Source organism: Rhinoderma darwinii, chromosome 12, assembly GCF_050947455.1.
Source record: "Rhinoderma darwinii isolate aRhiDar2 chromosome 12, aRhiDar2.hap1, whole genome shotgun sequence".
NCBI lineage: Eukaryota > Metazoa > Chordata > Amphibia > Anura > Rhinodermatidae > Rhinoderma > Rhinoderma darwinii.
In genome coordinates, this window is record NC_134698.1 from 11582263 (window position 1) to 11690609 (window position 108347).

Sequence of the window (108347 nt, forward strand, 5' to 3'; positions counted from 1 at the left end):
AGGGGTAAATAATAACATCCCTGGTGTCCTAGAGCAGTGAAGGGGTAAATAATAACATCCCTGGTGTCCTAGAGCAGTGAAGGGGTAAATAATAACATCCTTGTGTCCTAGAGCAGTGAAGGGGTAAATAATAACATCCCTGGTCGATCACAGTAAAGGTGTTAATGGTAACATCCCTGGTGGTCTAGGGCAGTGAAGTGGTAAATAATAACATCCCTGGTGGTCTAGGGCAGTGAAGTGGTAAATAATAACATCCCTGGTGGTCTAGGGCAGTGAAGCGGTAAATAATAACATCCCTGGTGGTCTAGGGCAGTGAAGCGGTAAATAATAACATCCCTAGTGGTCTAGGGCAGTGAAGTGGTAAATAATAACATCCCTAGTGGTCTAGGGCAGTAATGTGTTAACACCCTTGAGAAGAGGTTAACTACCTGTACTGTAGAATTCGGGACTTTCCTTCCATCTTAGCTCCAATACGACTAAGACCTGAGTAATTTCAGACAAACTGGTTGCTATGGATGAACTTCATAACAACGCTATATAAAAGGCTGTGGTTGTTAGGCAGCGTATTCTTAGCAACCAGTGAATATAGACATTTTGCGAATATAGAAATTGTTCATATAAGTGGAAAGGTGTAATTATCGTTTGCTATATTTGGATTGACTGGACTTAATTTAATTTGTTTTCTGATCGCTGCCTGCCCTGACGCTTATCTGTGTACCCCTATTGATTGAACTCTGACCTGGGATTTGCACGACTGATTTAGTTTTACAACTTAGTAAGTTGCATTGGAATTCCACCTGCAAGCCGTCCGCAGTTAATGTTGGAGACTACTCTGCGGACACAATCAGGGGATTCCCTAAACAATGTCCATACCCCCGTGAGGGACTTTTAAAGTGAAAAATGCAAAATCCCTTAGACTCTGCCCCACTACAGAAAAAAATATTATATATAAGGCTACAAAAACCATAGTGTACAACAGATATAGAGACAATGATGTGGATGCAATGACTTTATTCTCATAATAAAATATAAACTGTCAGAAAATGTAACATTATATAATAATTATTATCATTATTAATTATTATTATTTATAAATTGATGTTTCGTTAATTTATTGATTACATTTGCATATCATTTCAGTTGTTTTATTTCAAGGGCATTTCCAAACACTTCATAGAAAAAAAACATACAGTTACTCTATAGCATAGGCTGTCAACTATATATTCATTTTTGTTTAAAAATCAATAGGAGGAGAAGCTAGCTACTTCCTCTCTAAATGATGTCACTATTGATACAGTCAGTCCTTATTTTGTAACTTTTTAATAAAAAAATTCCAGTGGCAGCATGATATGTGTATTATATATTGAAACTGATTACTTTTTCTATAATGGACTTCTTGCTAATTTTTTCTGACCCTAAAACCCAGCTACCATCCACTATTTTGCTCAGTGAAATCTGTTTTCTATCAAGAAAGGGGGGGACGGGACTGTTCTCGCAGGCTCCAATTCTGTAATCCTGAAAGCTCTTCCATTCAGCAGAAATGGGTACGTTGCTGATGATTTGCTGATGACTATAAAGCAATACGAAACCGTATTTACGGTCAGTATTTGCGGATGAGGCCTTACTGAAGGGCATGATGAAATAAGGTAAGTTAAAGTAGATCTGTCAGCATTATATTATGACCTATTTAATGGAATCATATTATAAATCCACATCTGAAGACAGGGCTGTTCATAGCGGAGAGGGGCCCCATAGCAAAGATTAACATAGGTATTTCTAGTGCTGGATGACATCACCACACCCCTAACCACCAGGAACAGGAGGATTTGGTGGTAACCCTGTGTAATGTCTACGGCCGAGGGCCGTCATTCAGACTTACCCTCTGAGGGCCCCGGCCATGGACATCTGTGTTCTCGGCGGCATCTCCCTCCAGGGCGATGCCGGCACTCACTTCCGGGTTCTGGAACCGTTTCCTGCAGGGCACGCGCGCCCGCGCGTGCACGACCTTTAAGGGCTAGTACGCGCATCCAGTTGTTATTAATCAGTGATTAGCCCAGAATGCTGCTGGACTATAAAAGGTCTCTGCCCACTTGATCCTTGCCTGAGCGTTGTTGTATACCTAAGTTTGTCTTGCAAATGGTCTCCTAGTTTTTTCCAGTTACAAGTGTTACCCGTTCCTGCTGCCTGTACCCTGTATCCCGTGCAACCGTGCCTCTGTGCCATCTACAGTGACAGTCAAGTCGTGTCTTCTGCTGCATCTACTGTGCCATCTACAGTGAAAGTCAAGTTGTGTCCCCGCTACCGTCAACATTGCCCCAGGTACCCGTTCTGGACTATAGACATTGTTTTCTACCTAGTTGGCCAGCTGCTATCCCGCTACTCAGTACGGCCCAGTGGGTCCACACCCCGCGTCGTGACACCCTGCCTCTCTCCATCTCCTCCTGCCCTTCATATCAGTGACGGCATGTTTAGAGGCAACTTTGCCCAACAGTGTAAATGGCAGGAGGATGTGGGTGGAGGTTGGGTGACTGCCCTCCTCATGAATACAACCAACACAATATTTTTTGTGTCATTTGTCCTTCAGATCTGGAGATATATTATGCTTCCTATAACTACACCGCATTCCAAATTATTATGCAAATGTTATTTTTCGCTGATTTTCCTAAATAGTCGATGCAAATGACAGTCAGTATAATCTTCAAGCCATCAACCGTTGGAGTATAATGTGAATTTTATTGAACAAATCTCCTAATGATAACAGATTTTTTTTAGAAGTAAAAAACTCAAAATGCTTCACATTATTATGCACAACAGAGATCAAAACATTTTAAAGGTTGTAAAGAGAAGTAAAATGGTAATTTGTTGAATTTGCAGCATCAGGAGGTCATATTTACAGAAATCAAAAGCTCTTTCAATCAAAAAAAACTTAACAGGCCAAGTTACATGTTAACATAGGACCCCTTCCTTGATATCACCTTCACAATTCTTGCATCCATTGAATTTGTGAGTATTTGGACAGTTTCTGCTTGAATATCTTTGCAGGATGTCAGAATAGCCTCCCAGAGCTTCTGTTTTGATGTGAACTGCCTCCCACCCTCATAGATATTTTTCTTGAGGATGCTCCAAAGGTTCTCAATAGGGTTGAGGTCAGGGGAACATGGGGGCCACACCATGAGTTTCTCTCATTTTATGCCCATAGCAGCCAATGACACAGAGGTACTCTTTGCAGCATGAGATGGTGCTTTGTCATGCATGAAGATAATTTTGCTACGGAAGGCACGGTTCTTCTTTTTGTACCACGGAAGAAAGTGGTCAGTCATAAACTCTACGTACTTTGCAGAGGTCATTTTCACACCGTCAGGGACCCTAAAGGGGCCTACCAGCTCTCTCCCCATGATTCCAGCCCAAAACATGACTCCGCCACCTCCTTGCTGACGTCGTAGCCTCGTTAGGACATGATGGCCATTCACCAACCATCCACTACTCCATCCATCTGGACCATCCAGGGTTGCACGGCACTCATCAGTAAACACGTTTAATTGAAAAACTAATAATTAAATGTTTATGACACTTAAATCCAATGTGCATAATAATTTGGAACACGGTGTATAGCAAAATATACTGACAGATCTAAGAGTACACTTATGTAGAACATTTTTTTGTAGAGTTTCCCTTTAAGAAAAGCTAAGCTAACCTTATAGACTAGAGCTAATATGGCTGACAATGGTAATTTTCAGATAGCTACTTCCTGTCCGAGAAAGAAAATGACAATGACAGGAAGTACTTTTTATTCCTCATTTTTTTTAAATAATATTTATGTGTCTTTTGTGATTGAGCTCTGGCTTTAGAAGTATAATATAGCATTTTGGGGTAAAAATACACATCAGTAATCCAGCGGTTGAGATCAGGATGGCAAAGATTTCTACCGCTAACGTATACTTGCCCTTAGTACTCAGGTAAGTGGGTATAAAGGACAGCCACACACTACAAAACACGATCATACTAAATGTAATATACTGAGCCTCATTGAAGTTGTCGGGAAGTTGCCGTGCTGAGTAGGCGACGATGAAGCTTAATAAAGCCAATAAACCTATATATGAGATTGCAAGATAAAAATAAAACGTTGATATATCCATACACTGCAAGATCAGCTTATCATGTGCTATCTTACTATCAAATTCCACAACTGGGGGGGCACATATTATCCAGGTAACACAGATAAGAAATTCTCCTAAAGAACATATAGTGGTTAAACCAATGGAGACCCTTGAACCCATCCATTTTTTTAACTTGCACCCCGGTTTGGCTGCATTAAAGGCAATGATAACTGTAATGGTTTTACCCAACAGAGAGGAAATAGCGACTGAAAATACAAAGAGAAAAAGTGAATGTCTCAAAAGGCAGGTGAGGTCCATGGGATGACCAATGAATAAAAGCGAGCACATGAAACACAGGGTAAGTGCTATGAGGAGGACGTAGCTGAGGTGCTGGTTATTGGCTCTTACTATGGGGGTGTTCCTGTGCTTCACGAAGATGATCATTACTGAAGTAGAGGTTACAGCAAAGGTTATGGCTATACCAGCCAATAATAAACCTAGGTGGTCGGAATATGAAAGGTATTCTATGGTCCTTCTTATACACACAGTCTTGTTTATGTTTGACCAGAACTCTTCAGGGCACTCTATACAGTTTTCCATTCCTAAGAATTAAAGAAGTAATCATCAATGATATACGTTCACATAAAAGAGAATCCACATTATATATTCTATCTATCTATCTATCTATCTATCTATCTATCTATCTATCTATCTATCTATCTATCTATCTATCTATCTATCTATCTATCTATCTATCTATCTATTATCTATCTATCTATCTATCTATCTATCTATCTATCTATCTATCTATCTATCTATCTATCTATCTATCTATCTATCTATCTATCTATCTATCTATCTATCTATCTATCTATCATTATCTAAGAGACAAGAACATTTGATCAGCACATTCCAGCAAAATGAAACAAAACGTGTATACAGGTGCAAGAACGCCCGTGACTGCAAATTTATACAGCACACAAAAAAATGGTGACAGGACACTGCGATCACTAATGCCACATAAACACTATACATAAATAAATATGCATTGCTGCTGGATCTATTCACAATAGTGAGGTCCTTAGCGCATATTTTGATCAAATTGTGTGAGCCCACCTGCCACGACAAGGCGACTTCTATGAGGTGGGTCCCTTCGCTGCTCATACGCCCAGAACTGGGACTAAACCTACATACTGTAATGACGTGGGTAGGGAAACAGACAAGTGAGCCCTAATCTACCCGCCACTCAGTCCCTGCCTACTTGCAACGACCCGCCCTAGGCGACAGGGTACAAATGGGCGACGGTCCCTACGCTCAATAAGTGCACGACAAACAAACAGACAAGGGTACACAGAGCTAAGGGGAGAAAGGGGCAGTTGCCCACGGCAACACCGTGAGCAACAAGAGTAGTGAACAAGCCGAGTCAAACCAGGAGAGTACGAGGTGCCAAACGCAGAGCAGGAGAGTAGTGAACAAGCCGAGTCAAACCAGGAGTGTACGAGGTACCAAACGCAGAGCAGGAGAGTAGTCAGCAAGCCGGGGTCAATAAGAAGCAAGGACAAATATGAGACCCAATCATATTGACAATCAGAGATAAAACACCTTAAATATTGTTCTAGAGACTGATTAGTCCTCTCAGTTTGGCCATTAGTTTCAGGATGGAAGGCAGAGGAGACTTTTTACAGAAGGCTCTCCAAAACAATGAAACAAATTGTACCCCTCTATCAGAAACAATATTGACAGGGACCCCATGGAGACGCAGGATGTGTTTGACAAACAAGGTAGCTAACGTCTTAGCATTGGGTAGTTTCTTGAGGGGCACAAAATGGCACATCTTACTGAAGCGGTCTACTACAACCCACACCACCGACTTGCCTTGAGATGGAGGCAAATCGGTGATAAAATCCATTGAGATATGGGTCCAAGGTCTCTGGGGAATGGGCAAAGAACGTAGTAAGCCCGCTGGTCGGGACCTGGGAGTCTTGGACCTAGCACAAACTTCACAAGCGGCGACGTAGGCCTTAACGTCTTTAGGCAACCCAGGCCACCAATAGTCTCTGGCAATGAGGTGCTTGGTACCCAGGATGCCTGGATGGCCAGATAGTGCAGAGTCATGATTTTCCCTAAGTACCCTTAGCCGGAATTGCAGGGGAACAAACAGCTTGTTCTCAGGAAGGCTCCCGGGAGCTGAACCTTGATCAGCCGCAATTTCAGAGACTAAATCAGAATCAATAGCGGAAATGATTATACCTGGAGGCAAAATACAAGCAGGATCTTCCTCCGAAGGAGGGCTGGCCATGAATCTACGTGACAGTGCATCAGCCTTAATATTTTTAGACCCAGCCCTATAGGTAACCACAAAGTTGAATCTGGTAAAAAATAACGCCCAACGAGCTTGTCTCGGGTTTAGCCTCCGGACAGATTCTAGGAAAACCAGATTCTTGTGGTCGGTGGCCAGGAAGTGGCGCCACTCTTCAAATGCCCATTTAATGGCTAAGAGTTCGCGGTTGCCAATATCATAGTTACTCTCAGTGGGCGAAAACTTCCTGGAGAAGTAGGCACAGGGACGGAGATGGGTGAGGGACCTGGTACCCTGGGACAAGACAGCGCCCACTCCCACCTCGGATGCGTCAACCTCCACGATAAATGGCTCCATTTGGTTGGGCTGAACCAGCACCGGGGCCGAGATAAAGCACTTCTTAAGGACCTCAAAAGCCTGGACAGCCTCAGGAGGCCAGTGGAGGAGATCAGCACCTTTGCGAGTGAGATCCGTAAGAGGCTTAGCGATCACCGAGAAGTTAGCAATAAACCTCCTGTAATAATTAGCGAACCCCAGGAAGCACTGTAACGCCTTCAGGGAGGTAGGTTGGACCCATTCCGCCACAGCCTGGACCTTGGCAGGGTCCATGCGGAATTCATGAGGAGTGAGGATTTGACCCAAAAATGGTATCTCCTGCACCCCAAACACACATTTTTCGGTCTCCGCCAACAGTTTGCTTTCCCGAAGGACCTGGAGCACCTTCCTGACATGCTCAATGTGGGAGGACCAGTCCTTGGAAAACACAAGTATGTCATCAAGGTACACTACAAGAAATACCCCCAGGTAGTCTCTTAAAATCTCATTTATGAAATTCTGGAAGACTGCGGGAGCATTACACAACCCAAAGGGCATGACGAGGTACTCGAAATGCCCTTCGGGCGTGTTAAACGCAGTCTTCCACTCATGCCCCTCTTTCATGCGGATAAGGTTATAAGCCCCCCGTAGATGACACTTAGAGAACCATTGGGCCCCCTGAACCTGATTAAAGAGATCAGGAATTAGAGGAAGGGGATACTGGTTCCTTACAGTGACCTTATTCAAGCTTCGGTAGTCAATGCATGGCCTAAGACCACCATCCTTCTTCCCTACGAAGAAGAAGCCAGCACCTACCGGAGAAGTAGGGGGGCGAATGTAAGCCTTGGCCAGGCATTCCTGGATATACTCTCTCATGGCTTCACGTTCAGGACAAGAGAGATTAAATATCCTATCCTTAGGGAGCTTAGCTCCTGGTACCAAATTGATTGCGCAATCGTATTCTCTATGAGGAGGTAACACTTCGGAGGCCTCTTTAGAGAAAACATCAGCGAAGTCCTGAACAAACTCTGGTAGCGTGTTCACCTCCTCAGGGGGAGAAATAGAATTAACAGAAAAACATGACATCAAGCATTCATTACCCCATTTGGTAAGGTCCCCAGAATTCCAGTCAAACGTGGGATTATGCAACTGCAACCAGGGAAGGCCTAAAACCAAATTGGATGATAATCCCTGCATTAACAGTACAGAGCACTGCTCCAAATGCATGGAGCCAACAAGGAGTTCGAAAACAGGGGTATGCTGAGTAAAATAACCATTAGCAAGATGAGTGGAGTCGATACCCACTACCGTGACAGGTTTAGGCAAATCAATAAAAGGCATGGCTAGAGACATAGCAAATTCCACAGACATGATATTAGCAGAAGACCCTGAATCCACGAAGGCACTGCCAGTAGCAGACATATCACCAAAAGAGACCTGAAAGGGAAGCAAGATTTTATTACATTTCATATTTACGGGAAATACCTGTGCGCCCAAGTGACCTCCCCGATAATCACTTAGGCACGGAAGTTCTCCGGCTGCATTCTTACGCCTAGGACAGTTGTTCACTTTATGCTTGTCATCCCCACAGTAGAAGCAGAGACCATTCTTCCTACGTTGTTGGGGGGACACGGAGGCCCCGAGTTGCATAGGTACCTCCGAGTCATCCGGGGAGGAACGAAGCAACGGAACCTCGGGAGGCATCATGGGGGAGTCAGAGGAGAAAACATCAAGACGTTCAAGTCGTCGTTCCCTGAGACGTCGGTCAAGTCGTTCCGCTAAAGCCATAACCTGGTCTAGGGAGTCAGAAGAGGGATAACTAACTAGCAGGTCTTTCAGGGCGTTCGACAGACCCAACCTAAACTGGCACCTTAAGGCAGGGTAATTCCACCGAGAAGCTACGCACCACTTCCTAAAGTCAGAGCAATACTCCTCAACAGGTCTCTTACCCTGACGTAAGGTCACCAGCTGACTCTCGGCAAAAGCAGTCTTGTCAGTCTCGTCATAAATGAGTCCGAGAGCAGAAAAGAAAAGATCAACAGAGGAAAGTTCAGGGGCGTCAGGAGCCAAGGAGAAGGCCCATTCTTGGGGCCCTTCCTGGAGCCGGGACATAATTATACCCACCCGCTGGCTCTCAGAACCTGAGCAGTGGGGCTTTAAGCGAAAATAGAGCCTACAACTCTCCCGAAAGGAGAGAAAAGTCTTCCGGTCCCCTGAGAACCGGTCGGGCAACTTGAGGTGGGGTTCAAGAGGTGAGGTGAGGGGCACTACCATGGTAGCATCAGGCTGGTTGACCCTCTGAGCCAGGGCCTGGACCTGTAGGGAGAGACCCTGCATTTGCTGAGCCAGGGTCTCAAGGGGGTCCATAGTGGTGTCAGGGACCAGGGTAGACTAGGTATATGGGCTTGTGATTATGTAATGACGGGGGTAGGGAAACAGACAAGTGAGCCCTAATCTACCCGCCACTCAGTCCCTGCCTACTTGCAACGACCCGCCCTAGGCGACGGGGTACAACTGGGCGACGGTCCCTACGCTCAATAAGTGCACGACAGACAAACAGTCAAGGGTACACAAAGCTAAGGGGAGAAAGGGGCAGTTGCCCACGGCAACACCGTGAGCAACAAGAGTAGTGAACAAGTCGAGTCAAACCAGGAGAGTACGAGGTGCCAAACGCAGAGCAGGAGAGTAGTGAACAAGCCGAGTCAAACCAGGAGTGTACGAGGTACCAAACGCAGAGCAGGAGAGTAGTCAGCAAGCTGGGGTCAATAAGAAGCAAGGACAAATAGAACCAGAAGCTGCAGCAGGGCCAGGAAACCAAACAAGAAGAATCACAAGCAAGGAGGAACAGGAAAGGCAGGTATACATAGACAGAGGGCGGGAGCTAGCTCCGTCTGGCCAGGCTGTGATAGGCTCTCCCACTCCTAAGCCTGCCACCTTGAGTGGTGGAAGATGGAGTCAGTCTCACAGACATAGAAGCAGGTGCAGACTGATTATGCATGGGCGTTGCCCCAGAAGCTGTGCCTGGCAGATCCTTTACACATACATCTGGGAATGGTAGGAATCAGCATTAAACTATTCAAAATCACCCAGGACAGAATGGGAGGAGTTCAAGATCAACAATGGTGGCAGTCACTAACCCCACATATCTACAATACATAAGAGACAAGAAAGTTTGATCAGCATATTCCAGCAAAATGAAACAAAACGTGTATACAGGTGTCACAGGCAAACTTGCACCTGTATACACGCTTTGTTTCAATTTGTGGAATGTGCTGAACTGATCAATCTTTCTTGTTTATTATGTATTGTAGATATGTTGGGTCAGTGACTTCCTCCATTTTGTGATCTTGCACTCCTCCCATTCTGCCCTGGGTGATTTTAATTAGTTTAATGCTGGTTCCTACCATCCCCATATATATGTATGTTTAGTCCCAGTTCTGGATGTATGTGCAGCGTAGGTTCCCACCTCATCGAAGTCGCCTTGTCGTGGCAGGTGGGCTCACACACTTTGATCAAATTGTGCGCTAAGAACCTCATTATTGTAAGTAGATTCATCAGTAATGTATATTTATTTATATATAGCGTTTAGGTGCCATCGGTGTTCGCAGAGCGCTATCACCATTTTCTTGTGTACTCTATCTATCTATCTATCTATCTATCTATCTATCTATCTATCTATCTATCTATCTATCTATCTATCTATCTATCTATCTATCTATCTATCTATCTATCTATCTATCTATCTATCTAAACATCTATCTATCATCTATCTATCTATCTATCTATCTATCTATCTATCTATCTATCTATCTATCTATCTATCTATCTATCTATCTATCTATCTATCTATCTATCTAATATTCAAAAAATAGGCAGCACTCCGCAGTAAATGTGAAAATAGGGTACTTTTATTGCCCCCTGTGCAACGTTTCAGCTCTGTCCTCTAGAGCCTTTCTCAAGCAAATAACATGTGATACATTCCAAGTATATAACATAGTGACAATCAAGTGTGTGAATCAAACATAATCAAAGCAAAAGTATATAACAGCATCACAAAAATAGCGTAATAAATATATAGTAAAAAGTGACACATCAGAATTAAACATGTAGTGTCAAAGTAAGATGGATAAGCAACAGTTAATGTGCATATAACTCACAATACAGTTAAAGTATCCAATTAAGAGTAGTGTTCACATGTGTGTGAATCATGTGTGAAACATAAAAACAAATTAAAATTGAAAATCACCTCAAAGGACGTGCTATCACGGCGCCGCCATAGCGGTAAGCGAAAAAACGGTATTGCGCATGCGTTGGAATATTGCCATGTTCTAAATATTGCGGATATCCGGTATGCATTCGCGCATGCGCAATGAAGCGCAGATGCGATGCAGACATCTTTAAATAGGGAAAAGTCCCATTTGTTTAGGGTTATATCAAAAGGTATGTGTATATATATCTTAAATAACCGAATCATACCATAATGGGGACTATATAGCTCCCAATCTAAGATAAAGCTTTATCAATGGAGAGTGTGAATACATTCAAATGAATGTCCCAACAGGGCATGCAAAGAGGAGAGAGGCATAAGCGCAGCGGTACAGCCCTGTTCACACCAGAGTTTTAAGTATTGTTGTTAGAAATGGAGTTCAAGGTGTGGCCGGTGGCCATTCTATAAATGCCCATCCCCACCTCACTAGTGGGTAAAACAAATGCAATGCAGACATGTCATATGTCCCCTTGCCGTATTGTTTCCCGTAACTCCTATATTTGTTCTTTGAGAAGTCAAAATAAATACCGCATCTACGTCCAAACCTCTCAATCCTATAGGTTCTATCGATATGTATATAATACACCCTCTAGAGATATAATGGCATACTACATATACTGATATATATTTTTTTATAGAATATTATAATATGATATCCGCAAAAAATAAAAATTGCAAAAATTCCATGAAAAATATAATAATTTTTAATAATATTGGATAATAATTATACACAGAAAAATCCGTGATATTCTTCGTCTGTCGAGGTAATCTTCAAACAGGTTCAAAAGAACGCTCTAAAGAAAAATAGAGAAAAATAAATATCAATATTTCAAACAGGTAATAAAACCAATAAGTATACATGTTAATAATTACTGATAATAACATCAAGTGTATCAACATAATGGGGCATGACGGAAAGAGGAAGGAAAATCTCTCACATTACTCCACTAAACGCATAATCGACATTGAGCCCATTTGGTTTCAGGGTGTTGAGCCTATTGATCCATTGCAACTCCTTAGTTTTTAATAGTCTAGTCCTGTTGCCACCTCGTCTCAGGGGGGGTATGTGATCCAAGATCCAAAATGTCGATTATGCGTTTAGTGGAGTAATGTGAGAGATTTTCCTTCCTCTTTCCGTCATGCCCCATTATGTTGATACACTTGATGTTATTATCAGTAATTATTAACATGTATACTTATTGGTTTTATTACCTGTTTGAAATATTGATATTTATTTTTCTCTATTTTTCTTTAGAGCGTTCTTTTGAACCTGTTTGAAGATTACCTCGACAGACGAAGAATATCACGGATTTTTCTGTGTATAATTATTATCCAATATTATTAAAAATTATTATATTTTTCATGGAATTTTTGCAATTTTTATTTTTTGCGGATATCATATTATAATATTCTATAAAAAAATATATATCAGTATATGTAGTATGCCATTATATCTCTAGAGGGTGTATTATATACATATCGATAGAACCTATAGGATTGAGAGGTTTGGACGTAGATGCGGTATTTATTTTGACTTCTCAAAGAACAAATATAGGAGTTACGGGAAACAATACGGCAAGGGGACATATGACATGTCTGCATTGCATTTGTTTTACCCACTAGTGAGGTGGGGATGGGCATTTATAGAATGGCCACCGGCCACACCTTGAACTCCATTTCTAACAACAATACTTAAAACTCTGGTGTGAACAGGGCTGTACCGCTGCGCTTATGCCTCTCTCCTCTTTGCATGCCCTGTTGGGACATTCATTTGAATGTATTCACACTCTCCATTGATAAAGCTTTATCTTAGATTGGGAGCTATATAGTCCCCATTATGGTATGATTCGGTTATTTAAGATATATATACACATACCTTTTGATATAACCCTAAACAAATGGGACTTTTCCCTATTTAAAGATGTCTGCATCGCATCTGCGCTTCATTGCGCATGCGCGAATGCATACCGGATATCCGCAATATTTAGAACATGGCAATATTCCAACGCATGCGCAATACCGTTTTTTCGCTTACCGCTATGGCGGCGCCGTGATAGCACGTCCTTTGAGGTGATTTTCAATTTTAATTTGTTTTTATGTTTCACACATGATTCACACACATGTGAACACTACTCTTAATTGGATACTTTAACTGTATTGTGAGTTATATGCACATTAACTGTTGCTTATCCATCTTACTTTGACACTACATGTTTAATTCTGATGTGTCACTTTTTACTATATATTTATTACGCTATTTTTGTGATGCTGTTATATACTTTTGCTTTGATTATGTTTGATTCACACACTTGATTGTCACTATGTTATATACTTGGAATGTATCACATGTTATTTGCTTGAGAAAGGCTCTAGAGGACAGAGCTGAAACGTTGCACAGGGGGCAATAAAAGTACCCTATTTTCACATTTACTGCGGAGTGCTGCCTATTTTTTGAATATTATCAAGTTTGGAGCGTGGTCTGTTCCTGAGGATTTGCACCCACCATACACCGGTGCTGCTAGATATATTTGTTTATCTATCTATCTATCTATCTATCTATCTATCTATCTATCTATCTATCTATCTATCTATCTATCTATCTATCTATCACATATCTATCTATCTATCTATCTATCTATCTATCTATCTATCTATCTATCTATCTATCTATCTATCTATCTATCTATCTATCTATCTATCTATCTATCTATCTATCTATCTATCTATCTATCTATCTATCTCTGCACATTGTTTGAACCACACCTGATAAATTAGCAATCTCCCCATCAGAGCATGGGACACAGTCAAAACAGCAGGGCAATTTTCCCAATTGGAGTGATTTTCGATTCCCTTTAGAACATGTGTCACTACACAGGGACTGTGGAATCTTATTGAAAAAGAGAACAAGAAATCTGCATAATTCATTAAATATACAACATGTTAACAAAATGTATCAACAAATCAATTGATCTTATTTTATTTAATTTAGGATATCAATGTTATCTTGAAAATTATACAAATAAGGCTTCATTTACATCTGCGTCGGGCTTCCTTTTATAGGTTCCATCAGACCTTTCCATCTGGGGTAACCATGAACATAAACCAAACCAAAAAAATGGAAAACCTAATAGAAACCATTTGTAATAGAAGCATTACCATTGAAATCAATGGTAATGCAAACGGAAAGCTATGGTTTCCGTGCGGTTTTTGTTCTTGGGTTCCCCAGACGAAAAGGTCTGACGGAACCTATAAATGGAAGCCCGACGCAGATGTGAATGAAGCCTAAATTGTGATTCTTCCGGATAAAAATAAAAAATATCCTCCTTTTATATGGAAGCCTAGCTAACATTGTTTCTACCGCCATCAATCCTATAATAAAATCTTTGGACGGTTTAATGCTCAAAATTCTTTAGGTCATATATGGAGGTCCTGAACAAGGGGCAATCTCTCTACTAATAGAGCATGTTTTATAGAAAGTATGATGCTGAGTAACAAGCTAAGCAGGACCCCCCCCCCCCCACACACACACACACACACACACACACACACACACACATAATACGCAGATACATATGCACTTTTTACCAATTTCATATTGCCATAAAATGCCAATTACTTCCATACAATACCTACAGAATTCTGCAAATTCAGTGTACAAATAATGACACCCATACAAATAATCCCTCCATACAGTATCCAAATAATATTACCATACTGTAATGGTGGGGGGGGTAGGGAAACGGACAAGTGAGCCCTAATCTACCCGCCACTCTGTCCCTGCCTACTTGCAACGACCCGCCCTAGGCGACGGGGTACAACTGGGCGGCGATCCCTGCGCTCAGTAAGTGCATGACAAACACGACAAACAAACAAGGGAATACAAGCAAGGGAAATGGGCAGTTGCTCGCGGAAACACCGTGAGCAACAGAGTAGTGAACGAGCCGAGTCAAGCCAGGAGAGTGCGAGGTACAAAGCGAAAAGCAGAAGAGTAGTTGGTAAGCCGGGGTCTGTATGGAGCAGGATCAAAAAGTAGCAGGAGCTGTAGCTGGGCCAGGAAACCTCAAGGAAAGAATTCACAAGCACAGATGGACAGGAAGAGCAGGCTTAAATAGACCGAGGGCGGGAGCTAGCTGAGTCTGGCCAGGTTGCGATAGGCTCTCCCACTCCTAAGCCTGCCAGCCTGAGTGGAGGAAGCTGGTGTCTGTCTCAGGGATGTACACTCAGGTGTTGACTGATTAATTCTGGGAATTAACCCCGAAGCAGTGCCTGGCAGATCCTTTACAGTACCCCCCCTTTTATGAGGGGCCACCGGACCCTTTCTAAGTGGACCTGGCTTACTGGGGAAACGCAGGTGGAACCTCCTGACCAATACCCCAGCGTGAACATCCCGGGCGGGTACCCAAGTCCTCTCCTCGGGCCCGTATCCTCTCCAATGGACCAGGTACTGGAGGGAGCCTTGGACCATCTTGCTGTCCACGATCCTGGCCACCTCAAATTCCACCCCCTCAGGGGTGAGGACGGGAACAGGAGGTTTCCTCGAGGGGGCCAAGGACGGGGAGCAGCGTTTCAGGAGGGAGGCATGAAACACGTTGTGTATACGAAAAGACGGGGGTAACTCCAGCCGGAAAGAGACAGGACTGAGGACCTCAATGACCTTATACGGCCCAATAAACCGGGGAGCAAACTTTTTGGACGGAACCTTGAGACGCAAGTTCCTGGATGACAACCACACCAGATCCCCGACCACAAACAGGGGGTTAGCAGAACGTCTTCTATCGGCCTGAGCCTTCTGTATGCTCTGGGACGCCTCTAGGTTCTTCTGAACCTGGGCCCAGACTGTGCACAGATCCCGATGAACGACCTCCACCTCGGGATTGTTGGAACAACCAGGTGAAACGGAGGAGAACCGTGGATTAAACCCAAAATTACAGAAAAAGGGAGAGACCCCTGACGAGTTACTGACCCGGTTATTAAGGGAAAATTCGGCGAGGGGAATGAAAGAAACCCAATCAAATTGACAGTCAGAGACAAAACATCTTAAGTATTGTTCTAGAGACTGATTAGTCCTCTCCGTTTGGCCATTGGTTTCAGGATGGAAAGCAGAGGAGAAGGACAGATCAATCCCCAACTTATTACAGAAGGCTCTCCAAAACAATGAAACAAATTGTACCCCCCTGTCAGAAACAATATTGACGGGGACCCCATGGAGACGCAGGATGTGTTTGATAAACAAGGTAGCCAACGTCTTGGCGTTGGGTAGTTTCTTGAGGGGCACAAAGTGGCACATTTTACTGAAGCGGTCTACCACCACCCACACCACCGACTTGCCTTGGGATGGAGGCAAATCGGTGATAAAATCCATGGAGATATGTGTCCAAGGTCTCTGGGGAATGGGCAACGAACGCAGTAAGCCCGCTGGTCGGGACCTGGGAGTCTTGGACCTGGCACAAACCTCACAGGCGGCGACGTAGGCCTTAACGTCTTTAGGCAAACCAGGCCACCAATAATTTCTGGTAATGAGGTGTTTGGTACCCAGGATGCCTGGATGGCCAGATAGTGCGGAGTCGTGATTTTCCCTAAGTACCCTTAGCCGGAATTGCAGGGGAACAAACAGCTTGTTCTCAGGAAGGTTCCCAGGAGCTGAACCTTGATCAGCAGCAATTTCAGAGACTAAATCGGACTCGATAGAGGAAATGACTATACCTGGAGGCAAAATACAAACAGGATCTTCCTCCGAAGGAGGGCTGGCCATGAAGCTACGCGACAGTGCATCCGCCTTAATATTTTTAGACCCGGCCCTATAGGTAACCAAAAAATTGAATCTGGTAAAAAACAACGCCCATCGAGCTTGTCTCGGGTTTAGCCTCCGGGCAGATTCTAGGAAAACCAGATTCTTGTGGTCGGTAAGGACCGTTACCTGGTGCCTAGCCCCCTCCAGGAAGTGGCGCCACTCTTCAAATGCCCATTTAATGGCTAAAAGTTCGCGGTTGCCAATATCATAGTTACACTCCGTGGGCGAAAACTTCCTAGAAAAGTAAGCACAGGGGCGGAGATGGGTGAGGGAGCTGGTACCCTGGGACAAGACGGCCCCCACTCCCACCTCGGACGCGTCAACCTCCACAATAAATGGCTCCCTTTGGTTGGGCTGAACCAGCACGGGGGCCGAGATAAAGCACTTCTTGAGGGTCTCAAAAGCCTGGACGGCCTCAGGGGGCCAATGGAGGACATCAGCACCCTTGCGAGTGAGGTCCGTAAGAGGCTTAGCGACGACCGAGAAGTTAGCAATAAATCTCCTGTAATAGTTAGCGAACCCCAAAAAACACTGTAGCGCTTTCAGGGAGGCAGGTTGGACCCATTCAGCCACAGCCTGAACCTTGGCAGGGTCCATGCGGAATTCATGAGGAGTGAGGATTTGACCTAAAAATGGTATCTCCTGTACCCCAAATACACATTTTTCGATTTTGGCAAACAGTTTGTTTTCTCGAAGGACCTCGAGCACTTTCCTGACATGCTCTATGTGGGAGGACCAGTCCCTGGAAAACACCAATATGTCATCAAGGTACACTACAAGAAATATCCCCAGGTAATTTCTCAAAATCTCATTTATGAAGTTCTGGAAGACCGCAGGGGCATTGCACAACCCAAAGGGCATGACGAGGTATTCGAAATGGCCTTCGGGCGTGTTAAACGCAGTCTTCCACTCATCCCCCTCTTTGATGCGAATAAGGTTATACGCCCCCCGTAGATCCAATTTAGAGAACCATTGGGCCCCCTGAACCTGATTAAAGAGATCAGGAATCAAAGGAAGGGGATACTGGTTCCTTACCGTGACCTTATTCAGGCCACGGTAGTCAATGCATGGCCTAAGACCCCCATCCTTCTTCCCTACGAAGAAGAAGCCAGCACCTACCGGAGAAGAAGAGGGACGAATGTAACCCTTGGCCAGGGATTCCTGGATATACTCCCTCATGGCTTCACGTTCGGGACAAGAAAGGTTAAATATCCTACCCTTAGGAAGCTTAGCTCCTGGTACCAATTCGATAGCGCAATCGTATTCTCTATGAGGCGGTAATACTTCGGAGGCCTCTTTAGAGAAAACATCAGCGAAGTCCTGAACAAACTCGGGTAGCGTATTCACCTCCTTAGGGGGAGAAATAGAATTAACAGAAAAACATGACGTACAACATTCATTACCCCATTTGGTTAGCTCCCCAGTATTCCAGTCAAACGTAGGATTATGCAACTGCAACCAGGGAAGACCTAGAACCAAATCGTACGATAATCCCTGCATCAATAGTACAGAGCATTGCTCCAAATGCATGGAGCCAACAAGGAGTTCAAAAACAGGGGTATGCTGTGTAAAATAACCATTAGCAAGAGGAGTGGAGTCGATACCCACTACCGGAACAGGTTTAGGCAAATCAATCAGAGGCATAGCGAGAGACATAGCAAATTCCACAGACATGATATTAGTAGAGGACCCTGAATCCACGAAGGCACTGCCGGTAGCAGACCTACCACCAAAAGAGACCTGAAAGGGAAGCAATATCTTAGTACGTTTCATATTTACGGGAAATACCTGTGCGCCCAAGTGACCTCCCCGATGATCACTTAGACGCGGGAGCTCTCTGACAGCATTCTTACGCTTGGGACAGTTGTTTACTTGATGCTTGACATCCCCACAGTAGAAGCAGAGACCATTCTTCCTGCGGAATTCTCTACGTTGTTGAGGGGACACGGAGGCCCCGAGTTGCATAGGTATTTCTGAGTCTTTAGGGGAGAAACGAAGCAACGGGACTTCGGGAGGCATCATGGGGGAGTCGGAGGAAAAAACACATAAACGTTCACGTTGTCGTTCCCTGAGACGTCGGTCAAGTCGTACCACTAAAGCCATAACCTGGTCTAAGGAGTCAGAAGAGGGATAACTAACTAGCAGGTCTTTCAGGGCATTCGACAGACCCAACCTAAACTGGCACCTTAAGGCAGGGTCATTCCACCGAGAAGCTACGCACCACTTCCTAAAGTCAGAGCAATACTCCTCAACAGGTCTCTTACCCTGACGTAAGGTCACCAGCTGACTCTCGGCAAAGGCAGTTCTGTCAGTCTCGTCATAAATAAGTCCGAGGGCAGAAAAGAAACAATCAACGGAGGAAAGTTCAGGGGCGCCAGGAGCCAAGGAGAAGGCCCACTCTTGGGGCCCTTCCTGGAGCCGGGACATAATTATACCCACCCGCTGGCTCTCAGAACCTGAGGAGTGAGGCTTTAAGCGAAAGTAAAGCCTACAACTCTCCCGAAAGGAGAGAAAAGCCCTCCGGTCACCTGAGAACCGGTCGGGCAACTTGAGGTGGGGTTCAAGGGGTGCGGTGAGGGGAACTACCAAGGTAGCATCAGGCTGGTTGACCCTCTGAGCCAGGGCCTGGACCTGTAGGGAGAGACCCTGCATTTGCTGAGCCAGGGTTTCACGGGGTTCCATAATGGTGTCAGGGACCAGGGTAGACTAGGTATAGGGCTTGTGAATTTGTAATGGTGGGGGGGGTAGGGAAACGGACAAGTGAGCCCTAATCTACCCGCCACTCTGTCCCTGCCTACTTGCAACGACCCGCCCTAGGCGACGGGGTACAACTGGGCGGCGATCCCTGCGCTCAGTAAGTGCATGACAAACACGACAAACAAACAAGGGAATACAAGCAAGGGAAATGGGCAGTTGCTCGCGGAAACACCGTGAGCAACAGAGTAGTGAACGAGCCGAGTCAAGCCAGGAGAGTGCGAGGTACAAAGCGAAAAGCAGAAGAGTAGTTGGTAAGCCGGGGTCTGTATGGAGCAGGATCAAAAAGTAGCAGGAGCTGTAGCTGGGCCAGGAAACCTCAAGGAAAGAATTCACAAGCACAGATGGACAGGAAGAGCAGGCTTAAATAGACCGAGGGCGGGAGCTAGCTGAGTCTGGCCAGGTTGCGATAGGCTCTCCCACTCCTAAGCCTGCCAGCCTGAGTGGAGGAAGCTGGTGTCTGTCTCAGGGATGTACACTCAGGTGTTGACTGATTAATTCTGGGAATTAACCCCGAAGCAGTGCCTGGCAGATCCTTTACACATACAATGCCATATTAATACTGCTATATATTTCCCACATAATACTGCCATTCAATGCCCAAATAAAAATATAATTCAGTATCCAAATAATACCGCTACCGAATAACTGCATAGTAAAAAGCTTAATGGTAAAGTCCCTGGTGATCCAGGGAGTTAAGGGTTACATCTTCTACTCTCAAGTTGCTATTGGGGGGGACCAATGGGCCCTGAGCAATTGCCTAGTTTTCCACCCCAAAACCCCCCCACTCTATAATGTCCATATGCTCCGAAGGGGCATTTGAATTCCTGTAATTAACTAATTTAAGTTTATACTGTTTGTCCTTAGAGGGCATGTACATTTTTGAAACCACTTGTTTTCATTGATTCAAAGCATACAAAACTTTGCAAATAGTTGTGTAGTCTGATCTTGCAGTCATACTCTCTTCTGTCTCCTACTTTTTGACAAACTACCAAGAAATAGGGCACAGAAGGAAGGAGCATGAATGCAGGCTCAGACTACTCAAGGTTTGTTTGTAGTCTGTTACCATGGAGACACATAGGTTTGTAAAGGAGCTGTTGACGTGAAATCGTACGATATTTTTAAATAAAGACCTAGTGCAATTTAGATGCATTGGGAGCATAAACACATTTTGGTTTGGAAGATGGACTTTGGCTTTGACTATTTTAATACTATACATATACTCACCTCTGTAAAATATTGATTCCACACAATAGCGCTTGTATTAATTGCTAGTTGTTGTGATGATAAGAGAGTACCCACATGCCTACTCTCATATGTACCATTTGGATAAAGGATCCAATTTAGAATATCAAAGCTATTTACTACATCACCGTTTGTAGTAAAAAATAGGTCTTCTCCGGGTTTCCTTAAATAAATATATTTCATGTAATTATTTAGCTACAAAAATAAAATAAAAATTCGAATTAACGGAATTTTCTATGGATTATTATTGATTACTATTTATAATATATATGACTTCTGTTCTTGGCTCAGTTCACACTAGCATCATGGATACCATTTATAATGGAGACATGACTGCTGTAATGATCAGTTTTCCAATGGATATAAATGGACTCATTTACTTTAATGGGGTCCGTCAGGGTTGCATTATTTTGAACAGCATAAATAGTTCTGTACACTGCACTGCTCTTGCCATCAAAAATAATAGAAAGCACAATGGAAGACCTGATGGAAGCATGTAGCACAAGTGTGTACAGAGCCTTAGACATTTGAAGCCTATTCTGAGAAATAGTAGTTCTACTGTGTGGCATAAATAAATGGATACCCCTGGTGATCAAATGTTCTCGCAAGGAGAAGCTACATCTAGCCATACAGTGGGCAATGCAGAGGAAATGTAGGCAAGTCAAATAAATGTACGTCCATGGACGGTCTGAGTCTGCCAGAGCAAGACCCACTTTGTGTTAGTGGCTCTCTGCTGAGGCTTATAGAGGGGTTCTCAAGCAGGGACCCCCTCCATTGACATCCATATGTCCTTATAGCGCATAGTGACGAAACAACCCATTTAAAGGTAAATAATCTATGGAATACTAGAAAGTAGGACTTAGAAGTAGATTTAAATAGAACCAGTCACTAGGTCATATAAATTGAACTGGCTTAATGACCCAAATAGCGCTGTCTCCCTGATTCCACCATTTTGTTTTATTCCTGGACCCCCCTCATTGTTCCAGAGACATGGCCACTGTTATGTTTGCTCCCTCTATGCTAATTTGCTTTAGTTAGCCGACAGGGCTTGAACTACCCTCAAGCTGCCTCGTGCTGATTGGTCAGCATCAGAGGCAGAGAAGCTAGCTCCACCCCGTTGACTAACTACAAAAAATTAGCAAATAGAGAGCCCACACAACAGTGGACCATATCTCTGGAATGGGAGGTCTAGAAAAAAAATGTCCAGCTTATATGACCTAGTGACAGGTCCTCTTTAAATTTCTTCTACCAAACACTTATAGGTATGTAAATGACATGATATTATAAAAAAATTAAATAAGTAATAAAACTATAAACTACAAAAATATCACATAGTTAATGGAGAATGCTACCTTGTGGATCCCGCTACCGGTAGATTGTTTAGCTGTATACATTTCATGCAAAGCCTTGGCCAAAAGGTGAACAGCATTGTAAATTGTATATGTAAAAGTATAGGTCGATGTGCCTTCACTTTCTAAACGTTTCGCCCATAGATTATTTGTTTGATTTTTGTCATTGTTCAAAATATGCCAAAACCCAAAGTGGGTAATGCAAAAACTTTCCAAAAAGGGATTATATTGTACATTGTGAAAAGCATTGAATGAAAATTCTTGTAGACCATCTATGTTCTTTTTATGGACCGATATCAGTAGGGAACCATTGAGAGGAGATAGGTACAATTTAAAATCGTAATCTGTAATTATGTTTAGATTGACAGAGGATATCCACACTTTACTGGGAAGGCTTTCAAAGTTTTCACTTTGCAGAATTTTTATAAAGGCTTCAGAAGTGATATATAGGATTATAACATTCGATGATGACGTCTTCAACACCCCAATGAGTTTTTCAACATCTTTCGACGTGGACATAATAGCTAGAAATTCCACACATATTCCTTTTCTTGTCATCTGTTGCCTCAGTTCCTCAGAAGCCTTATTGTTACTGTAATCATCTGTGGAAATGATGCCAACCCATGTCCATTGAAAGTGCAACAGAAGTTGTAGGATCACTTGGAACTGATGATACTCATTTGGAATAGTTCGATAAACTGATGGAAATTGTATCCTATCATTAAACACTGGATCCATTGCACCATAGCTTATCTACAAACAAATATCATTGCTAATAATACATAAAGAAGAGCACAAGTAGATTAAGACTAGGGCTCCACAACGAATTTTAGTTGTGTGGTGATCGTGGTAAAATCACGGGTCGCCCCCACTTCAACAATGGCAGACAGTGCCCCAAAAGGTAACTAAACTTTCAAAAAATATAGTGACATGTCAGAAGTTTTGAATGGTAGGGGTCTGATTACTGACACACCCACCCATCGTTGAAATGAATCGGCAGAAGCGCTGTTCTGCTTAGTTTCTGATCAGCTTTTCTCCGAAAGCCAAACAAGTGGTGTATGGGCTAAATAGAAAGTCTATGAGCCTGTACACCGCTCGCTCAGCTGGCCAGTCTATCGGCATACATGGGTTATTTTATGAAATTCTTTAGTCTGAAATTCTTGGGTAGACTGAAAAGTGTCTGGCAATAGATTTGTACGAGTGTTGAACAGTAAAGATGCTACTGTTCCTCTAAATGCAAGTTGTACATGTTTTTCTCCACAGTCCCTATCCTGTAGAAAGTTTGTTCCTATATTATATATGTATATACAGTGAAGGAAATAAGTATTTGATCCCTTGCTGATTTTGTAAGTTTGCCCACTGTCAAAGTCATGAACAGTCTAGAATGTTTAGGCTAGGTTAATTTTACCAGTGAGAGATAGATTATATATATATTAAAAAAAAAGAAAATCACATAGTCAAAATTATATATATTTATTTGAATTGTGCACAGAGAAATAAGTATTTGATCCCCTACCAACCATTAAGAGTTCAGCCTCCTCCAGACCAGTTACACGCTCCAAATCAACTTGGTGCCTGCATTAAAGAAAGCTGTCTTAAATGGTCACCTGTATAAAAGACTCCTGTCCACAGACTCAACTAATCAGTCTGACTCTAACCTCTACAACATGGGCAAGACCAAAGAGCTTTCTAAGGATGTCAGGGACAAGATCATAGACCTGCACAAGGCTGGAATGGGCTACAAAACCATAAGTAAGACGCTGGGTGAGAAGGAGACAACTGTTGGTGCAATAGTAAGAAAATGGAAGACATACAAAATGTTCAGGGGCGTCAGGAGCCACGGAGAAGGCCCATTCTTGGGGCCCTTCCTGTATCCGGGACATAATTATACCCACCCGCTGGCTCTCAGAACCTGATGAGTGGGGCTTTAATCGAAAATAGGGCCTACAACTCTCTCGAAAGGAGAGAAAAGTCTTCCGGTCCCCTGAGAACCGGTCGGGCAACTTGAGGTGGGGTTCAAGAGGTGAGGTGAGGGGGACTACCATGGTAGCATCAGGCTGGTTGACCCTCTGAGCCAGGGCCTGGACCTGTAGGGAGAGACCCTACATTTGCTGAGCCAGGGTCTCAAGGGGGTCCATAGTGGTGTCAGGGACCAGGGTAGACTAGGTATGGGTTTGTGATTATGTAATGACGGGGGTGGGGAGACAGACAAGTGAGCCCTAATCTACCCACCACTCAGTCCCTGCCTACTTGCAACGACCCGCCCTAGGCAAAGGGGTACAACTGGGCGACGGTTCCTAAGCTCAATAAGTGCACGACAGACAAACAGACAAGGGTACACAGAGCTAGCGGGAGAAAGTGGCAGTTGCCCACGGCAACACCGTGAGCAACAAGAGAAGTGAACAAGCCGAGTCAAACCAGGAAAGTACGAGGTGCCAAACGCAGAGCAGAAGAGTGGTAAACAAGCCGAGTAAAACCAGGAGTGTACGAGGTACCAAACGCAGATCAGGAGAGTAGTCAGCAAGCCGGGGTCAATATGAAGCAAGGACAATGGTACAAGAAGCTGCAGCAGGGCCAGGAAACCAAACGAGAAGAATCACAAGCAAAGGAGGAACAGGAAAGGCAGGTATAAATAGACAGAGGGCGGGAGCTAGCTCTGTCTGGCCAGGCTGTGATAGGTTCTCCCACTCCTAAGCCTGCCACCCTGAGTGGTGGAAGATGGAGTCAGTCTCACAGACATAGAAGCAGGTTCAGACTGATTATCTATGGGCGTTAACCCCGAAGCTGTGCCTGGCAGATCCTTTACAGTTTCTAAGCCGCCATTGGCACTATGTTTGTATTACCGCCATTGTTAGATACTGTGACTCTCATCTGTTAGAAGTTGTTTCCACCACTTGTGGACTTTTCTGCATACCACCTGTCAATGAATTTGCATCATATTTGGACCTACAGTCATCACTTGTGGCTAAACCTCCCTTCCTTACCGATACTTTACAGATTCATAGGGCAACAACGAATTCCATGCAGTTCTGCATCTAATGTATGTAACAAAAGATTGACTCAATAATAACACTATATTTGGGAATCATGCAATTTTGTAAAGGGGCACGCTCAAGGTTTTGTCACGGGGGTCTGGTATTTCATCAGTATTGTTATGTATAATTACCCCCTATAATCAATAGCGCCAATAGAGTGTAGTGGTATTATGTATGGAGTTCTAGGGCAGTAAAGCGTTTAATGGGCTCATCCGTGGTTGTTTAGAGTGGGCTCATCCCTAATGGCCAATGGTGGTAAAGAGGCTAATTAGTACATACATGCTGGGCTTATCCGTTGTGATCAATGTTGGTAAAGAGGCTAATAGGTACATACCTGGTAGTCTAGGGTGTGCTCTACCCTGGTTGTACATGGGGGTAAAGAAGCTAATGGTTCCATACCTGGTGGTCTAGGTCTGCTCTACCCTGGTGGTGAATCTGGGTAAAGAAGCTAATTGGTCCATACCTGGTGGTCTAGGGCTGTAAAATAGATAAAGTGTCACTGTCATTTTGTTTTATTCATTTAATAGGGTCCAAAATTCAGTATTCTGATTAATTTCACAAAATATCTTTATTTTGTTCAGAAATCTGTTTTCCTGATGCAAAGCTCCAAATCCCTGCTTCATTTCACACAGTTATACATAAATTATCAAACTCTGGCTGACTACAGCCACCACTAGGGGGAGCTTACTGCATACAGCGCCATTGCAGTCGAACACAATAAGCTCCCCATAGTGGCAACTGTATTAGATATTCACAATGACTTAGGTGTTAAGGGGAGAGAAGTATGAAAGAAGGGGGACCCCTTGATGAATCCTCAATTTATTCATGCAGATGAACCATAGACCAACCTATGCTCTTACCAGAGGATATCCATACAACTGAGTTATTTGTGCAATTGTATATGTTGATGAAGATAATAAATGGCCAATGAATGCTGCTATTTTTGGTGTCTTCTCACAGGAATAGTTTGGAATTAGGTCTTGACCCGCAGACAGGATGTTTAACGTGCTTATTATTGCAAGGGAATCACTATCACAAGAGTCATATAGCTGGAAACCCAGGGACATATTGGGCAATATATCTTTACTGGTATTTATTTCTTCAATTGCATAAACAAAAGCCAGAAAATGTTGAAGATACTGGAATGTCGGCCTGGAGTAAGAGAAAGAAGAAGACAGTGGAGAAAAGACGATTCCAGGCACATGTAAGGTGATGTAATACGATTCAGGTCCAGATAAATATCCTATTGACATGCAATTCTATACAATGTAATTTTTAATCATCATTACACAGATATATCCATTTAATACTTCAAATCTACTGCATCATAATAAATATTCAAAATATCGACTCTATGGGGAACAAGGTCAGATTTTTTATGACGTTGCAAGGCGTCCTGATTCAGATCATTCAAAAAGGGAAGTTATGGTGCAGTAAACCAGTCAATTTTACGTCAAATTACCCAAGACCAAATATTGCCATGTAGTCCAGGCCCTTAAGAGGTGATGCCATTAAAACAACTACTGTCCATATACCCTATTAGGGCATATAGACGTCAAAGAGAGGGGTCTCCTGCTCGTAACCCCCTGCTACGATCTAGGATGGAAAGCTGCTCTCTTGGAGTTGCTCTTGCTCTGGCATATCTTGCCCGTCCATGCTTTACGGCTACTGTAGGGGAAATGTCTGGCCATAAGCTTCAAGGATTACAGCAAGGGTTAAAGAAGTTCGCCTTCCATTTAGGACATGGTTGCTTACACGAGACAACCCTTTTAACAAGAAAACTTTTTGTATTACAATTTTTTTTTTTACTATAATTATTAAGTTAACATGTGTAGTTAAGATTATTTTCACTGAGTCTTTGACCTGTTTTAGGGATATATAAATTGGCAGTCAACGCTTCACTGCCAGTGTTTGTATCATAAGTATGTCAGCTTATACAAGATAAATTATACAATGTATCAAGAATATGTGTCTGGTGCTTTCGCACTTTGCATTGACACAAAATAAATTAATCTAGTGTAGTAGGTAATAATGCTAAAAAAATAACATATCACATATATTTATGTCCAGTTTGTACCTAAGTTACTATCTATTTTTATTTGCTTTTATATATGTTTGTAAACTGGACATCGAATATCAGAGATATAGGTGGGGCCCAATAGCCGCACCTATAGAGATCTGCACAAGGTAGATAGATTCAATCTAAGTCCAGCACATCCAAGTTAGGTGCAAGGAATATTTTTCAAGTGCTAAGACCCTAAATTCCTATCCTACCCCTATAGATTGTTTCTCTATATTTTTTATCCGAATATAGTAAAAACAATATTGACAATAATCAATATAAAAAAAGAATACAAATAATAATAATAATAATTACTATTATTATTATTTTTTTAAATAATAGTTAATATAAAAAATTAAAAAACAACTTACAATAATAGTAATAAAACATATAATACAATAAATAATAATGATTAATATTTAATACATTTTAATTACAGATATTTTAGAATAAAAAAATAATAATTATTATATAAAACAAATACAACTAACAACAATAATAATGCTGATAATAATAATAATACTAATAATAAAAAAATACAATATTAAAAAATTACTATTATTACTCTTAAAAATTAATACAATTAGAAAATAATACTACTAATACTTAATAATAATAATAATAATAATAATAATAATAATAATAATAATATTAATCATTATAAATAATAAAAATAATAATAGTTATTATCATCATTATACAAAACGAATACAAATAGTAATAATCACTATTAGTATTTAAAATAACTACAGCAACAATAGTAATAATAATAATAATAATGTCACTTACAGCTGACCTACAGAAATGTTATATGTGATCCACAAAACAAAGCACCTTCACTGACACATCCAAAAAGTAATCTTTGAGATCTGTTACGCAATTTGTTTTAATGTACCAGATTGAAGAATTTAATTGCTACAAAGTATGGTTTATTTTAATTTAAGAACATCTTTTTTAAATAGTTAAAGCAAATATAATATTATCTTAAAAGCTCGAAAATTTAAAACAAATTAATTCATCCTATTTAAGCACGACCAAGCCGTAGAAATGATAATTTACTTCCAAAAAAATGAAAGCCCCCAAATGAAATAAAAAAATATTTTGTTGAAATTTTTTTTTATTTTTCTATCCAATTTATTAAATTATATAATTGGATCTATATTACAAGGCAAAATGATCAATTTCAATACTTTACCACTCACTATAATCACCCTGTGTAGGGTTTTTCTTTTGAATCTTTGCCTTTCTCATACATCTCATGTGGTTTTGTGTGTGTTTCATGTCTACATGCCTATGGTTAAGAAGATAGTAGACAGCTCATCCATAGATCATATAGTTTACTGTGTGAGACGTCACGCTACTTTACTAATGTATATTCAGTGTACAAGAGGCGTCTCTGAGTTAAAAACTATTGAATTCTATAATAGAATTAAAATAGGAAGCGTGAAATGTAATATTCACAGTCTGTGTAATTGGTGTTCAATTAGACGGACAATGTGTGGGGGAGGGGAGGTAAGAAAAATGGTGCCTTATTGTATGTTTATAAGGACTTCTGTAATGCTAAAAAGACTAAGAGGTTGTACGAGATTAGAAAGGGTTTGTTTTTTTTCCTTAGAAACAGCGCCGCTCTAGTCCATTGATTGTGTCTGGTAGTGCAGCCTCTTTAACAATGTCCTGATGTAGCCGAGGTGAATTTGTCACTTAATAGAATTGTGAGCAGAAGAAGAAGGGATAAAGAATCAGTTTGGTGCCCCCCCCCCCAACCTACCAGCTTACAGTATGGAGAGTAGCTTGTTGATGCTCCACCTATACACAACACTCTGGGCACCTGCCCCACCAGTTTCACTTAACAACTCCCCTGCAGTGATAGAAAAGATTAAATTCAATGACAAATGCACCTCTGCTACAGCTGTAAACCTGATCTATATAATTATTGAGATGTCATTATATGTTTTGTATATGTTTATGTCTGTTAGCCCTACTGTATATATCAGTCATTGGTGTAGCAATACTTACACTGAGCAGACATCAACTGATGGGGCTTCCATAAAGGTATGGGCTGCTTTGTAACACAACAAAAGTATTTGAAGAACTCCCCCAATGATGATGTCTCCATCTCTGGAGTAGCCCTTTGGAGAGTCATTATCAATGCTGCATCTCATTCTGTAGGACTTGTCTTCTGCATGGGTGGACATGTTGAGTGGAATCCAAATTATCATCAAAACCCAAATAGGGAAGGTAGCATCTTCCATTCTTTATCCTGTAACAAGTGAAGATCTGTGCAGATGGGGCCACAGAGAACCAGTGATAGTAGGCTCGAGCTGTAGGGTTGCTTATATACCTCTATTGTTTTTCATTTCATCATATCTCTCAATGGTATCTATTATAAGAGCATTTTAAAAGAGTCAACAAATGGCTATGTCCAAGAAAAGTACTTACTAACATTTGTAAAGATTTCCCTCAAGAGGTTTTCTGGTTTAGAAAACACATTTACAAATATCCTATTAAGAAATTCTGAGATTACAAGGGAGGGGGGTCACTCATTCAAGACCCTCATCTATTGTGAGCGTGGACAGAAGCTACAAAGAGCGTATCTCACTCTGGACAACATAGGATGTATATGCATTACATAGACGGCTCATGTAATGAGTGTGAACCTTATACTTTGTTTGCGGCATGTGGACTGAAGGTGTATACTTTAGAGGTGTTTGTCTGTTTCTTTGGAGGGACTGGCTGGTTGTCTGAGAGATTGCTCAGTGGTTTGTTTGTTTGTTATTGCTTGTGCTTTTGATGTGTCTTCACCTGTGTCCGTGTGGTTGTCTGGAGCGGCGGTTTGTAAGGCTCTGCAGTGCTGCAGGGTGATGAGGCCGTGGCGAGACAGCAGGAGATAGAATCTTCTTGGCTGTCAGCTGCATGTAGGAGGTGCGGGAGACAACATAGACCCAGGCATAGCCTACTGTTGAGCAGTCGGGGAGAGATAAAAGGGAGTGGTTTGGTGCCAATAGGGTAGAGGCGAATGGTACGTGTGCGGTGTCTATTGGAGTTACGGTTGGCCCGTGTAGTAGTTAGGCCTGGGACCTGTTTCACCTTCGATGATTGCAGTCTGCTGGAAGCAGATACTGGCTTGGACTTCGGGAGCAGTGGCGGATTTAAGGCTGGGAGTGGCTCGCCCACTAAATAGACTGGCAATGGGCTGGATGCCGGGAAGAGAGATGTGACGAAAGGCCTGTGCAGAGTTGAGGAACGTGTGAGCGAGTCTGAGTAGGGAGCAGTGTGGCTGCTTTAACCAAGCAAGGTCTGGTGTGTGTATCACAGAGTGGCCAATAATCTAGGGAAGTGACTATTAGTGGTCTGCAGCCTGAAAGGTCCAAGCCATGTATGGGGCAGACACTGAAACGGTGGTGGCTGAAGAGTTACAACAGCCTAGGTGGTTAGCTCTGGGTAGTCTGCAAGGATTGTGGAATTAGTCAGTCTGGATGTGGGAACCAGTGGGCGTGTGAGCGGTCCTGTGCTCAAGCCCTGTAGTTAGGTCCTAGTTGGAATCTAGAAGGATTCATGTCTGGGTGGGCCGTTTAGATTGCTACAGTGAGGACTAGTTTCTTTGTAGGCCTGAAACATGGCCTAGTAAGTACAGTCCTGAATTAGCCTCGGTGGAGAAGTTAGTGGCAGTGGTAGCTTTGCAGGAGCTCTTTAGAATCCTAGGCCTAGAGGGAAGGCTGTCTTGTTCCCGTGTGAGTAAATGGGAGTCAACCTGGTGGTGGTCTGGTTGTCCCATAGTGAGATTGCCTTTTGGACGTGTTAGGCAAGTAGAGAACACTTGATATTCATGAAACTGGGACCAAAGGAGAGAGAACTCTTGAGAGCAGGGTGTAGGAGTGAGTAAGATTGCCATAAGCAATACAGTAGATGTGGAGAGTCTGAGTGAGATTGTGTGACGTAACAAAGTCCGGGTGTTGTCTCTGTGAGTCGAACAGAGATCATTAGAGGAAGGATTCCATGTTCTTAAGTGTTTCTATTGGAGGTTATTCTACAACGTTAAGAGACTCTGCCACTTCTTGTGTACTGTAACTGCCAAGATTGTGTCTCTTTTAAATTTTATAACCGTTACGCATATTGTGTCTCTTTTGAGTGTTATAACCATTAAGCACATTGTGTCTCTTTTAAGTGTTAAGTAAGTAAAAGATGGTGTCCGGGTCATTTCCTTTGGCACCATGGTCATATGCCACCTGAAAATAATAAAGTAAACGACCTTTGCCTGCTTCAGAAAACACACTACAAAGGAATAAAGCAACATTACAATATCCATATAATAACAGTATTTACAATAGTCCTTCTGTAGGATCCAAACCTGTGGAGGGAAAAGAAGTAAAAATTGTGCAACTCTTTATATTTAAAGGATCAGTAGCATCTTCACTTAGGAGGGCCACATCTTTACACATATGCTAAAACTAGTTATTTACCAACAGGACCCTCATGAAATTTCACATTTGTGTTTTTTCTGTCCCTGATATCTACCAAAATTCTCATGAAGCAATTCTAACAATGCAGGTAACAGATCCCTAGCGGTCACAAATTCATCTTTAGATCCCATGGTCTCTGTTAGGTGAGCCCTCTGTTTTTCATCTGATGTATTTATAGCGGTATTCCAGCTTAGCACAATTCACTTCAATGGAGCTGAGCTACAATACCAGACACAACTCATGGAAAGGTCAGACGCCTAGACCACGCACCGATCAACTGTTATGGCTGCCTTCGGACATCGGATATCTGTGCCGGAAGCAGATGGCTCCGGTGACAGTACAGCGCAAGTGAATAGGACCAGAGTTGCAATACAGCAGCACGGCCGCTATACTGTGATCGGAGCCATCTGCTTCCCACACAGGCCACTGCATAACATCCGGTGCCCAAAGGAAGCTGAAATAGCTGATAGGTGCGGGGTCTGGGTATCGGACCACACCAATCATCTACAAGATAGGTCATCAGTATGAAAAACCGCCCCATGGCATGACAACCCCTTTAAACTCTGCCCCACTACAGAAAAAAATATTTATAAATCTACAAAAACATAGTGTATAATACCGGTATAGGGACTGTATGGAGACAATGATGTGGATGCAATTACTTTATTCTCATAATAAAATATAAACTGTAATGTAACATTATATTATTTTTTTATTATTATTTATAAGGTAATATTTTATTAATTTATCATTTCAGTTGTTTTATTTCAAGGGCATTTACAAACACTTCAAAGCAAGAAAACATGCAGTTACTGTATATCATAGGCTGCCAACTATATATTCATTTTTGTTTAAAACCAATAGGAGGAGAAGCTAGCTACTTCCTCTCTAAATGATGTCTCTATTAACTTACCATTCAGCCCTTATTTTTGTAATAAAAAATTCCAGTGGCAGCATGATATGTATATTATATATTGAAACTGATTACTTTTTCTATAATGGATTTTTGCTCATTTTTATTGACCCTAAAGCCCAGCTACCATCCACCATTTTGCTCTGGGGACTCTGTGTTCTACAAAGAGAAGTGTAGGGGGGGGGGGGGGGGGGTGGGACGACAGATTGTTCTCGCAGGCTCCAATTCTGTAATCCTGAAAGCTCTGCCATTTATGAAGTGGTAACACATCTCTATTATGAAAGCATATAAAGGATATTTCACCAGCAGCCAAATATCAGCCAATCCTTGGAAATGGACCTGGACATAATCTTCAACAGTTACTGGAGGACATGATAAAATAAGGTACGGTTAAAGTAGATCTGTCAGTATTATATTATGCCCTATTTAATGGAATCATATTATAAATCCAGATCTAAGAACAGGGGTGTACATAGAGGAGAGGGGCCCCATAGCAAATATTAGCATGGGTATTTCTAGTGCTGGATGACATCACCACACCCCTAACCACTAGGGACAGGAGGATTTGGTGGTAACCCCGCCTCTCTCCATCTCCTCCTGCCCTTCATACCAGTCATGGTAGACACCGTTTACAATATTTAGAGGCAGCTTTGCTCAACAGTGTAAATGGCAGGATGATGTGGGTGGAGGTTTGGTGACTGCCCCCCTCATGAATACAACAAACACAATATTTCTTGTGCTATTTGTCCTTCAGATCTGGAGATATATTATGCTGCCTATAACTATAGCAACATATACTGACAGATCTAAGAGTACAATTATGTAGAAATTTTTTTTTGTAGAGTTTCCCTTTAAGAAAAACGAAGCTAACATTATAGACTAAAGCTAATATGTCTGACATTGGTAATTTTCAGATAGCTACTTCCTGTCCGAGAAAGAAAAAGGCAATACAATGGCAGGAAGTACGTTTTTATTCCTCATTTTTTTTTAGTAATATTTATGTGTCTTTTGTGATTGAGCTCTGGCTTTAGAAGTATAACATAGCATTTTGGGGTAAAAATACACATCAGTAATCCAGCGGTTGAGATCAGGATGGCAAAGATTTCTACCGCTACCGTATACTTGCCCTTAGTACTCAGGTAAGTGGGTATAAAGGACAGCCACACACTACAAAACACGATCATACTAAATGTAATATACTGAGCCTCATTGAAGTTGTCGGGAAGTTGCCGCGCTGAGTAGGCGACGATGAAGCTTAATAAAGCCAATAAACCTATATATGAGATTGCAAGATAAAAATGAAACGTTGATATATCCATACACTGCAAGATCAGCTTATCATGTGCTATCTTACTATCAAATTCCACAACTGGGGGGGCACATATTATCCAGGTAACACAGATAAGAAATTCTCCTAAAGAACATATAGTGGTTAAAACAATGGAGACCCTTGAACCCATCCATTTTTTTAACTTGCACCCCGGTTTGGCTGCATTAAAGGCAATGATAACTGTAACGGTTTTACCCAACAGAGAGGAAATAGCGACTGAAAATACAAAGAGAAAAAGTGAATGTCTCAAGAGGCAGGTGAGGTCCATGGGATGACCAGTGAATAAAAGCGAGCACATGAAACACAGGGTAAGTGCTATGAGGAGGACGTAGCTGAGGTGCTGGTTGTTGGCTCTTACTATGGGGGTGTTCCTGTGCTTCACGAAGATGATCATTACTGAAGTAGAGGTTACAGCAAAGGTTATGGCTATACCAGCCAATAATAAACCTAGATGGTCGGAATATGAAAGGTATTCTATGGTCCTTCTTATACACACAGTCTTGTTTATGTTTGACCAGAACTCTTCAGGGCACTCTATACAGTTTTCCATTCCTAAGAATTAAAGAAGTAATCATCAATGATATATCTTCACATAAAAGAGAATCCACATTATATATTCTATCTATCTATCTATCTATCTATCTATCTATCTATCTATCTATCTATCTATCTATCTATCTATCTATCTATCTATCTATCTATCTATCTGTCTGTCTGTCTGTCTGTCTGTCTGTCTGTCTGTCTGTCTGTCTGTCTGTCTATCTATCTATCTATCTATCTAATCTATCTCTGTCTGTCTGTCTATCATTATCTAAGAGACAAGAACATTTGATCAGCACATTCCAGCAAAATGAAACAAAACGTGTATACAGGTGCACGTACACCTATGACTGCAAATTTATACAGCACACAAGAAAATGGGGACAGCACACTGCGAACACTAATGCCACATAAACACTATATATAAATAAATAAATATGCATTGCTGCTGAATCTATTTACAATAGTGAGGTCCTTAGTACATATTTTGATCAAATTGTGTGAGCCCACCTGCCACGACAAGGCGACTTCTATGAGGTGTGTCCCTACGCTGCTCATACGCCCAGAACAGGGACTAAACCTACATACATCTGGGAATGGTAGGAACCAGCATTAAACTAATCAAAATCACCCAGGGCAGAATGGGAGGAGTGCAAGATCAACAATGGTGGCAGTCACTAACCCCACATATCTACAATACATAAGAGACAAGAAAGTTTGATCAGCACATTCCAGCAAAATCAAACAAAACGTGTATACAGGTATCACATACAAACTTGCACCTGTATACACGTTTTGTTTCAATTTGTGGAATGTGCTGATCTGATCAATCTTTCTTGTTTATTATGTATTGTAGATATGTTGGGTCAGTGACTTCCTCCATTTTGTGATCTTGCACTCCTCCCATTCTGCCCTGGGTGATTTTAATTAGTTTAATGCTGGTTCCTACCATCCCCATATATATGTATGTTTAGTCCCAGTTCTGGGTGTATGTGCAGCGTAGGTTCCCACCTCATCGAAGTCGCCTTGTCGTGACAGGTGGGCTCACACAATTTGATCGCTAAGAACCTCATTATTGTAAGTAGATGCATTAGTAATGTATATTTATTTATATATAGCATTTGGGTGCCATTTTCTCGTGTACTCTATCTATCTATCTATCTATCTATCTATCTATCTATCTATCTATCTATCTATCTATCTATCTATCTATCTATCTATCTATCTATCTATCTATCTATCTATCTATCTATCTATCTATCTATCACCTATCATCTCTGCACATTGTTTGGACTACACCTGATAAATTAGCAATCTCCCCATCAGAGCATGGGACACAGTCAAAACAGCAGGGCAATTTTCCCAATTGGAGTGATTTTCGATTCCCTTTAGAACATGTGTCACTACACAGGGACTGTGGAATCTTATTGAAAAAGAGAACAAGAAATCTGCATAATTCATTAAATATACAACATGTTAACAAAATGTATCAACAAATCAATTGATCTTATTTTATTTAATTTAGGATATCAATATTATCTTGAAAATTATACAAATAAGGCTTCATTTACATCTGCGTCGGGCTTCCTTTTATAGGTTCCATCAGACCTTTCCATCTGGGGTAACCATGAACATAAACCAAACCAAAAAAATGGAAAACCTAATAGAAACCATTTGTAATAGAAGCATTACCATTGAAATCAATGGTAATGCAAACGGAAAGCTATGGTTTCCGTGCGTTTTTTGTTCTTGGGTTCCCCTGACGAAAAGGTCTGACGGAACCTATAAACGGAAGCCCGACGCAGATGTGAATGAAGCCTAAATTGTGATTCTTCCGGATAAAAATAAAAAATATCCTCCTTTTATATGGAAGCCTAGCTAACATTGTTTCTACCGCCATCAATCCTATAATAAAATCTTTGGACGGTTTGATGCTCAAAATTCTTTAGGTCATATATGGAGGTCCTGAACAAGGGGCAATCTCTCTACTAATAGAGCATGTTTTATAGAAAGTATGATGCTGAGTAACAAGCTAAGCAGGACCCCCCCCCCCACACACACACACACACACACACACACACACATAATACGCAGATACATATGCACTTTTTACCAATTTCATATTGCCATAAAATGCCAATTACTTCCATACAATACCTACAGAATTCTGCAAATTCAGTGTACAAATAATGACACCCATACAAATAATCCCTCCATACAGTATCCAAATAATATTACCATACAATGCCATATTAATACTGCTATATATTTCCCACATAATACTGCCATTCAATGCCCAAATAAAAATATAATTCAGTATCCAAATAATACCGCTACCGAATAACTGCATAGTAAAAAGCTTAATGGTAAAGTCCCTGGTGATCCAGGGAGTTAAGGGTTACATCTTCTACTCTCAAGTTGCTATTGGGGGGGACCAATGGGCCCTGAGCAATTGCCTAGTTTTCCACCCCAAAACCCCCCCACTCTATAATGTCCATATGCTCCGAAGGGGCATTTGAATTCCTGTAATTAACTAATTTAAGTTTATACTGTTTGTCCTTAGAGGGCATGTACATTTTTGAAACCACTTGTTTTCATTGATTCAAAGCATACAAAACTTTGCAAATAGTTGTGTAGTCTGATCTTGCAGTCATACTCTCTTCTGTCTCCTACTTTTTGACAAACTACCAAGAAATAGGGCACAGAAGGAAGGAGCATGAATGCAGGCTCAGACTACTCAAGGTTTGTTTGTAGTCTGTTACCATGGAGACACATAGGTTTGTAAAGGAGCTGTTGACGTGAAATCGTACGATATTTTTAAATAAAGACCTAGTGCAATTTAGATGCATTGGGAGCATAAACACATTTTGGTTTGGAAGATGGACTTTGGCTTTGACTATTTTAATACTATACATATACTCACCTCTGTAAAATATTGATTCCACACAATAGCGCTTGTATTAATTTCCAGTTGTTGTGATGATAAGAGAGTACCCACATGCCTACTCTCATATGTACCATTTGGATAAAGGATCCAATTTAGAATATCAAAGCTATTTACTACATCACCGTTTGTAGTAAAAAATAGGTCTTCTCCGGGTTTCCTTAAATGAATATATTTCATGTAATTATTTAGCTACAAAAATAAAATAAAAATTCGAATTAACGGAATTTTCGATGGATTATTATTGATTACTATTTATAATATATATGACTTCTGTTCTTGGCTCAGTTCACACTAGCATCATGGATACCATTTATAATGGAGACATGACTGCTGTAATGATCAGTTTTCCAATGGATATAAATGGACTCATTGACTTTAATGGGGTCCGTCAGGGTTGCATTATTTTGAACAGCATAAATAGTTCTGTACACTGCACTGCTCTTGCCATCAAAAATAATAGAAAGCACAATGGAAGACCTGATGGAAGCATGTAGCACAAGTGTGTACAGAGCCTTAGACATTTGAAGCCTATTCTGAGAAATAGTAGTTCTACTGTGTGGCATAAATAAATGGATACCCCTGGTGATCAAATGTTCTCGCAAGGAGAAGCTACATCTAGCCATACAGTGGGCAATGCAGAGGAAATGTAGGAGTATATGTCGGCAAGTCAAATAAATGTACGTCCATGGACGGTCTGAGTCTGCCAGAGCAAGACCCACTTTGTGTTAGTGGCTCTCTGCTGAGGCTTATAGAGGGGTTCTCAAGCAGGGACCCCCTCCATTGACATCCATATGTCCTTATAGCGCATAGTGATGAAACAACCCATTTAAAGGTAAATAATCTATGGAATACTAGAAAGTAGGACTTAGAAGTAGATTTAAATAGAACCCGTCACTAGGTCATATAAATTGAACTGGCTTAATGACCCAAATAGCGCTGTCTCCCTGATTCCACCATTTTGTTTTATTCCTGGACCCCCCTCATTGTTCCAGAGACATGGCCACTGTTATGTTTGCTCCCTCTATGCTAATTTGCTTTAGTTAGCCGACAGGGCTTGAACTACCCTCAAGCTGCCTCGTGCTGATTGGTCAGCATCAGAGGCAGAGAAGCTAGCTCCACCCCGTTGACTAACTACAAAAAATTAGCAAATACAGAGCCCACACAACAGTGGACCATATCTCTGGAATGGGAGGTCTAGAAAAAAAAGGTCCAGCTTATATGACCTAGTGACAGGTCCTCTTTAAAATTTCTTCTACCAAACACTTATAGGTATGTAAATGACATGATATTATAAAAAAATTAAATAAGTAATAAAACTATAAACTACAAAAATATCACATAGTTAATGGAGAATGCTACCTTGTGGATCCCGATACCGGTAGATTGTTTAGCTGTATACATTTCATGCAAAGCCTCGGCCAAAAGGTGAACAGCATTGTAAATTGTATATGTAAAAGTATAGGTCGATGTGCCTTCACTTTCTAAACGTTTCGCCCATAGATTATTTGTTTGATTTTTGTCATTGTTCAAAATATGCCAAAACCCAAAGTGGGTAATGCAAAAACTTTTCAAAAAGGGATTATATTGTACATTGTGAAAAGCATTGAATGAAAATTCTTGTAGACCATCTATGTTCTTTTTATGGACCGATATCAGTAGGGAACCATTGAAAGGAGATAGGTACAATTTAAAATCGTAATCTGTAATTATGTTTAGATTGACAGAGGATATCCACACTTTACTGGGAAGGCTTTCAAAGTTTTCACTTTGCAGAATTTTTATAAAGGCTTCAGAAGTGATATATAGGATTATAACATTAGATGATGACGTCTTCAACACCCCAATGAGTTTTTCAACATCTTTCGACGTGGACATAATAGCTAGAAATTCCACACATATTCCTTTTCTTGTCATCTGTTGCCTCAGTTCCTCAGAAGCCTTATTGTTACTGTAATCATCTGTGGAAATGATGCCAACCCATGTCCATTGAAAGTGCAACAGAAGTTGTAGGATCACTTGGAACTGATGATACTCATTCGGAATAGTTCGATAAACTGATGGAAATTGTATCCTATCATTAAACACCGGATCCATTGCACCATAGCTTATCTACAAACAAATATCATAGCTAATAATACATACATAAGAGCACAAATAGATTAAGACTAGGGCTCCACAACGAATTTTGGTTGTGTGGTGATCGTGGTAAAATCACGGGTCGCCCCCACTTTAACAATGGCAGACAGTGCCCCAAAAGGTAACTAAACTTTCAAAAAATATAGTGACATGTCAGAAGTTTTGAATGGTAGGGGTCTGATTACTGACACACCCACCCATCGTTGAAATGAATCGGCAGAAGCGCTGTTCTGCTTAGTTTCTGATCAGCTTTTCTCCGAAAGCCAAACAAGTGGTGTATGGGCTAAATAGAAAGTCTATGAGCCTGTACACCGCTCGCTCAGCTGGCCAGTCCATCGGCATACATGGGTTGTTTTATGAAATTCTTTAGTCTGAAATTCTTGGGTAGACTGAAAAGTGTCTGGCAATAGATTTGTACGAGTGTTGAACAGTAAAGATGCTACTGCTCCTCTAAATGCAAGTTGTACATGTTTTTCTCCACAGTCCCTATCCTGTAGAAAGCTTGTTCCTATATTATATATATATATACAGTGAAGGAAATAAGTATTTGATCCCTTGCTGATTTTGTAAGTTTGCCCACTGTCAAAGTAATGAACAGTCTAGAATTTTTAGGCTAGGTTAATTTTACCAGTGAGAGATAGATTATATATATATATTAAAAAAAAAGAAAATCACATAGTCAAAATGATATATATTTATTTGCATTGTGCACAGAGAAATAAGTATTTGATCCCCTACCAACCATTAAGAGTTCAGCCTCCTCCAGACCAGTTACACGCTCCAAATCAACTTGGTGCCTGCATTAAAGACAGCTGTCTTACATGGTCACCTGTATAAAAGACTCCTGTCCACAGACTCAATTAATCAGTCTGACTCTATCCTCTACAACATGGGCAAGACCAAAGAGCTTTCTAAGGATGTCAGGGACAAGATCATAGACCTGCACAAGGCTGGAATGGGCTACAAAACCATAAGTAAGACGCTGGGTGAGAAGGAGACAACTGTTGGTGCAATAGTAAGAAAATGGAAGACATACAAAATGACTGTCAATTGACATCGATCTGGGGCTCCATGCAAAATCTCACCTCGTGGGGTATCCTTGATCCTGAGGAAGGTGAGAGCTCAGCCGAAAACTACACGGGGGGAACTTGTTAATGATCTCAAGGCAGCTGGGACCACAGTCACCAAGAAAACCATTGGTAACACATTACGCCGTAATGGATTAAAATCCTGCAGTGCCCGCAAGGTCCCCCTGCTCAAGAAGGCACATGTACAGGCCCGTCTGAAGTTTGAAAATGAACATCTGGATGATTCTGAGAGTGATTGGGAGAAAGTGCTGTGGTCAGATGAGACTAAAATTTAGCTCTTTGGCATTAACTCAACTCGCCATGTTCAGAGGAAGAGAAATGCTGCCTATGACCCAAAGAACACCGTCCCCACTGTCAAGCATGGAGGTGGAAACATTATGTTTTGGGGGTGTTTCTCTGCTAAGGGCACAGGACTACTTCACCGCATCAATGGGAGAATGGATGGAGCCATATACCGTCAAATCCTGAGTGACAACCTCCTTCCCTCCACCAGGACATTAAAAATGGCTCGCGGCTGGGTCTTCCAGCACGACAATGATCCGAAACATACAGCCAAGGCAACAAAGGAGTGGCTCAAAAAGAAGCACATTAAGGTCATGGAGTGGCCTAGCCAGTCTCCAGACCTTAATCCCATCGAAAACTTATGGAGGGAGCAGAAGATCCGATTTGCCAAGCGACAGCCTCGAAATCTTAATGATTTACAGATGATCTGCAAAGAGGAGTGGGCCAAAATTCCATCTAACATGTGTGCAAACCTCATCATCAACTACAAAAAACGTCTGACTGCTGTGCTTGCCAACAAGGGTTTTGCCACCAAGTATTAAGTCTTGTTTGCCAAAGGGATCAAATACTTATTTCTCTGTGCACAATGCAAATAAATATATATAATTTTGACAATGTGAATTTCTTTTTTTTTTTTTTATATATAATCTATCTCTCACTGGTAAAATTAACCTAGCCTAAAGATTCTAGACTGTTCATGTCTTTGACAGTGGGCAAACTTACAAAATCAGCAAGGGATCAAATACTTATTTCGTTCACTGTATTTGTGATTGCTTTATTCCTTTGTTATGTGATTTGTGAAGCAGGCTATGGTGCCCAGATGCCATCTTCTAATAGATTGTTCACACTAACAGTGTGAGGGCGGTTTCAGCATAGGGACAGAGCGGTTCTAAAATTCCCGCCTATCAGAGTTCATTGCACGAGCTACGGCCCTGATAACAGTAGGATGTTGTAGCTCTGGCAAGCACGAGATGAAGGAGAGACCCTGAGGCTAGAGTGCGCCTGGTGATGGCGTGTGGAGTTGTAAGGGAGCTTTCTGCAAGATACATTGCTATACAGTGGGTGGCATTGCGAGGAAGTCTCCCCGCAAAAGAGACCGAAAAGGGCCTGGGGCAAAGAGGATGCTGCACCTGTAACAGGGAATAGTTGAAAGCTCTGTCCTACAGTAAAGTTTGTAAGCCGCCATTGGCACTATGTTTGTATTACCGCCATTGTTAGATACTGTGACTCTCATCTGTTAGAAGTTGTTTCCACCACTTGTGGACTTTTCTGCATACCACCTGTCAATGAATTTGCATCATATTTGGACCTACAGTCATCACTTGTGGCTAAACCTCCCTGCCTTACCGATACTTTACAGATTCATATGGTAACAACGAATTCCATGCAGTTCTGCATCTAATGTATGTAACAAGAGATTGACTCAATAATAACACTATATTTGGGAATCATGCAATTTTGTAAAGGGGCACGCTCAAGGTTTTGTCACGGGGGTCTGGTATTTCATCAGTATTGTTATGTATATGTACCCCCTATAAACAATAGCGCCAATAGAGTGTAGTGGTATTATGTATGGAGTTCTAGGGCAGTAAAGCGTTTAATGGGCTCATCCGTGGTTGTTTAGAGTGGGCTCATCCCTAATGGCCAATGGTGGTAAAGAGGCTAATTAGTACATACATGGTGGGCTTATCCGTTGTGATCAATGTTGGTAAAGAGGCTAATAGGTACATACCTGGTAGTCTAGGGTGTGCTCTAGCCTGGTTGTAAATGGGGGTAAAGAAGCTAATGGTTCCATACCTGGTGGTCTAGGTCTGCTCTACCCTGGTGGGGAATCTGGGTAAAGAAGCTAATTGGTCCATACCTGGTGGTCTAGGGCTGTAAAATAGATAAAGTGTAACTGTCATTTTGTTTTATTCATTTAATAGGGTCCAAAATTCAGTATTCTGATTAATTTCACAAAATATCTTTATTTTGTTCAGAAATCTGTTTTCCTGATGCAAAGCTCCAAATCCCTGCTTCATTTCACATAATACATAATTCATTATACATAAATGATCAAACTCTGGTTGACTACAGCCACCACTAGGGGGAGCTTACTGCAAACAGCGCCATTGCAGTCGAACACAATAAGCTCCCCATAGTGGCAACTGTATTAGATATTCACAATGACTTAGGTGTTAAGGGGAGAGAAGTATGAAAGAAGGGGGACCCCTTGATGAATCCTCAATTTATTCATGCAGATGAACCATAGACCAACCTATGCTCTTACCAGAGGATATCCATACAACTGAGTTATTTGTGCAATTGTATATGTTGATGAAGATAATAAATGGCCAATGAATGCTGCTATTTTTGGTGTCTTCTCACAGGAATAGTTTGGAATTAGGTCTTGACCCGCGGTCAGGATGTTTAACGTGCTCATTATTGCAAGGGAATCACTATCACAAGAGTCATATAGCTGGAAACCCAGGGACATATTGGGCAATATATCTTTACTGGTATTTATTTCTTCAATTGCATAAACAAAAGCCAGAAAATGTTGAAGATACTGGAATGTCGGCCTGGAGTAAGAGAAAGAAGAAGACAGTCGAGAAAAGACGATTCCATGCACATGTAAGTTTATGTAATACGATTCAGGTCCAGTCAAATATCATATTGACGTGCAATTGTATACAATGTAATTTTTAATCATCATTACACAGATATATCCATTTAATACTTCAAATCTACTGCATCATAATAAATATTCAAAATATCGACTCTATGGGGAACAAGGTCAGATTTTTTATGACGTTGCAAGGCGTCCTGATTCAGATCATTCAAAAAGGGAAGTTATGGTGCAGTAAACCAGTCAATTTTACGTCAAATTACCCAAGACCAAATATTGCCATGTAGTCCAGGCCCTTAAGAGGTGATGCCATTAAAACAACTACTGTCCATATACCCTATTAGGGCATATAGACGTCAAAGAGAGGGGTCTCCTGCTCGTAACCCCCTGCTACGATCTAGGATGGAAAGCTGCTCTCTTGGAGTTGCTCTTGCTCTGGCAGATCTTGCCCGTCCATGCTTTACGGCTACTGTAGGGGAAATGTCTGGCCAGCAGAAGCTTCAAGGATTATAGCAAGGGTTAAAGAAGTTTGCCTTCCATTTAGGACATGGTTGCTTACACGAGACAACCCTTTTAACGAGAAAACTTTTTGTATTACAATTTTTTTTTTTACTATAATTATTAAATTAACATGTTTAGTTAAGATTATTTTCACTGAGTCTTTGACCTGTTTAAGGGATATATAAATTGGCAGTCAACGCTTCACTGCCAATGTTTGTATCATAAGTATCTCAGCTTATACAAGATAAATGATGCAATGTATCAAGAATATGTGTCTAGTGCTTTCGCACTTTGCATTGACACAAAATAAATTAATCTAGTGTGGTAGGTAATAATGCTAAAAAAATAACATATCACATATATTTATGTCCAGTTTGTACCTTAGTTACTATCTATTTTTAGTTGTTTTTATATATGTTTGTAAACTGGACATAGAATATCATTGATATAGGCGGAGCCCAATATCCGCACCTATAGAGATCTGCACAAGGTAGATAGATTCAATCCAAGTCCAGCACATTCAAGTTATGTGCAAGGAATATTGTTCAAGTGCTAAGAACCTAAATTCCTATCCTACCCACTATTAGCCCTACGCGTTTCTTTACTATTTATTTCTGCCGCAAATCTTCAGGGGCCTACAGCAATCAATCTATTAGATCTTCTAGCATTCTGGATGTCTAAGTGTACAATGCACTGAATGCAACAAATCGTGCTACAACGTGGACATAGTAAGCTAGCCACCAGTACACTATGTCCACGTTGTAGCATTCAGTGCATTGTACACTTAGACATCCAGAATGCTAGAAGATCTAATAGATTGATTGCTGTAGGCCCCTGAAGATTTGCGACAGAAATAGATAGCAAAGAAACGTGTAGGGCTAATAGTGGGTAGGATAGGAATTTAGGGTCTTAGCACTTGAACCATATTCCCTGCACCGAACTTGGATGTGCTGGACTTGGATTGAATCTATCTACCTTGTGCAGATCTCTATAGGTGCGGCTATTGGGCTCCACCTATATCTCTGATATTCTATGTCCAGTTTACAAACATATATAAAAACAAATAAAAATAGATAGTAACTAAGGTACAAACTGGACATAAATATATGTGATATGTTATTTTTTTAACATTATTACCTACCACTCTAGATTTATTTATTTTGTGTCAATGCAAAGTGTGAAAGCACTAGACACATATTCTATCATTTATCTTGTATAAGTTGACATACTTATGATACAAACATTGCCAGTGAAGTGCTGACTGCCAATTTATATATCCTCTAAACAGGTCAGAGACTCAGTGAAAATAATACATAGTCCTGCTGCCTTATTATTATCAATGAATACATCACATTTAGACTAAACCTATGCTATACTGCTTATGAATGCAGGACTCATTTACAATTAAAGATTTTTCTTTGCATACAAAATTCAAAAAGCAACTGAATAGAAATGAAAAACAATCGCTTGTTAGGGAAAGGACAAAAAAACAGCTCAGATTATTTCTCTATATTTTTTTATCCGAATATAGTAAAAATAATATTGACAACAATCAACATAACAAAAATAATACAAATAATAATAATAATTACTATTATTATTTTTTTTTAAATAATAGTTAATATAAAAAATTAAAAAACAACCTACAATTATAGTAATAAAACATATAATACAATAAATAATTATAATTAATATTTAATACATTTACAGATATTTTAGAATAAAAAAATAATTATTATTATATAAAACAAATACAACTAACACAACTAACAATAATAATGATGCTGATAATAATAATAATAATAATAAAAATACAATGTTAAAAAAATACTATTATTACTGTTAAAAATAATACAATTAGAAAACAATACTACTAAAACTTATAATAATAATTAATAATAATAATAATAATCATTATAAATAATAAAAATAATAATAGTTATTATCATCATTATACAAAACGAATACAAATAGTAATAATCACTATTAGTATTTAAAATAACTACAGCAACAATAGTAATAATAATAATAATAATAATAATAATAATAATAATAATAATGTCACTTATAGCTGACCTACAGAAATGTTATATTTGATCCACAAAACAAAGCACCTTCACTGACACATCTATGATTTGAAAAAGTAATCTTTGAGATCTGTTACGCAATTTGTTTTAATGTACCAGATTGAAGAATTTAATTGCTACAAAGTATGGTTTATTTTAATTTAAGAACATCTTTTTTAAATAGTTAAAGCAAATATAATATTATCTTAAAAGCTCGAAAATTTAAAACAAATTAATTCATCCTATTTAAGCACGACCAAGCCATAGAAATGATAATTTACTTCCAAAAAAATGAAAGCCCCCAAATGAAATAAAAAAATATTTTGTTGAAATTTTTTTTTATTTTTCTATCCAATTTATTAAATTATATAATTGTATCTATATTACAAGGCAAAATGATCAATTTCAATACTTTACCACTCACTATATCACCCTGTGTAGGGTTTTTCTTTTGAATCTTTGCCTTTCTCATACATCTCATGTGGTTTTGTGTGTGTTTCATGTCTACATGCCTATGGTTAAGAAGATAGTAGACAGCTCATCCATAGATAATATAGTTTACTGTGTGAGACGTCACGCTACTTTACTAATGTATATTCAGTGTACAAGAGGCGTCTATGAGCTAAAAACAAATGGAATTCTATAATAGAATTAAAATAGGACGCGTGAAATTTAATATTCACAGTCTGTGTAATTGGTGTTCAATTAGACGGACAATGTGTGGGGGAGGGGAGGTAAGAAAAAAAGGTGCCTTGTTGTATGTTTATAAGGACTTTTGTAATGGTAAAATACTCAGAGATTTTATGAGATTAGAAAGGGTTTGTTTTTTTTCCTTAGAAACAGCGCCGCTCTAGTCCATTGACTGTGTCTGGTAGTGCAGCCTCTTTAACAATGTCCTGATGTAGCCGAGGTGAATTTGTCACTTAATAGAATTGTGAGCAGAAGAAAAAGGGATAAAGAATCAGTTTGGTGCCCCCCCCAACCTACCAACTTACAGTATGGAGAGTAGCTTGTTGATGCTCCACCTATACACAACACCCCGGGCACCTGCCCCACCAGTTTCACTTAACAACTCCCCTGCAGTGATAGAAAAGATTAAATTCAATGACAAATGCACCTCTGCTACAGCTGTAAACCTGATCTATATAATTATTGAGATGTCATTATATGTTTTGTATATGTTTATTTCTGTTAGCCCTACTGTATATATCAGTCATTGGTATAGCAATACTTACACTGAGCAGACATCAACTGATGGGGCTTCCATAAAGGTATGGGCTGCTTTGTAACACAACAAAAGTATTTGAAGAACTCCCCCAATGATGATGTCTCCATCTCTGGAGTAGCCCTTTGGGGAGTCATTATCAATGCTGCATCTCATTCTGTAGGACTTGTCTTCTGCATGGGTGGACATGTTGAGTGGAATCCAAATTATCATCAAAACCCAAATAGGGAAGGTAGCATCTTCCATTCTTTATCCTGTAACAAGTGAAGATCTGTGCAGATGGGGCCACAGAGAACCAGTGATAGTAGGCTCGAGCTGTAGGGTTGCTTATATACCTCTATTGTTTTTCATTTCATCATATCTCTCAATGGTATCTATTATAAGAGCATTTTAAAAGAGTCAACAAATGGCTATGTCCAAGAAAAGTACTTACTAACATTTGTAAAGATTTCCCTCAAGAGGTTTTCTGGTTTAGAAAACACATTTACAAATATCCTATTAAGAAATTCTGAGATTACAAGGGAGGGGGGGGGGGGGTCACTCATTCAGGACCCTCATCTATTGTGAGCGTGGACAGAAGCTACAAAGAGCGTATCTCACTCTGGACAACATAGGATGTCCAAGCATTACATAGACGGCTCATGTAATGAGTGTGAACCTTATACTTTGTTTGCGGCATGTGGACTGAAGGTGTATACTTTAGAGGTGTTTGTCTGTTTCTTTGGAGGGACTGGCTGGTTGTCTGAGAGATTGCTCAGTGGTTTGTTTGTTTGTTATTGCTTGTGCTTTTGATGTGTCTTCACCTGTGTCCGTGTGGTTGTCTGGAGCGGCGGTTTGCAAGGCTCTGCAGTGCTGCTGGGTGATGAGGCCGTGGCGAGACAGCAGGAGATAGAATCTTCTTGGCTGTCAGCTGCATGTAGGAGGTGCGGGAGACAACATAGACCCAGGAATAGCCTACTGTTGAGCAGTCGGGGAGAGATAAAAGGGAGTGGTTTGGTGCCAATAGGGTAGAGGCGAATGGTACGTGTGCGGTGTCTATTGGAGTTACGGTTGGCCCGTGTAGTAGTTAGGCCTGGGACCTGTTTCACCTTCGATGATTGCAGTGTGCTGGAAGCAGATACTGGCTTGGACTTCGGGAGCAGTGGCGGATTTAAGGCTGGGAGTGGCTCGCCCACTAAATAGACTGGCAATGGGCTGGATGCCGGGAATAGAGATGTGATGAAAGGCCTGTGCAGAGTTGAGGAACGTGTGAGCGAGTCTGAGTAGGGAGCAGTGTGGCTGCTTTAACCAAGCAAGGTCTGGTGTGTGTATCACAGAGTGGCCAATAATGTAGGGAAGTGACTATTAGTGGTCTGCAGCCTGAAAGGTCCAAGCCATGTATGGGGCAGACACTGAAACGGTGGTGGCTGAAGAGTTACAACAGCCTAGGTGGTTAGCTCTGGGTAGTCTGCAAGGACTGTGGAATTAGTCAGTCTGGATGTGGGAACCAGTGGGCGTGTGAGCGGTCCTGTGCTCAAGCCCTGTAGTTAGGTCCTAGTTGGAATCTAAAAGGATTCATGTCTGGGTGGGCCGTTTAGATTGCTACAGTGAGGACTAGTTTCTTTGTAGGCCTGAAACATGGCCTAGTAAGTACAGTCCTGAATTAGCCTCGGTGGAGAAGTTAGTGGCAGTGGTAGCTTTGCAGGAGCTCTTTAGAATCCTAGGCCTAGAGGGAAGGCTGTCTTGTTCCCGTGTGAGTAAATGGGAGTCAACCTGGTGGTGGTCTGGTTGTCCCATAGTGAGATTGCCTTTTGGACGTGTTAGGCAAGTAGAGAACACTTGATATTCATGAAACTGGGACCAAAGGAGAGAGAACTCTAGAGAGCAGGGTGTAGGAGTGAGTAAGATTGCCATAAGCCATACAGTAGATGTGGAGAATCTGAGTGAGATTGTGTGACGTAACAAAGTCCGGGTGTTGTCTCTGTGAGTCGAACAGAGATCATTAGAGGAAGGATTCCATGTTCTTAAGTGTTTCTATCGGAGGTTATTCTACAACGTTAAGAGACTCTGCCACTTCTTGTGTACTGTAACTGCCAAGATTGTGTCTCTTTTAAATTTTATAACCGTTACGCATATTGTGTCTCTTTTGAGTGTTATAACCATTAAGCACATTGTGTCTCTTTTAAGTGTTAAGTAAGTAAAAGATGGTGTCCGGGTCATTTCCTTTGGCACCATGATCATATGCCACCTGAAAATAATAAAATAAACCACCTTTGCCTGCTTCAGAAAACACACTACAAAGGAATAAAGCAACATTACAATATCCATATAATAACAGTATTTACGATAGTCCTTCTGTAGGATCCAAACCTGTGGAGGGAAAAGAAGTAAAAATTGTGCAACTCTTTATATTTAAAGGATCAGTAGCATCTTCACTTAGGAGGGCCACATCTTTACACATACGCCAAAACTAGTTATTTACCAACAGGACCCTCATGAAATTGCACATTTGTGTTTTTTCTGTCCCTGATATCTACCAAAATTCTCATGAAGCAATTCTAACAATGCAGGTAACAGATCCCTAGCGGTCACAAATTCATCCTTAGATCCCATGGTCTCTGTTAGGTGAGCCCTCTGTTTTTCATCTGATGTATTTATAGCGGTATTCCATCTTAGCACAATTCACTTCAATGGAGCTGAGCTACAATACCAGACACAACTCATGGAAAGGTCAGACGCCTAGACCACGCACCGATCAACTGTTATGGCTGCCTTCGGACATCGGATATCTGTGCCGGAAGCAGATGGCTCCGGTGACAGTACAGCGCAAGTGAATAGGACCAGAGTTGCAATACAGCAGCACGGCTGCTATACTGTGACCGGAGCCATCTGCTTCCCACACAGGCCACTGCATAACATCCGGTGCCCAAAGGAAGCTGAAATAGCTGATAGGTGCGGGGTCTGGTATCGGACCACACCAATCATCTACAAGATAGGTCATCAGTATGAAAATCCGCCCCATGGCATGACAACCCCTTTAAACTCTGCCCCACTCCAGAAAAAAATATTTATAAGGCTACAAAAACATAGTGTATAATACCGGTATAGGGACTGTATGGAGACAATGATGTGGATGCAATTACTTTATTCTCATAATAAAATATAAACTGTAATGTAACATTATATTATTTTTTTATTATTATTTATAAGGTAATATTTTATTAATTTATTGAATACATTTGCTTATCATTTCAGTTGTTTTATTTCAAGGGCATTTACAAACACTTCATAGCAAGAAAACATGCAGTTACTGTATATCATAGGCTGCCAACTATATATTCATTTTTTTTTAAAACCAATAGGAGGAGAAGCTAGCTACTTCCTCTCTAAATGATGTCTCTATTGACTTACCGTTCAGCCCTTATTTTTGTAATAAAAAATTCCAGTGGCAGCATGATATGTATATTATATATTGAAACTGATTACTTTTTCTATAATGGATTTTTGCTCATTTTTATTGACCCTAAAGCCCAGCTACCATCCACCATTTTGCTCTGGGGACTCTGTGTTCTACAAAGAGAAGTGTAAGGGGGGGGGGGGGGGGAGACAGATTGTTCTCGCAGGCCCCAATTCTGTAATCCTGAAAGCTCTGCCATTTATGAAGTGGTAACACATCTCTATTATGAAAGCATATAAAGGATATATCACCAGCAGCCAAATATCAGCCAATCCATGGAAATGGACCTGGACATAATCTTCAACAGTTACTGGAGGACATGATAAAATAAGGTACGGTTAAAGTAGATCTGTCAGTATTATATTATGCCCTATTTAATGGAATCATATTATAAATCAAGATCTAAGAACAGGGGTGTACATAGAGGAGAGGGGCCCCATAGCAAATATTAGCATGGGTATTTCTAGTGCTGGATGACATCACCACACCCCTAACCACTAGGGACAGGAGGATTTGGTGGTAACCCCGCATCTCTCCATCTCCTCCTGCCCTTCATACCAGTCATGGTAGACACCATTTACAATATTTAGAGGCAGCTTTGCTCAACAGTGTAAATGGCAGGAGGATGTGGGTGGAGGTTTGGTGACTGCCCCCCTCATGAATACAACAAACACAATATTTCTTGTGCTATTTGTCCTTCAGATCTGGAGATATATTATGCTGCCTATAACTATAGCAACATATACTGACAGATCTAAGAGTACACTTATGTAGAAATTTTTTTTTGTAGAGTTTCCCTTTAAGAAAAACTAAGCTAACATTATAGACTAAAGCTAATATGTCTGACATTGGTAATTTTCAGATAGCTACTCCCTGTCCGAGAAAGAAAAAGGCAATACAATGGCAGGAAGTACGTTTTTATTCCTCATTTTTTTTTAGTAATATTTATGTGTCTTTTGTGATTGAGCTCTGGCTTTAGAAGTATAACATAGCATTTTGGGGTAAAAATACACATCAGTAATCCAGCGGTTGAGATCAGGATGGCAAAGATTTCTACCGCTACCGTATACTTGCCCTTAGTACTCAGGTAAGTGGGTATAAAGGACAGCCACACACTAGAAAACACGATCATACTAAATGTAATATACTGAGCCTCATTGAAGTTGTCGGGAAGTTGCCGTGCTGAGTAGGCGACGATGAAGCTTAATAAAGCCAATAAACCTATATATGAGATTGCAAGATAAAAATGAAACGTTGATATATCCATACACTGCAAGATCAGCTTATCATGTGCTATCTTACTATCAAATTCCACAACTGGGGGGGCACATATTATCCAGGTAACACAGATAAGAAATTCTCCTAAAGAACATATAGTGGTTAAAACAATGGAGACCCTTGAACCCATCCATTTTTTTAACTTGCACCCCGGTTTGGCTGCATTAAAGGCAATGATAACTGTAACGGTTTTACCCAACAGAGAGGAAATAGCGACTGAAAATACAAAGAGAAAAAGTGAATGTCTCAAGAGGCAGGTGACGTCCATGGGATGACCAATGAATAAAAGCGAGCACATGAAACACAGGGTAAGTGCTATAAGGAGGACGTAGCTGAGGTGCTGGTTGTTGGCTCTTACTATGGGGGTGTTCCTGTGCTTCACGAAGATGATCATTACTGAAGTAGAGGTTACAGCAAAGGTTATGGCTATACCAGCCAATAATAAACCTAGATGGTCGGAATATGAAAGGTATTCTATGGTCCTTCTTATACACACAGTCTTGTTCATGTTTGACCAGAACTCTTCAGGGCACTCTATACAGTTTTCCATTCCTAAGAATTAAAGACGTAATCATCAATGATATATCTTCACATAAACATGTCTCATCTATTTTTATCTATCTCATTTATCTCTCTTTCTCTCTGTCATATCTATGTACAATGCATTTGGAAAGTTTTTAGACCCTTTCAGTTTTTTCACATATTGTGATTTTGAGCCCTGTTCTAAAATAAAAAACATTCACGTTTTCCCAATGATTCTGCACTTAATACCTCATAATAACAAAGTAAAAACAGAATTTTAGTATCTTTGCTAATTTATTGAAAAGGAAAAACTAAAATCTTGCATTAACATAAGTATTCAGATCCTTGAAGAACCTTCTTCTCTGCAGATCCTCTCAAGCTCCGTCAGGTTGGATGGGGAACGTGGGTGGACAGCCATTTTCAGGTCTCTCTAGAGGTGTTCGATTGGGTTAAAGTCCTGGCTTTGGCTGGGCCACTCAAGGACATTCACAGAGTTATCCCCATGCGACTCCTGTGTTGTTTTGGCTGTGTGCTTAGGGACATTGTCTTGTTGGTAGGAGAACCTTTGGCCCAGTGTAAGGTCTAAATCACTCTGAATCAGGTTTTCATTAAGAATATCTCTGTACTTCATTCATCAACCCTGACCAGTCTCGCAGTTCCAGCCGCTGAAAAAACGTCCGCAGCAGGATGCTGCCACCATCATGCTTTACTGTAGGGAAGGCATTGGGCAGGTGATTAGCAGTGATGTTTGACTTTTGGAAGTTTCTCCTATCTGCACACAGGATCTTCGGAGCTCAGTCAGAGTGACCACTGGGTCCTTGGGCACCTCTCTTACCAAGACCTTTTTCTCCTATCACTTAGCTTGGTGGGGCGACCAGCTCTGTGAAGGGTGGTTGTTCTAAACTTCTTCCATTTGGTGGGAGTTTGTTCTCCTGGTCCTTCTAAACTTCTTCCATTTAAGAATTATGGAGGCTGTAATGCCTGTGGTCGCTGACCACCGACATTCCCCACTCACCGGCAGCCATGACCACAGGACACTGAAGCCTTGCTGGCATCTCCTCCAGAGAGCCCAGCGCGCACTGCTCCCTCGCCCTGCTGATGCTCATAGGGTGTGTGCGCACACTCGCCTCTGCTCTTAAAGGGCCAGCACACTCACCATGAACTTCTCCCCCAACTTATCCCAGTACACCTGGGACTTTAAAAGGAATTCTGCCCACTCCCTCTTTGCCTGAGCAATGTTGTGTCTTCCCAGTGTTTGTCTTGCACATGGTTCCTTAGCTGTATCCTGTATCCCGCATCCTGTATCCATTATCTTCATTCAGTTCTCGTGCCAAGTCATGCGTCTGTGATGACTTCACCATCTGTGTCCAGTGTCTGTGCCAAGTTGAGTGTTCCGAGACGACTTTACCAGCTGTGTCTAGTACCCGTGCCAAGCCGAGTGTCCGAGACGACTTTACCATCTGTGTCCGGTACCCGTGCCAAGTCATGTGTCCGAGACGACGTCACCACCTTTGTCTGGTATCCAAGCCAAGTCCAGAGACTACTGCACTACTCCTGTCCGGTGTCCTAGATCAGTCCAGTGTCTGAGATGACTGCACCACTCCTGTCCAGCGTCCTAGCCAAGTCCAGTGTCTGAGACGACTGCACTACCCCTGTCCGGTGTCCTAGTCAAGTTCTATTTTCCTGCACAAGCCTGCTTCCTCTGATTGTCTGGCACAAGCCCACCTGGCTATCTAGGTACTTTTACCTCACTAACTGCCGTAGACTTTGTTTATCTTCAGCTGCTCCGTTCTGGTGGAGTGGCCCAGTGGGTCCACATACCTGCCAGTCAGTACAATTTGTTCAGGCCATAGTTTCCGCTTGTCAACCTAAGCCACCGATCCAACTGATGCAAAAGGACATGCGAGATCTTTGAGCATGCCAGGATCAGCTCCTGCAGGGGGTTAACTCTATTGCCACATTTCTGGATCTCACATCTTTTGCTGCTCCTCCTACTTTACTACCTGTCAATTCTGGGTCTGGAATTTCATTGTCACTTCCACCTCATTACAATGGAGATGCAAAAGATTGTAGAGAATTTATCAACTAGTGCAAGATCCATTTTCAGTTACACGCTCATCTTTTCTCCTCTAAAGTGACCTAAGTGGCTTTTATTGTCTCTCTCCTCCCTGGCAAAGCCCTGGCATGGGCGAACCTTATCTGGCAATGTGAGGGGCTGGAGTCTTCAAACCTACAATTGTTTCTGGAGACTTTTTGTTCTGTATTTGAAGAACCGGCCTTAACTTCTTCTGCAGCTGCCTCACTTCTGACTCAAAGTCAAGACTAATTGACTGTATAGGAATATGCCATCCACTTCCGTACTTTGGCAGCAGAGCTTCAATAATAAGGCATTGATAGCAACCTTTTGGCAAGGACTAGCTCCTTAAACAAAGTATGAGCTGGTGGCTCGTGAGTGTTATTCCACCTTGGATGCCCTAATTCTGCTGGGTACATGGATCGAAATTAGGTTCCAAGAACGCACCCAGGAAGTTTGTCGGGAAAAAATGTCCTACAAACTGGCACCCAAGTTCCAGAGACCCCTACTGCCTCTTCCGGTTGTTCCCCCGGAAAGCCTATGCAGGTGGACAGAGTCAGACTTTATGACCAGTAACGGCAGCGCAGACGTTCAGCAGGATTATGTCTGTACTGTGGCCACAAGGATCATTTTGTGCATCAATGTCCCCAGAAGCTGGGAACTCCAGCACCTAGGGTTGATAGGAGAGACTACCCTATGTGGATCGACGCCAACTGCAAAATTCTCTCCAAAACTATCTATTGCTGTGACAATCTCCACTGATGAAGAATCAAACTTTATTTCTGCTTATCTGGATTCTGGAGCTCCTGCAAACGTCATTTACTAGGCTTTAGTAGACCGTCTCCACTTGCCCACAATATCTCTGGAGAAACCTCTGGCGGTCGTTTCAGTGAATGGTAAACCCCTGCCAGATCCGATTCCTTCTGTGACTAAACCTCTGAAGTTGCAATGGGAGTTCTTTACACGGAGGAAATAGCTTTTTATGTCCTACCGAAAGCTATTAACCCTATCCTGCTGGGACTCCCATGGCTTCGCCAACACGCTCCTGTCCTCGACTGGAATTTCTGGAGAGGTCCTCCATTGGGGACCCCAATGTCCTCACTGTTGCCTGCCTCAGGTTCATCCTGTCCTATCCCTTATGCCTCAGTCACTCTCTGGGCTGCCTCCGCAGTATGTCTGTTTTGCGGATGTCTTCAACAAGAAGGAGGCTGAAGTCCTTCCTCCCCATCGTCCTTATGAATGTCCTATTGAATTGCTCCCTTAAGCTTCACCTGCTCGTGGAAGGGTTTATCCTCTCTCCTTGGCTGAAACCCAAGCCATGTCGGCAAGGTGACGAATGGAGAACTGCATTCAACACCCTAGACAGTCACTATGAATATCTCGTGATGTCCTTTTGACTGTGTAATGCTCCAGCTGTGTTCCAGGAATTTGTAATCTACATTTTCTGGGATCTACTGTATATCGGTGTGGTGGTATATCCGGACGACTTCTTGATTTACTCACCAGATCTGATGACTCACCGGAAGCATGTTCACCAAGTACTGTCACGGTTAAGGGGGAATAGTCTCTACTCTAAAATTTAACAGTGCGTATTTCAGAAGAAATCCTGGCCCTTCCTGGGCTATATAGTTTCAGATCATGGACTCCAGATGGATCTGGAGAAAGAGAAGTCCATCTTAGAGTTGCCACGTCATCAAGGTCTCCGTGTCATACAGAGATTTTGTACCATCAATTCATCCCAAATTTCTCGTCTCTTACTGCTCCAATCTCAGCCCCATCAAGAAAGGAGTGGACGCTAACGTCGGCATTCACCAACCTCAAGAGAGACTTCACTTCAGTTTCCGTCCTTCACTATCCTGATGTGTCTCAGCAGTTCCCCTTGGAGGTTGACGCTTCTTCAATTGGTGCTGTAGCACTTCTGTTTCAAAGAAACTCCAAGGGTAAAGTAATATCTTATGGATTCTACTCTAATTTCTTCTTTCCTGCAGAGCGTAACTACTCCATTGGGGACCATGAGTTACTGGCTGTCAAATTAGTCTTAGAAGAGTGGGGGCACCTTCTAGAGGGGGCTACTCATCCTATAATCATCTACATCGATCACAAGAATCTCACGTATATACAGTCTGCAAAACGACTAAACCCTCGTTAAGCCAGATGTTCACTGTTCTTCACGTACTTCACTTTCGCCCTGCAGATAAAAATATAAAGGCCGATGCCCTGTCTAGGTAATTTGAAACTGATGACTCTAAAGAGGACCCTCAACATATCATTGATTCTTCTTGGATTATTTCTGTTAACCCTCTGCAGATTAGAGACATTCCCTGTGGAAGAATTTTTGTTGGTCCTGCTGACAGAAAAAAAAATCTCATCTGGGGTCATAATTCCAAGTTGGGTGGGCAGTCTGGTGTCCGTAAGTCTCAGGACTTTATTTCTCGTCACTACTGGTGGCCCACGATGCCTAAAGATATTGTGGACTATGTTTCTTCTTGTTCTTCACCAGATTCTGGTACCTACTTCACTTTCGTCCTGCAGATAAAAATATAAAGGTCGATGCCCTGTCTAGGTCGTTCCAAACTGATGACTCTAAAGAGGACCCTCAACATATCATTGATACTTCCAGTATTATTTCTGTTAAGCCTCTGCAGATTAGAAACATTCCCCCTGGAAGAATTTTTGTTCGTCCTGCTTAGAGAAAAAAAATTCTCCTCTGGGGGTCATAATTTCAAGTTGGCTGGGCACTCTGGTGTCCGTAAGACTCGGGACTTTATTTCTCATCACTACTGGTGGCCCACGCTGCCTAAATATATTGTCGACTATGTCTCTTCTTGTTCCAACTGTGACCAAATCAAGACTACCCATTCCAAGCCTGCTGGTTCTGCTCCAACCTCTGCCTATTCCTGATGCTCCCTGGCAACACATTGTTATGGATTTTATTACCAACCTTCCTCCTTCTGCTGGATGTACCACTGTCTGGGTCGTTGTGGATCGCTTTTCTAAGATGGCACATTTCGCTCTTCTGTCTGGCCTTCCCTCTGCTCCTCGTTTGGCAGATTTGTTTGTTCAACATATCTTTCGTCTGCACGGACTACCCCTCCATATCGTGTCTATTCGGGGTGTATAATTTACGTCTAAATTCCACACAATCTAACGGCCAAGTTGAAAGGATTATTCAAGTACTGGAAAATGATCTTCGTCATTTTATATCTGCTAAACATGACAATTGGGTGCATCTACTTCCATGGGCCGAATTTTCTTACAATAATCACTGGAGTGAATCTACAGCTTCTTCTCCATTCTTCATTGTTTACAGCCAACATCCACATGTTCCTCTTCCTGTACCGGCTACACCTCAAGTGCCTGCTGTCAATTCTTCTTTTGGATGCTTTCCTCACATCTGGCAGTAAACCACGTCCGCGATCCTACAGGCAGTGGACCGCATGAATAAATTTGCAGATAGAAAGAGAAAAATTCCTCCTCAATTTCTTCCTGGAATCAAAGTCTTTGTTATCGTCAAAAAATATTAGTGTAATGGCAGGAAGGAGGTGAAGGGAACAAGCAGTGGCGGATTAAGTAGACCATGGGCCCTGGGCTGTTACCCAAACTTGGGCCCCCCTTCCTCACCGTAACTATTTTTAACACTACCTTTTTGGGCAAGCATTAACAGTGTTACGATTCCCCTTGTCACAGCGCGGTGTCCCTACATACTGACAGGATCACACTGTGCAGGGACACAACCTCCTGACAAGGGGAATTGTCTATCAGTCCTGGACCGCAGAAAGACTTTTTGTGAAATACAAGGATTTCCTATAATAAACATGTCAGGAGAGGTGACAGATTCTCTATAAATCTAGTGACTCACAGGTGACGACGTCTCAGATTCTAGTAGTTTTTTTCCTCTTTTCTTCTCCATCCGGTCCAGCGCTCATGACGACTTCTCCCGGCCATGACTCATTTCTGCAGAATTTGCCACTTAGACGTCTCCTCACTTTTCCAACATTTCCACACCTATAAACGAAAATAAAGTTATCATGGTGCCACATAGTGTACCCCTAAATATAATAGCACCAAACACTGCGCGCCTGAATATAATACCACACACTGTAAAACACCATACACACAGCCCCCTGTACATAGTGCCACACACAGCCCCTGTAGATATTACACACCCCCATAGATATCGCCATACACAGCCCCCTCTATATATCACACATCCCCCTCGTAGAGAGCGTTACACACAGCCCCCTATAGATAGTGCCATACAGCCCCCCTGTAGAGAGCGCCACACAGCCCTCCCCCTCTTGTAAATAGCACCAAAAAACCCCCCTATAAAGAGCGCCACACACATACCACGGTGGATAGCACTACACAGCCCCCCCTTGCCTCACAGCGCTCCCCCTTGTATATAGTGCCTCACAGCGCTCCCCCTTGTATATAGTGCCTCATAGCGCTCCCCCTTGTATATAGTGCCTCACAGCGCTCCCCCTTGTATATAGTGCCTCACAGCGCTCCCCCTTGTATATAGTGCCTCACAGCGCTCCCCCTTGTATATAGTGCCTCACAGCGCTCACCCTTGTATATAGTGCCTCACAGCGCTCCCCCTTGTATATAGTGCCTCACAGCGCTCCCCCTTGTATATAGTGTCACACAGCGCTCCCCCTTGTATATAGTGCCACACAGAGCTCCCCCTTGTATATAGTGCCACACAGCGCTCCCCCTTGTATATAGTGCCACAAGGTTATGTACACATTTAAAAACTTTATATTATAATTATATATATATATATATAGTATGTCTGTGTATCAGTGTGATTGATTGATTTTATTAAAAAATATTTTTACTTTTTGAGATACGGCTGCTTTGTATCCTGTATCCGTCAGGTCAGCAGGACTGACGGGATCAGTGACACGCAGGATCCACCTCAAATCTATCACATCTAAGATTATAATTTAGCGCAGGGCCCGTTTCACTGATCCCGTCAGTCCTGCTGACCTGACGGATACAGGATACAAAGCAGCTGTATCTCAAAAAGTGAAAATATTTTTTAATAAAACGTAATTACAAAGTTGCACCAAACACACATTTTTATTAAAAAAAAATAAAACCGACGTTATTTTTGCGACGTTTTTTCCGTAGACAATGCAGGTTTCGTTTTTTATCGTTTTTATGCACACATTTTTTGCCATTTTAGAATTTTTATTCATAAAGTTTGAAAATAATAGTAAAAAAAGAAGCTTTTTTACGTTTCAGCTATTTTTTTTTGGTAATAACATTGTTTTACCCTAAAATAGACCTTTTATCTGTGATCGTCATTGTCTACCGTAAATTTTAATATATTACATGTCTATATTAGGGTAATTGGGTCAGCGCTAGCGTTACAACAATGATTGGCGGGGGGGGGGGAACGTTTTTTTTGGGGTGGGTATTTTATGTGTATTTATTATTATTTATTTTTTTTGCACTTTACTATTTTTTATTACTATGTTCTGATCCTCAAAGGTCAAAAAAGACCTTTGGGGAACTTTATATCTACTTTCTCTTTGTTTTACACCATGTTTTTCCACTGTAACTGGAGCTGCACAGCAGCCCCAGTTACAGGGGAAATCAGCCCTCTCACAGTGACGATTGTCACTAATAGGGCTGTGCTGGGTCTAGTAAGACCCAGCAACAGTCTGCCACTAACGGCACCCGGCGATCATGTGACCTGTCACATGATCACCGGGAGGAATAGAGACAGCGCCGCTGCTGCTGTCTCTATTCCTGTACACAAGCGTTCATTGAACGCTGTGTAAGAAGACATCGGAGAAGACAGAAGCAGCGAAAGCTGCTTCTGTCTTCTCCTCAGGGTCCCCGGCAGTCACTGACAGCCGGAGACCCGACATTCAGCTGCCCGATCGCGCGGGCAGCAAGTTAAAACCCGAGCCGTAGAAAGTCTATGGCTCGGGTTTTAAGCACCCGTCCCTGACCGCTGGCCGTAAAAATACAGCCAGCGGTCGGGAACCAGTTGGGCAGGAGGATAATCCTGTACTGACCTCAGCGCCGGTGACCGCCCGCCGGCTCTTCTCTTGCTGCTTTGGAGTAACAGAACAGCCGTCCGTCGCTGTTCTGTTACTCAATGGCGGCGGCCCGCACTGTCAGGGAGGCGTGTCCTACCCCTGGATCCCGGCGAATTCCCTGCTCCTCCCCATCTTCGGCCGTTAGCAGCGCTAGCGCGCTGAATAGATTTACGAGATAATGTGCGTTTCGGGCTGCCATGGGCCCCCTGGAAGCCTCGGGCCCCGGGCGGCCGCCCGAAACGCCCATATGATAATCCGCCACTGGGAACAAGTGAGCCCTAATCTACCCACCGCCCTGTCCCTGCCTACTTGCAACGACCCGCCCTAGGCGACGGGGTACAACTTGGCGGCGGTCCCTACGCTGTCTAAGTGCAAGGGAGTACAAACAGGGAACACGCAAGGGAATACAGTAGCCCACGCAACGCCGCGAGGAAACGGAGCGGTGAATGAGCCAGTCAGGATCAGGAAGTAGTGGAGTATACAAACGGGAGCACGGAGCAGAAGCAAGCCAGGGGCAGAGCAACGCAGGATAAACGGAACTGAAGCAAGGCAGAAGCACGGCAGAAGCAGGCTGGAGCAAGGCAGCAGTGGGGCCAGGAATCCAAGAAGAATAACAAGCAAGGAGGAAGAGAAAACGGCAGGTATAAATGGACAGGGGGCGGAGCTAACTCTGACTGACCAGGCCGCGATAGGCTCTCCCACTCCTGAGCCTGTCACCCTGATTGGTGGGAGCAGGTGTCAGTCTCAGAGGTCTGGCCTCAGGTGTCGACTGATTAATCCTGGGAGTATACCCAGACGTAGTGCCTGGCAGATCCTTTACAATTAGTCTGAAAATCCCCTCCTACAAATTCGCTCCCAGATTTTTCGGTCCTTTTGAAACTCTATAACAAATCAACCCTGTGTCTTACAAGCTACAGCCACCCCCTAATCTCAAGATTCATATCTCTTTCCATGTGTCTCTCCTGAAGCCTGTGGTACTGAACGATACAGCAAATCCCCTGGCCCTGCAATTTCTCCTAGTGGTGCTTCCATTGTCTTTGAGATAAAAGAGATCCTGGACTACAAGAAGATAGGAGGGAAGACCTTCTGCCTAGTGGAGTGGAAGAGTTTTGGTCCTGAGGAGAAGTTTTGGGAACCTGAAGAGAATGTGGATGCTCCAGCTCTTGTCAAAAAGTTCCTCCTGCACTCTGGAGATAAGGAGAGGGGACGTAAGGGGGGTACTGTAATGTCTGCTGCGGAGGTCACAGATGTTTAGAGCTCAGCCAGTGTGACGACTCGGTTCTTGGTCACCTGCTCTTACCAAGGCACTTCTTAACTGATTATTTAGCTTGGTGGGGCGACCAGCCCCAGGAAGAGTGCTGGTTGTTCTAAACTTCTTCCATTTAAGAATTATGGAGGCTGTAATGCCTGTAAATGCTGACTGCGACCGCAGGACACTGAAGCCTTGCCGGCGTCTCCTCCAGAGATGCTGACGCACACTGCTCTCTTCCCTGGCTAATTCTCATAGTGTGCGCGCACGCTCGCCTTTGCTCTTAAAGGGCCAGCGGACACACCATTAACTTCTCCCTCAACCTATACCAGCAGACTTGAGACTTTAAAAGGAGCTCTTCCCAATCCCTCTTTACCAGAGCAATGTTGTGTCTTTTTAGCGTTTATCTTGATAATGGTTCCTTAACTCTATCCTGTATCCCGTATCCTGCATCCCATATCCTGTATCCAGTATCTGTGTCCAGTTCTTGTGCCAATCAAGTGTCCGTGATGACTTCACGATCTGTCTCCAGTGCCCATGCCAAGTTGAGTGTCCAAGATGACTTCACCATCTGTGTCTGGTGCCTGTGCCATGCTGAGTGTCCGAGATTACTTCCCATCGGTGTACTTTTGCCAGGTCAAGCGCCTGAAATTACTTCACCACTTGTGTCTGGTGTCTTATCCAATTCCAGTGTCCGAGATGACTGCATTACTTCTGTCCGGTATCCTAGCCAAGTCAAGAGTCTGTGACGACTGCACTACTCCTGTCCGGTGTCCTAGCCAAGTCCAGTGTCCGAGACGACTGCACTACTCCTGTCCGGTGTCCTAGCCAAGTCTAGTGTCCGAGTTGACTGCACTACTCCAGTTCGGTGTCCTAGTAAAGTTATATTATCCTGCACAAGCCTGCTTACTCTGATTGTCTGGCACAAGCCCACCTCTGACTATGCAGGTACTTTTACAACACTGACAGCCCTAGACTTTGTTAATCAGCTGCTGCTCTGTTACGGCAGAGTGGCCCAGTTGTCCACATAACTGCCAGTTGTTACAGAGGCCAAAGTGCTCTTGTTACCTTTCATTGCACACAATCCTGAGCTCTACACGCAGTTCTTTCATCCTCGTGACTTGGTTTCTGCTCTGATATGCATTGACAAGGGTGTGTCTTTCCAAATCATGTCCAATTAAATGAATTTAGCAGAGGTGGATCTACAGAAATGGGCGGCCCCCAGAGCTAAATTTCAAGTGTCATAGCAAACGGTCTGAATACTTCAGTCCATCTGAAATGTGAGTTTTTTATTTTTAATAAATTTGCAAACATTTTTAAAATTCTCTTTGTCACTTTGTCATTATTGGGTATTGAGTGTATAATAAAGCCAACATAACAAAATTTGAAAAAAGTGAAAGGATCTGAAGACTTTCCAAATGCTGTATCTATCTATCTATCTATCTATCTATCTATCTATCTATCTATCTATCTATCTATCTATCTATCTATCTATCTATCTATCTATCTATCTATCTATCTATCTATCTATCTATCTATCTATCTATCTATCTTATATGATAACTGCTGCGGCACAATATCACACAACAAAAGCCATTGAGATGTCATTAAAATAGTCAAAAGTTAAAGTTTCTTGCCACTTTGTATTTAATGCGTTAAAAGTCAAGATAAAGCTGGCTACATCTATCTATCTATCTATCTATCTATCTATCTATCTATCTATCTATCTATCTATCTATCTATCTATCTATCTATCTATCTATCTATCTATCTATCTCCTATCATCTCTGCACATTGTTTGAACCACACCTGATAAATTAGCAATCTCCCCATCAGAGCATGGGACACAGTCAAAACAGCAGGGCAATTTTCCCAATTGGAGTGATTTTCGATTCCCTTTAGAACATCTGTCACTACACAGGGACTGTGGAATCTTAACGTTAAAAAGAACAAGAAATCTGTATCATTTATTAAATATACAACATCTTAACAAAATGTATCAGCAAATCAGTGAATCATATTTTATTTAGGCCAGGATATCAATGCTATCTTGAAAAATATACAAATAAATTGTGATGTTTTTAGATAAAACAAAAAATATCTTCCTTTTATATGGAAGACCAGCTAACAATGTTTCTACTGGTGTCAATTCCATAATAAAATCTTTGGACGGTTTGATGCTCAAAATTCTTTAGTTCATATAGGGAGGTCCTGAGCAAGGGACAATCCCTCTACTAATAGAGCATGTTTTATAGAAAGTATGACCCCCTAGAAACAAGCAAATCAGGGCCCCCCTTGCAGATAATTGTTTTTGTAATTTCAATATCTATATCTACACATATATATATATATATATATATATATATATATATATATATAGAGAGAGAGAGAGACACATAAAACACAGATACATATGCACTTTTTACCCATTCTGTATTGTCATAAAATGCCAAATACTTCCATACCATACATGCCATTCAGTGCCCAAATAAAAATACTGTTCAGTATCCCAATAATACCGCCACTGAATGACTACATTTGATCCCCTGTAACTAATTAAGTCATTTATTTTTATACCGTTTTTATACATTTTTGCAACCACTTGTGTTCATCGCTCCAAAGCATACAAAGTTTTGCAAATAGTTGTGTAGTCTGATCTTGCAGTCATACTTTCTACTGTCACTTACTTTTTGATAAGCTACAATACATAAGGGGACAGATGGAAGGAGCAGGAATGCAGGCTCAGACTACTCAAGGTTTGTTTGTAGTCTGTTACCATGGAGACACATAGGTCTGTAAAAGAGCTGTAGACATAAAATCATAGGATATTTTTAAATAAAGACCTAGTGCAATTTAGATGCATTGGAAGCATAAACACATTTTGGTATGGAAGATGGACTTTGGCTTTAACTATTTTAATACTCACCTCTGTAAAATATTTGTTCCACACAATAGCGCTTGTATTAATTGCTAGTTGTTGTGATGATAAGAGAGTACCGACATGCCTCCCCTCATATGTACCATTTGGATAAAGGATCCAATTTAGAATATCAAAACTATTTACTACATCACCGTTTGTAGTAAAAAATAGGTCTTCTCCGGGTTTTCTTAAATGAATATATTTCATGTAATTATTCAGCTGGAGATATGAAAAAGATTTTAGAATTAATGGAATTTTTTATGATCAAACCTGTTCTGAGAAATATTATGTAATGGCCGCGGTCGCGGACCACTGCCTTCCCTAACCTGATGACTGCCACGACCGCAGACCTCCGGTCACTCTGTCCTGTAATGTCCGCTGGGGGGCCCGCGGTCGCTCTGTCCTGGTATTAAAGGGCCATCGTGCGCATATGTAATTAATTAATTATTTCCTATATCATCCTGGACTATAAAAAGGTCTCTAAATACCTAAAGATTGGTATGGGACAATAATAGATGTAACAATGCATACACCGATATATTACCTCTGCACAATGTGCTAGAGCCCTTACCCATGTCAGGAACCACACTGTCTGGCGTCAACCCCAACGCGCATTTCGGCTGGGGGTTTCAGACGCGTTGGGGTTGACGCCAGACATTGTGGTTCCTGACATGGGTAAGGGGCTCTAGCACATTGTGCAGAGGTAATATATCGGTGTATGCACTGTTACATCTATTATTGTACCATACCATGTCCATATACATTTGGCTCCTGTGATTATCTTTCTATGTATAGTTCTAATTGACATCAGGGGAGCAGGCTTCTTTGGTCAATGTGGCCCTTATTCTTGCACATTCAGTGCATTGTGTCATACATTATACGGTCATGTCTCTCATTGTCTATACATTGCCATCTTTTGTACTTTTTTGTACTTTATTGTCTGGTTGTCTATCCGCACTGTGGCAATTATCTCTATGCTTTTAATGTGTTTGTTATGTTTATTTATATTTGATTCAATAAATTTATATATTTTTAATTGATCTTTGGTGTGTCAGACTCCAATCTTTAGGTATTTGTTTCATTCAGCTGGTTATCCACCGTTACTACCATGTTTATTATGGGCCTGTATGCCCGTCCCCCTTTAGACATTACATACAATAGGGATGTATATTTACAATATATATTTTGGGGATTTTCTTGGTGTTCTCCATCTAGGTATAGTATAAAAAGGGCTCTGCCATTTCACTCCTTGCCTGAGCATTGTTGTTGTCTACCCATGTTCGTATTGCTAATGGTCCCTTAGTCGTTTCCAGCTACCAGTGATCCCTTACCCTGCTACCTGTATCCCGTCCTTTGATTGTTCCTGAGCCTTTCTAGTGTTGGAGTCTTGTTGTGTAGCTGCCACACCTGCTGTCACCTGCCACACCTGCTGTTAGACACCACGCCTGGTGTCACATGCCATGCCTTCTGTTACACCACGTCTGGTGCCATCTGCCACACCTGTTATCATCCACCACATCTGGCGCTATCTGCCATGTCAAATCCCATCTGTACCAAAGCCTCTACTACCTTCTGGACTATTTCAGGTACCTTTGTGCTACAAACATTTTATAGATTTTGCACAGACTGTGTGTAATGAATCGGGGTAGGAAGACGACAGATGAGCCCTAATCTACCCGCAACTCAGTCCCTGCCACTTGCACGGCCCGTCCTAAGTAACAGCGTACAACTGGGCGACGGTCCCTACGCTCAGTAAGTGCAAGACAGACAACACAAGACAAGGGCACACAGAAGCAAAGGGGAAAGTAGGGGCAGTTGCCCACAGAAAAACCGTGAGCAACAGGCAGTGGTGAACGAGCCGAATCAAACCAGGAGAGTACGTAGTAGCAAAACAGAGCAGGAGAATAGTCAGGCAAGCCAGGGTCAATAAGTTACAGCGGTCAATCAGGTAAATAGCAGGAATAGCAGAGCCAGGAAACCAGAGAATCACAGGCAAGGAACAAGCTGCAAGTGAGAGTATAAATAGACCAAGGGCGGGAGCTAGAACCGTCAGGACAGGTTGTGATAGGTTCTCCCTCTCCTCAGCCTGCAAGACTGAGTGGTAACAGATCGCGTCACTCTAGCAGACCTTGGAGCTGATGAAGGCTGATTAACCCCGGGCGTCGACACAGAACCTGTGTCTGGCAAACTCTTTACACTGTGACTTGGTTAGCTGCCACTCCGCTACGGCGGAGCGGCCTAGTGGGTCCACATACCCCTGGATCGTGACATATTAGTTCTACTGTGTAGCATAACTAAATGGATACCCCTAGTGATCAAATGCTCTTTCCACGAGAAGCCACATCAAGCCATACAGTGGGCACTGCAGAGGAAATGTATCATATGTTCGGCAAGTCAAATAAATTTACGTCCATGGATGGCCTAACTCTGTTAAAGTGAGACCCAGTATGTGTTAGTGGCTGTCTGCTGAGGCTTTAAGAGGCGGCTCTCAAGCAGGGACCCCCTTCTATTACATCCATAAGTCCTATTAGCGCATAGTGATAAAACAACCCCTTTAAAGGTAAATAAGCTATGGAATATGAGGAAGTAGGACTATGAAGTACATTTAAAGTGGATCTGTCACTAGTTCATATAGGTTAACCAGGCTAAATGACCTGAATAGCGCTGTCTCCATGATTCCAGCACTTTTTTCCTGGACCCCCGCCCCCCATTCCAGAGAATTGGCCCACTTTATGTTTGCTCCCGCTATGCTAATTTTCTGTAGTTGGCCAACGCGGCTTGAACTACCCTCAAGCGCTGATTGGTTAGCATCAGAGACAGGGAAGCTAGCTCCACCCCATTGACTAACTACAGAAAATTAGCAAATAGGGAGCCAACACAACAGTGGCCATATCTCTGGAACGGGTCTAGAAAAAAAAAACAGTGCTGAATCAGCGAGACAGTGCTATTCAGGTCATTGAACCAGTCCACCTTATATGACCTAGTGACAGGTCCTCTTTAAAATTTCTACTACCAAACACTTATAGGTATGTAATTGACATGACATGACTTGATATTATAAAAAATTAACAAAACTATAAATTAAACAATATCACATAGTTAATGGAGAATGCTACCTTGTGGATCCCGCTAACGGTAGATTGTTTAGTTGTATACATTTCATGCAAAGCCTTGGCCAAAAGGTGAACAGCATTGTAAATTGTATATGTAAAAGTATAGGTCGATGTGCCTTCACTTTCTAAACGTTTCACCCATAGATTATTTGTTTTATTTTTGTCATTGTTCAAAATATGCCAAAACCCAAAATGGGTAATGCAAAAACTTTCCAAAAAGGGATTATATTGTACATTGTGAAAAGCATTGAACGAAAATTCTTGTAGACCATCTATGTTCTTTTTGTGGACCAATATCAGTAGGGAACCATTGAGAGGAGATAGGTACAATTTGAATTCGAGTTCTGTAATTATGTTTAGATTGACAGAGGATATCCACACTTTACTGGGCAGCCTTTTAAAGTTGCCACTGTGCAGAATTTTTAAAAAAGCTTCAGAAGTGATATATAGGATTATAACATTTGATGATGACGTCTTCACCACCCCAATGAGTTTTTCAACATCTTTCAACGTGGATATAACAGCTAGAAATTCCACACATATTCCTTTTCTTGTCATCTGTTGCCTCAGTTCCTCAGAAGCCTTATTGTTACTGTAATCATCTGTGGAAATTATGCCAACCCATGTCCATTGAAAGTACATCAGAAGTTGTAGGATCACTTGGAACTGATGATACTCATTCGGAATAGTTCGATAAACTGATGGAAATTGTATCCTGTCATTAAACACGGGATCCATTGCACCATAGCTTATCTATAAATAAATATCATAGGTAATAATACACACATAAGAGCACAAATAGATTAAGACTAGTTCTTCACAACTAATATTGGTTGTGTGGTGAGCGTGGTAAAATCACAGTTCGTCCCTAATTTTAACAGTGGCGGACAGTGGCCTAAAATGTAACTAAACTATAAAAAAATATAGTGACATGTCATAAGTTGTCAATGGTGGGGGTTCGAGCACTGATGGTAGGGGTCTGATTACTGACACACCCACCCATTGTTCAAATGAAGCGGCAGAAGCGATTCGGTGAGTGCTGTTCTGCTTAGTTTCTGATCGGCTTTTCTCTAAAAGCCGAACAGGTGGTGCATGGGCTCAATAGAAAGTCTATGAGCCTGTACACCGCTCGCTCAGCTTCCCAGTCCATCGGCATACATGGGTTGTTTTATGAAATTCTATAGTCTGAAATTCATGGGTATACTAAAAAGTGTCTGCTAATGGATTTGCACAAGTGTTGAACAGTAAAGATGCTATTGTTCCTTTAAATGCAAGGAGTTGTGCATGTTTTCTCCATGGTCCCTATCCTGTAGAAGGATTGTTGCTATATCATATATGTATATATTTGTGATTACTTTATTCCATTGTATTGTGATTTGTGAAGCAGGCAATGGTGCCTCCCTTTGTCTTTATGGCCCGTAGAGAAAGGGACTAGATGCCATCTTATAATAGATTGTTCACACCACCAACAGTGTGGGGACGTAACCAGCATAGGGATAGGGTGGTTCTAAAATTCCCGCCCATCAGGGTTCATTGTACGAGCTATGGTCCTGATAAAAGTATGATGTTTGTAGCGCTGGCAAGCACGAGATGGAGAGACAGTGAAGCTAGAGTGCGTCTGGTGATGGTGGGTGGAGTTGTATGGGAGCTTTCCTGCAAGAGACATTGCTATATGGTGGGTGGCGCTGCCAGAGAGAAAAGGGCCTGGAGGCAAATAGGTTTCTGCCTCTGTACGAGGGAATAGTTGAAAGCCCTGTCCTAAAGTAAAGTTGGTGAGCCGCCATTGTGCCAAAAGTCTGTGGGCTCATCCCTAATGGTCAATGGTGATAAAGTAATAAGTACATACCTGGGGGTCTAGGGTGTGCTCTACCTTAGTGGTGAGTTGGGGTAAAGAAGCTAATTGGTAAATACCTGGTGGTCTAGGGTGTGCTCTACCTTAGTGGTGAATGGTGGTAAATAAGCTAATGGGTCCATACCTGGTGGTCTAGTGCTGTAAAATGGATAAAGAGTCACTGACATTTTGTTTATTCATTTCATAGGGTCCAAATTTCTGTATTCTGATTAATTTCACAAAATATATTTATATTGTTCAGGGCTCTGTTTTCCTGAAGCAAAGTTCCAAATCCCTGTTTCTCTTCACACAGTTATAGTTACATTATCAAATTCTCGCTGCCTACAGCCACCACTAGGGACCCCACCTTGCCATTACATATGCTGCTGAATCCTGAATATATTCATGCAGGTGAACCAACCTGTGCTCTTACCAGAGGATATCCATACAACTGAGTTATTTGTGCAATTGTATATGTTGATGAAGATAATAAATGGCCAATGAATGCTGCTATTTTTGGTGTCTTCTCACAGGAATAGTTTGGAATTAGGTCTTGACCCGCAGACAGGATGTTTAACGTGCTCATTATTGCAAGGGAATCACTATCACAAGAGTCATATAGCTGGAAACCCAGGGACATATTGGGCAATATATCTTTACTGGTATTAATTTCTTCAATTGCATAAACAAAAGCCAGAAAATGTTGAAGATACTGGAATGTCGGCCTGGAGTAAGAGAAAGAAGAAGACAGTGGAGAAAAGACGATTCCCTGTAATACGATTCAGGTCCAGGTAAATATCATATTGACGTTCAGTTGTACACAGAAAACTTAATTTTGAATCATTATTACACAGATATATAAATTCAAAACTTTGAATCTATGGCACAAATATTCAAATTATCGACTCTATGGAGAACAAGATCAGATTTTTTTATGACGTTGCCAGGCGTCCTGATTCAAAAATTCAAGTCATGGTGCGGTAAACCAGTCAATTTTACGTCAGATTGCCCAAGACCAAACATTGCCATGTAGTCCAGGCCATTAGAGGTGATGTCATTAAAACAACTACTGTCCATATACCCTATTAGGGTATAAAGACGTCAAAGGGAGGGGTCTCCTGCTTATAACCCCCTGCTACAATCTAGGATGGAAAGCTGCTCTCTTAGGGTATGTTCACATGTCTTAACATATTACGTCTGAAATTACGGAGCTGTTTTCAGGCAAAAATAGCTCCTGATTTTCAGACGTTTTTACAAGTACTCGTGTTTTTCGCGGCGTCCATTACGGGCGTAATTAGAGCTGTTTTTCAATGGAGTCAATGAAAAATGTCTCCAAAAACGTCCAAAGAAGTGACATGCACTTCTTTGACGCGGGCGTCTTTTTTACGCGCCGTCTTTTGATAGCGACGCGTAAAATGACACCTCGTCTGAACAGAACATCATAAAACCCATTGCAAGTAATGGGCAGATGTTTGCAGGCGTAATGGAGCCGTCTTTTCAGGCGTAATTCGAGGCGTAAAACACCCGAATTACGTCTGAAAATAGGCCGTGTGAACATACCCTGAGAGTTGCTCTTGCTCTGGCAGATCTTGCCCGTCCATGCTTTATGGCCGCTTTAGGGAAATGTCTGGCCAGAAGCTTCAACAATTACAGCAAGGGTTGAAGAAGCTCGACTTCCATTTAGAAAACGGTTGCTTACATGAGCCAACTTTTTTTAACCAGAAAACTTTTTGTATTACTAATTATTTTTGTACTATATATTTTTTTTTATTGTTATAATTTTTTATTATTTTTGAAAGTAATAGTGTTATATTATAATAATAATAATAATAATAATAATAATAATAATCATATTAAAACTGCAACAACAATAATAATAATAATATTAAAATAGTGCTTGATTTAAATATTTCTACGGGAGGACTCATATACAACATCTGATGGAGCATGCCGCATTTCTTTTATGCAGATTCTGCATATAAAAAAAAATATCTGCGTATACCACTGTATTTTGATATGGTGGTATTATACTTGACCCCATTCATGTCATACATGTGTAAAAGTCCCATAACATCAGTGGGGCTCCTCATTAAGTAATCACCTTTAATATCAGGAAATAATAAATTGAGTGTAAATTAGTTTAAATGTTAATAAAGCAATTTATTATTATATTCTGAAAATACGTAGTCCTGCTGCCTTATTATTATTCTCAATGAATACATCACATTTAGACTACACCTATGCTATACTGCTTATGAACGCAGGCCTCATTTGCAATTAAAGATTTTTTGTTTGAATATAAAATTCAAAAAGGTACTGAATAGAAATGAAAAATAATAGTTTGCTAGGGAAAGGACAACAAAAACATCTCAGGTTATTTCTCTATATATTTTTTATCCAACTATAGTAAAAATAATATTGACAACAATTATAATCTAACAAAAAATAATACACTTAATAATAATAATTACTATTATTTTCAAAACTAATAGTTAATATAAAAAATTAAAAAACAACTTACAATAATAGTAATAAAACATATAATACAATAAATAATAATAATAATAATAATAATAATTAATATTTAATGCATTTACAGATATTTTATAATAAAAAAATAATAATTATTATATTTAATGGATACAACTAATAATATTAATAATAATAATAATAATAAAAAAATACAATAATAAAAATTACTATTATTACTCTTAAAAAATAATACAATAAGATAACTATACTATTACTACTTATGATAATAAGCATTATAAATAAATAAAAATAATAGTAATTATTATCATCATTATACAAAACTAATAGAAATAATATTAATTACTATTAGTATTTAAAACAACTACAACAATAGTAATAATAATAATAATAATAATAATATTATTAATAATAATAATAATAATAATAATAATAATACTAATAATAATAATGTCACTTATAGTTGACCTACAGAAATTTTATATGTAATCCACAAAACAAAGCCCCTTTACCGACAGAAATCTGATTTGAAAAAGTCATCTTTAAGATCTGTTACGAAATTTGTTTTTATGTACCAGATTGAAGAATTTAATTGGTACAAAATATGATTTATTTTAATACCGTAAACTGTTTTTGAAATAGTTAAAGCAATAATAATATTATCTTAAAATCTCAAACATGTAAAACAAAAATTCTGCCTATTTAAGTACGACCAACCCATAGAAATTATACTTTTAAAATATTAAAATATTTTGTTTACATTTTTTTTATTTTTCTAGTCAATTTATTACATTATATAATTACAGTTCCAATACTTTACCACTCACTATAATCAGCCTGTGTAGAGTTTTTCTTTTGAATCTTTGACTTTCTCATACATCTCATGTGGTTTTGTGTGTGTTTCATATTTACATGCAATCAGCCTATGGTTAACAGCCAAATATACAAAAGGAATAAACAAAAGTAGATGGTCCAGCACAGTCAAATTTAAAATAGAACGTAGTTCCAATTTTATTTGGATGATTTAAAACAAGATCATTCCCGAATGCAAGGGTGAAAATATGGGTAAGGTGCCTACACATTTCAGACGTACACCACGTACATCCTCATGGCAAGAAAGCTTTGAGGAAGGACGTGGTGTACGTCTGAAACGCGTAGGCACCTTACCCATGTTTTCACCCTTGCATTCGGGAATGATCTTGTTTTAAATAATCCAAATAAAATTGGAACTACGTTCTATTTTAAATTTGACTGCGCTGGACCATCTACTTTTGCTCGTCCCTTCTGTCTACAACACCTTGAGCCGTCACGGAGATCCAGGCGCAGAGCGCAGTGAAAATCTGCATCAAGGTGAGCTGGAGGATTACTCCCATAGATTGCTTGTGTAACCAAATATACAACTCAGCTCTCTACACACTGAAATATCTCAACAACGAGATGAACAACCGGAGTAGATAAAAAAGAGGTGAAATCCTCAACACCACAAAAACAGAGACAAGTTGATGTAAAGTCTGAAGTGTCCATCAAGGGTTTGACCTTCCCCCAGCTAGCATGCAGAAAGAACGATCCAAATTTCCACCGGTGTGTGTATCTCGCATTCTCTATTGGGATGTATGTGCCGTATTCCATCTCTGTATTTGTCGTTAATCGACACATACAGAGATGAAAAAAAAATGGCAGCCCCCATAGAGAAGTCAAAGAAAGAAAAAAGAAAAAAGTACAACACAAAAACACAAATAAATAAAATTTATTTTAATGACAGACTAAAAGCAATAACATATAAAAATTTATTTTTTTCGTGACACCTTCCCTTTAAGAAGATTGACATGTATGGTACAAGCCTATATGCCCCAGAGGAAGCCGGAAGGGCGAAACCGAGGGTGGGGTTGCATTATTTGGCGTGTTACTTGAGCTTATCTTATGCTTTTATCTATATCTGTTTTTGTAAGTATGGAATAAACTCGTGGAATTTGTAGTTTCCCAAAGGTAGTGCATTATCTCCTTTTTCTCCCTTGCTGGAGATTTAGAACATCAAGTACGAGGATATACACAGCAAGCAGTTGCATTTCTGCAGTGGCATTTCTGTGTGGAACCACAAGTACCAGCGAGATATACACACCAGTGGAAATTTGGATCGTTCTTTCTGCATGCTAGCTGGGGGGAAGGTCAAACCCTTTATGGACACTTCAGACTTGACATCCACAACCGTCTGAGCGGTAAAAAACTATAAATTAGCCTATTTTTAAGAAGATAGTAGACAGCTCATCCATATATCATATAGTTTACTGTGAGACGTCACGCTACTTTACTACTGTATATTCAGTGTACAACAGGCGTCTATGAGTTGTATGTTTATAAGGACTTTTGTAATGCTAAAAAACTGAGAGGTTGTATGAGATTAGAAAGGGTTTGTTTTTTTTCCTTAGAAACAGCGCCGCTCTAGTCCATTGACTGTGTCTGGTAGTGAAGCCTCTTTAACAATGTCCTGATGTAGCCAAAGTGAATTTGTCACTTAATAGAATTGTGAGCAGAAGAAGAAGGGATAAAAAAAATCAGTTTGGTGCCCCCCCAACTACCAACTTACAGTATGGAGAGTAGCTTGCTGATGCTCCACCTATACACAACACCCTGGGCACCTGCCCCACCAGTTTCACTTAACTACTCCCCTGCAGTGATACAAAAGATACAATTCAATTACAAATGCAGCTCCGTAAACCTGAGCTACATAATGATTGAGATGTCATTATATGTTCTGTATATGTTTATGTCTGTTAGCCCTACTGTATATATCAGTCATTGGTGTAGCAATACTTACAATGTGCAGACATCAACTGATGGGGCTTCCATAAAGGTATGGGCTGCTTTGTAACATAACAAAAGTATTTGAAGAACTCCCCCAATGATGATGTCTCCATCTCTGGAGTAGCCCTTTGGAGAGTCATTATCAATGCTGAATCTCATTCTGTAGGACTTGTCTTCTGCATGGGTGGACATGTTGAGTGGAATCAAAATGATCATCAAAACCCAAATAGAGAAGGTAGCATCTTCCATTCTTTATCCTGTAACAAGTGAAGATCTGTGCAGATGGGGCCACAGAGAACCAGTGATAGTAGGCTCGAGCTGTAGGGTTGCTTATATACCTCTATTGTTTTTCATTTCATCATATCTCTCAATAGTTTCTATTATAAGAGCATTTTAAAAGAGTCAACAAATGGCTATGTCCAAGAAAAGTACTTAGTAATGTTTGTAAAGATTTCCCCAAGAGGTTTTCTGGTTTAGAAAACACATTTACAAATATCCTATTAGGAAATTCTGAGATTACAAGGGAGGAGGAGGAGGTCACTCATTCAGGACCCTCATCTATTGTGAGAGTGGACGGAAGCTACAAAGAGCGTATCTCGCTCTGGACAACATAGGATGTATATGCATTACACAGGCGGCTCATGTAATGAGTGTGAACCTTATACTTTGTTTGTGTCATGTGGACTGAAGGTGTATACTTTGGAGGTGTTTGTCTGTTTTTTGGATTGACTGGCTGGTTGTCTGAAAGATTGCTCAGTGGTTTGTTTGCTTGTTTGTTTGTTTGTTATTGCTTGTGCTTGTGTTGTGTCTTCACCTGTGTCCGTCTGGTTGTCTGGAGCGGCGGTTTGCAAGGCTCTGCTGCGCTGCCGGGTGATGAGGCCGTGTTGAGACAGCAGGAGAAAGAATCTTCTTGGCTGTCGTCTGCATGTAGGAGGTGTGGTAGACAACATAGACCCATGAATAGCCTACTGTTGAGCAGTCCGGGAGAGATAAGAGAGAAGTTTGGTGGCAATAGGGCAGAGGCGGATAGTCAGTGTGCAGTGCCTATTGGAGCTGCGGTTGGCCCGTGTAGTAGTTAGGACTGGGGCCTGTTTCACCTTGTGAAAGGCTTGTGCAGAGTTGGATTTAAGTGTGAGTGAGTCTGAGTAGTGAGCAGTTTGGCTGCCTCAACCAAGCAAGGTCTGGAGCGTGTATCACAGAGTGGCCAATGATCAAGGGAAGTGACTATTAGTGGTCTGTAGACTAAAAGGTCCAAATCATGGAGGGGGCAGACACTGAAACGGTGGTGGCTGAAGAGTAACAACAGCCTAGGTGGTTAGCTTTGGGTAGTCTGCAGGGACTTATACAAAACCACCGAAAAAGGCCATACTTACAAATGGACACAGCCAAGTCTGCAGGGACTGTGGAATTAGTCAGTCTGGATGTGGGAACCAGTGGGCGTGAGAGCGGTATTGTTCTCAAGCCCTGTAGTTAGGTCCTAGTTGGAATCTATAAGGACTCATGTCTGGTTGGGCCGTTTAGATTGCTACAGTGAGGACTAGTTGCTTTGTAGGCCAGAAACGTGGCCTAGTAAGTACAGTCCTGAATTAGGCACGGTGGAGAAGTTAGTGGCAGTGGTAGCTTTGCAGGAGCTCTTTAGAATCCTGGGCCTAGAGGGAAGGCTGTCTTGTTCCCGTGTGAGTAAATGGGAGTCAACCTGGTGGTGGTCTGGTTGTCCCATAGTGAGATTGCCTTTTGGACGTGTTAGGCAAGTAGAGAACACTTGATATTCATGAAACTGGGACCAAAGGAGAGAGAACTTCTGAGAGCAGGGTGTAGGAGTGAGTAAGATTGACATAAGCCATACAGTAGATGTGGAGAGTCTGAGTGAGATTGTGTGACGTAACAAAGTCCGGGTGTTGTCTCTGTGAGTCGAACAGAGATCATTAGAGGAAGGATTCCATGTTCTTAAGTGTTTCTATTGGAGGTTATTCTACAACGTTAAGAGACTCTGCCACTTCTTGTGTACTGTAACTGCCAAGATTGTGTCTCTTTTAAATTTTATAACCGTTACGCATATTGTGTCTCTTTTGAGTGTTATAACCATTAAGCACATTGTGTCTCTTTTAAGTGTTAAGTAAGTAAAAGATGGTGTCCGGGTCATTTCCTTTGGCACCATGGTCATATGCCACCTGAAAATAATAAAGTAAACCACCTTTGCCTTCTTCAGAAAACACACTACAAAGGAATAAAGCAACATTACAATATCCATATAATAACAGTATTTACAATAGTCCTTCTGTAGGATCCAAACCTGTGGAGGGAAAAGAAGTAAAAATTGTGCAACTCTTTATATTTAAAGGATCAGTAGCATCTTCACTTAGGAGGGCCACATCTTTACACATACGCCAAAACTAGTTATTTACCAACAGGACCCTCGTGAAATTGCACATTTGTGTTTTTTCTGCCCCTGATATCTACCAAAATTCTCATGAAGCAATTCTAACAATGCAGGTAACAGATCCCTAGCGGTCACAAATTCATCCTTAGATCCCATGGTCTCTGAGCTTTGTAATTCACTTCAATGGAGCTGAGCTACAATACCAGGCACAACTCATGAAAAGGTCAGACATCTAGACCACGCACTGATCAACTGTTATGGCTGCCTTCAGACATCGGATATCTGTGCCGGAAGCAGATGGTTCCGGTGACAGTATAGCGCAAGTAAATAGGAGCAGAGTTGCAATACAGCAGCTATACTGTGATCGGAGCCATCTGCTTCCCACACAGGCCACTGCGTAACCTCCGGTGCTCAAAGGAAGCTGGAACAGCTAATAGGTGCGGGGTCTTGGTATCGGACCACACCAATATTCTACAAGATAGGTTATCAGTATGAAAAACCGCCCCATGGCATGACAACCCCTTTAAACTCTGCCCCACTACAGAAAAAAATATTTATAAGGCTACAAAAAACATAGTGTATAATACCGGTATAGGGACTGTATGGAGACAATGATGTGGATGCAATTACTTTATTCTCATAATAAAATATAAACTGTAATGTAACATTATATTATTTTTTTAATTATTATTTATAAGGTAATATTTTATTCATTTATGGAATACATTTGCTTATCATTTCAGTTGTTTTATTTCAAGGGCATTTACAAACACTTCATAGCAAGAAAACATGCCGTTACTATATATCATAAGCTGCCAACTATATATTAATTTTTGTTTAAAACCAATAGGAGGAGAAGCTAGCTACTTCCTCTCTAAATGATGTCTCTATTGACCTACCATTCAGCCCTTATTTTTTTATTTTTTTAATAAAAAAAATTCCAGTGGCAGCATGATATGTATATTATATATTGAAACCGATTACTTTTTCTATAATGAACTTTTTGCTCATTTTTTTTTACCCTAAATCCCAGCTACCATCCACCATTTTGCTCAGGGGAATCTGTGTTCTACAAAGAGAAGTGTGGTGGTGAGGGGGGGGGGACGACGACTGATCTCGCAGGCTCCAATTCTGTAATCCTGAAAGCTCTTCCATTTATGAATTGGTGACACATCTCTGTTTTGAAAGCATATAAAGGATATATCACCAGCAACCAAATATCAGCCAATCCTTGGAAATGGACCTGGACATAATCTTCAACAGTTACTGGAGGACATGATAAAATAAGGTACGGTTAAAGTAGATCTGTCAGTATTATATTATGCCCTATTTAATTGTATCATATTATAAATCCAGATCTAAGAACAGGGGTGTACATAGAGGAGAGGGGCCCCATAGCAAAGATTAGCATGGGTATTTCTAGTGCTGGATGACATCACCACACCCCTAACCACTAGGGACAGGAGGATTTGGTGGTAACCACGCCTCTCTCCATCGCTTCCTGCCCTTCATATCAGTGATGGCAGACACCGTATACAATGTTTAGAGGCAGCTTTGCTCAACAGTGTAAAGGGCAGGAGGATGTGGGTGGAGGTTTGGTGACTGCCCTCCTCATAAATACAACAAACACAATATTTCTTGTGCTATTTGTCCTTCAGATCTGGAGATATATTATGCTTCCTATAACTATAGCAACATATACTGACAGATCTAAGGCTACACATATGAAGAAAAAAATTGTACAGTTTCCCTTTAAGAAAAACGAAGCTAACCTTATTGACTAGAACTAATATGGCTGACAATGGTAATTTTCAGATAGCTACTTCCTGTCCGAGAAAGAAAAAGGCAATACAATGGCAGGAAGTACGTTTTTATTCCTCATTTTTTTTTTAGTAATATTTATGTGTCTTTTGTGATTGAGCTCTGGCTTTAGAAGTATAACATAGCATTTTGGGGTAAAAATACACATCAGTAATCCAGCGGTTGAGATCAGGATGGCAAAGATTTCTACCGCTACCGTATACTTGCCCTTAGTACTCAGGTAAGTGGGTATAAAGGACAGCCACACACTACAAAACACGATCATACTAAATGTAATATACTGAGCCTCATTGAAGTTGTCGGGAAGTTGCCGCGCTGAGTAGGCGACGATGAAGCTTAATAAAGCCAATAAACCTATATATGAGATTGCAAGATAAAAATAAAACGTTGATATATCCATACACTGCAAGATCAGCTTATCATGTGCTATCTTACTGTCAAATTCCACAACTGGGGGGGGGCACATATTATCCAGGTAACACAGATAAGAAATTCTCCTAAAGAACATATAGTGGTTAAAACAATGGAGACCCTTGAACCCATCCATTTTTTTAACTTGCACCCCGGTTTGGCTGCATTAAAGGCAATGATAACTGTAACGGTTTTACCCAACAGAGAGGAAATAGCGACTGAAAATACAAAGAGAAAAAGTGAATGTCTCAAGAGGCAGGTGAGGTCCATGGGATGACCAATGAATAAAAGCGAGCACATGAAACACAGGGTAAGTGCTATAAGGAGGACGTAGCTGAGGTGCTGGTTGTTGGCTCTTACTATGGGGGTGTTCCTGTGCTTCACGAAGATGATCATTACTGAAGTAGAGGTTACAGCAAAGGTTATGGCTATACCAGCCAATAATAAACCTAGATGGTCGGAATATGAAAGGTATTCTATGGTCCTTCTTATACACACAGTCTTGTTTATGTTTGACCAGAACTCTTCAGGGCACTCTATACAGTTTTCCATTCCTAAGAATTAAAGACGTAATCATCAGTGATATATCTTCACATAAACATGTCTCATCTATTTTTAGCTATCTCATTTATCTCTCTTTCTCTCTGTCATATCTATGTACAATGCATTTGGAAAGTTTTTAGACCCTTTCAGTTTTTTCACATATTGTGATTTTGAGCCCTGTTCTAAAATAAAAAACATTCACGTTTTCCCCATGATTCTGCACTTAATACCTCATAATAACAAAGTAAAAACAGAATTTTAGTATCTTTGCTAATTTATTGAAAAGGAAAAACTAAAATCTTGCATTAACATAAGTATTCAGATCCTTGAAGAACCTTCTTCTCTGCAGATCCTCTCAAGCTCCGTCAGGTTGGATGGGGAACGTCGGTGGACAGCCATTTTCAGGTCTCTCTAGAGGTGTTCGATTGGGTTAAAGTCCTGGCTTTGGCTGGGCCACTCAAGGACATTCACAGAGTTATCCCCACGCGACTCCTGTGTTGTTTTGGCTGTGTGCTTAGGGACATTGTCTTGTTGGTAGGAGAACCTTTGGCCATTGTAAGGTCTAAAGCACTCTGAATCAGGTTTTCATTAAGAATATCTCTGTACTTCATTCATCAACCCTGACCAGTCTCGCAGTTCCAGCCGCTGAAAAAAACGTCCACAGCAGGATGCTGCCACCATCATGCTTTACTGTAGGGAAGGCATTGGGCAGGTGATTAGCAGTGATGGTTGACTTTCTAGAAGTTTCTCCTATCTGCACACAGGATCTTCGGAGCTCAGTAAGAGTGACCACTGGGTCCTTGGGCACCTCTCTTACCAAGGCCTTCTTCTCCTATCACTTAGCTTGGTGGGGCGACCAGCTCTGTGAAGGGTGGTTGTTCTAAACTTCTTCCATTTGGTGGGAGTTTGTTCTCCTGGTCCTTCTAAACTTCTTCCATTTAAGAATTATGGAGGCTGTAATGCCTGTGGTCGCTGACCACCGACATTCCCCACTCACCGGCAGCCACGACCACAGGACACTGAAGCCTTGCTGGTATCTCCTCCTCCAGAGACCCCAGCGCGCACTGCTCCCTCCCCCTGCTGATGCTCATAGGGTGTGTGCGCACACTCGCCTCTGCTCTTAAAGGGCCAGCACGCTCACCATGAACTTCTCCCCCAACTTATCCCAGTACACCTGGGACTTTAAAAGGAATTCTGCCCACTCCCTCTTTGCCTGAGCAATGTTGTGTCTTCCCAGTGTTTGTCTTGCACATGGTTCCTTAGCTGTATCCTGTATCCCGCATCCTGTATCCATTATCTTCATTCAGTTCTCGTGCCAAGTCATGTGTCTGTGAAGACTTCACCATCTGTGTCCAGTGTCTGTGCCAAGTTGAGTGTTCCGAGATGACTTTACCAGCTGTGTCTAGTACCCGTGCCAAGCCGAGTGTCCGAGACGACCTTACCATCTGTGTCCGGTACCCGTGCCAAGTCAAGTGTCCGAGACGACGTCACCACCTGTGTCTGGTATCCAAGCCAAGTCCAGAGACTACGGCACTACTCCTGTCCGGTGTCCTAGCCCAGTCCAGTGTCTGAGATGACTGCACCACTCCTGTCCAGCGTCCTAGCCAAGTCCAGTGTCTGAGACGACTGCACTACCCGTGTCCTAGTCAAGTTCTATTTTCCTGCACAAGCCTGCTTCCTCTGATTGTCTGGCACAAGCCCACCTGGCTATCTAGGTACTTTCACCTCACTAACTGCCGTAGACTTTGTTTATCTTCAGCTGCTCCGTTCTGGTGGAGTGGCCCAGTGGGTCCACATACCTGCCAGTCAGTACAATTTGTTCAGGCCATAGTTTCCGCTTGTCAACCTAAGCCACCGATCCAACTGATGCAAAAGGACATGCGAGATCTTCGAGCATGCCAGGATCAGCTCCTGCAGGGGGTTAACTCTATTGCCACATTTCTGGATCTCACATCTTTTGCTGCTCCTCCTACTTTACTACCTGTCAATTCTGGGTCTGGAATTTCATTGTCACTTCCACCTCATTACAATGGAGATGCAAAAGACTGTAGAGAATTTATCAACTAGTGCAAGATCCATTTTCAGTTACACGCTCATCTTTTCTCCTCTAAAGTGACCTAAGTGGCTTTTATTGTCTCTCTCCTCCCTGGCAAAGCCCTGGCATAGGCGAACCTTATCTGGCAATGTGAGGGGCTGGAGTCTTCAAACCTACAATTGTTTCTGGAGACTTTTTGTTCTGTATTTGAAGAACCGGCCTTAACTTCTTCTGCAGCTGCCTCACTTCTGACTCAAAGTCAAGACTAATTGACTGTATAGGAATATGCCATCCACTTCCGTACTTTGGCAGCAGAGCTTCAATAATAAGGCATTGATAGCAACCTTTTGGCAAGGACTAGCTCCTTAAACAAAGGATGAGCTGGTGGCTCGTGAGTGTTATTCCACCTTGGATGCCCTAATTCTGCTGGGTACATGGATCGAAATGAGGTTCCAAGAACGCACCCAGGAAGTTTGTCGGGAAAAAATGTCCTACAAACTGGCACCCAAGTTCCAGAGACCCCTACTGCCTCTTCCGGTTGTTCCCCCGAAAGCCTATGCAGGTGGACAGAGTCAGACTTTCTGACCAGGAACGGCAGCGCAGACGTTCAGCAGGATTATGTCTGTACTGTGGCCACAAGGATCATTTTGTGCATCAATGTCCCCAGAAGCTGGGAACTCCAGCACCTAGGGTTGATAGGAGAGACTACCCTATGTGGATCGACGCCAACTGCAAAATTCTCTCCAAAACTATCTATTGCTGTGACAATCTCCACTGATGAAGAATCAAACTTTATTTCTGCTTATCTGGATTCTGGAGCTCCTGCAAACGTCATTTACTAGGCTTTAGTAGACCGTCTCCACTTGCCCACAATATCTCTGGAGAAACCTCTGGCGGTCGTTTCAGTGAATGGTAAACCCCTGCCAGATCCGATTCCTTCTGTGACTAAACCTCTGAAGTTGCAATGGGAGTTCTTCACACGGAGGAAATAGCTTTTTATGTCCTACCGAAAGCTATTAACCCTATCCTGCTGGGACTCCCATGGCTTCGCCAACACGCTCCTGTCCTCGACTGGAATTTCTGGAGAGGTCCTCCATTGGGGATCCCAATGTCCTCACTGTTGCCTGCCTCAGGTTCATCCTGTCCTATCCCTTATGCCTCAGTCACTCTCTGGGCTGCCTCCGCAGTATGTCTGTTTTGCAGATGTCTTCAACAAGAAGGAGGCTGAAGTCCTTCCTCCCCATCGTCCCTATGAATGTCCTATTGAATTTCTCCCTTAAGCTTCACCTGCTCGTGGAAGGGTTTATCCTCTCTCCTTGCCTGAAACCCAAGCCATGTCGGCAAGGTGACAAATGGAGAACCGCATTCAACACCCGAGACAGTCACTATGAATATCTCGTGATGTCCTTTTGACTGTGTAATGCTCCAGCTGTGTTCCAGGAATTTGTAATCTACATCTTCTGGGATCTACTGTATATCGGTGTGGTGGTATATCCGGACGACTTCTTGATTTACTCACCAGATCTGATGACTCACCGGAAGCATGTTCACCAAGTACTGTCACGGTTAAGGGGGAATAGTCTCTACTCTAACATTTAACAGTGCATATTTCAGAAGAAATCCTGGCCCTTCCTGGGCTATATAGTTTCAGATCATGGACTCCAGATGGATCTGGAGAAAGAGAAGTCCATCTTAGAGTTGCCACGTCATCAAGGTCTCCGTGTCATACAGAGATTTTGTACCGTCAATTCATCCCAAATTTCTCGTCTCTTACTGCTCCAATCTCAGCCCCATCAAGAAGTGAGTGGACGCTAACGTCTGGACCCCTGAGGCAGAGTCGGCATTCACCAACCTCAAGAGAGACTTCACTTCAGTTTCCGTCCTTCACTATCCTGATGTGTCTCGGCAGTTCCCCTTGGAGGTTGACGCTTCTTCAATTGGTGCTGTAGCACTTCTGTTTGAAAGAAACTCCAAGGGTAAAGTAGTATCTTGTGGCTTCTACTCTAATTTCTTCTTTCCTGCAGAGCGTAACTACTCCATTGGGGACCATGAGTTACTGGCTGTCAAATTAGTCTTAGAAGAGTGGGTGCACCTTCTAGAGGGGGCTACTCATCCTATAATCATCTACATCGATCACAAGAATCTCACGTATTTACAGTCTGCAAAACGACTAAACCCTCGTTAAGCCAGATGTTCACTGTTCTTCACGTACTTCACTTTCGCCCTGCAGATAAAAATATAAAGGCCGATGCCCTGTCTAGGTAATTTGAAACTGATGACTCTAAAGAGGACCCTCAACATATCATTGATTCTTCTTGGATTATTTCTGTTAACCCTCTACAGATTAGAGACATTCCCTGTGGAAGAATTTTTGTTGGTCCTGCTGACAGAAAAAAAAATCTCATCTGGGGTCATAATTCCAAGTTGGGTGGGCAGTCTGGTGTCCGTAAGTCTCAGGACTTTATTTCTCGTCACTACTGGTGGCCCACGATGCCTAAAGATATTGTGGACTATGTTTCTTCTTGTTCTTCACCAGATTCTGGTACCTACTTCACTTTCGTCCTTCAGATAAAAATATAAAGGTCGATGCCCTGTCTAGGTCGTTCCAAACTGATGACTCTAAAGAGGACCCTCAACATATCATTGATACTTCCAGTATTATATCTGTTAAGCCTCTGCAGATTAGAGACATTCCCCCTGGAAGAATTTTTGTTCGTCCTGCTGAGAGAAAAAAAATTCTCATCTGGGGGTCATAATTTCAAGTTGGCTGGGCACTCTTGTGTCCGTAAGACTCGGGACTTTATTTCTCGTCACTACTGGTGGCCCACGCTGCCTAAATATATTGTCGACTATGTCTCTTCTTGTTCCAACTGTGCCCAAGTCAAGACTACCCATTCCAAGCCTGCTGGTTCTGCTCCAACCTCTGCCTGTTCCTGATGCTCCCTGGCAACACATTGTTATGGATTTTATTACCAACCTTCCTCCTTCTGCTGGATGTACCACTGTCTGGGTCGTTGTGGATCGCTTTTCTAAGATGGCACATTTCGCTCTTCTGTCTGGCCTTCCCTCTGCTCCTCGTTTGGCAGATTTGTTTGTTCAACATATCTTTCGTCTGCATGGACTACCCCTCCATATCGTGTCTGTTCGGGGTGTATAATTTACATCTAAATTCCACAAAATCCAACGGCCAAGTTGAAAGGATTATTCAAGTACTGGAAAATGATCTTCGGCATTTTATATCTGCTAAACACGACAATTGGGTGCATCTTCTTCCATGGGCCGAATTTTCTTACAATAACACAGGAGTGAGTCTACAGCTTCTTCCCCATTCTTCATTGTTTACAGCCAACATCCACATGTTCCTCTTCCTGTACCGGCTACACCTCAAGTGCCTGCTGCCAATTCTTCTTTTGGGTGCTTTCCTCACATCTGGCAGTAAACCACGTCCGCGATCCTACAGGCAGTGGACCGCATGAATAAATTTGCAGATAGAAAGAGAAAAACTCCTCCTCAATTTCTTCCTGGAATCAAAGTCTTTGTTATCGTCAAAAAATATTAGTCTGAAAATCCCCTCCTACAAATTCGCTCCCAGATTTTTCGGTCCTTTTGAAACTCTATAACAAATCAACCCTGTGTCTTACAAGCTACAGCCACCCCCTAATCTCAAGATTCATATCTCTTTCCATGTGTCTCTCCTGAAGCCTGTGGTTCTGAACGATACAGAAAATCCCCTGGCCCTGCAATTTCTCCTAGTGGTGCTTCCATTGTCTTTGAGGTAAAAGAGATCCTGGACTACAAGAAGGTAGGAGGGAAGACCTTCTGCCTAGTGGAGTGGAAGAGTTTTGGTCCTGAGGAGAAGTTTTGGGAACCTGAAGAGAATGTGGATGCTCCAGCTCTTGTCAAAAAGTTCCTCCTGCACTCTGCAGATAAGGAGAGGGGACGTAAGGGGGGTACTGTAATGCCTGCTGCGGAGGTCACAGATGTTTAGAGCTCAGCCAGTGTGACGACTCGGTTCTTGGTCACCTCCCTTACCAAGGCACTTCTTAACTGATTATTTAGCTTGGTGGGGCGACCAGCCCCAGGAAGAGTGCTGGTTGTTCTAAACTTCTTCCATTTAAGAATTATGGAGGCTGTAATGCCTGTAAATGCTGACTGCGACCGCAGGACACTGAAGCCTTGCTGGCGTCTCCTCCAGAGATGCAGACGCACACTGCTCTCTTCCCTGGCTAATTCTCATAGTGTGCGCGCGCGCTCGCCTTTGCTCTTAAAGGGCCAGCGGACACACCATTAACTTCTCCCCCAACCTATACCAGCAGACTTGAGACTTTAAAAGGAGCTCTTCCCAATCCCTCTTTACCAGAGCAATGTTGTGTCTTTTTAGCGTTTATCTTGCTAATGGTTCCTTAACTCTATCCTGTATCCCGTATCCTGCATCCCATATCCTGTATCCAGTATCTGTGTCCAGTTCTTGTGCCAATCAAGTGTCCGTGATGACTTCACGATCTGTCTCCAGTGCCCATGCCAAGTTGAGTGTCCAAGATGACTTCACCATCTGTGTCTGGTGCCTGTGCCATGCCGAGTGTCCGAGATGACTTCCCATTGGTGTACCTCGGTGTACCTTTGCCAGGTCAAGCGCCTGAAATTACTTCACCACTTGTGTCTGGTGTCTTATCCAATTCCAGTTTCCGAGATTACTGCATTACTTCTGTCCGGTATCCTAACCAAGTCAAGTGTCTGGGACGACTGCACTACTCCTGTCCGGTGTCCTAGCCAAGTCCAGTGTCCGAGACGACTGCACTACTCCTGTCCGGTGTCCTAGCCAAGTCTAGTGTCCGAGTTGACTGCACTACTCCAGTTCGGTGTCCTAGTTTAAAATTCTCTTTGTCACTTTGTCATTATTGGGTATTGATTGCATAATAAAGCCAACATAACAAAATTTGAAAAAAGTGAAAGGATCTGAAGACTTTCCAAATGCTGTATCTATCTATCTATCTATCTATCTATCTATCTATCTATCTATCTATCTATCTATCTATCTATCTATCTATCTGTCTGTCTGTCTGTCTGTCTGTCTGTCTGTCTGTCTGTCTGTCTGTCTGTCTGTCTGTCTGTCTGTCTGTCTATCTATCTATCTATCTATCTATCTATCTATCTATCTATCTATCTATCTATCTATCTATCTATCTATCTATCTATCACCTATCATCTCTGCACATTGTTTGAACCACACCTGATAAATTAGCAATCTCCCCATCAGAGCATGGAACACAGTCAAAACAGCAGGGCAATTTTCCCAATTGGAGTGATTTTCGATTCCCTTTAGAACATGTGTTACTACACAGGGACTGTGGAATCTTAACGTTAAAAAGAACAAGAAATCTGTATCATTTATTAAATATACAACATCTTAACAAAATGTATCAGCAAATCAGTGAATCGTATTTTATTTAGGCCAGGATATCAATGGTATCTTGAAAAATATACAAATAAATTGTGATGTTTTTAGATAAAACAAAAAATATCTTCCTTTTATATGGAAAACCAGCTAACAATGTTTCTACTGGTGTCAATTCCATAATAAAATCTTTGGACGGTTTGATGCTCAAAATTCTTTAGTTCATATAGGGAGGTCCTGAGCAAGGGACAATCCCTCTACTAATAGAGCATGTTTTATAGAAAGTATGACCCCCTAGAAACAAGCAAATCAGGGCCCCCCTTGCAGATAATTGTTTTTGTAATTTCAATATCTATATCTACATATATATATATATATATATATATATATATAGAGCCACATAAAACACAGATACATATGCACTTTTCACCCATTTTGTATTGTCATAAAATGCCAAATACTTCCATACCATACATGCCATTCAGTGCCCAAATAAAAATACCATTCAGTATCCCAATAATACCGCCACCGAATGACTACATTTGATCACCTGTAACTAATTAAGTCATTTAATTTTATACCGTTTTTCCTTAGAGGGTATGTACATTTTTGCAACCACTTGTGTTCATCGCTCCAAAGCATATAAAGTTTTGCAAATAGTTGTGTAGTCTGATCTTACAGTCATACTTTCTACTATCACCTACTTTTTGATAAGCTACAATACATAAGGGGACAGATGGAAGGAGCAGGAATGCAGGCTCAGACTACTCAAGGTTTGTTTGTAGTCTGTTACCATGGAGACACATAGGTCTGTAAAGGAGCTGTAGACATAAAATCATAGGATATTTTTAAATAAAGACCTAGTGCAATTTAGATGCATTGGAAGCATAAACACATTTTGGTAGGGAAGATGGACTTTGGCTTTAACTATTTTAATACTATACATATACTCACCTCTCTAAAATATTTATTCCACACAATAGCGCTTGTATTAATTGCTAGTTGTTGTGATGATAAGAGAGTACCCACATGCCTGCTCTCATATGTACCATTTGGATAAAGGATCCAATTTAGAATATCAAAGCTATTTACTACATCACCGTTTGTAGTAAAAAATAAGTCTTCTCCGGGTTTTCCTAAATGAATATATTTCATGTAATTATTCAGCTGGAGATATGAAAAAGATTTTAGAATTAATGGAATTTTTAATGGATTATTATTTATTAATAATTAATAATATAAAATGTCCTGACTGTTCTTGGCTCAGTTCACACTATCATCAAGGCTTCGATTAAAATGGAGTCATGACTATTGTGATGCAACTGTTTTCCAACGATTCCAAATGGATTCTGAAAGACCTCATTGACTTTAATGTGGTCAGTCAGGGTTTCATAGTTTGGATGGCATAAATAGTTCTGTACACTGCCCTGCTCTTTCCATCAAAAATACTGGAGAGCACAATGGAAGACCCGCCATAATCCTGTAGAGTAAGTGTGAACAGAGCCTTAGACATTTGAAGATCAAACCTGTTCTGAGAAATATTATGTAATGGCCTCGGTCTCGGACCACTGCCTTCCCTTACCTGATGACTGCCATGACCGCAGACCTCCAGCCACTTTGTCCTGTAATGTCCGCAGGGGGGCCTTCGCTCGCTCTTTCCTGATATTAAATGGCCATCGTGTGCATATGTAATTAATTAATTATTTCCTAGATCATCCTGGACTATAAAAAGGGCTCTGCCATTTCACTCCTTGCCTGAGCGTTGTTGTTGTCTACCCATGTTCGTATTGCAAATGGTCCCTTAGTCGTTTCCTGCTCCCAGTGTTCCCGAACCCTGCTACCTGTATCCCGTGCTGTATTTGTTCCTGAGCCTTTCTAGTGTTGGAGTCTTGCTGTGTAGCTGCCAAACCTGCTGTTACCCACCACATCTGGTGTCACTTGCCACACCTGCTGTTAGACACCACGTCTGGTGTCACATGCCATGCCTGCTGTTACCCCATGTCTGGTGCCATCTGCCACACCTGGTATCATCCACCACGTCTGGTGCTACCTGCCATGCCAAATCTCATCTGTGCCAAAGCCTCTGCTACCTTCTGGACTATTTCAGGTACCCTTGTGCTACAAACTTTCTATAGACTGTGCACAGACTGTGACTTGGTTAGCAGCCGCTCCGCTACGGCGGAGCGGCCTATTGGGTCCACATACCCCTGGATCGTGACATATTAGTTCTAATGTGTAGCATAACTAAATGGATACCCCTAGTGATCAAATGCTCTCGCCACGAGAAGCCACAGCAAGCCATACAGTGGGCACTGCAGAGGAAATGTAGCATTACATTTCGGCGAGTCAAATATATTTACGTTCATGGATGGCCTAACTCTGTCAAAGTGAGACCCAGTAGGTGTTAGTGGCTCTCTGCTGAGGCTTTAAGAGGTGGTTCTTAAGCAGGGACCCCCTTCTATTACATCCATAAGTCCTATTAGCGCATAGTGATAAAATAACCCCTTTAAAGGTAAATAAGCTATGGAATATGAGGAAGTAGGACTATAAAGTACATTTAAAGAGGACCTGTCACTAGTTCATATAACTTAACCTGGCTTAATGACCTGAATAGCGCTGTCTCCCTGATTCCAGCACTTTTTTCCTGGACCCTCCCTGTTCCAGAGAGATGGCCCAATTTATGTTTGTTCCCTCTATGCTAATTTGCTGCAGTTGGCCAACGCGGCTTGAACTACCCTCAAGCACTGATTGGTTAGCATCAGAGACAGGGAAGCTAGCTCAACCCCATTGACTAACTACAGAAAATTAGCAAATAGAGAGCCAACACAACAGTGGCCATATCTCTGGAACGGGTCTAGAAACAAAAAAACAGTGCTGGAATCAGAGAGACAGCGCTATTGTAAAGGATCTGCCAGACACAGCTTCCGTTCCCTGTTCTCACCCCTGAATGGGTAGAATTCGAGGTGGCCAAGATTGTGGACAGCAGGATGGTCCAAGGCTCCCTCCAGTATCTGGTCCTTTGGAGAGGATACGGGCCTGAGGAGAGGACTTGGGTATCCGCCCGGGATATTCACGCTGGGGTATTGCTCAGGAGGTTCCATCTTCGGTTCCCCAATAAGCCAGGTCCACCTAGGAAGGTTCCAGTGGCCCCTCATAAAAGGGGGGGTTCTGTAAAGGATCTGCCAGACACAGCTTCTGTGTCGACGCCCGTGGTTAATCAGTCTGCATCTGCTCCTAGGTCTGATAGAGTGACTCGATCTGCTACCACTCAGGCTGGTAGGCTTAGGAGTGGGAGAACCTATCACAGCCTGGCCAGACGGTTCTAGCTCCCGCCCTCGGTCTATGTATACCTTCAGGTGCTTCTTGTCTTTGCCTGTGATTCTGTCTTGTTTCCTGGCTCTGCTGTTCCTGCTTGTACTATTGACCTCTGTTCCAAATTGACCCTGGCTTTACTGACTACGCTCCTGCTCTGCGTTTGGTACCTCGTACACTCCTGGTTTGACTCGGCTCGTTCACTACTCTTGTTGCTCACGGTGTTGCCGTGGGCAACTCCCCCATTTCCCTTAGCTTGTGTGTACCCTTGTCTGTCATGCACTTATTGAGCATAGGGACCGTCGCCCAGTTGTACGCCGTCGCCTAGGACGGGCCATGCAAGTAGGCAGGGACTGAGTGGTGTGTAGATTAGGGCTCACCTGTCTGTCTCCCTACCCCGACATTACAGCTATTCAGGTCATTGAACCAGTCCAGCTTATATGACCTAGTGACAGGTCCTCTTTAACATTTCTACTACCAAACACTTATAGGTATGTAATTGACATGACATGATATTATAAAAAATTAACAAAACTATAAATTAAATAATGTCACATAGTTAATGGAGAATGCTACCTTGTGGATCCCGATACCGGTAGATTGTTTAGCTGTATACATTTCATGCAAAGCCTTGGCCAAAAGGTGAACAGCATTGTAAATTGTATATGTAAAAGTATAGGTCGATGTGCCTTCACTTTCTAAAAGTTTCACCCATAGATTATTTGTTTGATTTTTGTCATTGTTCAAAATATGCCAAAACCCAAAATGGGTAATGCAAAAACTTTCCAAAAAGGGATTATATTGTACATTGTGAAAAGCATTGAACGAAAATTCTTGTAGACCATCTATGTTCTTTTTGTGGACCGATATTGGTAGGGAACCATTGAGAGGAGATAGGTACAATTTGAATTCGAGATCTGTAATTATGTTTAGATTGACAGAGGATATCCACACTTTACTGGGCAGCCTTTTAAAGTTGCCACTGTGCAGAATTTTTATAAAAGCTTCAGAAGTGATATATAGGATTATAACATTCGATGATGACGTCTTCAACACCCCAATGAGTTTTTCAATATCTTTTAACGTGGACATAATAGCAAGAAATTCCACACATATTCCTTTTCTTCTCAATTGTTGCCTCAGTTCCTCAGAAGCCTTATTGTTACTGTAATCATCTGTGGAAATGATGCCAACCCATGTCCATTGAAAGTGCAACAGAAGTTGTAGGATCACTTGGAACTGATGATACTCATTCGGAATAGTTCGATAAACTGATGGAAATTGTATCCTATCATTAAACACTGGATCCATTGCACCATAGCTTATCTACAAATAAATATCATAGCTAATAATACATACATAAGAGCACAAATAGATTAAGACTAGGGCCCCACAACGAATATTGGTTGTGTGGTGAGCGTGGTAAAATCACAGGTCGTCCCCGAATTCAAAAGTGGCAGACTGTGGCCTAAAATATAACTAAACTATCAAAACATATAGTGACATGTCAGAAGTTCAGAAGTTGTCAACGGGGGGGGTTCAAGTACTATCGCTAAAACAAAGCGGCAAGAGCGCTCTGGTGAGTGCTGTTCTGCTTAGTTTTTGATCGGCTTTTCTCTGAAAAAGGTGGTGCATGGGCTCAATAGAAAGTCTATGAGCCTGTACACCGCTCGCTCGGCTTGCCAGTCCATCGGCATACATGGGTTGTTTTATGAAATTCTATAGTCTGAAAATCTTGGGTAGACTAAAAAGTGTCTGCTAATGGATTTGTACGAGTGTTGAACAGTAAAGATGCTACTGTTCCTTTAAATGCAAGGAGTTGTGCATATTTTCTCCATGGTCCCCATTCTGTAGAAGGATTGTTGCTATATCATATATGTATATCTTTGTGATTGCTTTATTCCATTGTATTGTGATTTGTGAAATAGGCAATGGTGCCTCCCTTTGTCTTTGTGGCGCGTAGAGAAATGGCCCAGATACCATCTTATAATAGATTGTACACACTAACAACAGTGTGGGGACGTAACCAGCATAGGGACAGGGCGGACAGGGCGGTTCTAAAATTCCCACCCATCAGAGTTCATTGTACGAGCGATGGCCCTGATAAAAGTATGATGTTTGTAGCGCTGGCAAGCACGAGATGGAGAGACAGTGAAGCTAGAGTGCGTCCGTTGATGGTGGGTGGAGTTGTATGGGAGCTTTCCTGCAAGAGATATTGCTATATGGTGGGTGTCGTTGCCAGGAAGCCTCCCCACAAAAGAGAACGAAAAGGGCCTGGAGGCAAATAGGACGCTGCCTCTGTATCAGGGAATAGTTAAAAGCCCTGTCCTAAAGTACAGTTGGTGAGACACTATTGAGCCAAAAGTCTGTAGGCTCATCCCTCATGGTCAATGGTGATAAAGTAATAAGTACATACCTGGTGGTCTTGGGTGGGCTCATCCTTGGTGGTTACTGTTTTTAAAGAGGCTAATATGTACAAACTCGGTGGTGGTCTAGGGTGTACTCTAACTTAGTGGTGAATTAGGGTAAAGAAGCTAATGGGTCCATATCTGGTGGTCTAGGGCTGTAAAATGGACAAAGAGTCACTGACATTTTGTTTTATTCATTTAATAGGGTCCAAAATTCTGTACACTGATTAATTTCGCAAAATATATTTATATTGTTCAGGGCTCTGTTCTTCTGATGCAAAGCTACAAATACCTGTTTCTCTTCACACAGTTATAGTTAAATGATCAAATTCAGCCACCACTAGGGACCCCACCTTGCCATTACATATGCTATTGAATCCTGAATATATTCATGCAGGTGAACCATAGACCAACCTGTGCTCTTACCAGAGGATATCCATACAACTGAGTTATTTGTGCAATTGTATATGTTGATGAAGATAATAAATGGCCAATGAATGCTGCTATTTTTGGTGTCTTCTCACAGGAATAGTTTGGAATTAGGTCTTGACCCGCGGACAGGATGTTTAACGTGCTCATTATTGCAAGGGACTCGCTATCACAAGAGTCATATAGCTGGAAACCCAGGGACATATTGGGCAATATATCTTTACTGGTATTTATTTCTTCAATTGCATAAACAAAAGCCAGAAAATGTTGAAGATACTGGAATGTCGGCCTGGAGTAAGAGAAAGAAGAAGACAGTGGAGAAAAGACGATTCCCTGCACATGTAAGTTGATGTAATACGATTTAGGTCCAGGTAAATATTATATTGACGTTGAGTTGTATACAGGGAACGTAATTTTGAATCAATATTACACAGATATATAAATTCAAAACTTCGAATCTATGGCACCATAATAAATATTCAAGGTATCGACTCTATAGGGAACAAGATCAGATTTTTTTATGACGTTGCAAGGCGTCCTGATTCAAAAAGGGAAATGATGGTGCGGTAAACCAGTCATTTTTATGTCAAATTGTCCAAGACCGAATGTTGCGATGTAGTCGAGGCCCTTAAGAGATGATGTCATTAAAACAACTACTGTCCATATACCCTATTAGGGCATAGAGACGTTAAAGAGAGGGGTCTCCTGCTCCTAACCCCCTGCTACGATCTAGGATGGAAAGCTGCTCTATTGGAGTAGCTCTTGCTCTGGCAGATCTTGCCCGTCCATGCTTTACGGCCGGTGCAGGGGAAATGTCTGGCCAGAAGCTTCAACAATTACAGCAAGGGTTGAAGAAGCTCGCCTTCCATTTAGAAAACGGTTGCTTACATGAGACAACTTTTTTTAACCAGAAAACTTTTTGTATTACTGATTTTATTTGTACTATCATTTTTTTTATTGTTGTTATTATTTTTTTTTATTATTTTTGAAAGTAACATATTTATATAATAATAATAATAATAATAATCATAACAAAACGACAACAATGATAATAATTAAATAATTAAAATATTGCTTGATTTAAATATTTCTATGGGAGGACTCTGCTCATATATAGCATCTGAAGGAGCATGCCGCATTTCTTTTATGCAGATTCTGCATATAAAAAAAATCTGCAGTGGTATACACTGTATTTTGATATGGTGGTATACATGGCCCCATTTGTGTCATACATGTGTAAAAGTCCCATAACATCAGTGGGGCTCCTCATGAAATAACCCCCTTTAATATCAGGCAATAATAAATTGAGTGTAAATTAGGGAAATGTTAATAAAGAAATTTATTATTATATTCTGCAAATACATAGTCCTGCTGCCTTATTATTCTCAATGAATAAATCACACTAAGGCTACACCTATGCTATATTGCTTATGAACGCAGGCCTCATTTACAATTAAAGATTTATTTTTTTTTGCATACAAAATTCAAAAAGGAACTGACTAGAAATGAAAAACAATAGTTTGGTTCGGGAAAGGACAACAAAATCAGCTCACATTGTTTTTCTATATTTTTTTTATCCAACTATAGTCAAAATAATATTGACAACAATTATAACCTACAAAAACGAATACAATTAATAATAATAATTACTATTATTATTTTTCAAAACTAATAGTTAATCTAAAAAATTAAAAAACAACTTACAATAATAGTAATAAAACATATAATACAATAAATAATACTAATTAATATTTCCTACATTTACAGATATTTTATAATTAAAAAGAATAATTATTATATAAAACAAATATAATTAATAATAATAATAAAAAATAAAATAATACTAATTACTATTATTACTCTTAAAAAATAATACAAGTAGAAAACTATACTATTACTACTTATGATAATAATCATTATAAATAAATAAAAATAATAATTATTATCATCATTATACAAAACTAATAAAAATAATTATAATTAATATTAGTATTTAAAACAACTACAACAATAATAATAATAATAATAATAATAATAATAATGTCACTTATAGCTGACCTACAGAAATTTTATATGTGATCCACAAAACAAAGCACCTTTACCGACAGAAATCTGATTTGAAAAAGTCATCTTTAAGATCTCTTGTTTTTATGTACCAGATTGAAGAATTTAATTGGTACAAAATATGATTTATTTTAATTCCGTAAACAGTTTTTTAAATAGTTAAAGCAAATATAATTTTATTTTAAAATCTCAAAAATGTAAAACAAAAATTCTTCCTATTGAAGTACGACCCACCCATAGAAATTATACTTTATTTTATTTAGAAAAAAATAAAATAAAAGCCTCCAAATTAAATTAAAATATTAAAAATATTAAAATATTTTGTTTTAAAGAAAATAGTATTTTTCTAATCAATTTATTAAATTATATAATTATATTTATATCAAAAAGCAAAACAAACAATTTTAATACTTTACCACTCACTATAATCACCCTGTGTAGGGTTTTTCTTTTGAATCTTTGCCTTTCTCATACATCTCATGTGGTTTTGTGTGTGTTTCATATCTACATGCAATCAGCCTATGGTTAAGAAGATAGTAGACAGCTCATCCATAGATCATATAGTTTACTGTGTGAGACGTCACGCTACTTTACTAATGTATATTCAGGGTACAACAGGCGTCTCTGAGCTAAAAACAAAGGTAATTCTATAATAGAATTAAAATAGGAAGCGTGAAATTTTATATTCACAGTCTCTGTAATTGGTGTTCAATTAGACGGACAATGTGTGGGGGAGGGGAGGTAAGAAAAAAAGGTGCCTTCTTGTATGTTTATAAGGACTTTTGTAATGGTAAAACACTCAGAGATTTTATGAGATTAGAAAGGGTTTGTTTTTTTCTTTAGAAACAGCGCCGCTCTAGTCCATTGATTGTGTCTGGTAGTGCAGCCTCTTTAACAATGTCCTGATGTAGCCGAGGTGAATTTGTCACTTAATAGAATTGTGAGCAGAAGAAAAAGGGATAAAAAATCAGTTTGGCCCCCCCCCCCAACCTACCAATTTACAGTATGGAGAGTAGCTTGCTGATGCTCCACCTATACTCAACACTCCGGGCACCTGCCCTACCAGTTCCTTAACTACTCTCCTGCAGTGATACAAAAGATACAATTCAATGACAAATGCACCTCTGCTACAGCTGTAAACCTGAGCTTTATAATTATTGAGATGTCATTATATGTTCTGTATATTTTTATTTCTGTTAGCCCTACTGTATATATCAGTCATTAGTGTAGCAATACTTACAATGTGCAGACATCAACTGATGGGGCTTCCATAAAGGTATGGGCTGCTTTGTAACACAACAAAAGTATTTGAAGAACTCCCCCAATGATGATGTCTCCATCTCTGGAGTAGCCCTTTGGAGAGTCATTATCAATGCTGAATCTCATTCTGTAGGACTTGTCTTCTGCATGGGTAGACATGTTGAGTGGAATCAAAATGATCATCAAAACCCAAATTGGGAAGGTAGCATCTTCCATTCTTTATCCTGTAACAAGTGAAGATCTGTGTAGATGGGGCCATAGAGAACCAGTGATAGTAGGCTCGAGCTGTAGGGTTGCTTATATACCTCTATTGTTTTTCATTTCATCATATCTCTCAGTGGTTTCTATTATAAGAGCATTTTAAAAGTGTCAACAAATGACTATGTCCAAGAAAAGTACTTAGTAATGTTTGTAAAGATTTCCCCAAGAGGTTTTCTGGTTTAGAAAACACATTTACAAATACCTTATTAGGAATTTCTGAAATTACAAGGGGGAGGAGGTCACTCATTCAGGACCTCATCTATTGTGAGAGTGGAGAGAAGCTACAAAGGGCATATCTCAATCTGGAGGACATAGCATGTCCATGTATTACAAAGACGGCCCATGTAATGTGGGAGAACCGTATACTATGTTTGCGGCATGTGAACTGAAGGTGTATACTTTGATGGTTTTTGCCTGTTTCCTTAAATGGACTGGCTGGTTGTCTGAGAGATTGCTCAGTGGTTTGTTTGTTATTGCTTGTGCATGTGTTGTGCCTTCACCTGTGTCCGTGTGGTTGTCTGGAGCGGCGGTTTGCAAGCCACTGTGGCGCAGCCGGGTGATGAGGCTGTGGCGAGACAGCAGGAGAAGGAATCTTGTTGGCTGTTGGCTGCAGGTAGGAGGTGCGGGATTCAACATAGGCCAGGAATAGCCTGATGTTGAGCAGTCAAAAGAAGATAAAAGGGAGAGGTTTTGTGCCAATAGGTCAGGGGCAGATGGTCCATGTGCGGTGCTTATTGAAGTTGCAGTTGGCCAGTGTAGTAGTTAGACCTGGGGCATGTTCCACCATCAAGGATTGCAGTGTGCTGGAAGCCGATGTTAGCTTGGAATTCGGGAGCAGTGGTGGACTTAAGACTGGGATCGGCTTGCCAACTGAATAGACTGGCAATGTGCTGGAGGCCAGGAAGATAGATGTGACGGAAGGCCTATGCAGAGTTGAGAAGAGGGAGAGCGAGTCTGATTAGAGAGCATTGTGGCTGCTTTTACCAAGCAAGTCCTGGAGCGTGTATCACAGAATGGACGGTTATCTAGGGAAGTGACTATTAGTGGTCTGCAGACTGAAAGGTCCAAGTCATGGATGGGGCAGACACTGAAATGGTGGTGGCTGAAGAGTAACATCAGCCTAGGTGGCTAGCTCTAGGGAGTCTGCTAGGGTTGTGGAATTAATTTGTCTGGGTGTGGGAACCATTGGGCATGTCAGTGGTACTGTGCTTAAACCCTGTATTTTTGTCCTAGTTAGGAACTAGAAGGAACCGAGTCTAGCTGGCACGGTTAGATTGCTACAGTGATGACTGGTTGCTTTGTAGGCCTGAAACATGGACTAATAAGTATAGTCCTGAATTAGGCTGGACTCAGTGGAGAAGTCAGTGGCAGGGGTAGTGTTATAGAAGCCCTTTAGATTCAGTGCTCTAGAGAGTAGGCTGACTTATTCCCGTGGTCCCTTGGGACCCTAGAAACTATGACCAAGTACAGAATGCTTGGGAGTCATGAAACTGGGGCCAAAGGAGAGAGAACCCTGTGGGGGCACAATCTACAGGGGAGGCTATATGTGGGGCACTATCTACAGGGGGCTCTATGGGGACACTATATACAGGGGTGCTATATACAAGGGGGGCTATATGTGGGGCACCCTGTACAGGGGGGCCATATGTGGGGCACTATATACAGGGGGTGCTATATGTGGCGAGATTTCTATAGGGGGCAGTATGTGGTGCACTATCTAGGGAGTTCTATGGGGGGCACTATCTACAGGGGTCCCTATAGGGGCACTATCTATGGGGAGCACTGTGTGTATGTGGGATACAGTGTATGGTGCTAGTATAATCAGGGAGACAGTGTATGGTGATATTATAATCTGGGACAGTGTATGGTGCTATTATAATCAGGGACATAGTGTATGGTGCTATTATAATCAGGGACACAGTTTATGGTACTATTATAATCAGGGACACAGTGTATGGTGCTTTTATAATCGGGGACACAGTGTATGGTGCTATTATAATTAGAGGTGCAGTGTATGGAACTATTATACTTAGGGGTACAGTGTGTGACGCCATGAGAATTTTAACTTCGTTTATAGGTGCAGAAATGTTAAATGTTAAAAAGTGAGTAGCTGAAGACATCTGAGCGGCAAACTGCAGAAATGGGCTGTGGCCGGGAAAAGTCTTTATAGAGGTCTGGACCGAATGGTGAATAAGAGAGAAAAAGAACAACTAGAATCTGAGAAGACGTCACCTATGAGTCACTTAAAGAGGCTCTGTCACCAGATTTTGCAACCCCTATCTTCTATTGCAGCAGATAGGCGCTGCAATGTAGATTACAGTAACGTTTTTATTTTTAAAAAACGAGCATTTTTGGCCAAGTTATGACCATTTTTGTTGTTATGCAAATGAGGCTTGCAAATGTCCAAGTGGGTGTGTTTAAAAGTAAAAGTCCAAGTGGGCGTGTATTATGTGCGTACATCGGGGCGTTTTTAATACTTTTACTAGCTAGATCGACTTACCTGCTAACGCCGATGCTGCTGCAGAATCAACTGAAGCCTCTGGTGCCGATGTGTCCTCGCTCGTCTTACACGATGCAGGACCTGTGAGTGATGTCACAGCGTGATCTGGCAGAAGCTGGGCGTTCTGAAGAGAAGTGGATGATACTTCTCGTCAGAGCGCCCAGCTAGTAAAAGTATTAAAAACGCCTCGATGTACGCACATAATACACGCCCACTTGGACTTTTACTTTTAAACACACCCACTTGGACTTTTGCAAGCCTCATTTGCATAACTACAAAAATGGTCATAACTTGGCCAAAAATGCTCGTTTTTTAAAAATAAAAACGTTACTGTAATCTACATTGCAGCGCCTATCTGCTGCAATAGCAGATAGGGGTTGCAAAATCTGGTGACAGAGCCTCTCTAATGTAGATGTTTATTCTGTCTCTAATCAGCACTGTAGTCACTGTATGATCTGCAGCAAGATGATGGGTGGTATAATTTTTTTTTTGTGAAACAGCAACTCCTAGCATATCCTTACCATTGTTTGGTCTATGCTGGGAGCTGTAGTTTTACGCCATACAGCACGACAGAAATTGCACTAAATTGAGCTGCATTTGTGCTGGTGCTGTATTTATGTACTGAGATTGGTTCTGGAGCTGTATATATGTACTGAGCTTTGTTCTGGTGTTGTATTTATGTGCTGAGCTTGGTTCTGGTACTGTATATATGTAATTAGCTTTGTTCTGGAGTTGTGTATATGCACACTGAAGGAGGAAATACAAAAATCTTCCACTTTACCAGATTTCAAGAATCTGGAAATGAGAACATCAAAATATTTGGATCAACTAGTCAAATCGATAGCCGAGATTAAAAAAAACAAATTTATGAGAGATATGAATGATTATGCCAAAAATGAAGTGTATAATTGGAATCAACGTGAGAGTAACAGACAAGGAACAAAATCCATTCTCAAAAAACCAAGGAGGTTTAAAAGACGCAACTTCAGTCCCCACAGAGTGAGCTTCAGCTCAACGGAATTGGAAACCTCGGACGAAGCCACAGGAGGATCGGATATGGATTTTCCAACAAGTTCCCTCATGCAAAGGTTCAACTATAGAGAAACACGAAACATGTCAAAAAACGGGGAAAAAGGGGGGGGCAGGAAACATAAATCCAGCCGAAAACATACTACCTCGAAAATTGAGGAACCAGAGGTACTGAATCCCACAAATATGGACGTTATCAACTTGTCCTCGACTATATTAACACAAGCCCAAACGGAGGTATTGAAGCTCGGGCTGAATTTCGTGCCAACCAAGGATTTCGACATTTTTTCTACACTATTGGATATAAATAAATTCATCAGGAATTTGACAATAAAAAGACATTTCTTACCTCAGACAGATACAAACACACTATCGGCGGTTATGGACGTGTCACAAACTGAGAAGAACCAGAATGAATATCGACAATTTATGTTCCAGGAACAGATGACGCTCATCAATTTGGAAGAACTCACAGCAAACATAGAAAGAGAATCAATCTCAAAGTTGAAGGACTTTACGATATCTAACGCAACAATTTATCCCATCAATTCGAGAACTGAGTCCATGGACAAATTCCAGGCCACTATGGAAAGGGAATTACAACATCTACAAGAATCTAACAGAGAGGGTCAACATAAACACAATTTATCCTCTGCACAGAAAAAAGCCATCAAGACATTACAAGATAACAGGGACTTAGTCATACGTATGTCTGACAAAGGGGGCAGCGTGACAGTCTTAGATAGAGACACATACGACAAACAGATTATGGAATTGCTCATGGATGCAGAAACATACACACAATTAGATCATAATCCAACCCAAACTTACCAGTTAAAATTAAAAGATCTACTAAACACTGGCTTATATAACGGAGTTATTTCACAAAAAGAATTAGATTACATACTAATCGAGCATCCTACTATACCAATCTTTCATGCACTGCCCAAAACCCACAAGGGCATAGTGCCACCCCCCATGCGCCCAATAGTGTCGGGTATTGGGGCTCTCACAGAGAGACTCTCCGAATGGCTTGATCTTTTATTACAACCCTTGGTGCAGAGGGTTCCAGGCCACCTCAGGGACACAAAAGACGTCCTCCGAATATTTTCCAATAAAATGTGGACAGATAGTTTCAGCTGGCTTAGTTGTGATGTGATCACATTATATACGAGTATACCGCACACTATTGCGGTTAAAGCCTTAAACTTTCATATATCAAAATATGGCACATATGATAAGCACTTACAAAATTTTGCTAATAATGCCCTCATTTTTCTTATGTCTCACAACTACTTTAAATTTAATGGTCAATACTATCTTCAGAAACGAGGAGTTTCTATGGGGGCTAAATTTTCACCATCATTAGCTAACCTCGTAATGGCTTGGTGGGAGGAGATCACTATTTTTTCTAATTCCAATCCTTTCAACAAATATATACACTGGTATGGCAGATACATCGATGACCTCCTACTCATATGGGAGGGAGATGTATCTGCCATACAGGATTTCCTCACATATCTCAATAATAATGAATTCAATCTGAGATTTACACATAAAATAGAAAAGGATGGTATCAACTTTCTAGATTTAAAACTTGTTGCCAAAACAAATGAAGTAATACACTCAGAAATTTACCAAAAACCAATTACAGGTAACACCATATTACACGCTAGCTCAAACCATCCTAAACATACAATTACATCAATACCTGTAGGTGAATTCACAAGAGCGAAAAGAAACTGTAGTACAGCACAAAGTTTTGAAAAAGAACAACAAAATATGAGCCATAAACTGAGTAAACGGGGGTACAAGAAATGGATGTTGAATAGGGCTAAAGAAATAGTGAAGACTAAAGACAGACAGAATTTACTGTTGGATAAACAGAATGTAACCACAAATAAAATTAACACCAATAAAATAAGTAAAGAAATCCCCACACTAAGCTTGCAATATAGCAATCAATTTTCCACCATTAAAAACATGGTACAAAGATATATTCCACTACTGTACGAAGATACCAAATTGGAAGACATATTAAAACATGGATGTAGAATAGTAGCACGTAGAGGGTCAACTATAGGGAATACATTATCCCCCTCACTATTACCACCCAATATAACTAAAACAACATGGCTGGAGCAGCTGGGCTTTTATAAGTGTGGATCTCATCCATGCAAAATATGTAACTACACTAAAATGGTAAAGAGATTTGACGATTCAAGTGGTCAGCAAAGTTATCCTATAAAGTCAAACATCAACTGTAACAGTGACTTTGTAATATATATAATAGAATGTACCAGTTGCAACCTGAAATATGTAGGGAGTACTTCTAGAAAGTTTAAAACAAGAATATTAGAACATCTTGGTTACATTAGGAACCCGACAATTACCAACATATCCAATGCCGCACGACATTTTATCACTTGCCACGATAGAAACACCACATATTTGAAGACATATGCTATCGAAAGAATCAAAAATACTGTACGTGGAGGAGATCTCAAGAAGCCACTCCTGACTAGAGAGGCTTTTTGGATATTCAATCTTAAAACAAGGTTTCCGCACGGACTCAATCTAAGAAGGGAATTAATGTTTTTATATTAATTTGTTCGGGGTAAATCTAAATTCCCGTTTGGAGAAATAAGGTGCTTAAAAGTATCTTCTATAACACACAGAGAGATTAAAATCTGTGTACTTTAATACTCCAAACAAAATGTCAACATCTTATAGGGACTTATATCAAATAATTCTCCCCCCAAACAATAAAAACTATTCCACTTAAAAGAAATACCAACAGATTCACCTATATTGCTTTGAACCAAATACGATCAGTGCATGACATATATTGCTATACACGAGCCTATTATCAGCTATATAATCTATAAAGAATATATTCCAACTAGGCTATAATAATATACATCGGTGTACACTATTGTACGAAGTAAGATTCAAGTTGAAGTACTTCTATTCAATGGGGGATTGTCAATCCTTCCGGTTCTATCTTTATTATAAATGTAGTTCAAATATTGGTTCCATATTTCTACCAAATGCGTTTAAGTTGTGAGTACATTAATACATAAATTCTGCAAGAATAAGTGACAGTCAAAATTGGGTATATATATGATAATTTACCAAATAATGTATATGCATGAACATTCAGGTAGAAACACCAAATGCAGGTCAGTGATACAGCAGCTATGTTTATATTTGCGCATAACATTATCCTTTCCTTCAACTATGAGGACAGAATTAGTAATATCCCTTACCCAAAATGAAGTAAAATATATGCATGTATACTATTTTCCACCACGTTCTAGAGAGAATAATGTTGTCATAATACAACATAAATCTAATTGCTTATTTTACATTCTTAGTTGCAATATTCAAGATTTATTCTTTTTTATTATGTCAGATACGATTAGATCCCAACCGATTATGTGTTGGTTCTTGCAAGTCCGATTTTAAATGTCTCTCTTCTGTTCCTTTTGAATGTTTATTTTTTATATATGACTTTCTTATTTCGAAACAAGATGTAACATAGGTTCAAGCTTAGGAGCCATTCACACACAGGCACACAAGCCCAATGGGAGTCAAATAGTACTTATATCCAATGTGGATTATTGGAATCGCGGTTCTAACGCGGTTCTTTGGGAAGCCGCAGCTATTTAGAAGTCTGCTTATTTTGTCTGAGGGGACCTTTAAACTGAAACTTAACATAGCAAACAAATAACAAAAAGTTTGATACAGAGAACAAATGAACACAGTTTATATTATGGTTCCTGCATATAATATTAAGAGTTTAAAAGAGCTAAGAGCATTTACTCTAAGCAGAGAACATTATACTCAGAGAACAAGAGGCAGGATAGCCCAGTTTTCTGTTGGTTCAAAAACGTACAAGCTGCTAGCAATTAATTAATCTGAAAGGCTTCCCAGCTCCACCCTGTAAAATCAAATATATAGACTCATAGTCTTGTGTTCTAGTGAGTGAATGGATGCCATGACTAAGAGCACTTGCCGTGCTTGAAACGCGTAGGCGCTGAAATACCCACCCATTTCTGCCTTGATGCCCACATGCACCTGACATCGAATTTTAAACTTTTTGATACAATAAAATTGGGACTACGTTCCTTTTTAACCACATACCTGCAGCGCTGGATCAACTTTCTTTATACTGTGTATATGCACTCAGCTTCGTTCTAGTGCTGTATAAAAGTACTGAGCTTGGTTCTGGAGCTGTATATATGTACAGAGCTTGGTTCTGGTGTTGTATATATGTATTGAGCTTGGTTTCGGGGCTTTATATATGTACTGAACTTGGTTCAAGTGCTGTATATATGTATTGACCTTGGAGCCAGATATGTCAGAGCTTGTTTCTGGAGCTGTAATTATATTTATTTATAATAACAGAATTGCAGGGCAGATGGAGTTGTTTTCAATTCATTGTATATTTAATGGGAACCTGTCAGGTAGTTTTAACCCCTTGAACCGCCACCACGCAGTAATACATGACTTGACAATATTTTCAAACATTCCCCTGTATGTTTTATTCAGATTCAGAAAAATCTATAAAAGCAACTTTTAAACCGGCGCACGCTATATGCTAATTATTCTATAAGGGGTCATGGGGCGGTGCCGCTATCCTGAAGAGTCACATAGGTCTGCCTCCAAGCCCACCTTTCGGTGCTTGATTGACTTCCCCCTGGCTGTTGTACATCACTACCAGTCTCCTCCAAATTTCTCAAATACGCCATTGCCTTGTACTACTTAGGTACACACAACGTGCAGCGAGGTGTACTCTGCCTGGCTACACCGCGCATGCCAGTACAAGGCAACGGCACATCCACAAGAGTTGGAGGAGGCTGCTAGTGATGTAGAACAGCCAGGGGGATGTCAATCAAAATCTGGGGGGCACCATTTAAATTTTTGCCTCAGGCAGCAGAAAAGCTAGAATCGGCCCTGTGGACAGTGGTGAACACAAGCACCAACATTACAGTAACTACTGCCTCCTGGTGTTTAAAACCACATATTTACGAGATTTATTGCTGTGTACTCTGCAATGATGGGAAGGAGCACAGCAGAAATGAAGTATAGTACTAGTTGGCCGAGCCACAGCTAATCAGCACTAGACTTGTTTTCTGCACTGATGCCTAGCTTATTAGAGCACATCTCTGGCGCCGCAGAGAAAAGGAGAATCAGTACCTGCCTGGTCTGCATGTACAAATCCAACCTAACGCTGGTTGGCTGAGCCTCAGCCAATCAGTGATGGGTTTGCTCTTTCTACTGCCACCTGAGCACAGCTTCAGACTGGCTGCCGAGGAGAAGGAGACTCGAGCCCCTGCCAGGTATGTTGCTGATGTCTGTAGCACCAGCAGGTTTATTTCTTTATCTGCTTCAGCTTCATGTAAGCTGCAAGCAGCCTTCTACAATGAGGGGGGTAGGGGGGCATAAGTGAGTGTAAAGGACATGGGTGATGCACACAGTATCTGCAAGCAACCTGCTTGTGAGGGGGTCCAGATACTGTAAATAGGAGGAGCAATAGGGTTTAAAGGGTGAGCATCAGGTTATGGTTAATTTGAGCCACAGATGGGAGCTTTGTAAAAGGGGTATGGCTTCGTGGGCACATAGGCGGAGCTTAGTGGTGGAGGGGGCATCTCAGGTATTGATGCCTATGTACTGCCAGCATCCTGCATGCTAGTGTCCAATAATCAGCTGTCTACAAAAGAAAACAGGTAAATATAGCAATGTGAGTGAAGTGTTGGATTAATTTTTGTAGTGTGACTGGTTGATGTAGTGTTAATTGGATGAGTGAATTATACAATTTGTGTGAGTTTTGTGCCTTCTAATGTATTAGGGGTGTTTGTGTGCGTGTTTTTTTCAACGTGAGTTTGTGTGGTATGTGTGGTATAGGTCTAGTGTGTAAGTGTCATGTGAGGTATGTGTTTAGCATTTGGGTGGTGTGTGCGGTATGTGTCTAGTGTAAGTAGTGTGTGCGGTATGTGTCTAGTTTGTGGTACGTGTCTAGTGTGTGAGTGGTTTCTGTCTTTTATGTGAGTGGTTTGTGCAGCATCTATGCCAGGTGTGAGCAGTGCATGTTCAACATGTGTTCTTGGTGTGTGTAGACAATGTGCCGCATATGTCTTAGGTTTGAGTGGTGAGATTGAAGGATATATCCTAGGTATGAGTGGTGTGTGCGTGTGCATGTGTCCTAGGTATGAGTGGTGCATGTGCGGCTTATGTCCTAGGTGTGAGTGGGGGATGTGTTCTAGGTGTAAGTGTTTTGCATCCGCATGTGTCCTTAGGTGTGCATGGTATGCATGCGCATGAGTCCTAAGTGTGAGTGGTGTGCGTGTACATGAGTCCTAAGTGTGAGTGGTATGCGTGCGCATGTGTCCTAGGTGTGAGTGGTGTGCGTGCGCATGTATTCTAGGTGTGAGTGGTGTGCGTGTGCATGTGTCCTTTGTGTGAGTGTTGTGCGTGCGCATTTGTCCTAGGTGTGAGTGCTGTGAGTGCGCATGTGTCCTAGGAATGAGTGGTGTGCATGCGCACGTGTCCTAGGTGTGAGTGGCACGAATGCAGCATGTGTCCAGTTTCTGGTTTACATCTATGCGTCATGTGTCCAGCATGTGAGTGTGTGTGTATATATGGCTGAATATAAAATTCAAATCATACTATTTAGTTACGGTATGGTGATATTTTAGCATTGTATAATGGTATAATTTGCAATCTTTATACATCAGTATTAGGCCATGATCACGCAATCAGGATTTGATTAGGACTAAGTTCCTGATTCCACACCTAAATCCCTTTCAAATACACCAACATTTTGCATCCTTTACAAGTGAATGGGCTATTTTATACCCCATTCACATGCAGTGGAAATAAGTCTGCTTGAATTTTTTTCCGCTCCGCAAAAAAAAATCCTCTAAAAAAAAATCCTCTAGAATAATGAGCATGTTCATTACTCTCGTGGAAGAGCAGTGGATTCGGAGTTTGAGCTATCAGAAACTATTCCTCTTTTCATTTACACCTGTTTTAATAAATCTCCCCATGTCTTGTATAGCTGAAAGGTGGTCCAATGTACTCCAGCCCAACACTAGTGGCTGCATATGGCCTGCAGTGGGCCTGCGTGCTTAAAAATGGTTTTAAGTCCCAGTCCGGCCCTGCATTGAGGTATGATACAGTATTTACCATGGAACAGGTAGGTCCTAATATCACATTTACTTTTAATAATGAATCTGTATAAAAATATAAATGGACCAGACAAAAAAAATCTCTGGAAGTAAATTAATGGCATGCCACCATCCATTAGGATCTATGGGCATGAAATTAAAGATTCAATGTAAGTTGTAGCTATACCAATAATTCCCAAAATGAAAGAAACAGCTAATTACAGAGCTGTGAAAAGATATTTGCCCCTT

At 41.2% G+C, this 108347-nt stretch overlaps 4 protein-coding genes across 4 annotated transcripts; all 4 read right to left on the reverse strand.

Annotated features, from left to right (window-relative positions):
• Nucleotides 1-3803: 3803 nt before the first annotated feature.
• LOC142665062 (vomeronasal type-2 receptor 26-like) lies at nucleotides 3804-29409 on the reverse strand. Its single transcript, XM_075844603.1, has 6 exons — nucleotides 29231-29409; nucleotides 26013-26304; nucleotides 22352-22870; nucleotides 20751-20963; nucleotides 13742-13865; nucleotides 3804-4699 (listed from the first exon to the last, which is right to left on the reverse strand). Exons 1-6 carry the CDS (start codon nucleotides 29407-29409, stop codon nucleotides 3804-3806), a joined length of 2223 nt encoding a protein of 740 aa, XP_075700718.1.
• Nucleotides 29410-33564: 4155 nt separating this feature from the next.
• Nucleotides 33565-47499, reverse strand: LOC142665063 (vomeronasal type-2 receptor 26-like). Its single transcript, XM_075844604.1, has 6 exons — nucleotides 47321-47499; nucleotides 43180-43471; nucleotides 38995-39513; nucleotides 37381-37593; nucleotides 35757-35880; nucleotides 33565-34469 (listed from the first exon to the last, which is right to left on the reverse strand). Exons 1-6 carry the CDS (start codon nucleotides 47497-47499, stop codon nucleotides 33565-33567), a joined length of 2232 nt encoding a protein of 743 aa, XP_075700719.1.
• Nucleotides 47500-51671: 4172 nt separating this feature from the next.
• On the reverse strand, nucleotides 51672-75327 carry LOC142665064 (vomeronasal type-2 receptor 26-like). Its single transcript, XM_075844606.1, has 6 exons — nucleotides 75092-75327; nucleotides 70220-70511; nucleotides 67959-68708; nucleotides 64849-65061; nucleotides 63732-63855; nucleotides 51672-52576 (listed from the first exon to the last, which is right to left on the reverse strand). The coding sequence occupies exons 1-6, from the start codon at nucleotides 75325-75327 to the stop codon at nucleotides 51672-51674; spliced, it is 2520 nt and encodes an 839-aa protein (XP_075700721.1).
• Nucleotides 75328-79277: 3950 nt separating this feature from the next.
• On the reverse strand, nucleotides 79278-97352 carry LOC142665065 (vomeronasal type-2 receptor 26-like). Its single transcript, XM_075844607.1, is given in 6 exon segments — nucleotides 79278-79718; nucleotides 79721-80244; nucleotides 87499-87622; nucleotides 91552-92301; nucleotides 93810-94101; nucleotides 97117-97352. Coding segments are annotated over 6 exon segments (2367 nt in total).
• Between the last annotated feature and the right edge of the window lie 10995 nt (nucleotides 97353-108347).

Excerpts from the sequence above, each read along its gene's own strand:
- LOC142665062 (XM_075844603.1), bottom strand. The coding sequence starts at position 29,409 with ATGTCCACCCATGCAGAAGACAAGTCCTACAGAATGAGATGCAGCATT. Across the intron at positions 26,305-29,230 it reads TCAGTTGATGTCTGCTCAGT|GCCGACATTCCAGTATCTTC; the intron begins GTAAGTATTGCT and ends CTCTTACTCCAG. Across the intron at positions 22,871-26,012 it reads AGTTGTATGGATATCCTCTG|ATAAGCTATGGTGCAATGGA; the intron begins GTAAGAGCATAG and ends ATTTGTTTGTAG.
- LOC142665063 (XM_075844604.1), bottom strand. The coding sequence starts at position 47,499 with ATGTCCACCCATGCAGAAGACAAGTCCTACAGAATGAGATGCAGCATT. Across the intron at positions 39,514-43,179 it reads AGTTGTATGGATATCCTCTG|ATAAGCTATGGTGCAATGGA; the intron begins GTAAGAGCATAG and ends ATTTGTTTGTAG. Across the intron at positions 37,594-38,994 it reads CATTCAATGCTTTTCACAAT|CTAAATAATTACATGAAATA; the intron begins GTACAATATAAT and ends TTATTTTTGTAG.
- LOC142665064 (XM_075844606.1), bottom strand. The coding sequence starts at position 75,327 with ATGGAAGATGCTACCTTCTCTATTTGGGTTTTGATGATCATTTTGATT. Across the intron at positions 70,512-75,091 it reads TCAGTTGATGTCTGCACATT|GCCGACATTCCAGTATCTTC; the intron begins GTAAGTATTGCT and ends CTCTTACTCCAG. Across the intron at positions 68,709-70,219 it reads AGTTGTATGGATATCCTCTG|ATAAGCTATGGTGCAATGGA; the intron begins GTAAGAGCACAG and ends ATTTATTTATAG.